At 40.2% G+C, this 104,225-nt stretch overlaps 1 protein-coding gene across 1 annotated transcript; it reads left to right on the top strand.

Annotated features, from left to right (window-relative positions):
• Window positions 1-21,658: 21,658 nt before the first annotated feature.
• On the top strand, window positions 21,659-99,682 carry DGKQ (diacylglycerol kinase theta). The gene is made up of 22 exons (XM_026059993.1): window positions 21,659-21,733; window positions 33,166-33,265; window positions 38,170-38,255; window positions 38,991-39,116; window positions 40,330-40,483; window positions 45,381-45,449; window positions 58,604-58,704; window positions 60,271-60,494; window positions 61,237-61,327; window positions 63,751-63,805; window positions 65,101-65,162; window positions 65,418-65,568; window positions 66,390-66,428; window positions 68,336-68,451; window positions 75,485-75,636; window positions 77,059-77,207; window positions 78,551-78,732; window positions 80,532-80,632; window positions 87,460-87,606; window positions 88,719-88,830; window positions 91,041-91,193; window positions 92,335-99,682. Exons 1-22 carry the CDS (start codon window positions 21,665-21,667, stop codon window positions 92,431-92,433), a joined length of 2,538 nt encoding a protein of 845 aa, XP_025915778.1. The 5' UTR covers window positions 21,659-21,664; the 3' UTR covers window positions 92,434-99,682.
• The last annotated feature ends 4,543 nt before the right edge of the window (window positions 99,683-104,225 follow it).

Genomic DNA, 104,225 nt, shown 5'->3' with positions numbered 1-104,225 from the left:
CCGCCGGGTCGGGGGCCCGGCTGGGCCCGGAGGTGCCACCGGGCGCCGGTTCACTGCCCTCTCGGCCGGCCAGGCTCCCAAATCCCTGCTTTCTTTCTTTTTTTCCCCCTTTGTAGACGGTCTCTACTTTTGCTGCCGCCCCGCTCCCTGGGGCTGCCGCTTCCTTGGGAGGGCGAGCGGCGCTGGGGTCGCGGCGCGAGCGGTCGCGCTCTTGCGTCGCGCCCGCTTCGCGGAGCCTGATTTTTCTGCTTTTTGGGGTGAGCCGCAGGTTGGCTCGGGCTCGGCGAGGAAGGAGCGGTGCGAACGCCTGGTTTCTGCGCGCGCGCGTGTGCCCGTGCGTGCGCCCTGCGAGTGAGAAATACGGAAAACACGGTGTGCGGGATAACGAGAGTTGGGTTATCCCTTGGCGGTGCCGTTGGCAGCGAAGCCGATTTTACGTGTAAACGTCTAGATCCGAATGTACCTGGGTGTTACTCGGGTGAGCTAGCTGGGTGTTAGTCAAATAATGCTTTGGGAAATAGCGTTATTGTTTGGTGTCTTTATGCTTTGTGTTCTAAGTGGAACCTCGAAAACGACTCCAAGCTTTGTAGAAGCAGAAATTCCCGTTTCTCTTAATCTGGTTTTGAAGTTGGCTGACAACCTTGCGGCTCTTCCAGAGTAAGACACAAATGCTGGATCGGAGTGATATTCATGCTGTAAACCCCTGCCTTAGGAACAGTAAGGCTTTTTTTTGGCGAAGCTGCTGTGATCCATGTACACACGTTGTGGATGTGGGCAGGCCGCGCCGTGTCTTGTTGGCACAGGAGAACCTGGAGATGCTCCGACAGTGCCTCGGCAGCCGTCTGGGGATGCGCGTTCCAGGCATCCTTTGGTTGGTTGGAGTCTGCTCAATTTAGCAGAACGTCCTAAGCAGTAGGAGCCGGGTGGGGAAGGGTGTGCGACTGCTCTGACCAAGGTGTAGTTTAAAACTGGGAGTTAGACCAACAGGGAGATCGTCTCCTCAGGGATGTGGAAGTAGTGATGGGGGGAGAAAAGAAGGGAGGCAATACCCTTGCACGCTCAACTTCTTTAGTTATTTCTCTTTTGGGGGCAAGCAGCGGAACTTCCCTGACCCTGGAGATTTCGTTCAGCTCGGCTTTGAAGGAAGTGAATGATCTGTGAGATTCCCCAGAAAGTCTTAATGCTTGCGGTTTAAAAGAAAAAAAACAAGTTCCTCCTTCTTCTGACAAGATTGGCTTGCTCTTGATGTATTTCAATCTAAGAATAAAAACTGCAAGCATTGAGGTGAAACCACACTAAAATTTTACTTCTATCCCATAGTCGGTTCAAATTTTCAAGACTTGCTTTCTTTATTCTTAAGTATGTTCCTTGTCAGTAGTGAGGCCTTTCTGTGCAACAGTGGATGTGCTTGATGCTAAGATGCAATGCGACTTTGCTGTTTGAGGTGCTACTGAGTGCATGTGACTTTGCTGCATTTAAATCCTAGACTGCGTCAGGTAACTCTGAATCCGTCTGGGGAACAAGTGCAAAGAATGTTTAAAAAAACCATTGTGGAAAAATATTTGGAACATTGATTGAAAGATGTAACTTATTTGCTGGTCTGGATTTAAAAGATAATCTAATTTGTGCTTGAAAGGAATTTATGCTTTTCTTTTCCCCATGTCCTTCTAACAGTACTTGAGGGAAAAATATCATAGTCATCATGAGTGATGATGCAAAGAAATGATAGGGATTTTTGCATACATGAAGAGAGCTTTTGCAGCTGGAAGATATATTTTGCGTTGACGATGTTCTCCCAGATTTGAGTCCAGAAGTTAAATCAGGTGGGAAATAACTTGCCACAGAAAGTGCTAAAGCAAGTAATCCAATACCAGGTTTTGCTTAGCACTCTTATATATCATCTGTGTCTTTGCCTGAGTCTGACTTGGTGATGGATGACAGAGGCAATGAAGAAGGTGTTGATAATCCATCATGTTCGAGAGTGGATGAGAACTGCAGCTTGTTCCTTGCAGGTTTCCATTTCAGATGATCTTTCATCTAATCCTGCTTAGTTTTAATATGTTTAAGTGTTCCTGAATCATCATCTAGACTAATACACTCTCTCTTATTTTTTTTTCGTTTGGGGACAAAATTTTTCATACTTTCTCTGGTAAGTTTCCCACAGACGATAATTCTTCCAGTATTGCATTAAGGCATGTTCTAAAAAGCCTTGTGTTCTTTTCTTGCAGGTATTTGGTGGACAGCTGCTAGACTAGTTAATTTTTCTGATAGACTAAGCACATTGAACTCTACGTCTTTCAATGTAAAACATTTTCTGAAGTACTGTACTTTAGTCTCATTTAACGGTCTTTTCTTTAAAACTTGGACAGAGTATTTCAGTAAGAAGTGACATCAGTATTTCATGGGCTTAAATTTACTTCTCTTTTCCTAACTGTCTTTTTTCTGTGATCTTTGCTCGCATTAGCTGTTCAACCCCCAGCCTCCCCTCCACCCCTTCCAATATGTTCAAGTTTTGGTTTCTTGCTTGAAACCAGTGTGTTCAGGTAACACTTTCCTTTTGCCTAGGGCTGGCCTGCAGTCCTAGTTTCTACATATAGAGGTTTCTATTAAAATGTAGTTGGGATGTAGAACATCTTATTCAGTAATGCATATCTCTGAGTGATTGCTCTGTCCTATTTCTGCTTTTTTCATCAAAAAAACCTTTTTTGTAGTGATTTTACTTTCATTTGAATGTTTTCATTAAATAATCTGGGATAACATTAGGCTTAGTATCCTGAGGTTTTCCACTTGAAATGACCCCATTAAGCAATGAATCTGCATTGACATTTGCTTTATAACAAGGAACCTGTTGTTGGTGTTCTTTTTTTTCTTTTTTTTTCTTTTTTTCCAACAAAGAGCATTTATTACCCAAGTGCAGACACTGTTCTTGAGCAGGAGAATGTGAACTGAAAACTTCACGTAGTCCCATGCAGGATGACACACAAGGTTTTTGGTTCACATTCTCCTCCTGGAAGTTTTTAACAGATGTTTCTGGTGACTTTTTGGCTGTTCTGAATTCCAACCCCAAGGATAAGTAATTTTCCTGAGTTGTCTCCCGTGCCTTCTCTTCTGGGCAAGCTCCCTGCGGCTTGTCTGTTTTCTCTTCTTCTGTTACCTCTTCGGTTACATGCTCTTTATAGCTCATCCATACTGCTGTTTTTTCTACTTACTATGCTGTCATAAACCTGGTTCTTTTCCCGATTTGGAGCTGCCCTTAGGTGGCGGCTTCTTTCTGTCTCCTCTTTGAATCAGATTGTCCCTGGATGACCCTTGCTTTCTGGTTATGTCACGTCCTCCTTCCTATGTTGCTTCTAACATGCGTTTCATCACCTCAAAGCCTTCCTTCCAGCCACTTGTTGCTCACTAGGTCTTTCCTGAGCTGGCTCACACAGTCTGTGACTGCTCACATAAATCCCTTTGGCAGCCCTGCTCCCCTTGCAACACCTATAGAAACCAGGTGATTCAGCTGTCTTCATGTTTTTACGTTGACTCAAGCCACATCAGCTGCAGTGGGGAGAGGGTAGGATGCATGTCTCATATATGGGCCTTTCTAAATGATATAACACGTTCTCATCGCCTTTTGTCCCTTTTTCTCACTCGTTTAATGGTGCCTTTCAGTTTTGAGAGAAGGATGTTATGGAGCACTCCCAAGCAGAAAGCAAAAGTTAATCTTTGGATATCCAATGTGATAAGGAACTCACTGGAAGTATAGATACTTCTTTTTTTCTAAAGAGTGCTGTCACAATACTCTTCCTTTTAAGCCATACTGTTGCCTACTGATGTTTCACTTGCAAAGTCCCATCAAGTTTATTACTCACTGGACCACAGTCAACCTGTAATTTCCCTTCCTGTTTTTATTTAAGTGTTTTTTTTTCTCTTGACTCTGGAGGAGTGTGCATGCATGTGTCTTGATATATATATATCAAGAAGAGCATGTACGTTTGTAATTTTATGTATGTATTTGTTGCTTTTTCCCTATTTAAAATGGAGCATAAGCAGTTTACTTGGATGTATGTTCAGGATTATAAGTACACTGCACTGATACTGCTCACCTGCCTGACTTCTTTTTAAATACCACTTGTATAATATTGTCATGCCACTTGCTATGTAAAAATAACATTGTTTAACATCTCAAGCAACTAAAAGTGAGAAAAATGTGACTGGAGTTGACCACAATCAGTTCTCTGGAGGTTTTCCATGCAGTGAGTTGTTAGAGACATTCTGGTTATTTTTCAGAACAGAAGTGCTTGGTGATGCTGAATGATTTACACTTCTACTGTTAAAATACAGGCAGTGTATTGTTACATAGGCTAGCGTTAGATTACAGTAATTAGGAAATGGGACTTCCAGCTGAAGCGTAAGAATCTGTAGAAAAAACCTCTATTCCTCACTGCACTTCTTTTTCAGAATGTGTCATGTTTTAATGTCTTGGTTTGYTGTGATGTAATTCAGGAAATGACTCGGTCCTTTTTCGACAGTACTTTCTCTGCAGTGTGTGGAGATAAGAATTGGTGTACCTTGTTAACCAGCGAGCTTAAGAGTATTCTGTTAACCAATTTTTTAAATGTTTTGCAGGAAAATATTTCTGCAGTACTGAAATCATTGCATGATTTCAAAAGAAGGTAGAAGAATGCTAGGAAATTGCTAAGATTCCTTCAAGTATGAGGGGACATGAGGGAAGGATCTGAATATAAGGTGAAAATGCTAATCCCGTTTGAGACTGTGGAGGTTCTGTTTTCAGAATGAAAAATGCCTTTTGTGAGATAGGTTTTATTTTTTTATTTTATCCCCCCCCCCAAATCACTTAAGATGCCAGAGTAAATGTAAATCGTTGCAAATACAAATTTCCCTGAGGAGCTGGTTATGGCAAGCAATCCTGGACTGTATCCATTGTATAAAGAAGGCGTTAAACTTAAGACAAAGGTGTGGCTAAGCAGCTCAATTTAAGGAAAACACCTTTGTAAAACTCRTAAAGCATGGTTGATACAGGTGTTTGGAAAAGGTGTTTTTAAACTTCCTGGATATTCACAAATACTCAGAGAATTTAAAACTCTTTAAGATGCTTCTGCAAGTTGATGCACGATATATAGATGGCCTCAGAGGTCACTGCATGCAGCTGTGGACTAGACTATTGAGATGACTGGGCCTGGCTTGTATGCACGTGGGCTGTGCACCACGTATCTACGTCTATTTCTGCAGTACTGTCATTGATGGTAGTGACAGCTCTTCAAAAAAGCTGTTGCAACACTTTCTTTCAGAATAATCTTTTGCAGACAAAAGAGCTTCAGGGACCAAGGCAAATTTTCCTATCAGCAGGAAAATAGATGTCAGCTGTGCTCGGACTCCAGCGGACTCTTGGGGTCGTTGCTTGTGTGCGTATCCCAGTAAACTGAAAATTACAAGATGTACTTTATTCTTCTAGTTCTGCAGCTTCCCCTGCTCCGTAGATGTAGGGGAATGCCAAGAAGGTAAGGTATTGTTGGGAAGGAACAGTTAAACAAAGGGCTTTTCTTTTCGGTATTGCTTGGAAGGAGAGACGCTGGTGAGAGACTTCGGTCCGCCCGGGCTGTGCTGGGCCACAGCAGCCTGGCGCTGATCTTGTGCCAGCAAAAATTACTGCGAGCACCCTCGAAATAAGGGTGGAGGAGAGCGCGGTGCTGCTCTCTGCTTGCTTCCCGTCCCGTTACGGGACTTGAGAAAATGGCACTCCTGATTACGAGCAATGCTCCAGCGCTCTGGATGGTGGGGGGATTCAGCTGTGCAAACGGGGGGTGTCGAGCGAGAAACGGAGTGCGAGACCAGGACGAAGAGGCGTGAAGGCAGAGACGCAGGCTCAAAAGAAAGTGAAATGTTGAAGGCAGTGTTGAGGGACAGGGAGGATGCTGTTTGTGTGATCATTCAGAGGAGATAGGCTGTCAGTCCTCGCTTTGCAAACCACACAGATAGATAGCGCTTAACACCAGAATTTCATGAGTTTTGGGAGATGAACTTTTGACTTGAAACAGAGCATCTCCTGCTCTTATGCTTTTTTGTTGTTGKKGGGGGGTTTTTTGTTGTTTTTTTTTGTGGAGAAGTCTTTCCTATGTGCACAAAAACAAATGAAACAATTCCTGTTTTGGTCTCTGTGCCATCGACTTGCATAACTGTAGCTTCTGTTCTTAATGTTGATAAAAAGAAGTTAACCAGTGCCTCATACGCCCAATTTTAGCTGAGAATATCAGCCTTGCCCAGCCAAATCCTTTTTCAGAAACAGGCTAGAGTATAAGAGAAAGATCCTATAAGGTTAAAAAGATCCCTTAATACAGTTAAGTACCATCATATTTGTGCTGGTTTTCACCTCTCTTATTCTATTCCTGTTATCTTCTCTTTGCTCCAAAATATCTCCTGTTTTGGCAAGTGTCTTGACATTTGTTGAAACTATTTTATTTTTCATTCAGGAATTTTTCTTCAGTAGGATTAAATAGATTATCTGAAAAATAATCTATTCCAGACTGGGGAGCAGTCTGGAAAGACAATGAAGATATCCTATGCTTATTCAATACTTTTGCTCAAATGCAACTTTTTTTGTTTTTAAATACTGTCTCATGGGAAGTCTTAATAACCCTTCAGCATGCTTTGGTAATTCATATGTATAAATTAATAGATGATTATGTTACATAATAAATTAAGAGCAAATGCTATAGTGTGTACAAGAACTTGCCTTGCCAGTCTGATCCAGGAAAAAATAAAAACAAACAAAAAAACCCTTGATATGTTTTGGCCCCTCTTCAGGAATGATTTGTAATTTTATAGGGGTTGATTTTTGAATGTTATTGGCCTGTGAACTGAGCTTTTGCACTTGAAAGATGTGGTGTACTCATAAATGGCACATATAATAACCTTTGGTATTGCAGGCTTCTGTTCTGCAGAAATATGTATATGAATTATGAATAGTCTTATTCATTTGAAAGGGACTGTTCCTTAAATTCAAGATAAGGATAGGCCTGAGCCTTATCAGTGACTCAAGCTTCAATGATAATTGAAATGCCTGCTCTTTCTGGACAGGAATCTTTTAAAATACTTGAAATTTGTATTAATAAAATTAAGAATGCTGATTCGAAGAAAGTGGCATGAAGATTAAACCCTTCAGCCTGGAAACCTTTCTCTGAATAGTGCCTTGTGAATGTTTTCTTTTCTCTTCTGATTCACTGCTGTACAAATAATTTACCTTTTATTTCCTGGCCATGTTAACACCCATGCAGCAACAGCGTTAAAGAAAATACTGAACATACGTACAGAGCTGGCATAAGAGTCTGTTTCTCTGGCAATCTTTTTACTCTTCTTTCTAGCTCCATTTTTCACCCCAATCCCATAGTTTCGTACACATCTGTCTGTGATGCGGTTTGGAAATGGAGCCATAGAGGAAGAAGAGGTAAAGGTTGCCATGGCGACTTCTCTTTTTTCCCCCCTCCTTTGTTTTGTTTCATGGTGATAAGGAGTATTGAGGTACCCTAGTAAAGTTATCCAAGTTAAGAGAGGAAGCATGCATATCTTAAGTGATATTAATAATCTGGCACAGATTTTTAATGCTGCCCAGTGTTTCTTTTAAAATTCTAATTGCACAGTGGAGGTAGATAGATGTTATTATAGGTAAGGTTTCCAGTGTTTTTTATTCTAGTCTTTTCACATTTTATTTTCACATTACGTTTTTACGTGCTGTACTCACCTTTTAGCTGGGAAGAGGAAAGTGTAAGGCAGTGAAATTCCTAGGGAATAAGCCTCCTGCATACCTGTTAYATCACTCAGTGGAGGAGATTTGTTTTATGTAAAGTGCTGCCTTTTTTTCCCCATGGTCGTTTGAAGACTTTCATGTCTTCTGGAAGAAATTCTTGTTTTCCCCTCCTGTACTGAACAAATTCATTCAGACTCTGTCTGCACAGGYACACGTTTGCTGTATGTTGTGTGCCCCCAGTGATATGCCCTGTAGATATAGAACAACGTTAAGGTTATTTTGAAGACAGTAACGTTCAGAATGTCTCTAAATTTTTTTCAATTTGAGAGATCCAACATTGAAGTTTTCTGCCACAGTGCCTCCATGGCTTATGGAAGTCCTGCTACATCTTAAATTCTGTTCTGTTTTACCCTGCTTCTGTAATTTAACTCAAATTCTTTGTAAAGCCTCAAGAAATGCTATTGTTATTTCCTTATTGTAGGTGGAGTGATGCTTTGGCCTGAGTGTGTCTAAAATTGCAGAGCTGTTCACAGGACTGTTTTTTTGTAGGAGACCTCTGTGTCATCCACCTGCATTTTTAGAAACTAGCTATAGAAGTACGACATTGACGTTGTGGTGTGTCGCAGCTACATGTGCTATACTGGGCAACCAGGGACTGGATATGAGGACTAGAAGCTTATAGTACTTAAGTTGGTTCCCTAAGTATGGTGAAGTGTGAGTTGCAAGGCCACTTGCAGCAACTGTCAAATCATTTCAGGGAAATTTCCTTGTAATTGAGGGCTGGGGTTGGACTGCCTATTATTTTTTGCTCTATTGTTCTATTTTGAATACTGTAAGCTAAAGCTCTTTGTTTTGAGCAGTAATTGCGAGTCAGCTGAAGAATGGTGGTAAACAATTGACAAAGTGTCTTTTTGTAAAGCATCACCGAAAGCTCTGGATTGGAGAAGCTATTGCAGGCAGCAGTAGGGTGCTAAGTACCGTGTCTTTAATATTCATGATACTGATGTACAAGTCCCACAAAAGACAGTTCTGTGTTCTGGCTGAGTCCTCTTTCTTAACCCCCTCTTTTAAACCATTACACATCTAGACAGTTTCTCTGCCTCTGGCTTCCCACCTTGCTTACAGGTGCTGCAAAGCTGACACTCCTATGTTGCAGTCCCTGTTTTTTATCTAAGGTTCAGCTGATTACTTGGACAATCTGCAGTAGAAGACAAGAAGCTCCAGCTTCAGACAAAGTCAGGAGAAAGACCAATAATTAATTGCTSTTCAGGAGGCTTGTCGGTAGCGGGTGGCTTCTGACTTTCTTCCCACCCCCCTTGCATTTTGCTGAGATTCAACTTGGGTTTCACTGGAAGGACTCTGCTCTCCCTTCTGAGGGTGTTAGGAGCTAGACTCCCCCAGGTATTAGACTTTTGGGGATTCTGACAAGTGGTGATCTATAGGATGAGGACATGCTCTCAACATTGAGCATGGTGACCATATCACCATATTGGAGTCCAAATACATCCTGAAAGGTCTTAGCCCAATGTGTATTTACTCTGGGAAGCTGTGTGGCAAGGAATTTTGGGGGGAAGCCATGCCATTTATGAAAAAATATTGTCCCAGTAGCTCTCAGAAAATGTGTCTGCTCAATCTGAATGATAAATAATCCAGATTGAATTGGTTGGGTGAATCTTGTTAGCAGTACACAGAACTGTAATTCTCCATGACCTTAGTGCTGTAACCAGTAGAGAGAGCGGAGCTATTTTGCTGCAGGTGTAGCAAGGGTGATTAGACCTTCTTCTGTCGGGCTTCAAGCTGGTTGATCCTTTCTGTCAATGTAAAGGTGGTAATCTGGAAGACCTGGCAAAATGCCAGGGCTCTGTCACTTGGGCTGGCATCTGGTTTATGCAGGCAACCTTCATCCTCTAGCCTGTATGAAAGAGAAAGTGAAGTGCTCAGTTGATTCCCCTCAAATAGACAGATTTATATGGTTCAGAGCTGATTTCTGTTCAGGGTTCTTGTCTTCAGCACCACTGAGCACCAGTGCCAGCGTCCTAAGATTGGGAGGCTGTGATTCCTCATTGCTGGACTGGAGAATCACAGCCATCCCAGTGGTCTGTTGCTGTTGCGTAGTGGATGCGCTGTGTTGTCACAGAGGAAAACGAAATCACTGGACAGAGGGGAAAACCGCTGTCTCTCCAGGCTCCCTGTGCAACTGCACATTGTGAATGGGATGCTTCTTTCTCTGGAACATGTTCTTTGGGAAGCGGTCAGGAAGCAAGTTGTTAAGTTGTCTTCTGACGTCTTAGCCCTCTTGGAAATTTCTGATTCTCCAACAGCAAGGCAGTGCCTAGTGCCAGGGCAGAGTTGTCCTATCTTTGACCCTAGTGCTCAAGGAAGAGGAATGTATTGGTGCTTCCTGGATGCGAGCTGAGCATCAGTCATCCTCCATGTGTCTGAAGAAACAGAAGTTCATGATGCCAGGGACTTGTTCTATGCTGAAACCKTAAGACTTTGAAATTCCGTGCCCACCCTCATTTCAGAGGTGGGAAGCCTGACCCGCCTTTTGCTAAGGGAGAGAAGGTCAAGTCTAGGCAGAACTCTCTTTTCTCTTTTGATCTAAGCCTGTATTCGCCCTCCCTTCCTCCTGAAAAAGCATTTTGTTTCATTACTGGCTGTCTTGCATGCAGCATGGAAGGAGAGGGAACCTCAGTGTGCTGACTGGAGAGGGTGGACCACTTTGTCCTTCTATAGGCTCAGCCGATGGGGCGTCTTCGTTTTCTTCTGGCTATGGTCACAACCTAGAAAATAGAAAACCCTCTTGACCAAATGGAGGTGGTGGTTTTTGCTGCAGTAGTAGAGCTTGCTTGTGCTTTTGCGTTTGTTTCTGGGAGTATGAAGCCTTTGTGGTACTGAACACGTAGTGTAGGTGGTTTTGTCCTCTCTCCAGCTGTAGATGTTCTAACTCAGCCTGCTTACCAGGGTTTGGAAAACCTGATGTGGGTTATGCTGGGAGCAGGAGGACGCTGAGGGTGTTGTTCTGACACGTGAAGATATGTTAGTTCATTTGTTAGTGCTGGGGTTATTGTCTTCCAGGGAAGACTGAGCAGCAAGATAGTTTGTTGTTATACTTTGGAATATTTAGAGCCTTAATAATGAGAGAGAGAGTTTCTTAGAATAGCCCAGGGGCTTTGAAAGGCTTTTACAATTCAAGCAAACCTACTCTAACCAAATCAGCACTTTTATTATTGATTGTTTAAGTATATCCTTGAACTCTTTTGACTGCTTTGCTCTTCAGTAGCTTGTCTTGTTCTCACGTGACCTGTTGCTATGGTTTTTCCTAACATACACATGAACAGAGATGCCAATCTTCTGCCTCAAAATTACAGAGCTCAAGTGTTACAAAACCATTTCTTTTGGATATCTGTCCATTTATATGTGTGTGTGTGTATATATGTGTATATATTTATATTATATATATATATATAAACATACAGAGAGAGAGAGCACTCTCTTGTAGACAATTCTGGAAGTAAAAAATACCATGCAAGCCCTACTGTGCAGGACTGTATTTTGAGCAAATGGGGCATGTGCTTCTGTCTCCAGCAGAGATGGCTGTGACTGGTTATTTGATAAAACAGGAGAATCCCAGAGAAAGAARGAAAACTTGGTATGTACAAGTAAAATATTCTCAGTAAGTATTGGGAAAACCTGAAAAGGCTTGTGATTTCTTTTGGATTTTGGAAGGAAAAACTCTGGAAGAGATTTTGTGTTGTCTTTGCTTTCAGCCTCTTGCCATCCACGACATGGTCTAATTGAACAGTAAGACGAGCAAAGGCCCAGGGTTTCTCATTACAGTGAGAGAGGGGGTGTTTTTAATGTCTAAATTCTTAAAGCTTTCAGAGGTTGTCCCTTCCTATCTTGTAGCTGTTTGAAGTGTTCTGGAGAGGCCAAATCATCTAATGGACTGCTTTTCTACTGCCTGTGGTATGAACAGCAACAGGCAAGAGCTAGTCTCTAAGGACCACCTCTTGGAGCTCTGTGAGTAGACGTAATAGAGCTCTTTCTAGACTTGGAAGCTTCTACAGGATTTTTTTTTTCTTCTAGATGTTAAATGTGACATCTAAATGTTAATAACCTAGATCACCCTAGTTTGCTGTGTTGGTATTTTAGGGGGAGTGCTAGCTATGTACTTCTCAGCAAGTTTCGTTGAAAAGCTGGTGAAGTATCGCATATTAGAATTTCTTTTGTTCACAGAATGCATTCTTTTCTGTACAAGACTGCAGTATGTTGAGGCGAAGATAATTTGACCTTCAAGACTGCTTGCTTCCTTTGTAACTTCAGAGGTGAGCTGGCCCACTTAGCAGGCATTGCACAACAGACTTCTAACTTTATCCTAAGCTGTGTTTTGTCTGAGAGAGTACACCAGTATACTGTACAGGTCTTCACATGTTTCTGCTGAACTGGGAAATAAGCTGGCAAGGTCTACAACTGCACACAGCCTACCTCTCTGAATGAATAGTCACAGTATTCAGACTGGGCTGTGGTCACAGTCCTAAACAAAAAAACTAAATGTGTGGCAAGCTGTTATAATGAAAGAGGAGCTCAAAGCTGTATGACAAATGCAAAAGTTAATCCCACAAACATCCAATGAAAAGAGAATGTTGCTTTTAAGTTACCCATGAAAATTGCCTCTCATCCATCAGTCTGAATACTCTAATCTGCATAAGGTTATCTAATAACAATGTGTCTTTTATTAATGTGAAAACAAACTTGAGTTGTTGTTTTTTTATATATCTTTTTCTCCAACCTCTGACTACTTAGCCTCTGGACATTTCCTCAAAGCTATTGTCTTCTACTCAGTGGATCTCTGCAGTGCACACAAGGATGGTCCTATTGAGTAAAGTAGCCTGTTTGCAGGACAGTGGACAACTTAAGAAATGAGCTGAAAAGGCTTCTAAATAGCAGAAGCGCTATACCTATAAGACCACATTCTTGTTTGTGTCAGTGAAACATAAGCATTTAAGTAGCAGGAACACGCTATAAAGGAGCAGGGAGGGAGGAGGGAAATAACCTACCTACTTTTGACCAAAGTAAAAATTTGTTTTGATTGAATTAGACTGACTTGGCCTGGGTTGTCTTGGTGTTAATATTTCTTTTACTCCAACTGGCTGATTGTTTGGGAAGTAGAGACTGTTGGCGTTGACTTGCATAACACCCTAAAAACTTTGGTTTACTTAGTGGCTTACCTGGTTTCTTGTTTGCTTTGCTTAGTCCATCTATAGGCAGTTGACCTTCCTTCTTCTGGCTTTTTGAGTACGTTGCAGTAGCTACACCTTCTGCACTGAACACCCTTGTCATTGTATGTGTTATTAAACTGGTTTGAGCAAGCCAACGTTTTTTAGTTTTTTTGAGATACCTCCTTTTTTCTTTTTCCTTCTTGGTGTGTGAGGAGAGAGGTAAGAATAACGTATTTCTAACCACCTGAAAGATCAGATAAGCTTTGCTACCTTCTGTGTCTTCTGCTGTTGGTAAGTGCCAAGAATAAACCTCTTTGAACTGATGAAATAACCACCACCTTGCCTTGCTAAGTTATCTAACTGCARAACTGTCTATGAAGAGAAAGAAAAATAAGCAATTCTTAATGGCTGTAGGTTATAGCCAAGAAAACATGGACGTAAGTTCTAGTAAGAGAGATTCAGTTTGGACATCAAGCACCAAGCACCATGCTYTTACCTGTAAGGACTGAAAAGGGTTTGGAGGAATTTGCCTTGAGAGACTGTTGATTGTCTGTCCTCGGTGCTTTTTGGTGGCAGGTCTGACTGACACTTGTCAGGAACACGTGATTAGCTGAACTCTTCAAATTGCTTCTTGCCCAGTCTTATGTGAAAATTAATATGCTACCTAYGTATTTTCATTACAGTTAACTCTGGAACATACTGAGTTTCATGCCCAAAATAGGAAATGTTTCTGTAAAAATGATTTTGACAGTGCACGTATGTGGCATAGAAATAACACTCTGCCTAAACTACAATATGCCTGTTTGAAATCCACTGAAGCAGAGTTGTTGCTACCCTTGTACCTTTCTGCGTGGGTTGAGTTTTTGATTTGCAAATGCAAGAAGAAATGGGTTTGAATCCTAAAGCTTTCCTCCTTCTTTGGGTTCAGGAATGTCTTCATCTCTTCACCGTGTAAATCGTATGAGATCTCTGAATTCTCTCAATGATTCATTTTGATAAATCCAGTGATTTTTCTGTTAATTGCTGAATTTGTAGCATTCTCAGGGTTGATGTCTACAGTAGGAGAGCATTTCATAATTCTGAAGGACTTTTGATGGTTCTGTCTCTGGGGAGAGGAAATGCCTTTACTTACCAAAGAGGTTACAATAGGTTGCAATAATAGCTTGGTATAGCATAGGCAAATTTAAATACTTCCTCGCATTCTGGACTGTTGATGCCTTATTTAAGTTGGTAATGTARAAAACAGAAGTTTGTATTAATTGTGTCTGTCTGAGAAATATTTATGTTGCTAGGAGTAGTGATAGATTATCTCTTCTCACCAGTAGGCTTGACAGAAAGCTTGGAAATGCTTTTGGGGGTGTACTTTAATTCATTCTTCCATCTTGATAAGAATGAGATGTATATTATGTGCCCAAATTTATGAGCTAGCGTGTTGGCTTGAAGTACAAAAATCTTAGCTTGTGTAAATTGTTGTGCTTTAGTGAGTCTGAAGGAGTCAGGCTGATTTACAGCATGTGAAAGTCTGACCTTAAGTCTTCTGTAGTTAGACATTCTTTCTCTGAAAGCCTCTTAACATTAATGCTCTGTACTAGAGTTACTGAAAATGAAAGTTGTTGAAGGAATGGAAAAACTCACCCTGCTGTAAAAATAACCTCCTTTGGAGTAAATGACATTAGTGATTATTCTTTCTGTAGTACCTCTTGCGTTTAACATGTAGTGACATTTGCTATGTAGCACAAGACTTGAAGCTGAACTGCGTATCCTTTGCGCTACTCTAAGATTGCTGCTGAAATTGAAGGCTCGCTCTCCTCACCACGGGAGCTGCTCTGTAGTGCTGGGCATATGGTAGCATACAAGGAAGATGCCTATACCATCAGCTAAAGCTGACAGGGAGTAGATACTCTGCCTAATCCCGACAATTCACTGAAGAAACAGCAACAGAATAATATTCCTCCTTTTGTGGAGGAATGTGTTTTGCTCCTTGCAAGTTGCTGGGCTTTGTTCAGATGGAAAAAGAAAAATCTGACTATAGATGGATTATATCTGGTGTATAAAATGCAATAATTATTTGAAGGTTGTCATGTAAAAAAGAGAATCTCAGATTGTGGGGATATTACGAGAAAGAGTGGAAGCTGCAATAAAGCTAGAGGTGGGGAGAACATAATTCTACTATCTGCTTCTAATCCAGGAAGCTATTTCTAAATGTGTTGGGTTTTTGACATGGATGCATTAAACTTTAAGACTAAAACAGGTGTGACTACAGAGGCACATTCCAGTTCAGGAAGGAAGCAGTAAAGTTGTGCTTTATGTGTCTGTTGAGGGCTTTGCCTTGTGTTTCTCCAACCACATTGTTTTCTTTTCTTTTAAAGATGTCCTTTTAAAGATGACATTTGTCTGGATAAGTATCATCTATAACGCTTGCACTAGGTGTTTTTTCAACACCTGTTGTTGGATAAAAGCTGCCCAAAATTTAGTCAAGTAGAAGGTTTATTTATTTATTTATATTTATTTTTTAATATGATTTCTGTGCATTCAAGAAAATGTTGACAACATTCCCTGGTCACCTGAAGGATGGTCCAGTTTCAGGTAAGTTCTTGGTCACAACCACAGCCTTTTTCTTATCTTCTTTTTTTTGAGTATCTTACTGGAAGAAGGATGTAACCAAGGGTGCTATGTAGAGAAAGGATCTCTCCCTAATGGAAAGTTTACATTCACTGTGTGTGAAATGGTAAAATAAAACCATATTGGCTACAGGCCTGAATTTGGGTAGCAGATAAAAGCAATGAAGGGAGGAAATGAACTGAAACAAGGTTGTAGGTGGATTCTTGGCAAGGATCTTTTATTAGGGCTTATGCTACTCAACTTACTCTTAAACAGCCCCCTCCCCCTCAAAAAGGTGAGTAATGAGAGTTTCCAGTGTTTCTAAGCTATTCGAGATACTAAATTGGACACCAACTGCTGAAGGTTCCTCAGGAGCCTGAGGAATCTTCTGAGATTCAGAAGAATCTTTATTCAGAGTGATTTTATTTTAGTTTACCATTTCATTGCTCAGGGTCGATGAATACAAATCGATGTGTATGAGGGGGGAAAAACAATCTTACAAATTGGTGGGCTTTCAACCAGCTTTTACCAATCAGGCAAGAAACTAAGTTATAGTAGGTCTGAGAAAGCACAGGCCCAGTGCTTAAGTATTAAAAATGGCAAATTGAATGTTAGAATTTTTTAGGAAAGGAATGGGAGAGGAAGGGGCGCAAAAGCCATCACTGTGCCGCTGCATAAATTCCCAGGGTGCACATGTGTGCACATGTATGCAGTGGCCAAGCTACAGAACTGCTGACACTTAGGTCCTTACAACATCCAGCATCAGATCTTCAAAAGGCCCTCACTTTTTTGTTTTGTTTTTTTGCCTTTTTTGATAGAACACGGTGTGTTATAAAGCAGATCTTAGGTAATTCTTTCATGTAATCTACATAAACGTCACAGTTTTTTTCCATGGAGAGTTATAGATGGTTTTCATTTATGTAATACTCCTAGATATGACAAACAATCCTGTCCTGTAAGCTCTCTGAGACAGGGATTTCTTCCAAGCCCTTGAATTTAACAAGATGCCTCGGAGAATTATTACTCTTCTTTTAGTTTTATTTATATCCCCATTAATGAGCTGAGTATGTTCTGTAATATGTTGCCCTTAAAATTTTCATTTCTGGGAAAAATTAGCGTACACTGATTGCTGGGAAAACTATTGTATTACTGATGTGACTGAGCTATTTGTTTTAAAAACAAGAATAATAAAGTTAACTAACTAGGTTATTCAGTAATCTATAACATTTGTTAGAAGATTAGAGGAAAATTTGGTGGCAGCTTGCTGAAAGTTATGGTTTTTGCAGGTGAGCAGAATGCARTTTAGTTATGGCACTCACAAATGTGCAGCATGCAGTTAAATTAATATTTGATAAATCATTCAAGCAGGTTAAGGAGTAGTGTTGTTGTCACTTCACGTTGGGAGATTAAGTTTTCCCAGTTGCTGGGTCTGTGACAAGCTGCTGGCCAAGACTTGGTGTTGTTTCTTGGGAATTAGTGAAACTTGCTGTGGGTCTCCTGTGGGTACCAGTGCACCTAAGGTGTGAATTGAGAGAGTTCTCTGCTACAGAAACTTGCCCCAGTCTTCAGGTGCAGGAGGTTGCACTTTGAGAGTCCTCAGTTTGACCTGTTGCAATGAGAAGGGTGTTGCCCCCCGTATTAATACCAGATCACCTCCTCCAAAACCATGGGTTATCCTACCCTGGAGCAAAGAAAGCAAGAAGTAATTGTTGGAAGAAGTGACTTCTTGCCGCTTGTGATACTGGTGCATGTTAATTGGGGTGTAGCAACTTGAGGCAGAGTGGAAGAGGTGCTGTTAGGGCAAATCTGGTCAGGGAAATGTTTACTAAGTCTGGGTTCAGGAAACCATTTGAATAYGTGTTCGGAAGAAGAATTTCAGTTTTTCTTGCAGATGCTTTCAGTAGGCTCAAACATCAGGGTGCCTACTGAAATGAAAGAAATGCCCTAGGGTTAAGAGCATACGTGTGAATAGGTCCGTAGTAATTCTTTCGTTAAATAGGTCACATCAAGGAGAAGATGAAATCCAATTTGGTCTTTCTATTAACTTTTCTTGATCCTCTTGGAGAGCAAACTTGGTAGCTATAATTTTAAGAGTTTAGCAAATGAAAAAATGAATGTATAAATTAAATTGATGATATGTCTCATCCCTGATGTGGACAGAGAGGAAATACAGAAGTGCTTTTGTGGTGCCTGCTGGCCATCTGTTGTCTTGCTGCGCATTGGGAATATCTGTTTTTTCACAAGACTGGAGTCATTATTAATTATTGGGGGGCACAAGGGAAAGTTGTCAAATGTGGTTGCTGTACACCTGAATGTACAGTTATGGCTCAGAGAGACCATATCAAATCCCCGAACCTGCCAATAAGCAGACTTCTGGATTCTTTCAGTCTCTCTCGAAATCATGTGTGTTCATTCCCCCTAGATGTTGTATAGCTTCATGCAGCTTAAACATGAATGTAGGTACCTTGTATTTGATGCAGTTTGAAGCTTAGGGACATTCTTTTCTTTGGATACGTCCCAAATATTTGTCTCTCTGTCCATGCTGTTAGGTACTTTTGATAGTGCTTAAAATGCTTAGCTAAAGGGTAAACTTAACACTCTAGTCTTTCAAGCTTGATGGGAAACCATCAGTTTTGTATACAATATCTGAAAGTTGTGTTTGAAATTGCCTTGTTTTGACTTAGGTGATCCATAGATGTGCCTTACTGTAGCTGGTGAGAGTTTAAATGTACAATGAAAAGCCTCTTTCTATAAATAGAAAGAACAGTCTGTCCTCTTCCTTTTCTTTTAAATGCTGTTTTCTCAAAATTTTGCATTCCATCTTCTGAAACTTCACACAGCATCTTCTGGTTTGTTTTCCCTGATCAAAGATCATCCCTTAAAAATACCATCCCCCTCCTGGCTTTTAGAATTTCCAGGCTTACATGTGTTGCTGATCTGGGAGTACTAACACAGATTTAGGATTTTTTTTCCCCCAAATACTGCTCATGTTTCAGGGTTTTTTTGCTTGCTGCCATTTATTTGTTTTCTTGGGCAATATGGAAAATAAAAACAAAACGGTGACTTATGAGAGTTAGTTCAACCCGTGAGAAATTTTGTAGGAGAGTAAAAAGACACTTAGCCAGAGTACATCCTCACTGCTGAATTTGAAGCATGTGACAAGCAGTGGAGGGGTGTGAGTACCTCCTGAAAAAATTATGCAAATCTTTCACAAAAAAATGTTAGAATCTATGTTTAGGCACTGCTATCCTTCTGTGTTTGTCTCCTGATATTCCTTATTTTGGTTCTGCAGAAATGCTTCAATCCTTCCTTTGAAATTTTAGCGAACTCATTAATTTCTAAGAGTCAACTTTGTCTTTATGTACTCAGTCAAATAATTAAAATCCTTATTCACCTTTACGCTTTTCTGCTTGTCCAAAGTTGCCTGTTCAAATCGTTCTTTAGTACATTTTTCTCTGCCCTGCCATGTTCAGCTGAACCATGAGATGCCGTCTTTATGCAGGACCATACTTGACTGCCTCTGTCACCATGAGCAGAAGACTGAGTAGTGTTGTGTAGTGACCTGAGTTGTCTGGATAAATGGGGAATGTCTCCCAAGACCCATGCCCTTGGAAGGAGGGTCATTTCTGCAGGCTGACTTAGAGTATTCTCCTCTGAATTCCCCGAGATGCTTGTTTAGGGCTTGGTTAACTTGTGTATTGAGTTGTAATGCGTGCACTTAAAAGAAAGCTGGTAACCATTTGGAGATACCGGTCTCCTGGGCTGTCTTCTGTTGGCTGTGGCTTCCTCTCTGTGTAGGAATGTCTTGGAGATCATAAAACTTCTGGGAACAATTTATGGTGTGTTGCTCTGTTCTTCCATTTCTGCCTCTGAGTCAGAAAAGTGAAGGAGAATACTATCATTTGACTGAATTTCGGTAGCCACTGAGGTTGTTTTCCTTGACTGACCGACTCCTTAATGACACTCTTGGTGGAGGCCTGTCTGTATTTGAAATTTGGCATTGTTGCCTTTCATGGGTATTTTCATGACTTGGGAAGGTCTGCCTCCATGCTTCTGCATGCAGAAGTCTGTCCCTCTCACCAGGTCATGTTCAGCTGGGCTTTGGGTACCACCTGTGAAATAGTGAAGAGGCCACCTAAATGAACAGCTGGGACACGTGTGTTCTCATAGGGCTGGGGAGCGTGTGCTTAAATCCAGGCTGGTTCGTAGCTGAGCATGAGGCTTTTCCAGCGCAGCCCCTGCAGACCTGTTCTCCCAGCAACCAGTTGCCTCTCATGAAAGCATGAACTGAAATGTTTCAGGGAGCTGAAGAGTGGTTGGGTTGTGTCCATCTACATCTATGTTGTGATAACATGCATAAATGTGATAGACATTCACCAGCTCTCTGTGTGAGATCTTACCAGGATTTTTTTGTTTGTTTTTTGGGGTCAGGAGGGACATCTTTCCTCTGCCTGGGCAATCACTTTGTTCTGCTCTGTTTCCTTTGTGTTGATGCACTGGATAAAATCAGTATATGCTCCTTCTTCCACAGGGAGAACCTTCAAATGTGTTGGGTATCCACATTTTCAGCTTTGGGGATTTGCTTCATTGTCCCTTTAGTGACTGTTCCTGCTCCTCATCTGCTCCATGTAGTCGGGAATACTATCAATCATGAAGACACACGCTATGCTTTGTAGCACTGAAACAGAAGTCTCGTGTTTCGAGACTCTTTCATCAACGCAGTAGCTGCTCTGTGTTCTGCCGTGGATGATGAATAACATGTTTGTATGCACTAGTGACTTGTACTACTTCTTGTTTTATTTTGTTTCGACTTGCAGACTAATGAAAAGCAAACCTTGGCCTACCGAACACATGATGGTACTAATATGAAAGGAGTCATCCCTGCTTTTGTGCCACCAAAATGGAAAGGTTACTTTGTGCAGGCTGACAGTAAAACATAGAGAAACAAAGCTGAATTTAAATCCTTATGTTGGCATGAGAGAAGTGGTGTTGTGAAGTGACAAGTAAATGAGCTGGGGAAGAGAGGAATATTATCTGCTTTTGGTGGTGCTAGCACATACTATCAGTAACAGCAACATAAATATAGCTCATGGATTGCAGATGGGAAACTTGAAGTGGGTTGTTTTTTCCAGTTGCTCATGAAACTTAGGAAATGTTACAGCATGCATCTGAAAAGCAGAGATGTGTGAACATTTCCTGTGTACGGTTACAGTTGCTAATCACAAATAATTTTCTGCCACAAACACTTGGAACGGTCTGTAATTTCACATGGGATACGGAGATGCCTGAAAATGCATGTTCAGTGCTTCTCAGGCACGGAGGGCTCTAAAGCCATAGCTGTGTGGCTTATGATTTCCTAATTAATGCTAGGCGGTAGGAATGCAATAAAGAATGCCGTGTTTTCTTTGCACAGCATAACATCACGTAGATTCACAGTAACAAACTGGAAAATACTATCCCTGGGAGAAATTATTGTCAAACACAATCTTGCTTTAAGGTGTGTTTTGTAAAGCTTGCATGGGATTCTTACCTATTGTTCCCACCACAGAAAAGTAATTAGGCACTCTTGACTTCTAAAACTGCGTGTAGCCAGTGTCTTCTGGTTTCATCTCCTTCCTCCATTACACTTGGTGTGCAACAGTACTGTGCTTTCTCCCATTGATTCCTGTCACATGTAGTAGTTTGCAGAAGAATTCATTTTCAGGTGTGTGCACCTACTTTGGCTATACCAAAGAGCTATTTCTGACCGTAGACAGTTACTTTAAAATCTCTTCTGAATATTAAGATCCCATTCGGTGCTTATAGAGAGAATGGGGAAATGACTTGCTGTAGGTAACTCACTCAGAGATAGCTTTCTTCCTAACTTTTCTATCACTAACATTTTAGTAACAAAACTAGTTGCAGTTCACACGTTGCAAGATGTGTGACAGTRACGTACATATTCAAAGCTAGGGGAGAGCTATTGTGACTAAAAAAAGATRTGTTCCTAACTGCATTTGGCTACATGTGGCTCTTTGGTTTTTAACAGAAATGTCCCTTGTTTTTGAAAGACTTGCTAACATTTCTTTTTTGTTCCACAGTTTGCAACTTCATGTCTCATGAAAAGTGCCTCAAGAATGTGAAGATACCATGCTCATGTATTGCTCCAAGCCTTGTAAGGGTGAGTAAGCACACACTGTCACGTCTCTTTCTTGGGATAATGGCACAAATTTATCGCTAACAGCCACAGTGTATTAACATAGTGGCTTGTTAATATATTACTGTTTAAGTCAAATATGCTACTCATCAATGAGGTTTTCTTTTTTTATGATGCAGAGGCAAAGTTTTACATTTCCCTTCAAACTTGCCTGCAAATAGGTGGCTGTAGACAGACTGTCTGAAGAGTGGTTATTTGCATTCTTTAAATATTACTTTTTTTTTTTTAACATATGTGTCATTACCTGGATGACTTGCTGTAATGGAGTGTGGTGACTGATTGATAGGAATTGCACTCAGAAAACCATACAGCGCATCATACTAAAGATGATCTTTGTACTCCATTGATTTTTTTACAGCAATTGCAGTTAAAGGTTTTCTGCCTAGTGAAGGAGCAGTTTGGCTTCTGTTGATTGCTGAACCTTAAGGATTTGCTCATGCACACATTTTGAATCTCAGTTATCGTGCCCAAGAGAATAAAATCAATGCATGAAAAACCCTGAATTTTGAAAGCAAAAAATCAGAAGACAGGGCTTCAATTGATGGAAATGTTTGCAAATTTGTTTATTTAGGTTACTGATGAAGTACTTGTTTTTCACATGCCTTGTGACTGTTTCCCCCGCATGACTTCCAACTTAAGAGCTTGTTTTAAGAAAGTGTGAAAGATGAATCAACTTTAGAAGAAGATAATGTGATGTAACTACAAGATTAAAGAAGCTAAGTTCAGAAGGAAGGAAAGTGGGGGGTTAGAAGCYTTCTAAATATGTAGTAAAGCAATACAAATATCTTAAGGAGCTGGGCAAAAGTCAAGTGAGACCTTGCTGTAAAATCAGAATGAATAAGTCATGAGCAGTATTGACATCATTGAATAATAGCACATTCATGAGATTTTCATTGTGTAGATCTGGAAGCCTTGGAATGGGGGGTGCATTCCCTTCTTTATCCTAAATAGCTTTGCAGGTTCTTCTGTGCTTAAGAAACATGTGAGGGGAGGGAGGGGAAGGCTTAAAAACGAAGTGTAACTAACAATATGAAGTGAGAAGTAGCCAAGTTGCTGCCGGTAGGTTTAAGGCAAGGAGTGCATACTTGATTTGGGGTCAAAGGGCATTATAATAGAATAGCGGGAAGTGGACAGAGAGAAGCTAGCCACTCGCTTTTCTTTAACTGAGTTTGTCTAGATCATAATGCCACTCAGGCTTCGTTACACACTTCCCCTTCCCCCCCACATTTTCATCTTGAGAGGTATTAATTTATGTTGGCAGAAAGGTTGCCAGTAGATTAAAAAACATTGCTGTAAGTCTTAGAATCCAAAATAAATGGACACGTAGATAGTGAGAAATGCTCTTACTAAGGATTAGCATCTGTTGCTGGTTCAATATGCTGGCAGTCAGTTGTAGCATGGGAGAAGGAAGGATGAGTCAGGCAGTACAGGTATCTTTGCAAAGACCTTTTAAGGGGATAGTACAAATCCAACTGAGAAACATTCGATTTAATTCAGAGAGGAGGGTCAGAGTATTGGACACTTGTGACTGTTTTTTTGTGAATTTAACTTTTATTTCTTGTTAAAAATAGTACCTGTTGCTTTACGCTTACATTAGATGCAGCGTTTTCACCATGCATTAATGCTTTTGCTTGCTTCAGTCATGGGTGTTAGTCTAGTTTTTTTCATTCTTTTGCCAGTCCTTATTCTCCACTCACCCCAAYGCGAACATTTTATCTAATTATTTATTTTTTAAGCATAAAATGTAAATATTCCTACTGTGCAGCGGAATTTGTCTTGTTTGATTGCTGTTTTCTGCCCTCAAAGCTGTCCATGGTTTAGTGTTGCTGTATTTAGGTGCAAAGGGTCTTCTGCTTTATCCATGCTGAACTATATGATTACGTTTCAAAATATTAGATTGTGCCATTTCTTTTGGACAGTCTTTTCTTCCTTGACGCAATCATCCAAGCTGCGTTAATTCTAGTCTGCTGTGCAAGTGAAGTCTGCCATATGGGAGACATTGTTTTGCGTGAAAGCTCTGTCAAGTAAATATAAAACTTGGCACTTGCTTATAAAACATAACAGAGCAGAAACGAATGATGATGGTTTATAGACTGTGTGGAAAGTTTTTTTTCTTTTTTTTTCTTTCTATAATATCCCTGCCTTCCTTTCAGATTATTTGAAAGTGTTTCTTTAGGAAAAGGTCTGATGTAGGAGGGATCACGGGGGGACTTTTTTTCTGATCATTTTTCCTAATATGTTAATGCTCAGTGTATTACAGAAATTACTTTTTTTTTCTTTTTTTAATCCCCTGGATTTCATCTAGAGAAGATAACAATTCCTAAAGCTCATGAGAGTGTGTGTCATTTGATACTAAGTCAAGCTGTCAGGGAATAATTTTTCAGTAGATGTTTCATGGAAACTTTCATTCCTGAGGGTAAGATTTCATTTCCAGGGTCAAATGAAAGCCCACAGAGTTGCAAGCATGACATGACTGCATCCAGTCTCAGATCAATTTCTGATGAGTTCAATCTTAAGGCTGCCTTAGCAGTTTTTTGTACTGTTACTAATCATTCTCACCTGCGTTTAGTATTTTAGACTGGATCCAGGTCATGATGTTTCCAAACAAGACTTTATGGCTAAGTCTTACGAACAGGTTCCTGGTTTTATGGTTTGCAGGAGGTTTGATTTGTTTCATCCATGACGCCTCTGCAACTGTTCGAAATTCAAACCTTCTCTCCTCCATATTTCCCCAAGTATTTGTCTACTCTGAGGTATGTGTGAAAAACAAACAGACTTAAGTAACAATGAAAACAAAACCTCCTTGACCAATTGTGAAATAGAGTTTTATTTTCTTCATCTTCGTTGGGTAGGCATGAGATTGTCTTACAGGATTTTTTTGTCCCTTAGATTTGCCTTATGTGTGTACTTTTTCTATATAACTGTACTTTGAAAACTAAACAGGCATGAGAGTATTCTAGAAGTGTTTTTCAGTGAAGTTAGACATCTGTAATGCTTGTTTTTTCTCAGGTAGTTGTTGTGTTGCTGTATTAGCGTAATTGTTTTTAATGGTTTCCACTTCATGAACTGTTGATAGACTGTTCACAACACTTCCTTATGTGCTTTTGTTCTTACAGGCAGGACGTCTGGAATAGACAATTGCTTGTTTAGGTCATCGCTTTCTCTTCAAGGTTGCTATGCTAAAAATAAAAACTTTGAAGTTTAGAATTTGGGTGGCAGTTGCCTTTACAGAATGTGATACAGAAAAAGATTTTACTGCTCGCAGAGATCTTTGCTGAGGTGAGCAAGTGCTGGTCTTATTTGCTGACCTGAGTCTTTCCCTCCGGGTGCTGTATTCAGCTGTGAATAGTTGGTTATTTGGGTTGGTTACTGTGTTTCTCAAACTGCTAGAAAACTGGAAGTAGGAAAGAGGAAAAAAGGATACACAGGTTAGGATAACTTTCCCTCTCAACACTTCCAGTAGTCTATTCTGTATTGGACGCTTCATACTTAACAGATACAGAACAGCAGCATCTAAACTTCGACAGCTAAAGGGCACAGGCCCTCTTTTTCTTTCCTTTCTTTCCCTCTCTTCCCCATCCAAGAAGCATTAGGAAGCCCAACAAAGCRGGAGACAAAGAAGGTGGAAAAGTTTGGCTATTGCTTCATGTGCCTAATAAATTCCCTGATCTCATGCAGCTGTCTGAAATGTCTGATTTTTTGTGTGTGCGATTACTTCACAGAATTAGCTTTTAAAGAATGTTGTTTCAAATGGTTTATAGACATTTTAACACATGACGAAGAGCCTAGCAAGCTGGGAATTGCAAGCTGATATGATTGGACTGAATGGTCATTTTGGAGGGTAGAGAGGAAAAAATTCAGAATCCAATTTTGGAAAATCATTCCTTGACAGTCACTAGTGGTGTACCCCAGGGACCAATACCRGCTCCAGTACTGTTTAATATCTTCATTAATGACCCGAATGACGGGAGCAAATGCACCTTCAGCATGTTTGCAGACGATGCAAAACTGGAAGCAGTRGCTGATGCACCAGACGGTTGTGCTGCCATTCAGAGGGACCTTGACAGGCTGGAGAAATGGGCCGACAGGAATCTCACGAAGCCCAACAAAGGGAAATACCAAGTCCTGCAGCTGGGAGGGGATAACCCCAGGCACCAGTATGGGCTGGGGGCCGTCCTGCTGGAGAGCAACTCTGCAGAGGAGGTCCTGGGGGTCCTGGCGGCCACCGATTTGGCCTTGAGCAAGCGATGTGCCCTTGTTGCAGAGGAGGTCAATGGTATGCTGGGCTGCATTAGGTAGAGCGTGGCCAGCAGGTGGAGGGAGGTGATCCTTCCCCTCTGCCCAGTCCTGGCGAGGCCACACCTGGAGTGCTGGGTCCAGCTCTGTCCAGGCTCCCCAGTATGAGAAAGACACACGCCTGCTGGAGCGAATCCAGCAGAGGGCCGCAAAGACGTTTAGGAGACTGGAGCATCTGTCACATGAGGAGAGACTGGGAGACCTGGCGTTGTTCAGCCTGGAGTAGAGAAGGCTCAGGGGGATTTTAGCAATGTTTATAAGTATCTGACAGGGGGACATAAAGATGAAGGGGTCAGATTCTTTTCAGTGGTGCCCAGTGGCTGAGAGGCAATGGGCACAAACCGAAGCATAGGAAATTCCACTTGAATGTAAGAAAACACTCCTTTACTGTGATGATGGTCATTGGAACAGATTTCCCAGAGAGACTGTGCAGTCTCCATCCTTGGAGGTATTCAAAACCTTGGGCAACCTGCTTTACTGACCCTGCTTGACCAGAACATCTGCAGAGGTGCCTTCCAACCCCAACCGTTATGTGATTTTGTGACAGTAGTTGCAGGTGTTGTAGGTTTTATTCCAACATGGGGAACAAATACTTTGGTGAATACTTGGTGAAATTCTTTACTGTGCTTCCTTTAGAAGGCTCTCACAGAAAACAGGCCAAAATGCAAATACTTTAAATAAGCAGTTTGACATGCCTTTGTTATCTCTCATGTCTTAGAAATATTTCGTATTTGGCATGCATCTATCAAGGGACTTTTTATCCTGCCCATGTTGTTGTATACTAATGCTTTTGGGGGTGGGGGCAGAAATTATATCTGTAACATGAACTGGACTGCATGAAATGTATGCTTAATATTCTTCCTCTTTTTTGACACACAGACATTTTTGCGAAAGTTCTTTCCTCTCTCTCATCTTCCCCTTTTACTTGACTGTGATAAAGAGGCTTTGTTGGTGTGAGTTTTTCTGGAGGATGTTGTAGAAATGGTTGGATTCTGGACTGATCTGATTTTACCTTGAAGTTTGCTTGATGGCCCTAACCACCTTCACCAAGAGTGGTTTGTCTCTAGCTCTTAAACAGCTGACTTGTAGTTTTGTGAGCTGCATTGTTTCAACAAGGCAGCTGCCCAGAGTGTAAAATCTCCATGGCGTAATTTGGAAGCCCTGTAAGGTGTGAAATTGATTGCCTCTAAGCTCTTCTTTACTCCAAGTTTTCCTCCTTTTCCTGCCCAAAGCAGCAGCCAGCAGTTGAAGTAAAAGGGAAGGACTGTGCACACCCTACTTTCTAAGCTCAGGAGCTCCCTGTCTTGCTGTAAACTTGATGCAAGCTGCAAATTCCCAGACTGGCCCCTTAGCTCCACCTGTGACTTTGCAAGTTCAGAAATAGTGTGGAATTTTATGAAGTTTTATCAAGCTTGTTCTTTAAATTCTTTATCTTGATAGCAGGAGATGAGCATTGATTTCTTCTGTAATAATAAAAGGAAGGAGTGTTTCCGTCTCCTACGTGTCAGCTTCTGTTTGCAGTACGAAAAACGCTAGACCAAGCAACTTGTAATTACAGTGGAAAGCTCTTATACAAATCTTATTTCCTGATAGAAGTATCACAGGTTCCTGATTTGAAATGGTATGAAATTTGCTGTCTAGTTTCCATTACAGAGGATCCTAGAGAGCTTGCTTGCATATATCTAGATAAGGCCTAATGTCCTGTCTCAGATCTATGGCATGGAGAAAAAAAATCCTTGCATATGGGTGTGTGCATTATTCCCTTGCATTAGCCCTAATTAATATTTTGATTATTCATTCTAAATATTTAACCTTCTTTCTTTTCCTGTGCTGTGATATGCTCTGACACCATTTAACATAATATTCTTGCCTGATTTCAAAGTTTCCATATGAGTTTTCCGTAGTGAAAGTTGCCTTTTAACACCAACTTGATGTAACAAGTGCTTGGAGGGAGAACTTCATTTGGGACATAGGTAAAAGTAATTGACAGGCTTTATCCCTACTATGAAAAAGTAGAAATACAGTGCAAAATCCAGTATATTCTAGGATTAAAGAGCTTTCAATGTTAGAAGCAGAGAAGCTTCAAGCCAACAAAGGGGTTTTTAGAATTACTGAGCAGTAAGTGAGTAATTGAGGGAGATGTCGATACTGTGGAAAGATGAATCACTTCCAGTTGTTAGCTTCCCTCAGAGAGGGTATGGCCTAGACATGTGGTCTAGACTTAATTACCTGGACATAATAATCATGGGATTTGCTCACATTTCATCACCCTGAGTACATCTAGAGAGGAGAGGTTTATGTCATCAGAACAAATCTTAGGAATGTTAAATAAGGAAGCATGTTGCACTTGAAACATCAGAAAACATAGGTGTTCTTGTTTCAGAAATGCTCATTCATTTTAATTCGTATCAGTATTTTTTTAAATTATTTTTTGCCTTTAAATTGAAAGCAGTCTTTGTGAAAGACCCCATGCGACTATCTTTTGGGCGTTTTGTGAAGACTGTTGATGGCAAGTTGTGCCGATCCTTAAAATGCCACGGTGTTGCTGAACTGAAACTAGTGACCTCAAGTTAAATTCCCTTTGCTCAACCTTTGCAGGCTATTGTGAGGGTGTTTGCATGCTTATTTCTGTGTGTCCTTTGCTACTTGAAGCTAATCAGCCAAATGCTACCATAGTCCCTGAAACTAGTGCTCTCTGACGTGTTTTACAAAATCCCACCAATGGTGCAAAGCTCTCTGATATGATGGCAGAGGATATACGTGGGAAAAATAATATTTAGACACAGGCCTGGAGGAAGTTTTTAGCAGGTTGTTCTTTTTTTCAGGCAGCCCAAGACAGCAGCTGTTGGGCTGTTTTTTGGTATATCTGTATTTCTGTCATTCTTGCTTCAGCCTGGTAGTCCTTGATACAGGATTCAGGCTAAAAGCTTTCTTCTGCTTGAGTTGGTAGTCCAGTGGCTGCAGCACAACGAAGAACAGCCATTCCTGTAACTCTGCACCTCCCCACTGAGATGTCCAGCAGGTTGCAGCCCAGTAACACTCGACTTGAACTGACTTTCTTCATGAACCAGGAAGTTTGGGTGAAAACTGGGCTGTTCTGTGAATAGCAATTCCGTTTCAGGGGAAAATACCCAAATACTCAAATACTTCAAATATTTAAAAGCACTTAAAATAATGATTCTCTGCTTTTGCCTACATGCTTGCTAGCCTGTGGCATTTCAGTATGAGCAACAACTTAAAAAGGCATTGCAGAAAGAAGGCAGTTCCTTCTCCTCTTTTTTCTCTCAAAAATAGTGTGCCTGTGCACAGCTCTGTGATGATGGTAAACGTCTGAAGGTTAAAAATAGTTTGTTGCTCGAGATGCATTTTTTTTCTGCATTTCTGTATGATAAAATTGCACGGTGTCTTTCTGTACAGTTACACAAATAGCACCAAAGGGGTTATACTCTGTAAGTTTTAGATTTCCGTAGGATCTGGTTTTATTATAAGTTGATAGGAACTTATACAGAAATGTGTTGCATGCAGTACTGCTTTAGATATCTTAACAGATTTCAGGAAACAAAGCAGGGAACTAGCAATATCTTGTCCACGAATACAAGGTCATTCTGGAGCACATGCTGGAGTGTTACCATTATACGTTGTCAATAGACATTTGATCAATACTGTAAGGGCACTTAGATGTCATTTAACAGTATTACCATCAGAAAGTTTCTGCTTCTTTCTGTGGAAATCGATATTAGTGGTTTACATAAAGTAATTTAAGTAGTCCTACTGGGAAAGTAGTCTTTTAACTTACATCAATTATTAATTTTTCTCTCTGTAGACCACCCAGTGTGTCTCTAGTTTGCTGTATTTACACTGATGGTTATCTGTTATTCTTTAACTGGTATCATTTCAAATTCTGAAATGCTTTCTGCCTGGCTTTCCCAATCTAAGAGTTTAGAGGTTTGGCTTTTTTTTCTTTATATATATGGTGCTTGGAACTTGTTTGAGGGGAGAGGAAAAACTGAGGCAGCCGCTGGAAGAAAGAGTGTGTGGTTGATTAGTTCATGAGGTTGTATCTTCCTCTTTTACATTTTCTCTCCTTCCCTGTTCCTCTCGTCCTCTTTCCCACTGGCTCGGCGCTGGTGTCATACCTGTCACCACTAAAGCAAGTTAAAAGGCCGCTCATAATAAGCAAAGTTTCTGCGGCTTGTTTCAGAAAGGAAGCTGAAGGAATAGCTTTTCAAATCAGTGTCACCTCACCTTTCAATGAGCAAGTTGTTGTCTTTTCTTTTTAGCAGTGGCTTGAGATTTCAGAGGATGTCGCCAGGGCTCGAACAACTGCAGAGTTTAGACTCTCAGTCTCCTTCCTTTGAGTCTTCTACAGAAATATGGCCAGACCCTGAATAAGAGTGAGTTTGGCTCATGCCAAAGTCCTTTCCCAAAATAGCCACTATTTTTCACAAAACTTTGTTTTGATCTGTGGAGTGTCCTTTTTCTTCAGTAAAACTTTTCTTTGTTATTAAACACTAGAACAACAAGCAAAAAGGAAAATCCTGCATTTCTATGCCAGGTATAAGATAAAATAGACAGATTCAAGGCAGGGTATAAAAAGTTCTCTGTATTATAAGCACTGGTTGTTGAGGGGATTGCAAGTTCATGCTGGGTCTCCAAAGCAGGTTATTCAGCCATCTGGAGCTGGAGAAGGTCTCTGCATTCGATCTCCCCAAAAATACGGCTGCGTTGAGTAATGCTGTCTCCACGGCGCTTTGGGCTGTGATGGGAGTAATGCAGGCAGATGACTTGAAGGTGACACTCAGAACTTGAAGGCTGGTTGAGAGCTCTGGCTTGTTACATCCAAAATAGCTAAGGCAGGTAACTTGTGTGTTACTGTGAAGGGTTTTTTGAGGGAGGAGTGCACTTTCCTTGAAGAAATAGCTTGAAGATGAAAGAAGACTGAGTAAGGATTGTCAGCTTTGAGCAGAATCTATGATAGTTTGATTAAAGTTCCCCCAGCTTGTCTGAGAAATGTTATCCTTTTCCAAAGGTATATTTTCTTTTTATAAGCATGCATTATATAGCTGGAATATTCTGATTTTAAAACAAAATAACTCAAGCCGATCGTGAACTTTGTGTCAATTCGAACTGAAGTTGTGCAGAGAATGAAATTTCCATTTGGGTTGGGTGGCAGTAGGAGACAGACACCGAAGCATGGTTTGTTGCTCTTTTTTTAAATCCTGAACTGGTCCAAAACCCAAAAAATTTGAAACTTTTGAAGCCATGGAAATTCTGTCATCCATCATTTTGGAGATGCTGATGTGAACTCCTCTGGGCAGGCTGGCTGGCAGCCCGGTGTGCCGGGGAGCCTGGGATCTGGACAGACAATTTCCTGGTCAGCAGGGGATCCAAGGTGCTTCTTGACTGCAGGGTGCAATCCTCTCCAGGTCTTTTAGAGTGGGCATACTTCACACCCACCTTCATCTTCCCTTACCTCCACAAAATTAATTCTGAGGTGGATTAGAGGAACCACACGCTACGCAATTTTGGGGATGGTGATTTATCTTGATTAAACTTGCAGCGATGTTCTCTTCCCCTCATGCCTAAACCTTTTCTTGCTTATTTCACTCTGCATGCTTCAAGTACAGAATTGTTTAGCAGAATTGTGCGTGGCTGTCCAGAGGCAGAAACACTGGGGATTAGACCTTTATATCTGGAAGGGACTTTCTGGGTTATCAAATGCTCTGTTCCCAGTATGTGTCAAATTTGCTGCTAGTATTTCACAGGAAGACCCTAATATACAAGGAAAAACACTCAAATCCTGCTCAGTAACTTTGGGGGATTATCTACTAGAGCATCTGGGAGGAAAAGAAAGTGTCTGTGATTATGCATATTTGAAGTCATTATTTTCAACTTTCTAATGGAAACTATTAATTTCATTTGATGCTGCAATAACCATTTGTCAGCTTTTATTAGAAATATGTCACAACTTTTTGTGCTGCAGGAACCAGAAGATAAATCTGGTATTTTTGTCAGGAAGGATATGTGGGTTGCTGAGGTCAAGATGTAAGGGGATACATAATTTTCAGTTTTAAAATTTTGAAAAGTTATTAACATAAATCACTGTACAATTTTAAGGAAGTCATTTGCATTCTAGAAGTTTAAAGATGCAATTATGCTTCTTTCTTCTAGCGTGAATGTCAATTTGACAAGGATGTTCTTCTTTGTAGGAAGAATGGTCTCTAGAACAAGTATAAAACTGAAGTATTTTTCTTACTCTTCATTTTCAGTCTTTTTTTCTGTTGTTCTTTTCTGCCTCTGCCTTAAAATGGTACCATTGCTTCCAGTTTTCAATATTAATTAATAATCCAAGGGACCCCCACACCGTTTTAGCTTAAGAGTATGTTATGTTAGACATACATTAGTTAAAACCATTGGTGTGGCTCTCAGCAATGAGATCTTGCAGTGTATCTTCTTTCCCCCTGCAGTGCCATGCAGTCTTGGTACTGACGTACTTTGGAGCCAGATTTCAGTACCAGCCAGGCTCTGGAAAGTTGGTTTGGGGCCATTGCTTTTGTTGGTCAGTCACCTGGCTGGGCTGTATTAGGAGAAAAGGTGAAAGGCATATGGAGGGTGCTGGATTTTGGCAGTCCTGAGCTTCTAAGAATTATCTCGTGTGTATCTTCAGGGTATTTTGTCTGTAGTTGTACACATGCAGCTATTGCTATTTTATGGACCTTGTTTTGACTAAGAACCCTTGGGGACAGAAGCTGTGGTGCCAGACAAGTTGCACGGAACAGAACCAAAAGGAACCCTTCAGATTCATGGCACAATGAAGCATCAAGAAATTGACTAGCCCTTAAAATATATACACCTAATTTTTTTTAAAAAATAAATATTTTAAAATAAATATTTTAAATATTTTAAAAATATTTTAAATATATACTTCTAAATGTGACTTATTTTTTACAGAGTGACTTGGATGTATACTTGTTCTCAAACTTGCTTAAGTCCACATTGTGTATACTATACTGTCTTGCATGGTAAGGCAGTCTCTGTGAATAGTAACTGCCGTTTTGAAGGTTGTAGCTAATGGCATATCATGTCTTCTTCATTGGCAGGTTCCAGTTGCACACTGTTTTGGGCCTCCAGGACATTATAAAAGAAAGTTTTGCACTGTGTGCAGAAAGTCACTAGATTCACCTGCCTTTCGATGTGAAGGTAACTTACTACCTGCTTACACAGCTGTCTGTCTGTTATCCAGTAATGTACGCTTTGCTTATGTATGTGAACGCACACAAAGGATGTAATGTGTGCTAATGGAAAAGTTGGCTATGCCTTTATTGCATTTGAGAGACTTTTTGGTTTGTTTATCATGCACTAACTGACCATGGAAAAGGGTACCTTAAATTAAGGCAACTATTGTCAAACATGGATACTGTCTTTTACATTTCCTCCAATTTACTTTGAGCCAGTCTGTGGTTTTGGTGGTGTGCTATGAGCCCATGCCTGAGAGGTACAAGGGATGAGACACTATTACTGCAAAATAAAGACTTCTCCTATTAGAGTAATTTATTTCAGTTTTCCACTGGAAGCTTTGACTACAGGGGACCATCTGGTATTCATGTTTCTAAAACCTCCCCCTTCCTGCAAAAGAATAGAATATAACTTTTCTCTGTGCTGGCAGTCTCAAAAATCCATTCCTTGCCAAGGGGATATGGTGCCTTAGATGGAAAGGTATTTGAAAATATTATCTGTCAAAATAATATTGCTCTGAGTGTTCTGACATACTCTCTTAAAAAATAGTAATAATAATCAAATAAATCACCCTAACCCCAGAATTTCAGGATCCACCAATTTGAAATACATGTTGGCACAGATACTTCACTGGTTTCGGTTTGGGGCAGCTCCTTAATTCTTTCTTGCTTCATTTGAGCTCCCTGAATTTCTAATGTTCTGTGGCAGTTGTAAGCTTGAAGAGAATTCAGTGTTTTAGAAGAATATTGCCTGTGAACTGTTAAGAAAATAGTATACTGAGAGAAGAATCAATTGTATAGGCATTTGAAATGCTACAATTGCTGTTGTGCTAAAAATATTGTCTTATTTGATATGGTTGTTTACATGTATGTGTAGGGGAAAATTTGTCTTTGATCAGAGAATTTGGAGCCATAGAGGTACATTGTTTTTTGTCCCTGCTTTTGTCTTGTGAGTTGTGCAAGGAATGTGAAATAGTCTTCTGGCTCATCAGAGTCTGTTACTTAAACATAATTACCACGTGCATTGGATGAATTGGTGGGATGGTCATGAAGCTAGAGATACCACAGAGTCTTTTCAGATGACCTGTGTTTAGAAGATTCAGAACTTATATCTGGCATTTAAACAAACATAAAAAATTTTAAAAGAAAATAATTTTCATTAGCTATTGTCTTGTAGCTGTTCGCAAAATAGTTTTAGTTTAGTGATCTATTTTAATCTAAATTTTGATTTTACATTCTTAGAATTTTAATTCTATTGTATTAACTTTGAACCCATTGCAAAGGAAAAGTTTTTTCTGAGGTTTTCATTTAAATGTTTTTAAACAAGAAACATGTGAAATTACTAGTTATATTTAGGTATTACAAATGTTTGGACATTTTTCTCTGGTTCAGTAAAGGTTCGGAAGTTGTGTTCCTAGTGTGGATTAAACAGGATTTTTGTTTTATGTGGTATGACTTTGTTTGCCATCCTGTTTTCTGAATAATAGTAAGTCTACAATTTGTTTCTCTGACATTTTTCCCAAATGTGGTTTAAAAGGGGCAGTTGAGTTCCTAAAACATACAAGATTCTTCCTTTACTCTTTAAAAATAATATTAGAATTTGTTTTAAAGTCAGCTGTTCTAAACTGTAAAGCTTTTAAATTTAGATGTTAAAGTTTCTTTTTGCTTACTTCTAATGACAGTGCTTAATAGTACAAGCCAGCTGTCACTTACAGTGTTCTTCTCTGATATTGAAATTTAAATGAGTTTTTGTTGAAATCTTTGCCATAATTAAGGTACAAAAGGGGGGAGGTTAAGATGAAATTACCTTTTTTAGGCAAATGATTCACATTAGATGTCCATTTTAAATATTTTGGTTTATGTTCTTCACATTTTACAGTAAAATAAATTTAGTTTTGTGATTTCTAAATTTTCTGTTTTGTAAAGAAAGTGGAAAATTTCATATAAATACTGGACACTGTGCGTGGGTGTGAGAGGAGCTCTTAAATCTCTGTTCTGGAAAATGAGCATGTATGAATATTAAACTGTAGTGCGGTGAAGTACCTACACTACTTAAGCAAAAATTGTTATGGTATTTGAAATCCAAATTCTGCTGAAAATTACTCATGTGCTTTGGATAGCTATTTTTGCTGTAGAATGCACTGGTAACAGTTTCAACAGAGTTAAAGCTTGATTGATTCATAATGGCTAGTGTTCCTCTTTCTTTCCAGCCCTTCTTCTTGGAAAGAAAAGTAAAAGGAGAAAAGGGAGGAACTCAAACATTTGTTAGTGTTGGATCTGTTGTAAAAGTTTCTTTTTAAGCATCAATCAGGAGTAGCAAATTGCTTGTCTGTTAAAATTTTTACTTAAAGGATGGAATTTTTTTTTTTTTGAGGGAGAGCAGTTAACATTTAAAAGATTATTCTGCCAAATTGATGCATCTCAAATAAACCAACTTGATTGTTGGCATTTAAGAACGAATTCACAGCACTTTCTTGAATAACTTGAACAATACCCTCATTCTCTTGTGAATTAAAAAATTGTGTAGTTCAGGGGAGGGCTGCTAAAGATGAAACTTTTTTTTTTTAAATTGTTGGCATTTTTGTAGGCCCCCTAATTTGAATTTATCTTTACAGACCAACAGCTGTATCTTTCCTGTCAGTGGGGAGGCTATCTTAAGGTTTTTTCTTTTTAACACATTCTGTGCCACTGCTGCCCTTCACATGCACACGTTTTCTTTCTTACTAACTCTGAGTTGGGGAGCTTGTGTCAGAAGCGGCAGATATGTCTTGAAGCAGGGGAAAAAAACCTCTGAGTTGTGCTTGCATTAGCAGAATTAATGATAAAACACTTTTGTTAATTCCTCGAAGCCGTTATTTGGTTTACAGAAACTCTTAGTGAGGGCACAAGGCAAAGAGTCTAGCTTGACTTCGAGCTAGATTTTTACAGAATTGTAAAATATTTGTATTAAATATACGGATGTGGTTTGGCGAGAAGAAGTTCAGGCAAAGGAGGGGCAGTGTTACACCTTGGAAAGAGGCTTTTGAGTTCTCTAAAGCAGTAAGATGTGTTATTGTGGGGAACTATGTGAAAATTTGTGGTTAAGTTAGTAAGGTCTGTTACAGTAGGCTTTGCTTTTGCATGGTGGTAGATCGTAGTTTTCTGCAGCGTTCAAGTAAAACAGTGTTAACATTGACTGCCTTTTCTAGAGCTTGGAGATTGACTTCAAAATTAGGTGTTATGCGCTGGGTAATTTAATGCTGTTTTCAAGATACTTTCAGATAGGATGGCTGACGTTCGCAGTGGCCACCGTCCAATCTTCAGGTCTCCGTCTTCAGATTGTTCTGATACGCTTGGAACAATAACTTGTTTGAGCAGAGCTAAAAAAAAACCTTGAAGAATTTGAAGCTTGACTAGTTTCATTTACTCAAAGCAAAATCGGATGCCTTCCCGGAGTACTTGTATATACAACTCTTCAAAAAGCAGCTATAGCTGGATCTTTTTCATCCATATCTATTTATGAGATCCTTAGAGAACTTCTCTAAGTCCTGCAGTTACAAAGCTAGGCATTGAGTTTTTTACTTGCTGAGGTTTTTCTCTTATGACTGATTGCTTGGAATATAGTATTTTTGCTGTTTTTTCTGGATTCTCCCTTCTTTTATATCTGATACTTCTTCAAGTCAGCTTTTAAAGAATGAAAGTAGTTATCCAAAGAAAAAGAAAAACTTGCATAAAACTCGATAGGCTTCACTAAAACTTCTTCTAGCTGAAGGATCTAATAGATATTTCGGAAGGCAACATTAAACTTGTTTAGGAGAATGCTCTGAAAAAATGATCATTTTCTTTTTCCTGACAATGAACTGATGGTTTACAGTATGCAAAGACAGCTTGAACAAAGCTCCTGTGAGCTGAATGTACCAGTTTATTCTAACTGTGTTTAAAATTAAATCCACTGAATGTCATCTGATGATAAAGAGGATTTATTTCCTGAGTTAAATTTGCTTTCTGGCGGTTGGGAGTCTCCCTATGAATCAAGCTGTCCAGTCATTTTTGCATGTTTTGACTTTTGTGTGTCGTATTACCTTGCAAACAGCAGAAACAAATGAGACACATTGGAAAATACTCACTTTATCAGTGCTGCAAGAAAGCTGTGAGTGTTTTATTTGTACTGTTGGTGAAATTGGGCAGCACCTCAAAGGATTAATCCCTGTCTTTCTGTTGAATATACTCAATCTCTGTTTGTTTCCAGGAGGTTCTGAGGCTAAAGATCAGATTATTTGGGGAGGGGAGAGAGGGAGTTTTCTATCGGAAAAGCATGTTTTGTTTTGAACATGCTCCTGCAAATCCAGCATGCTTGCGAGTAACATTTGTCAACGGAGGGTGGTTTCAGGAAGACCATTATTTTAGGCTTAGGACTTGATGGTATTTGGATGTGGATGAAAGGCTTTCTGTTAATGAGGGTCTGCTAACCTTCAGCATTTTTAGATACGATTAAATCAAAGTGAGCCTGAATGCAAGCAATTATTATATTAGAAAAGGCAGCTGTTCCTGTGAAACTGGAAGACAAAGCTGTAGTAAGCCAGATGGTTATTACAAATTTAACTTTCTGTACTGGAGGAAATATGGCAAGTGCTTATGAGCAAAATTAACTTTTGCCTTTCCTCGTATTTGCTAGCTGCATCAGTTTAACACACAGGAAATTGAACAACCCACAGGGCGGTAATGATAAGCTGCTTCTGTTGTCTATCTTTGCTGAACAGAAGAGAGCATGAAGGAAAGAAAACAGGGTGCCAAAAAGGAGTGGAGGAAGGATGGGGGGGGGCGGAGGAACAAGGTGCAAAAACCCAGGGATTCAAACTTAAAGAAGTTTTCTTATTTTCGTGTTTTTAGTTTGTGAGCTACATGTGCATACCGATTGTATCCTGTTTGCTTGTAGTGACTGCCGGCAGTGTCACCAGGATGGGCACCAGGACCATGTAAGTACCAACACCTACGCAGCAGAGTAGTTGTATGTACATTTTCAGTGTAAAAACGAGGGCTGTAGAGGAGAGGGAGGAGCCTTGGTGTTTTCTTTCTTACACTGATGATTTCCAAAGCGCTTTTATTCCTTACTTGTAGATGAAGGGGACGTGTGGTTTTACAATGCATTGCAAACAGTGAGATGAACTTAAATTCCAATAAATACATCTATTTATGGTGTTTATAAAAGGATTACTGAAGTGTCTGTGCTGTGTATGCCACATTGTAATTAGGAAAAAGAAGAAATCCAGCATCTTACTGAAATACTGGTAGGGCAGAAACTGGCAATGGAATTTTTTCTTCCTTTATGTTGAGGTGTTGGATGCACTGTATCACAGAATTGGACATTTCAAACGTTATCATGTTCTTCAGGCTTTCTTCAGTCTCTCTGAGGCAAGGCTTTGATTTTTCACTGTAAAATACAAAGATAGTGCTGATCTTCAGGATTTTTTTTTTAAGAGTTGTATTTTTTTGGTGGTCTGTGAAGACAAAGCACTGTGGGCATAGTTTGATGTGCAAGTTTTTTATGAAATGTAAGAGTGTTCAGGACCATATCTTTAGTAAGAAAATACTTAATGTCCTAGTCTGCTGTTTTCTCAGAGCTGTTTGAATTACTCATTTGGAAAGTCAGAACAAAGATGCTTCTGCATCCCGTGCTTGGTGTAATGCTCAGCTGTGATGTGTTTTCCTAGGATACTTACCACCACCACTGGAGGGAGGGGAATCTCTCTTCAAGTGCTCGATGCGAAGTTTGCAAGAAAACCTGTGGCTCCTCTGAGGTGCTGTCTGGCATGAGATGTGAATGGTGTGGCATTCTGGTATGTCAGTATTCTTGGGTGTGTTTGAGAGAACTGTATTAAATATTAGACCTGGGCTTTTCAGGCCATGACTAATCCTGGAGCTGGTGATATTTGTGTGTTAGATGGAAAGTCCGATCTTTTGTTTTTTTACTTTTAGTCATCAAAATGGAGCACTTCTTAAAATCACAGTTAAACTTTAAATTTAAATTCCATTGGACTTAAAAGTTTCTCCTTACAAGGGTGGTGTTGCTTTTGCTGTGTGAAATCAGAATTACTTTTAAGTCACATGCATTATGTAAGGTCAGAGACCTTAATCTCCAGGAAAGCCACAGCTCTTCATGTACAATCATATACAATCTGCTGTGTAGATAGAAAATGGTTCATCCACTGAATACTGCCTAGTGATGAAGTATAATTGCAGTGCAAAGGAGCAGCAGATGGGGTGGCAAGTGAGAAGTAATTTGATAAATAAAATCATTAATCTGCCTCTTAATACACAAGGAGGTTCATTATGTCAAAGTCATCTAAAAGGCCAAGGTTATTCAGTGTTTCAGGTATGATTTGAGTCATTTAAAAAGAGTTTTAGTATTTTTTTGTTTTTCTAATGTGGTTCATGATTTCTGGAGTGGGGGAAACTGGCTTTGAGAACAGTCTAACACATGTAACATGCTGTATGGCCACACGTATAAAGGTGTGTATATTCAATAATGACTGAAGATATAGCACAAATACAAAGCGGAAACTAGCCAGTCAGGCCTTGGAATAAACCCCCTGAAACCTCTCTGAATTTGCAAGTGGATGCAACTGTGGAAGAAGATACTGCTATTTTCAAGCTCTTCATAACCTGTCCACCTCTTTATCCTCCCTCTTGCCCCAGCTCTCCAATAAATATACATATAGAATGTAAGATTCAGGGCTTGAGATTCAATATCTTAATCTTCTCCAGATAGCTGTCTAAAAATCTTTAGTTTGTAATAGAGCAGGTTTGCAATACTTGGGGTTTCTTCATGTGTTAAGACTTCCCGCTGTTAGTTATATAAAAACTTAATGGAACAAATTAAAATTTGGGGTGAAAAATGGCTCACTGATTTMATTGAAATTGAAGTGATTTATAGAAGGTCTATATGCGTTCCGACCTGATTTTTTGCAGTACCAGTGCGTATTCTGTTACGAACATTTTCATTTTCTTTGTGTTTTGGTAAATGCTTAACTGGTGTGCTTCTATTTATAGGCTCATGCTGCTTGCTACATAATCGTCACACCAGAATGTACTTTTGGAAGATTAAGGAATATGATTCTTCCTCCAAGCTGTGTGCGATTGTATTCTCGCAACTTCAGCAAACTGCATTGTTTTCGAATATCAGAGAACTTGCAAACAGAACCAGGTAAAAGCTTTCGTAGCTGATTGCAACTAATTGCTGAGTGTGTTTAACCTAGTGTTATGTTTCTCTGAAGCATGTGATTGCTAATTTTGCATTGGCTTTTGAGGATGTACTGTGACCTTTTGCTAATTCTGGGCACTACAGGATAGAGATCCTAAATGCAGACTATATGCAGAATTCCTCAACTTTACTGTTTACAAGGCAGGTCTGAAAGCTATTCTTTTAGTAGCAAACATACAAACGACTTGATTTTCCCGCAGTAAGGTTTCCTTCCAAGAACCCTGGAGTTAAAACTTGTGAACAGTTTACTACGTTTGCAAGAATAAGACAGGACTCTAAGTAAGTGTTTGAACAAAACCTCCTCTTATGTTACAGCTCAGATTATTTTGGCAAAAATTGAGAGAGGAGTGATGAACACATTTTCAGTGCCTTTTTATGTCTGGTGTCTTTCCCTGTGCACGCAACAGTGATTATTGAAATTATTCAAGGTAATGCAGAAACCATGCTTAATGGGAAAAAGAAAGCATAAACATCAAAACTGACAATATGGTTGGCAAATCAGGGTTATCGTTGCTGTAAACACTTGCTGATATACATGCTCCTTTTTATTTGGGGTATCCTGTATACAAATACTTCTCTTTCCCCCTTTGATTAAGCATTTGCCCTTTCAAGATTTCTGTGCTGAAAGGAAATCATTTATTTAGCAAAGTAACGTTGTGCTGCCATCTAGAGTATATGTTGGCTTAACAGTTCTTTTGGTGCAAGAGAATCTTTTTAAGCAATTGAAATCATTTTTGATTAGCATGTTCTTGTAAAGTTTTTCTTTGTGCTTGAATGTAATAGGAAAGCTTAGGTGAGGTAGGTCTTGGAAATTAAATGTTAGCAACTTCTTTTCTCCCAGCCTCGCAGGTTGCTCTTGAGCTTTCTGCTTTGATGTCAGACTTCTCGGACTGTTTTTGTGCATGTGAAGGCAGTTGGTTGCTAGCAGGAGCTGTGCGTTCGTATCTGCGCAAGCTGTAGCAGCAGTCCTGTTACTGTGGAAACTGCATAACTATAAGTATATGTAACGCAGATATACCTAAGGACCTGTAAAAGTGCGAAGGGGGGAGGAGGTCTTGTTTTGCTTGCTTGTTGGTTGGTCTGTTTTTCTAGTGAGTTTTTTTGGTCTGTTTTCTTTTCAACTTTTTTGTTGTTTGGGGTGGCGGGGGCAGAGTAGTAGTCTTAAGATTATTCTTCTCTTTTTTTCATTTTGAATCACCTCTAAATAAAACTTTAATACAGAACTGCTTGGATGACAGACTCCTAGGCTTACAGCTGCATTTTCTAGTTTCTTGCTTCATTATTTTAAGTGTTGGAACAGAATGTTCCACTGCAAGACTTAGGCTATGTGTGACTGTACCAGTCTGTATTACACATGTTCAGGTTATTTGAAGTAATAATGTTTTTTGCCTTCCTGTAGTTAGAATGTGTGTCTTGTACTCTGAAATTAAAGAATGAAGTGCAGATCAGTCATTAACTTGTGATCAGGAACAGACATGAGGGGAAGGGGAAATATTCAGTAACTTAATTTGGACTGATTCCAATACCTTAATGCACTATTATCTGGCATCCTTCTGAACTGGATGGCTGCCTGTGGCACTTGCCATCTTGGTGGGTGTTTTGGGTTTGTTTTGTTTGGTTTGGTTTTTGGGTAATGGACCGTGGTTGTGGCACAGCAAATAACATTTGCAGTGCGATACCTGCCTTGCTGCCTGGTTCACGTATGGCATTTTGTTCTGTTTTTCCTTAACTCATGGTGGTGTATGACACTTTATTTGAGCACTGAGTGCCCTCTTATCAGGGTACATCTTCGGTATCGTTGTGCTTGGCACCTTGCTACACCTTCCACGTCTGTCTGAGGCTCGTGCAGGTCTTCTTGCTGGAGGCCTGAGTCCTTCTGCTGTCTGTGCTGGCATGCCATGGTGAGAGCGCTTCCCCATGGTGTGACCACAGTGTCCCACATGTGGGACATGCTGGGGGAAGGTCCCTGCCAAAGGCACTGAAGACCATTGCTGCTCGACTCTTTCAGCCTGTCCAGATCGGTGCTTCAGGGCAGACTTGGGAGTCTGACTCATCTTGTGTCAAGGGAGCTCAGCGCTCTGGCCAGGCATTCCCTGTTGTTATCGGTTTTCACAGAACAAACCTGTCAAAAACCTCCGGGCTTATGGCATATGCTGAAAATTATCAGGATGTGCCACACATGCAGCAGCTCCCTGATGCTCTTCAAAACTTGCTGGAAGCTCCTTATTTGACCAAGAGGAAATTCAAGACAGCTCTTCTGGGAGTCCCTCTTTTCTAGGGGGAGGCAATTGGCTCTGGGTGGTGGATCTTGCTAAAAACTGTATGTGTGTTACAGACATTTCCTGGGTGTGAGGAGCATTTCAATTTTATTGGAGAAGAATTAGCACTTCTTTTGGCCTGTTTTTGGGAAGCATCATACAAGCACGCTCACCAGCTTGCAGGTTATTTCCAAGCGACTGTAAGGCTTTTTTTGTAACTAAATTCTTGTAAACTGTAAGGTTTATTTCCAGGCTTCTGTAAGCAATGTCTGTCTGTCACTGTACCCAGTCTGAGATGGGAAACTTGCAAGGAGAACTTGTCCTCTTCTATGATAACCCTGTATGAGTGGCTTGACATGTCACGAATATGCCCTCAGAGACCTGGTTGTCCCCAGGCTGGTGCTGAATCGAGCAGCAGGAGGACTGTGGTCTTGGTTTGCTTGAATTCGCCTCTTCTGGCTCCTTTCACTACTCTTTCAGTGCAGGGAACAGCAGATGGGGTCTGCTTTGGTGATCCTGTCTGCTCTCCTGCATGGAAGTCTAAAAGGAAGCATTTTCTCTGTTCCTCTGTTTTGTTATGGAAACTCTTACTAGAGGAGGGCTTGTTAAAACTCTGGAGGAGAGAGCATTGATATCCTACTGGTACTGTACACTGGGACAGGATGAGAGTGACTGTATAAACCAGTGTAAACTTCTGCTTGATATTGTCCATTTCAAACATCCCTTTTTCTGCCTGCTCCACAGGGCTCCTGGCATGGAGTGGCGCCCCTTTTTTCAAAAGAAAACATTAAATTTCATTGCTGTTCATGGAGATTTCCCTGCTACCCAAATTGAGAGAAAGAATAATAAAAGAAAAATGTCGACTCCTTTCTGTCTTTCTGTTTTTGAGAAAAGGGAAGGACTGAGAACAACTGGTGACCCAGGGATCTGCACCCTGATCTCCCCGTGGAAAATCATATTTCCAAACAGTACAAACTAATTTGAGACATCTCTGCTATTGTGACTGTGCTCTCTTGACATGTTTCCTATGCTTGCTTTTGTGTCCATTCTCCAAAGAATTAATAACGGACTTTCTTGGACCTCATTTAAAGTTAATGCTTTAGAAAGCCCTTTTCTTTTTAATCTGAGTGATTTGTCAGTCTATCCAGGTCTTTAAAAAAATCCTTTAATATTTTGCATTATTTTCCTTCATTACTACTGCAAATTGAACTTGAAAGACACACTGGTCTCCCATACAGTACTGTTTTATGATTCTTCCATTTCTTATTTTTCTGTTTACTTATTTAATTCTGTCTTATTTGATTTTTGCCTGAAGTGAGCTTCAAGAAGGTGTTCAATTTCCTTCTGTTTCAGGGTGTTTCCATACCATACTGTCTAAATTTCTCTCCAATTAGAAACTTAATGTTTGCCACTCTATAACAGGGAAAATATTTCAACCCTTCTTTTACATTTTAAAAACCCAAATTCCTGAACACTATTACTGGTCTTTCTTGCAGTCTGTTAAAGCATTACCCAAATATTCAGCAAGTTGCCTGCTCTCCAGTTTGAGTCCTGCTAAATACCCTTCCCGACATRCTGTAATTCTGCTTCTTTGGAGGGTTTTGGATTCTACTAATATCTCTTTCCTTCTTAAGACCTTTCTTTACAGATTTTTTTTTTCTTTGTGCCTCAATTTCCTGCCTAAGCCCCTACACCTGCAAGGCATAGTTTTTATAAAGTTGTTGCCTGGCTTATATTTTTGGGGAGCCTTGCATGCATCCCAATCAAGATGAACTAGGAGTTTCAATGGGCAGGAGGTTAGACTGTATGAATACCATTTTATCATGAGTATGGTTGGCTGGGTTGGCTTATATATACTGGGTTGGCTTATGTTCCGCTCTGATGTTGCCCTTGGAGAAGAAAAATGTATTGAGTTTGTGGATTTGCACCAATCTTCCTGTATGGAAGTGAGTGTGTCAGGAAGGAGAATGCAGTCAGGATGTGACCTTCACAGAAGCAAACTTACTGTTAGCAGCTTTTCTTTTAATCATTTCTAGGTATTTTGTGTGCAATAGTACATCCTGTATATCATCTGACATGTTAGCTCTTAGTGATAGGGATGAGCTGCTTTGAAAGTCCTCTTCCAGGGTGAAGTAGTTTATTCCTCTTTGTCTGCATGTTTATTTGTTCAGTTATTGAAATTATTTATGTAGTACTCATACTTCTGACTGGAAACCTCATACTCCAGTTCCTGGACTGATCTGATATTGAAACTTATTCGAGGAAATGAAATGTGCCTTGATCATAGGCAACTCTCACAGCTTGAGAAAGATGAAATGCACTAGTTGTAACAGTAAAGCTAAGAAGGTGAAAAGATTTTCAGGTATGCCATCACTGTGGTTATATGACTATGCAGGTTTTTGTTTTATGCTGTTTTTAAAGCATGGAWTTTTATCTTAAAATAACCAGAAGAGGAGAGTGTGGTTCTCTTGTCTGACAGGATTCTTTTGTGTTAGTCTTCCATGAAACCATTAAATGACAACTATTTTTTTTTCTGCCTCATTCAAATTAAAAAGCATTCTTAAAATGTTTATTTTCCACAGATGAAGACGATGATTTTGATGGATCAACACAGGGGTCAGCAAAAGATGTCCAAATTTCAACAGATTCAAGTAAGCCAAATTTTACTAAGTCGTGAATATTGACCCATTCCAGTCTTTACTCATATAATTTTAATTTGCTTTTCTTTATGAAATAAATAGGAAATGAAATTCTTGTAATGATAGGTGTCAGCTTGGGATCCTGAGTCTGAGTCCATCACATATCAAGGTCTTACCARCTCTCTCATGTCTATTTCCTGTCGGTAGATTATTTTGGTGTAAGTGACAATCTGCTCATTAGCCTGTCAAACAGATCACAGAAGAAGGCTTTCCCCAAACCTTCTTTCTAGAGGTCAGTACCACAGCACTAAATTGTTTCTGAAAAGAGCATGCGTCATAAATCGCAGTTAGACATTTCTCTCAGCATAATAATTGGAGAAAGAAATCATGGTGTTAATGATCCAAAAGTAAGCAATTAATGTAACGGGCAAGCAGCAGGTCTTTTCCAAGTCTTTTGCCTTTAAGGTGGCTGGGTCCAAGTCTTACTGAAGATGCCAGGTGCGTTTTTAGTTTTGCTCAGGCATGGTCCGGTAAAAGTGAATATATTCCTGTGCCTCAGGATTGAGGTCAGCTGGCTCCCTTTTATGCAGTTAAGTTCTGATGACTGTGGAGCTTTCAGGGTTTGGTATTAGCCACATTCTTACTTTTCTGAAGAATGAAGACAATCTGCAATTTGAGGGCAAAACACCTCCCTGACTATATAATTATTAGAAACTAGAAAAATATACTATTTTCTGCSTAATGTGGTTACATGAATGACTCTCAAAACTCTCAAAACAATGAATATGACCTTTTTGCTTGTTTCCTTTTAGTGTAAAGTTCTTGCAAAATCAACATTCTATTGGTGAAAATGCTGTTCTGATTTAAAAAGAAAAAGAAAGAAAAAAAGAAAAGAAAAAGCATGCCAGCTCAGTAAAGAGTTAACTTAGTTGTGGAAATGATCTCATATTATATATGCTCATATTTCACTTTTTAAAATTTGAAGCTGGAGTCCCTTGATTGACTATAAATAAGTTATGATGGACCACCATGCTTCCTTATTATGAGGACCAGACTCTGAGTAACTGTGGGTTATCTAAGAAACTTTCACTTTTTCTAGTGGCTTTTTAGGTGGCATAAGTGTGGTTGAATGTCAGGACTTTTGTCCTTATCAACTAAGGCTAATTCCTTTACTTYTGACTGTCAAAGGGCACAAGATGTGTATCTAGATATTTCAGTTGGCCTGGTAGAAACTACTCATACAAGACAGTTCAGCTTTAGACAGCCTTTCCAAGAGAAAAAAGAAAAAGATGTGAAAATTCACAACTGCAAATAAACTTGAATTTGCCTTTTGCTCTTGTATAGTGTCCATCAGCAAACTGGAGAAAGCAGGAATAGATGGCATATTTTCAAAGGTTATTGTTTAAAAAAAAAAAAAAAAAACCCTACTTGTCTGTTATATTTAACAATGATACTAAAACAGATTGCTTCCCCTTAGTAAGTTTTCACCAAACAGGCATCAGTGTAGAAGCCCAGTAGCTTTATGTGGTGGTATTGAGAATGCTCAATAGTTAGGGAGTGATTTTTAATGTCTCTTTAAAAGCAAGGCCTTAACAGGAGAAAGAAAAAAAACAACAACAAACTGTGAAATGTTTAAAAGTCTTTGTTCAATTATACTAGGTGTCACCGAATCTGGTAGCCCAGCAGAGGTGAGGCTGCCGCAGGTCCCTGTTCCCAGGTCCAGCTAGTAGCAAGGCTGCGCATCCTGATAAGTGTATGCGCACGAACACAACCTTGGCTCCTGGGCCACTTACCTTGCATGCCCTGCAAGTCTGGCTTGGTGTTTGCTAGTGGTTGCACACCGACATATGCACCCATTTGCTGACATCAGGACACGCAGGCCCTTTCCCCTGGGGTCACCCTCCAATGTGTGGCACTCAGACCTCCATGCGCACGTATGCAAGCAGAATAGAGAGCCCATCACCCAGGAAAATAGTTAGAAACAGAGTTTAATGAGAAGACAGGACAGCCTGTGGTGATCAGGTGCAAGGCACCACCAGATGAGTATTCTGACCAGCGCTGCTTACACATGGCCAGCCCCTTTCATCCCCTTATCCCTGTTTTCCCACGCTTGTTTCTCCCCAAACCACCTTGATCCCTGCCCTTCCCCACCTGTGGTCCTCTCCTTAAACATCTCATGATAAGTTTTGTACCATCCCCAAAGCCTCTCTTCCTGCTTCCCGTAATGAGGCTGGTACCCCCTGTGCATCAGTCCCCCCCTCAGTCTTTAAGGTGACCCAGAGAGCTGCTCCTGCTTACCTGTGGTGACAGCTGTCACCCCCAGACCACGAGGCTGACGTCTCTCCATGCTCCTTTGTGTGTGTGGAGGCATAACCTAACAAATTAAACGTGAGAGAGGCATACTCATAGCATGTTGGACCTCTTGTATCTGTTTCTAGATAATACCATTTATGTAATATGGGTGAAGAACAAGCTATTCATTAACTTTTGTATGTTGACTTGGTATAGTTGCCACATCTTTCAGGCTGTTACCACGCTTTCCTTCAGGAGTGTCTGAACTGAGTTATACTCCAGAAGGTTGTAGTTTTTCTTAATTTGAGCTCTCTGTGTGTTACAAATGTGTATCTTTTAAAAACAGTGAAAATAGAATAAATTGAATAACTTTGGCTTGTAAGGAGATGCCATTACTTTAAGAAGAAAACAAATAGAGAGTGGAAAGACTGCAGATTAATACTAGGAGAAAGTTTAAATTAGCAGCTTGCATTCTCTTTTGTTTCCTTGCTCTTTAGTATGACTGTTGTGTGAAATAGAAAGATTCAAACCTTAGGCTTGGGAGCTTAAATATGTTTTGTCAGTCAACCGTGAAGCTTGACCTAACAAGATATTGAAGCCAAAAGTATAAAATGACCTTAAAAACAACCCTGCACTTTTTTCTGAGATGATTGATTTAACAGATGTACAGATCTGTTGAAAAAAAATTATGAGCAAGTTTGGAAAAGGATTATGAATCCTTATGCCTGGGAACATAAGCCAGCTTCTGAGGGTTTATGCAGGAGTAATTAACTTCAGTTGCACTGAACATTACAGGAGTAGTAGGATAAGCACTGCGTGGATGCCTTTATTACAGTGTGGTTGGTTGTCTTGTTTGGGGAAAGAATTAAGCCCCCAAAGCCACTTTCATATTAAAATAATTGTGTCTCAGTCATACTGGGAATGTATAAATGGTAAAACTGTTCTGTATTGACAGACTTCAGGTAGATGGGGGGGGGGAATAAAGTAGGGCATTAAAAGCGCTCTGTCAGATCTGGTTTCTGGTGCTCCTTCGGAAGTGTGTATCCTTTCTGAGGTGGGATGTTGAACTAGGTAGGTTTCAAACAACACAGCTATTCCTGTTTTCCTGGAGGCAGGGTTCCTTTTTCTCAGCTAAAATACAACCACAGAAGTATTCTGTCAAGCTCAAGAAGTCAAATGCAAACTTTTAAAAATGATACCTATTATTTCATTGTAATATGAAGACTTACTGGGCAAAAAGAAGATGGTTTGTTGTATGCATGCAACAAGTGAATCCCAGATGACCGATCTCAGTAGCTCTTGAAAAGCAAAATGAGTCATTAAGAGCTCTTACCTGTGTGTCAATGTGAAGGAATCCGGGAGCATGAAAAGACATTAGATTCTGTCTCTGATTGCTTCCTAGGAATCAATAAAAGCTGAGGGCATTTAACTACTTGTACATTCAGGCCTGAATAGCTTTATTTGTTTTAAGGCTTGTCCATCATTGGTAGCAGTTTAGGAATGTTGCTTCTCCACATCCTCGACTTCTTTTCCTCACAAAAGCTTAATGTTTGGAGGTATTTATTCTTCAAGCGATACTCCTTTGCAAATTCCATTACGATATATGGGTCATACTAAAAACTATTTTTTCCCAAAGACAATTTCAATATCCTGCCTTTTGAAGATATTTTGAAAAATAACGTTGTACAGGGTTGTGTTGAATGAACTAGGGACTTAAGTGCTGGAAAAGTTTGTATATTTCCTTTTGTTGGCTGAATTGCCTGTGACTACTGCGGAAAAGAAAAATAAAGTGCTCTGAAAAATCACGTGCTACTTTTCTTTTGTTTCACTTTTCCATTGTTGTGCATATCTTCCTTTCTCCTCCTTCCCCCAACCCCCTTCGTCTGCCTTTTCTGAAACTTGATATAGTCCACTATTATTCTCATTTCTCATTGTTTTTTGTTTTGTACTTTTTTTTTCCTCCCAGATTTTCCATTCCAAACAGTTCTCCCAATTCCCCTCCCTCGCCAAGAACAACAATTACTCACTAGTGTTGCTGCCTGTTTGGTTTCGTTCCCTTTCAGTCTGCCTGTCCCTCTTTTGTTCACTGAATCCCTTTTCCCCTTGTCCTTGCTGTCTTACACCAACTGGTAGTCAGAACATTTGTTACTCAATGTGCCTATTTCAGGGAAGTCAAACACCTTTTTTTTTTTTTTAATTACTTCTCGAAGATTTAAAGAGGTCTTCTGGCAAATATCTTTGAACAGAAGAAGAAAGATTGAAAAATCTTCTGGTAATTCTGTAGCATCATCGTCAGAAAGCCATGGAGATGTGTTAGCTAATATTATTAATGATGTTTTATTCCCATGCCTCGAGGGTCCTTATGATGAGGTTTATCAGATTAAAAAATTAACCATCGGATTTTAAGAGTGCATGAAACTGACATGTGGTTTCTGCTTTTGGGCTTGTTTCTGTGTCTGCATTCCCATTGCTTAATATCTTGCTACTCTTGATGCTTGGATATAGTTTCTCCCTGGCCGCCCGCTGGAAATGTGTACAGAAACATTTCAGGAGATCTCTTGTGGGCTTAACAGACCTTCTGGCTATGTGTTGGTGCACAGAGATGCAGTTCAGTTGGCAGATAGGAGAGTGTGAAAAGAGAAGGGCATGCTTTTGACCCGGGAGTGTCCCTGCTCCGTGGGTGTCTCCTGGAACCTGCCTGTGAACCATCTGCTTCACCATGTGCCAGTCTTCCACAGGAGAGGACAAGTGAGACAGCTGCACCCTCCCATAAGAAGCAGCTGTCATGGAAAAAAACTCTTCTGAAGGAAGTTTTTAAAGAACTTGGCTTGAGAAATGAGGGGGCTAAGGTACCATTATCAAACATACCTTTCACAGCCAGTACTTACAGAGCTTATCTTCTGCGAGCCAGTGCTCTGCTCAGGTAGCTGTTTACCAGCCCCAAGGGTTTGGGGAAAAGCCTTCCCTGCGTCTTCTCACTTTGTTCAGGGTGACTCCTTCAGAATCCCTCCAAGATCAGGTAACAATGTTGAGAAGTCATCCTGGCTTCTCTTTGCTGGACCTTGCTTGCAGTTACTTCTCCTTCAAATTTTTACAGCCAGAGTAATTTGATAATTTTCCAGAGTAAATGGGATATAACATTCTAACACTGTATATACCCACGTTATTGGCTCAGCACTTAGCCTGTGTCTTCTCCCTAACCTGCTGACTGAGTAGAGGAGACCTTCACTGTGATTATGCAAGCATGAATGCACCTTTTTTGGGAATGAGCAAAGACAGTGCATAGGGATTTTTCCTCTAAAAATGCTTAACAAAACGTAGAGCCTCTGTAAAAAGGCCCAATATATTCTGCTAAAACTGCTTACAGGTAGCTGTGCTTGTCACATGTTCATCTGAAACATGGTTTAAATGGATTTGGAGCCCAGCAGTTAGAGGGGGAAGCAGATAAAAGCAGATCAAGTGTTGGTGTATATAGCAGATGTTTGGAAAAGTTCTAAAAATAGTCCTGCAGGAGAAGGGCAAACAGGTGGCCACCCACGTGGGAGGATGGCTAGCAACACAACTTTGTGCTGCAAAACTATCTTGTAATTAGGGAGATTTGAGCCGATTATGAAAACCAGTTCGGAGAAATGACAAACTTGCAAATGGCTTGCTTGGAAGAGGAGTAGCTGGAGAAAGAAAGAAGTCTTCAGAAAGACTCTTTAAAAGACCAATAAAAGAAAAAACACAATTTTTACTTCCTTTATTGCTGCCTTGTAGGCTGTGATTGGTAATACGGAAATAAATTGGGACTTTTCAGAGTTTTGTAATTTCAAGTAGCTGTGAGTAGGAAGGGAGAGCATGTAGCATGATAGCATGAGTTGTGTTTGGAAAGATGGTTTTTAATAAGCAGTGAAGCAGTGAAGCTAGTTGTTTTGGGGTTTTTGTTTGTTTTTTGTTTTTTAGGATTAAATTCTACCAAAAGGTTTGGTGCAGGTCTCTGTTTTGCTAAAATGAGGGAAAACTCTCAGGTCTACATCATTTTCCCACAAACCACACAAGTTTTTTTCAGAAGTCACGTCCCATCTTTGGGATTTTTGAAGTCAAAGGTCATGTGCTTTGGAATCACCAAATGCTGTTTACCTTTTTCCCAAAGAAACTTGGTGTCTTAGCCGCCTAAATTCCACAGTTTGGTAAATTATGCCTGGAATAGACCTTTTTGTAGTTGTACTCTCCTTGAAAAACATAAGCATAAAGAGCATTTTTCTTTAACTTGGAGCTCCTTGAAAAGAAGAAAAGTAATGTACTTTTCAGGAGAAAGTCCTCATACTGTGCAGTCTGAGGTGATAGGAAAAGAAAAGTTCTAAGACAGGAGACACTCTTCAGTGAAGTATCAGTACTATAAAACAAGCAGTAACTCCTTTAAATAGCAAAATCTGATATGTGCATCTGTTGCATTTTAGCAAACTTTTTTTTTTATGCTAAGTACATACACTTCACTTCTGTAATTGGCTCATTCTCTAATAAATAAAAATCAGAACAAGAAAGAGTAAAAGCTTTATCTGACCTTAAAAGTGATCATCGTTGAACTTCTTTTCCAAAATTACATAAATCAGACTGACATATAACACCCCCTAACATTCATATTGTAGCTATATACTTGAATAAGACCAGAAGTGGTTTTCTGGATGACAGCTTGTGGTCAGATAAGTAGTTGTTTGTTCCTTTGTTACTGTGTCCCCAGAAGCTGATGTGCAAGAAAGCCATCTTTGATCAGGTTATATTAAAAGAATTGATCAGTGACCCTAGTAAGGAGGGCAATGACAAAACCATGTTCACTGTGATTTTTTGCTGCATAAATTGAATTTTTTTTATATGATGATTAACCATATTACTTTAAGGAAAACAGGACTGAATATACTGTATATCTACCTTAAGGAATGTACTTGAGTGTAGGATGTTACCACCCATTTGTAGGTCTAACTCTTCCTTGGAAACTGGTTTGTTTTAAGAGTTGAGCCAGCTCTTTACAACATTTACCTGTGCCTGATCTTAAGTGGAGAGCTCATAAATAATCTCCAGTTAGAATTGCTAAGGATTCTGTAGGGCCAGCTAGGATCTAACAATAGCAGACTACAAAGGCAGTTCAAATGAAAACAAGTACAAAAACTTGGATGAATGTTTTTTGTTCTCAGATGGTTGTCTACTCTCTGGATTGCTAGAGAAAACAGGAGAGATCTTGATAGTGTTATGTAAAGTTACGTGCTCAGAACATGGGTTGTGTTGTCAGGAACTTGTGTGCTTGCTGTGTTTTCTCAAATCATATTAGTCCAAAAGAAAGGCACTCGGGACACAGTCACAACACAAAAGAGACACAAGTGTCTCATAGTTAAAGTTTGTCCATGCTGCAGTCACAGTGGAGACTACTGTTTCAGAAATCTGTTTCTAAAACAATTCCACTTTTTCTGACATTAATCCACCAGAGTTTAAAAGAGTGGATCACTTTAACTAATAAAAAGTTGTGAATCTTTGCCATTATCTCAATACAATGGCAGTAGGGTTTCAATGATAATTTAGAGGTGAAAATTGATGATATTTAAATGTGCCTTATATTGTGATCAAAAAAATTGATGACAGAAACCACCATTAAATTGATAACTGAAAAATCAAAAAGCCAAAGCCATCTGTTGTTATTACTTACACTGGGAGTCTTTACATGTTTTTATGTGAATCATATCATATATATATATCCCAAGCTAGCTTCTTCAGTGGAATAATTTGCTCTCCATTGCTGTCAGAGTGTATGTTGCAGCTAGAAAGGTGTGATAACTTTTCTTAAACATATTTTCTAAAGCTTTCAACTAACTACTATAAAAAGGGTACTTAAGGAATATTCTTTTAGAGAAGAAAAAATTCAGGATCTGCTTTCAAAGTTCATTCTTCCTGACAGGAAATGGAGGTAAACCTGCGAAACTGGGAGCACAGAGATCTGAGATGTTGTAGGTCTTGTTTGGAAAGGCAGCAACTTTTTGACTTTGCTCCTTTAACATGTTTTTCATTTAGAATTCTAGTATTTTTGCTTCCTGCTTAAGACCTTTATGCTTTCACTTCTTATTTGCTGTGTTTGCTTCTCTTTCTTCATTTGCACTGGGCTTCACTTGCACTGGCTTAACTTCACAGAATCACAGAATAGTTGAGGTTGGAAAGCACTAGATGATCTGGAGATCTTCTAGTCCAACCTCCTGCCCAAGGCAGGGTCACCTACAGTAGACTGCTCTGTGCCATGTCCAGTTGGGTTTTGAGATATCTCCAAGGATGAAGACTCCACAATCTCTCTGGGTGACCTGTTCCAGCGTTTGACCGCCCTCACAGTAAAAAAGTTTTTATTCTAATGCTTAAAAGGAATTTTTTGTGCCCAATCAATTTGTGCCCATTGCATCTTGTCCATTCTCCCTTAACACCCCCCCCCACCAGGTATTTATACACATGGATAACAAGCCTCATCTGCACTCACCCTGTATATCTCTCTTGTACTGGGGAACCCACCACTGGACACAGCACTCCAAGCGTGCCCTCACCAGGGCTGAGCAGAGGGGAAGGATCACCTCCTCGACTTGCTAGCGGTATTCTTCCTGATGCAACCCGGAATGTGATGGCCTCCTTTGTCGGAAGAACACACTGCAGACTCACGGTTAGCTTGTCCAGCAAAGCTGTTTTCCATCCTCTTGGCCCCCAGCCTGTCCTGGTTATTCTTCCTTGTGTTAAATTTCATGAGATTCTTCCCTGCCCATTTCTCCAGCCTGTCAAGACAGCCTAGTCACTGGATATATCAGTCACTCCCCCAGTTTTGTACCATCTGGAAACTTGATGAGGATGCACTCTGTCCCATTAAGCAGTCTTGGCCCCAGTATTGACCCTTGGCATTGCCACTAGTGGCTGGTCTCCAGCTGGACTTTATGCTTATGATTGCAACTTTTTGAGCCTGGCAGTTCAGCCAATTTTCAGTCCACCATGCTCTCTGTTTATGTAGTCTGTACTTCCATCAGTTTGTCTATGAGGCTGTTATGGAAGACAGTATCAAAAGCCTTACTAAAGTCAAGAGAAACAATGTCCACTGCTCTCCTTTCATCCACCAAACCAGTCATCTCACTGCAGAAGGCAAGTTGTTCAAGTATAATTTCACCTTCATAAATCTATGCCAGCTACTCCCAATCACCTTTATATCTGTGTAAGTAGTTTCCAGGAGGATTTCCTCTTATCACTTTCCCTGCAATCAAGGTGAAGCTGACTGGCCAGTAGTTCTCTGGATCTTCCTTCTTGAAGATAGGAGTGACATTTGCTTTCTTCAAGTCCTCAGGAACCTTCCCTGATCACTATGACCTTTCAAGGGTTATCAAGGGTGGCCTTGCAGTGGCATCAGCCAGCTCCTCCCATACTTGTGGGTGTATAGCATTAGGTCCCATGAACCTGTGTGTGTCCAGTTTGTAATGTTTCCTAACTTTAACTCCTTCATTGAGGGCAGTTCTCCAGACTTTCCCAGTGGTGTCAGGGGCCTGCAAATCTTGCTATTAAAGACTGAGGAGAAGAAGGCATAGAGTACCTTTTCTGTGTCCGTTGTCACCAGGGTCCTTGCCCTATCCATTAGTGTGCCCACATTTTCCCTAGTTTTCCTTTTGCTGCTAATGTACTTACAGAACCTTCTTGTTGCCCTTCATGCTCCTTGGCATCCTCAGCTCTAGGTGTTTTTTGCTTTCCAAATCCTATCCCTGCTCAGTCAGACAGTGTCTCTATATTCCTCCTGGCTCACCTCTCCCTGCTTCCACCTCTTGTACTCTTCTTTTTGAGTTTAGCCAGGAGCTCCTTGTTTGCTTGATTTCCTGCTTGTTGGGATGGACCATTCTGGAGGTTGGAGCCTGCCCTTCTTAAAGAGCTGTATCCATCCAGGGCAGCACTCCAGTTGTGTGGGCTATGCCACCATAATCCCACCATGATCCCAAAGAGACTGTAGCCCTGCAACTGCACGCAGACCTCCAGTTCCTCCTATTTGTGCCCCTTGCTGCATGCACTAGTGCACTGGCACATCAGAGAGGGACCCTGTCATGCTGATATCCCAGAAAAGGTGTGAGTTTGTCCTGTAATGCTGTCCTGTAGACACTTCTGTGTTTGCGTGAATATGCTTGAGATGGGCCCCATTCTGCCTTGTTTTGTTGTTTTCTTCCAAAAACAACCACTGTGTTCTGCATCAAATACCAATCTGCAATATAAGCAATGCCCATCCCACAGAAATCCTTTGATTTAAAGAGCATATAACATGTAGCTCTTTGAGATCAATTTGAATTATATGCTATCTGCTTTATATTGTTGCTTGTTGAATATATTTCTTGTGGTATATCTTGGGTAGCTGCCCTAGCCAAGTAAAATCATTTTAGGACTACCTAGGTGGCAGTAAGGAGTATCAGCTGCTTGCTGACCTCTGTATAAAGCAGTCCTTTGGTATAGCATCCCTGAGACTGGAGGGGAGCTGAGGTTTTTGCTAGAGCTGCCTAGGGCAGGCTGTGCTGCTGTATGGAAGCCCAGCTCCGTGCAGGTGGGACCAGCCGTTGCCACATGCGATGGACTTTGCTGACCTGCAGTACTGACAGACCTTAGATTAATATAGTAGGATGTCATCGGACTGGAGGAGGGTGTGTGACACCTGCAACTACAGAGCATTCAAAAGATCACGTTTCTAGGGTAAAGAGTTTCTTCTGTCGAGCGTGCGCTGTTTTCCTGCCCAGTTGTCCCCAAAGTGGGTGTTCTGTGTCTGGGGTGTTTGCTCCTGGAACTGGCCCGCTCATTTCTCCTTTCGTGTAAGTGCCGTGGCCAAAGTGCCCGGTGAACTGCATTGCCACTGTTACCCCGTGAGAGACTAAGATGAGTTCAGAATGGGATGGGCACCTGCTTTTGTTGTTATTGCTGTGGAATTGTATCTTTACGTTATGTGTTGAGAATATTCTCACACGGATGTTTTGCCGTGCCCAATGGAATCATTAATGAGGAAAGGCCTTAATAAAAGAAGAAACCCTAGTTGAAAGAGAGGCCTAAAATATGGCTATTGCAAGTGTGAAGGTAGCAGGATTTTTCTCTGAGGGTGAGAGTCTTGTTTAAAAAACACTGTTTTCAAACATAATATACAATGAATCTTTAGTTCTACACAGTAATAGCCTTTGATTCAGGTGACAGAATATACAGTGAAACAGGAGCTGATGTATTAGACGTGGTGTATCTGAGTTTCACATGGCTCTAGGCCAGGAGAGAGTCATTGAAGTTCCTTTGGAAAGCAGTTATTCACTGCTGTCTTTCCTAACAGTCTGTCACTGCACTACAGAGATACCCAGTAACTTATGTGTTTCTGTCTAGGAGTCTTGTCTTGGTCTGCAACCCTCTCTTAATTTTTTTTCTTGTGCCTCCAGTGCCAGCTGTCCTCTTTAATCCCTCTATGACAGATGACATTTAGCTAATGCAATTCTTTGAACCTACATGCCAGTATTATCTGAGAGCAAAAGGTTTTCAGTACTTTCTGGTGTATTATGAGCTAAGTCCAAGCTGGAAGTGGAAGATGAGAATGGGACTGCAGCGTGTGACGTATACGTCCTTTGGAACGTGTATTAACGGACTRGATGGTTAACGCTTTGTGTGACATTACAGCTGATATACATGGCTTTCAGTTAAGATATGTAATATTTCAAGTTCTGTAACTGATTAGCTGTTAGTGATTTTATTATTTTATCATGAATACAGGGATATAGATTTATTGTGAGATCATATTCTGTAACATTGCGCCATACGAAGAATGACTTTTGTTAATAATTCAATATACCAGCTTTACGATAAAAAGGGCAAATTTTGTTCATGAAAATAGGCAAGTCTGTGATCTGTTATAAGGTATGTGCTCTCTGGGGAGTACGTGAAAGAATTTGCAAAAGTGAACTGTTCATCAGATCTCTTCACAGAGATGGGATCAGAAGAGTGCGAAAAGTTTCTCCTGTTGCGCTCTCTTATTTGGTCTTGATTGATTAACTTAATTCCCTTCTGTCCRGGGTAAGGACACGCTTATTAGACTGATACTTTCATTTTTGTTTAAAACCTCTTAAAAACTACCTATTCTGTTAGAATTTGGTTAACCTTTGCTATTACATTTAGAATACTCATTTAAATAAAAGGAAAATACTGTCATAAAACGCAGTATATGAGATGTGAGTCTTAACTCATCTTTGCAGAAAGATGAACCTGAAAGCCTTAACTCCTTGCCCTTTCAGGGGTGTCTGTGCAACAGACTGCACTTCGTGGTTTGATCATGGATTTGATAAGGCTTTAGCAAAATGAAGAAAAAACTTCATAGCAAAAGGTCGTAGTTCTTAAGTTGCTATACCTCCTTTGTTCCTGTTCTTCTATTTTATATTTTTCTTTCGTTCCTATATATCCTCTTGTCCCTATATTTCCTCTTGTCCCTACAGTTAATCAGCTACTTCAGGACTTTCTTCACTAAGATACTGTCAGAACAGGCAGTGCTTTGGGAGCTGTTTTAGTTTTCATGTTGCTGAACTGGTCAATAATAAATGCAGTCTTGAATGGTGAGGATGAACAAATGATAACATAAAGGTCTTGGATCAAAACCTAGGATAAAACCTTGATTACGTGAAATACTGTTTGCTGTTTCCCCACTGAATGTACCTCTGTTTTTAATGAACGGTGACAAAACAAAAATAAAAAGAATCAGCCTCAAATTCTGTGATGAAAAAGCAGTTCAGTGCGTTAACAATAGGTTTTAAGTACTTCCATTATGTACTTCCTGTTCAGGTAGCTTTATGATTTGAGGGGTGTGTTATTGAAATACAATAATTGTTTTCATTCAGGTAAACAAACATTAAAGATATTTGATGGGAATGATGCAGTGAAACGCAATCAATTTCGACTGATTTCAGTTCCAAGGATTGCAAAAAATGAAGAAGTTGTGGTAAGATACCTGGTGAAGGTCTAATATTCCAGTGTGATAAATGGGGCAAATAATTGTGTATTGCAATAGCCATGAGGCAATAATTTTACAAATGCAACACAACGATAACAAAATCTGTAAATGGGATAGGATATTAGAACATAATTTGGCTTCTTCATGTAGTTCTATTTAAAATTTAAAGTATTTGAAGAAGGGGTGGTCTAGATAGCTATACTGTAATGAGGCCCACAGCATATGCAGCAGAAAACCACATGTTAAGCAGTCTTCTAAGTTCTCCTTYCCTCTCTGACGCTGAAGTCTGATTTTACCGATGTGAGCAATGTTGGACAATCTGCTCTTGAGATCCTGCTCCTCTAGTATTTACTTCTTTGAAATTTAGCCTGGACAGGCACAACTGTTGCACCTCAGCTAATCAGATTTGAAGACTGAAGCATATGGTAGTTATCCACACTCCCTGCCTGGGAAAAAAGTAGTGGATTATGGGTCACACAGGGGCCACTCCCTAGCTTTTCCAGTGCTCCATGTTGGGTGGAAGCTTGTCCCAGGACTAAATCAAATGTCCAGTGCAGGTCTTGGTTTACAGGGCTGGGCATAGCTTCTGGGTAAAGACTCCCTGCAATGCAGAGCAGAGCTCGTGGGGGATGTGGCGGGGAGCATAGGAGGAATGAGCACGGGGAGTACTCTGCGTCAGTCAGGACTTGACATGAGAGCCTGGAGAATATATTACCTCAGAATTTTGGCAATTTAAGCTGACAACGCACTCAGATTTTTGCCTTCATAGCATGCTCAGAATTGACAGAAGTTTTGAAAATGCTTTTTAGTGCTTCTGCATGTCAAAGGTCTTCAAGAAAAATTGCTTACAATGTTGACAACCCTTTTATTTAGGACTGCTTCTGTGCTTTCAATAAAATGTGCTTTGAAGCACATTTTATTAGACTGCTGCTTACAGTATCGAGGCAGAGTAAGTAATACTAGTTCTCGTAAATGACTTACTGGGCTTTGATCACTGCAGAGTCTGTATGAGCAGAAGTGGTGCAGGCTTGTGCTAATGCTGGATGTAAAATTCCTCCGACTGCTTGCATCTTCCAGAAACAGCCCCTCACCTTTCCTCTTCACAGGTGTGTGGGTTTAGGCAGCCACATGACTGAGAAACTCACTGAGTTTCAGGTTTCCCGTAGTGCAAGAAGACTGAGTGTGCAGAATTGGGCTCAGTAAAGTTCAGTCTGCCATTTTCTTTCTGGAATAACTTCTGCATGTAGTGTGTGTTAGCTTTATTGGTGCTGTTTTTTTTTTTTAATCTACACAGTTAAAATAACTGTCACTTGACAAAAGTACTGTGGGCTGTGTTCAAATCTGTTTATGCCATTGGTAACACAAATTTTTCTTTTTGCATCTTCCACCAAAATGTTGTTCTAGTTTTTTTTCATTGCTATTTATCCACCATTCTGCACTTAAAATGCTTTTTCAATGTTGGTGTATAAGTAAGGTATTTTTAAATATCTACGGCTATGCAGATATTAATGGTATCTTTTCAAGAAAATGTTAATTTATCTTGCTGTGTCATAGGAAGCTGCTTTGAGGGCATACTACATAAATGATGATCAGCAAGAGTATGAGCTCCAGACCTTTACCCAGCAGGCCCTATTATCTGATGATGTGATCAACAGGAATGATGCTTTGGAAGACAGCAACATGGGTTCAGTATTCCGAGAATCTGTTCCTGATGCGTGGATCATCAGAGCCAAACCGAAGGATGAAGAAGTGATCAGAATTTATCCTGCTTGGCTAAAGTGAGTGCTTTCCTGCCTTATCACAAAGTTGTACTTCTTACCTAAATTTGTCCTCAACAGTCTAGCTCGGAAAATGACTTCAGTCACTGAAGTCTCACAAATAAAACGGACTGCAATTCATTCCTCTGTATTTACAATTCTTCTGGTGTATTTTTCTGAATAGATAACAAATATTATTAATTTAATTGCTGTGCTATAGCCTGGAAACACCTGTGCTTATGGGCTTCTTTGCATGCATAGACCATATTGTGCCACTTGTGTGGTTCTATTACTTTATGTTTGTCCAGTAAGATGCCACTTTGCATTAGTTGCATCTGTGTACAAATGATTACATATTGCTGTCACTTGAAAGCTTCATGTTATTTGGAAGAAGTATTAAGTAGGAAGAATTTAGTACAACTTCTGATGTAAGAAGAGGAGGAAGAACTAAAGAAAAAAGATGTATTCTATTTACCACTGAGACAATATACATTTTAAGTGTATTTAAGCAGTGGAAAGAAGATTGACTGAAGATATGCTGATTTAATAAGAGCAGTGGGACAAAATATACATGTTTTGTTCTTCTTTCTCATGCAACTACAATGCCAAACTTCAGCCAAGATCTCCAGGTAATTCTGTGTGTAGGAAGAAACTCATTTGTAATGCTACAGTTTTAATGGCCAGTTCCTGGAGATGAGAATCTTCACCTGCCTGGTGTGGCTAACACTGAATCTGCCATAAGAGGTATTTCTTTTCTATTTAGGGTGGGAATGGCTTATATTTCTCTACGAGTAAATAAGGATAGCACTACGCAGACTGTGATCAAAGACGTGCTTCCATTGCTTGGAAGGCAGGTAAACAAAGTAAATCTCATAAGTATGTCTGTACATTACTTAAGTGACCCTGAACTGGAATGTGTATGTTTTTCTGGTTGGAAGAATTATTATTGGTTCATTTTCTCTCCTAACAGGTAGGCTGCTAAAAACTTTCTCTAATCTTGATTATAGACCTTCTTGCTCTGTACTGAACATTATCTTTAGTCTTTCTGGGTCAAGCAACCTTTCTTGTATAAAGACAATGATGCTTGGTCTGCACTACATTTTTTCTGGTTGTCTATATCTTGAAATTTTTAGGATATGCTTGTATGTAAATATACTGCTTATCTCATCTTGTATGAAACCTTTTGCAATTATTGTTATAACAGTCATGCTTGTTTTCTACTATTTCGGTCTGCATTTCCAGGTGTTCAGACCCAAGGCTGAATGGGATCTGCATGCTTTACCATCTGCATTCCTTCCAGCCTCCTTGGAAAAGAGATTGGATACATCTTGTAATCTCATAGACGTATATGTTTCCCTTGGAAGATAATCTATTTTCAGTCTGGCTGTCTGTGTTACAGTTGATGCCAAGATAGGACGATTTTCAGGGAAAAAGGCACTGGTAGTCTGAATCGGGCCCAAAATTGTGGAGGCATGAAACTAGTGTGTGTATTTCATGCAGCCACTTGAGCTTGTGTGCATACCAACAGGTCAGCACACATCATCTGCTCCAGGGAACAGCCATTCTCGCAGAGGGTGGCTGCTTTCTTTTGCTGTTATTTTCAGGGTTTTGGACATGCATGTGGCTACTACTTGAAGTAGGTGAGATACTGTAGATCTCTTAGTGTACTCAGATATGTAGCGCGTGGAGCTCAGTTTGCCCTGTAATATGTGACATGGTTACAATCCTTTTCCTCAAGTGCTGTAGACTTTTTAACAAAATTTGGAAAATCTTGTTCTTTTGAGGTGCTATAGGTATGGATTAACTCAAGGAAGCTATCAGTTAGGTCTTGTGACAGTGATCTGTCAATGACAAGGACTCAAGTAAGTTCTGGACATTTGTTTCACTTAAAACTTTTCCTRTTTTCTTTGAAAGTATTCATCAGTGTAGCACATCATAGGCTGTTAGGTAGCAGATCTGCTATACTCACTGCATAATAAAGGTATTCATGAAGAAACCTGTCAATGTATATTCATCATTGAAAGGTGGAATTCCATCTTAGGATATGCAGRGTCTTGAAAAAATTCATTGCTTCTCAGGCTGAGTTAGCTTGAAAATTTTCCCGGGTTATTTCTGTCAAAAAAGGCTTGTGATCATGGTTTGGGGTGAGCAGAGGCTGTCCAAGGCAGATTTTCCATTTGCTGTATGGCACAAGGTTTTGCTTTTGTCCTCATTCTAGGTTCCTCTCCAAGGTAGTGTGAAAAAAGCAACTGGAGGCCTGATGAACAGGATAGGCAGACACTCTGTATGAAAAAGGTCATCAGATCTCTGTTGCTGAGAAGCTAGTTTGTGGTTATGAGAGGCTTCATTCCTTGGTCCACTTGCAATATCTCTGATGTTGATATTTTTTAAAGGGTCTTCTCTTTTGCTGTATGAAGATGAGCAGATAGGAAATCTTTGTTTTAAGATACAAAATTTCCCTGTGCTGAAGATCTTCTCCAAATAACTCTCATCCATTTCAGGCCAAGCAAATGTAGATAATTAGAGCTTTTAACACCTCTGTTCATGACACGTAAAGCAAGATACTGTGTCCTCTGAGTCTCAAAGCCTTCCAGTAAAAGAGACTTCCTCAGTCTGAGTGTCCAGGATTGCAATAATGGTAGCAAGTGGTTGAAATCTTGGCTCTGCCAGCTTTTCTCATCTGACTGTGAGGGAACTGTGTGCTTTCTGCTGTCCTGACAGCTAACAGTACTGTTTGGAGAAGAAGCTGTGGCACACGTGCGTAAGATTTTTTTTCATCACCAGCAGTGATGGAAAATGTGAATTTTCCATATATATGTGATAATATGTGGAATTACGTGGATTGTGAGGCCAAGAATGGCCACCAGTAAGTCTGCTTTTGCCAGGCCTGTTCCTTAGCTGATCTTCTTGAAGAGCAGGTTCACTCCCTGCCCAGCACACTTTCCTCAGGAAGAATGTTGTGGCAATATCCTAACTGTGCTGCTTGTCACCGAAGGGGGTAGAGTTAACTGTGCTTTGTCGGAGCCCTGTCTCCATCATGCTGCGAGGATACCTGGATAGTTAAGAAGACAGGAGGCTGAAAGTGTAAAATAAAAGTTATTCCCTCCCTGGCATGGGTGATGTGCACTAGGGGATAAACACTGGGGTTGATTTTAAAATGTTTAATTTTCCATGTTTTGTGTGTGCAGTACATGATGTGACTGCTGATTTAATGTAAACATTTGGCAAAATTATATCCTGTTTAGAAAGTACAATTATGTGTCGCATCTTTTGGCAGACGGAGTCTATTCAGAGTTTCAAGTTAGTAGAAGTACTTATGGGCAGTAAGCAAGGTAAGTGAAGGAACATTTGCCAAATGCACATCTGTAACTGATCTGCTAGCGTTTATTTTAATTTTGACGCAGTCACATTTAATTTTTTACAATAAATTCCTTCATAAATAAAACTGCTTCTTGTTGAAACAGTGAGGTAGGTTCTTTTCAGTCTTGTATGTCCTGTGGGCATAAAATTCGCTTCTCTTTCTTCATCCTCACGTGAAGGTTTGTTAGTGGTTTCTGGAGTGTATTGACACTTTGGCAAAGAGACCTGTTTTGGGGAGCTGCCTTTGACTGACATCAGTTACTTAACTGGAGTTATTTAGTAAAGGTTATTTGTAAAGTCTGTTTGGCTCCTTTCCTCCTCCTGCTTTCCCCTGCCACTGCCCTCAAAAGAGCGAATTCAAGTCCTGAGACAGTCCAAGGGACGGGCTTCTCCTTCCCTTGGCAAGTCCGAGAGTATATGCATGCATTAGTAAAGTGCTGAAATCTGTAGTCCTAGCACTGCTCGAGAAGGTTGCAATACTGCGGGAACGGAGCTGGTATTCGCCAGGTTCGGACCTCTCTGTGCTTCGTCCCTGCACCGTAAGGCTGCAGGGAGAGAGAAGCAAAGCTGCTGAAGCAGCCGGATGGTGTCCTGGCCGCGCTCGAGTGACCATCCAAAGTCCAGATATTCGGCTGTAACTTTGCTTTCTCTATGAGCATTATCAGTAAGTTGTTTTATAAGGTTCTTGTCGCCTGGTGAATGTCCTACCTTGACTGGTTTCTGATCCTTTGTTTTAAAGCTCTGTTTTAGCCAAAAGCTGCTAAAAATGTTTTGATGTTTCATTGAAATGCAGCAGTTACTTAACACTTTATTTGTCAGGGTAACAGCCTAACTGTTTAATAGCAGACTAGTCGCCTGCTGTTAAACAGTTACAGCTTGCTACCCAAGTACTGCTGGTTTTTGTGACTGGCTTCAAGCTGTTCCTGCCCTATATATCTATCTATCTGTTAAAGAGTATGGTGTTTAAACACTGAACAAATTAACTGTCAGACTGTTCAAAGCACCTTTGCGGTTTTTCTGTTGAATAATGAGCAGTTCAGGTCTCCGTGCTCTTTATGTTAGATGTACACAAAGATGTGTACAAAGTGAATTTTCCATGAAATTTTGTAATTTTGTTGTTTAATTGAGCCTGATAATAACTCCTGCTGCTTTCAAATATAATTAATAGTCGTGTTATCTCTAGTTCAGCAGATGTTTAATTGTCTGATTAAGCCGGATAATAACTTTTACTGCTTTCAAACATGATTAATGTTTTTGCCCTCTCTAGTTCAGCGGATGGTGTTGGACAATCAGGAACTGATCCTTAATAGACTTAAGGACATACGAAAGGTAAGTCTGAAATATGATCCTTTCTTATAGCAAGTGGGGAATCCCCTTTTTATAGAAAAAAATAAATATTTAGTTACCTCCCAGTGGTTCATCTGTAGAGAAGCCAAGTGTTTGGACTGAAGTTTGTTTCTATTTTGTGGCTTTCTCTAGGCTTAGAGAACTTGATTTGAAGGATTCAGAACTATTTGGGATTTTGTGTCACAATATCACTGTGTTTTCACCACGTCATGTAATTTATTTTCTTTATTTTTGTAGACTTCAATACGTCAGATGAATCAAACAAGGTTTTACATTGTGGAAAACAGTAAATCCATTGTTCGAGTAAATTTGTTTGTTGGTGGCCTTCCCCCTCAGCTTTCTGCTGAAGAATACACTAATATTCTCAAGGATGAATTAGCTATCAAAAGTAAGTAAGCAGATACATGTTCAGAGCTGTTCATCTGTACAGAATAAAATGTAGTAGTGTGTTTCTCCCTTTTTCTGTTTTTTTTCTTAATGTTTTCAGACCTATTTTGAAAAATCAGTCTGCCTTCTACTACTTACAGTTTTTTTTTAATTTTAATATGTTGACAATTGCACGAGAGATATGACAGCTCGTTATTCAAGGGATAAAATTGTTATGTTCCTTGAGTTATATTTGACTGCAGCAGCCTGCCTAGTGTAGAAAAAGTCCCTTTTTAAAAGTGAAACATACATATCAGCACCTCTGTTCCCTTCATTTCCCACTGAATTTTTTGCATGAGCTGTTCCCCATATAGACTCTGTGCTCTGTCCCTCGTCACAGAGAAATATGATCTGTGGATGCATGCACTTACAGACAAACACTCAGTGAAAAGAAGAATTTATTTTCCTTTTTCAGAGAAGTGTAATTGATTTTTCACAATACTCTTTCAACTAATGCATTCCATAAACAGTATCAGGAAGGCATCATGTATTTTACTGCAGTAAAGTGAAGTATATTTTCCCAGTCTTTTATATAACTTCAAAAGGAACTGAAGTTCAAATGCCAGGAAGAATTCCTAGTCACCTTTTGTGAAAATCAGTTTAGCTTTTCTAACTTGCAAAGTAAACTCTGAAGAGGGAAAGTGTTAGCTGGAGGTTCTCCCTATGTTTGTATGACTTTTAGTATTTATTTATATTGTATTTTTATGTAACTTTAAAAAATATTTTAAATATTTACTCTAAATGTACCAAGGTTTTATGTGTTTATATTTTTACCCTTTGCAGCAAATGTAGTATCCCTGACTCATGTTTATCAAGCACAAGGTAGGCATTAAGATTTTAAGTATTGCAAACAATGTCTGTTTTCAAAACTCCCATTTAATACTAGAGGTTTTAAGCTCAGACTAGTAGTTGTCTTACTTCCTAAGCAAATAGTTGTTCAGATCAAATATATCACATTTTAGTGTATTTATGAAGAAAGTGGATTAATGTTACTGTATTAAAACAAGGTTGGCTTCATGCCTCATGTAGTAGAAAGGGGTAATGTTCCATGATAAAAGTGAGTTTGAAGTATCACTTCAATTGCATAGTATTAGCACCACTGAACTGTCAAAAATCCTTCAGATGCTCTCTCTTCGCTTTGGCTTCTAAAGTACTAAAATTTGATTGTGCTCTTGAACTTCCTGAGATTGTTTCAAGGTCACTGTTTCCTAGCTGCAGCATTAAGACTTTAATTGGCTACTTTGGGGTTCAGCGGTTGGGTGCCTGAAGAAARTTCTTACTCTCGCCTCTCCGTTTTTCCTCTGAACATGCAGGTGGTTTTTCTTTGAGCTATTGCTTTGCTTTTGCTGTATGCGTTTTATTTCACTAAAGGCAGAGAGGCCRTAAGGCTTCTGAGAGCTGGAGAAACAGCAGCTCTGTGCAGTTTTAGCGTAGGGGGCAGGCGTGGACCTGTATTTTCGGTAAACTTGAAAAGAAAAATGTGGGAATTTTTGTGTGTGTGTGCTTTTTCTGTCCATATCTGACAAGTTTCAAATGCTTTGGCGGGCTTAATTTCCAAATGAGTGGTAACTGAATCTTCTGTAACATTGCCTTGAAGATTGTAGTTGCACACTGAGACCTCATCATGGAGAGCTTTCACTGAAAAGCGTTAGAATTAGTGCTGTCTGTATAAACCCCTGCTGGTTTTGTGCTTTCTTTGTGTATTTACCATACACTCCGCATACATAAATACTGACTTTCCAGAATGAAAACCATAAAACTTTGAGATGCGTCCTTTGTCCTKCATATTTCTGAATGGAGACTAATTGTATTTATGATACTCTTCTCAAGTCACAGCTTTATTTAACCAAGTTTACATGTATGTGCTTTTTTATAGCCATTCTTGCTAATACATGTTTTTTATTGCTCTTTGAGTTTTTTTCACTTTCTGAGTATTTTTATGTTTCTGAGGCTTCCTGAGCAGTGTGGATCTTACCAACACACTGCAGAAGCTCTGCTTTTCTGATCCAGGAAACAACAGAAATAGTCAAAATTAATTCTTTCACTTTTGGTTGCCATAGCAGCCAAACTGTGTTGCCAGCTTACATCTCATATGCTGTCCATTATGCTCCTTGATTTTGTCCTGCCTGTTTTCCAAGTCTGTCTTCCTCACTGAGTATCTCATTTCAGACTAACTTCTCAGTATTTTATTTTCTTGTTTTTTTCCCCTTTGTCTGCCATTTTTTCCTGGCTTTCCAGTACAGGACCTAAGCCAACTTAAAGATCTAAAATTGATTCTCCGACCAAATCTTTGCTTGTAATAATTCCTACTTGAGATGCTGTCAGTGAATAGAACTCCTGGTTTTTTAATAATGAGATATAAAATGAAATGTGATACTTCTGTCGCTTGTACTTGTTGAAGGACAGCCTATTAGTTATGATAAAGCATGTGGAAATAGATGGTGTTTCTGAAGCCCAAAGGAAATCTTTAAATATGTATCAGTCTTGTGCTGCAATTCTTTTTGTCCTTGAACTGCTTTGCTTTAGCAAAAATCTAGGATTTGGGGGTATAAAGGAAGACTTAAAAAAAATCCTAATGCACTGATAACCTGCAATCACAAATGTTGCAGAAGATTTCTTGTAGCAGCTATTGCTGAATAATATCCTAAGTAAACTTTTGCTGTGATTTGATAAAGTTGGTTTTCTAAAAATAGAATATATAAAAAAACAGTTCTAACACCTTTTTACAGGTGCTGTTGTACTCGAAATTTCATGTTTTTCTGAAGCTGAGAGAATATATATGCTAGTTAAAGATACAACTGTCAATGACAAGCCTCTGAACAGTGTGGTGATTCCTGAAGTTATGGTAAGAGATGAGGTTAAATTTACAACTTGTGGTTAAAAAAAAAACAAACAAGAAACCCCTACCTTCAGACTTTTCCTGATGGAAATAAATAACAATACATGATATGCAAGGGAGMTGTACAATGGGTTTTTGTAAACGGTGTGGTGAAAAAGTACTGAGAGTTTGTACTTCCTGTGTCTGATATATTCTGTGGCTTAAAAGTCATTTGTCCTATTAGTACTGATCTGTGAAGAAGTGTGAGCCTAACTATAAAACTATAAAGGGGAGAAAACACAGCATGTGTGTTGAGCCCTTAAAAAGAGAATCCCTGACATCTGCCAAATACTGCCTTTGCCAAACTTCCAGAATGTTACAGCAACAGTAATAAAAAATTGACCTTTAAAGCCACTACATGGTGGGGCAGGAGGGTGAATTTTGTTTCTTGGTTTAAAAGGGTATAGAGACTGGCAGTGAAGAAGGAAAAAATACATTTTCCTTGGGGAGTACAGCGCTTCACAGTGGATCTCGATCACTTCTGAGTTCTGAAAGATTTGGGGGAGAACACTTCCCATGGTGACTTTACTGTAAAAAGTGAATCAGTCTTTTTACAGAGTGCTTACAGATCGTATGACGTGCTAACAGGGTAGTGAATTCTCTACCAGTCCAAAAAGATGAGCTCTCTTTCTGAAAGAAGGTTGCAGCTGAGGCAGAACTTTGACTTAATGCAAGAATCCTTTCATGAATTCAAGCTTCATTCTGATTTACTCCTTTTTGTGGTTACAAATCATCTTCTTGCAAATCACTTGGTTTGATAATAGGCTTCCTGTTATTAAAGCAGATTCGGGGTGAAAAGAGGGAAACRGTCCATTGAGCAGAGTGATTTTTAAAGAGAAGGATGTAGGTTCTGTCCAAAGGAGAACGTAGCCATAATCCATAATCACCTTCTGCTGAGCTAAGAGGTACTGTCTTTCCGGAGTTGCATTGCAGCAGCACTGCGGCGAATGGAGGGAGGATCTTAGTTTGACTTCTTTAGAACTTCACAGAAAGATGAATACTTGACAAAGTACACAGTTAATGGGAACTGTGAAACAGTTTTAGATAGGAGGGTCTGAAGTTCAGTAGCGGAAACGAGAACGATTGGTTGCACACTTATATGCCTCCTTTACCATTTAAAAATCCCCATGCTTGTTGAAGTTTCTTGAAGGCACAATTCTCTTTTTATATAAACAGATACTAATGAYGATGCTTATGTGAAACTGCCAAGATTAAAAACTACCCCCCTTCAAAAAAAAGTGAGAGCCTTGTCCTTGTGCATGCCTGAGCGTTATGTTTCGTGAGATCATTAGAAACCAATTTTCTCCCCCACAGCCTGCACCAAATAAGGTTCAAGGTTTTTATTTATCAGAAGTAGAACACGGTGTGAAGGTGGGACTGCTTTTGAATAGTTGGTTTCAGTGGTTGCTTAAGTCAATGCATTATGAGCCTAGATTTGGTGTACGGCATAAAGTTGAACACACTCCACTCKGTTGAGTAGGTGTGTCAGGGTTTCTGACACTATATATGTTTGGAGTGAACTTGTTGAGGCCAGGAAAATATGGATAATGCTATTTTTTTATCTGATGCAAGATATTTCTTGGAAACTCCATTTCATAGCCTGCTGGGGTGGGATTTCAAGTGTGTAGGAAGGGGGCAGGGGCTGTACCTATGCACATGCATTTTGTTTCTATTCCAGCGTGTATTGTGTATATTTGGCCATCTCACTGAAAAGAAACAAGGTTTAATGAAATAATATTTCATGTACTGTTCAAATGGGCTTAGGCCATCCAGCTTACACTGTTCACTCATTACCCAGAGTAAACTAACAAGCAATAATTGACCCTGCTTTGAGCAGGAGTTGGACTAGATGACTTCCTGACGTCCCTTCCAACCTGGATTATCCTATGATCCTGTTAGCCTTTGTTTATATTTTTATATATGTGATCATTTAAATATAGCAACAGGAAATACTTGTACAGGAACTCAGCACAATATTAAACTTATGCTGTGTTTGGCTTTCCTCTTGTGGGTGAAATGCGAAGAAAATGGAATGGAATACCAATATATGGTCTTGAAAGTAGAATGGATCATAAGACATAAAGGGAACAGTGTCTTAGTTCATGAATATTTTTCCAAATTGCAACCTAAATTATAAAATAAACTCTTAAAATTCCATGGAAGCATGGAAGTAAATTAGTGGGTAACATCTGCTCTGTCTTTTGCTAGTCCTTCATTTTTTCCAGTTTTAGATTCATTTGCTCTATTTTATATACCTCCTGAAGAGTAGGCCTAGTTCTAATCCAGCATAGTCATATCTGCCTGAAGTAATTCATCCTCTTCTTATCTTTATTGAAAAGTTTGAGCACGGAATCAATTTCCACTAAGTGCTTCTTGCAAAGTCATGCAATTAGTGTGAATGGGTGTGGTGTTATGTTACTCCTCTGCCATTTCATGATCTTGGGCATTTAAGGATTTTGTCAAATACACTTTCATTTCACAATATTTAAATGAGTGAAAATAGTCTGTTTTCATTAGAATGTGAACAAGTGCAGTCTTTTACAAGCTGCTGTACTAGCGTGTTTAAGGACCTTATTGTAATACTGAGGCACTTTGGTACCCGTTTGGTAGCATGTTAGGCTGGATGCATTGCAAAGCTGAGTCTTTGAATTGAAAGCTAATTTCACAGAATTACTAAACAAAAAAAAGCTTCAGATAGTTGTTCTAGCCTGATATCAGCTGCAAAGGGGACCATTTTTTTGGTGTTTCATCACTAGTTCCACTCATCAGTGGAATGTCCTCTGACATATTATATTTGGATTCCTTATGAGTAATGAAAAAGGACAGTTTCCCAAACAGTTAGAACTTTCCATTTCCAGTTCATTTCCACTAATTCTTCACACAAATGTGTCCAACTTAAAAGCTTGCCCATTTAATCACCCTCTTAACCAAAACACTGTGAGGGGTTACTTTCCACCRTTCTGCTGCTGCAACAATTTCCCCAAAAGTATAGAAACCTTTCCTTGAGCTCCTGCTGAGATTCCTGTTGTGCTGACGTACCTTGCTCATCGTTCTTTGTAAGAGGCAAGGACCATGCTGTCTGGCCAGGGAGGAGGAGTCTTGCTCTTGGGAAATGATGAGTACTTGTGCATGGGAGATGCTAGTGACAGCCTATTGCAAATGTCAAATTTACTTGGAGCGTAGAGATTTCTGCAGTTCGTGGAAACAGTTCAGCGTAGGAAGATGCACCGTAAATGTCTAGCTGGCAGGCCTGTGGCACAGGACATCTTGTTCTGTTTTGTTATTAGATGTGATTATACAGTATACTCAGCAGAAAGGGGATTAGCTTGAATAATACGTATTTTGCACGAGCCTGAAGCCACTTCATGCTAATCCTGACAAATTAAGCAATGTGCAGTGGCTGCCAGAGTGTGTAAATCACACGCCCTCCGTTAGCTGTCTCTGAGAAACAAGCAACAAATTCCTTCCTGAATATCAGCCAGCACAAAACCCCTCTGCAAACTTCACTTTTCAAGCATAGTGTCAAAGGCAGGGCTGAAGGGGGAAGGGAATCCGAAGGCTGTGACTCACGCATTCCCTTCTGCAGAGTAACAGGCTATAATTCACTTGTCCCCACTGGGGTTTTGTGAAGGGATTAAAAAAATTCCACCATGTAAGAGCGAGATCCTTATGGTCATAATACGCATGGCCCTGTTCTGCAGTATGAACCTCAAAACCTGATTCTCATAGAGGTTTTAACCCATACTCAAAAGTCAGTGTTGGCCTTTCTCTTAGGGGTTTAGCACTGTTTCTTACTCTCTTAAGTTTAACAAAGAGTGATGGTTGGAAAAGTTAAACGTAAGGCAAAGCATACTTTGAGAGAGCCTCTACCCTTTCTAAAATGCTTCTGTTTATTCTGCACACGTGCATTGTGCTCTATATAGATATTTTGTTAGGTCTAGGCAATCTCTGTGGCTGCTTGTCACTCTTAATTGCATTCAGGATATATGTTTCACTGTTTTTTTTAACAGCATTAACAGTTGACAGCTAGGAAATTTAGATGGCAATTTTGTGGAAATTGTAAATACATACTTGCAATAATATATTTGCTTGGATAGGATCTCAAACCACTTTCCAAAACATAGCTGTGCATTTGAATATCTCAGAACTTACTAAGTCTCAAAAATCAGTGCAAGTCCCTGAAGATCTCTGTGAATTTTTAGTTACTTGGTTTTAAATGCAGTACTTAAGAAATTGTCTGTAAAAGGGAGTAATATAAAACACGTGCTTAGTATGTCACTTATAAATGTCCACAACCAGTATTTTTACAAGTAAATTTCCTGAAGAAGAGAAGGTAATTATATGCTCTTGCCTTCATTTTAATAAGGTATTTGTTTGACTAAAGTTTTGGACTGRCTTCTTTCCTGTTGCTCTTTTTTGAAAAAGTTTTTGTTTACRTTGAGCTGCAGAGATGATTTTTTTTATTTCCCTTTTTCTCTYCCTTTCCCCTCCCCTTCATTACACTTTTTTTAAACCCCAGAAGCTTTTGGGTATGGAACCAAGCTCGAGGCTTCAGATAGCTTGTCTTGTTAAGAAAGTTAGAATGGTTGAAGGCCAAATGAGAGAAAAGCGGGAACTGAGTAGGTGAGGACGCAGTGCAGAGCAGAAGCTAGAACAAGAGATTTAAGAAAGGAGCAGGATCCAGTGGGAAGCTGCTCTTCCTTTCAGAGCCTTTTACTGCTTGCATGAGCAGTTTCCAAGGGGAAGCTTCATAATGGGATATGGCAGATGGTAATGCAGTAACTGATTTGATAACGAGAAGGACTTTATTAAGAAGTGAGAATTTCAGTTGCCATTTTATTAATGCCTGTGAAGGCTAGAGATGGAAAAAAATCCAGCTTTCTAGCTGGGATGTGTGGATCCTGGAGATGTTGACATTACAATTCAAGAAGTCCTTCTTTTATGCAACAGTGGCATGCATTGTTTTGCTTAGACTTCCTTTTGCTGGTTACAAATATCCTTTTTGTGTACTTAACAGAAATAAATATATTCCTTCCCCCCTCCCCTCCCCTGTTTTTATGTTGGACATGATTTGAATAATTGCTTCCCCTTTTTCAGTAAAGCCTGAATACAGAGGTGAGAGATTTTTTGACTTAGCAGTCTTCACGGTAGGGTGTGAAGGTGGTTCGTCAGGTTAAAGCTGGGCTCCCTGCGGGGTCTACTTTGCAACCTCTGTCTTGCCAGTTTAGCTGCTTTGCTGGCAGCGAGAAACCTTGACAGAGGGATGACAGGGCTGTGTGGCTCTATTGGCTCTTTGTCAGCCATTGTAGTCCTTGTCTAATTTTTTGGAGAAAACGCATGCATTTTGAAGGTGAATGTCTCTAGCAGGATCTAAAGCAAGAGAAAGGAAGGAGCAAGAGGAGCAATGCATACCTGCTTAGTGTTTCTCGTTTCTTAGTGTGTTTTCCATTTGCGTCTACAAATCACAGCTGATGAAAGGAGGTGTTTCCCATGTAGGCAGTGACACAGAGGAGAGAGATTTTTATGTAGCTGCTGATACCTTGACACACATGACAGGGTGTCACTTTCTGAGCATTATTGCCCAACTCTTTGGGACACCAAAGCAGGTATCTGATATTGAGATGCCCACAGGTAGTGTTTATTTTTAAGCATCCAAATCAGCATACAAGTAAGAAATGACTTGGGTATCTCAGTGTCGGGCTGCAGTTTGCTTTCCCAAAACATTGCTCAATCGTTTGTCCTGTTTTTTCCATTCTTAGACTTAGTTCATGCTCTTTTGTGATTACTGATACGGAGCAGTTGACACATTATCTGGGTGCTGGCTCATCCCCTCTGTAGCTTGTGGCATCTCTTCCCATATGTGTAAGCTGTTGTCACACTACTGCTTCTCCTCTCCAAATCATTCTTGTCTAAATGACTTATATTTAGCACTGTTGTTCTTTTGCCTGAATTCAGCCCGTCAGCTACGTGACAAATTACTGTTCCCTGAATGCTGTCCAATTTGTAAATACAAATTATCATAACTTAGGAACTGTGGCAAACAATTCTGTTTTGAAACATGCTTGTTGAAATGCCTGATAAACATCTTTAACTTATACCTGCCCAATAGCCGTATGAAAGTCTTAAGCCCTGTGACAGAAGGAATCAAAAGTGTCTAAGTATTTTCTGCTTTTTATAGAGTGATCTAAGGCCTGGTTTAAAACCAGTTCTTAGGTAGTATTTCTCRTAATTAGAAGTTCTGATCTCTGTTTAGGCTACAGGTACTGCTTCTGTACGGTACATTGACTACCTCAGGAAATCACTTCATACATTATCTTCTGCAGTGTAGTGACTTTTCTTTGAAATGACTGCTGCAAGGGTACCAGGCTCCACAGCAGCACTCCTACACTTCGAGTGCCCTGTTTATAGTAGCTCAGGAGGAGGTGAGAGGTTTGTAAGGTCCTGGCACCAAATCTCCCCGGTTTAAATTTTAAATATGTATTTTTAAAAGAAGCTTTCAGTCTCTTCTTTCTTGAGGAGAGATATGTTAGTGTCTGCCCTAAACTCCCTGAAAATTTTGAAATGTTTTGTCCTTATAATTTAAGTTTTGTGGTCGCCTTAGAAGCTATGTAGAACAAATGTTTCAGCTGGTTTTTGGAAGGCKTTCTCTTTTTGCAAGGAAAATATTTGAATTAACATGATTCTGAAAGTCATTTTATCCCTCAAACTATGCTTTTCTATATACTATTTGCTGACAATGTTTAGCAAGGCCTAGTTATAGTGCCTTTGTTTTTAACATTAGGCCAGACTCTGTAGTTAGAGTGGGCAAAGGACACTTGAGTTTCCCAGAAGACAAGATCTGCAGCTTGTCTGTGCATTTTCTGAACATTGAATCTTTTATTTGTTGAATCTGGATTTTTTTTTTTTTACTAAGCGTCTAGGAAATACTTTGAAATGCGGTAGTAATTTTCCTGCCGTAGTTGTGTTTTTSGCTAATCCTTTTTTTCTTTTTTTCTGTCAGTCTTCCAAGATACCACAGAACTGCTGCCCACTTCTTGTATTTGTGAATCCAAAAAGTGGCGGTCTAAAAGGTCGGGATCTGCTGTACAGTTTTAGAAAGCTGCTAAATCCTCATCAGGTCTTTGAACTTACTAATGGTGGCCCACTGCCTGGGTAGGTCATTATATTTTCTTAACTTTATTGTTGATACTGTTTTGTTAGCTGTTTTGGAAGGATCGGATTTACCGGATATGAAGATCTAAATTGCATCTGTTCGCTGGATAAGTCAATATAAATTGCTTCTCTTCTGTGCCTGAAGACCAGAGTGGTGGATCACTCCTTCCAACTGGTTCTTATTCTGAAAACAAATGTAAACTTAAAGTTCTCTAAAGAAAAGAGAACAGAGTAGTTTCTGACGCATGTGTTCATATCAAGGCTAATAGAGTCCAATCCTGGGAAAGTCATACAAACTTTATTATAATGCATATCTAATAACTATTAACAGTAAAAAGATTTTATGATAAACTGGGATTGGAAAGAAAAGTGTCATATTGCCTGACAGTGGTGCTCATTTTTGCCTTCTGATAGTTCATAGAAACTAACAGGAAAGTATAATAAAATTTTTTATCTTGACTCCTGGAACTTGGCCAAAACTGCAGAATTAACAGGGCCTGCCTGATCACAGCTGCAACGTTTCTAAATATAAGCAACAGAACATGATGTGCTAGTAGGGAGGCAGTAACCAATTACTTGCTTTAACCAACACAGTTTTGTTACCAGCTCCATAAAACTGAGAGTGGTGGTCGTAGTTTACCTGAAGTAGGCTGGTATTTCAGCACTGCTTTAAGAACAACTCTTGACAAGCTCTTCAAAGCAAATTTTCTCATAGTTTTCATCAGAGAAATGGAGCTTATACAAGAAGCAAGAAAAACAAGTGGTGCAGACTAAGATTTTGTTGGACCTGTATAGTTCTATTGTCCTTCTAATGTAATTCAAGCCCCAACTCAGGTAGTTAATTAATGTTGTTACACCCATAGAATTTTTCTGTAGCTTTATGGCAAAATGCTTTCACTTGCTTTTTGCTCCTTGTGAAATGGGTGTTATAAATTCCTCTGCAGTATGTCTTCGTATGTAGGGATGAAAAGTCACAAAATGTGAGAGCAAACAAGAAAATGATACTATATGCTGTACTACAAGTGCTATCAAAACACCGTACTTACAGTGTAGAAAACACTAATTCAAGAAACCTAATGAGAATCTCCACAAAGCTTTAGAGAATTATAGATGTTCGGATTAAAACTATGAATAGTTAAATCTCTGTTCTTGATGAGAAAGGAACTCATTAACTCTATTAACTTAATTATCGCCAGCTGTGAAAAACCATAGGAAATTGTGGTTGTCACTGGTTTTAAACATGTGAAAGGAAGCTTTTGTAAATCTGTTGGCTTTGTTAAATTTGATCTTGAAACTGAGGATAGAGGAAGAAGCCAGTAATTACTTAAGAGTGTTCTGGTTTAAATAGCATATTGAGAAACTTTGTCTTTTCTATACCATGTTGTAACCTTTCATCTTCCTTCGCTCTATTTCTAAACGCAGGTTTCACACGTTCTCTAAAATTCCCTCTTTCCGAGTGCTGGTGTGTGGAGGTGACGGCACTGTTGGTTGGGTTCTTGGTGCCCTTGAGGAGATCAGGCACAAGCTGGTGTGTTCGGAGCCCTCCGTTGCCATCTTACCTTTAGGAACAGGTGAGCCCTGGATTCAGAAGCACTCAGTGCACTCTGAAGTCACTCTCTTTTCATTCTCATATGACTTTGTTGTTAGGGTTACATGGCCCTGACCTCCATTCTTCTTCTGAATACAGTTATAATTAGCATTACTTAATGGTAAATTTGTTATTTGGAGACTTAGGTGTCTTCTTAGTGCATGTGAATTGTGATAATAACTCAGTATTAAGTTTGTGATGTTGGAAATTCATGCAATTTAGTTATTTCATGGTGAGTTCTCCATATTGTTTTCAGAAGGATTAGCTGCTGGGAAAAATTGCTATCATAAGCATAAAATCTAAATAATGAACTTAGCAACTTGAGTGGGGGGTGGCAGAGAACAAAACAAAGACTCATCTTTCCACATAGCTCAGAGTTGTACTTAGATTTTGTTTTCCCTGTTAAGTTGTCATTTGAGTTCAGGAAGTATTGATTCATGTAAATTGATGGTCGTTTTCAGCCTGTTACAAGTCTGAAATGTAGGTACTGTAGATGTTTATTTTCTAGTGTAGTGGGGTAAAGAGCTATTCTTACTTAACCTGAAGTTATATCTATGACACAAAATGCATGTAGTTTTCAGTATATAGTTTCTTAATTTTGACACTTCTGAAGTCACTTTATTCTGTGGTGTTTTATGACAGTTGCATCCTCTGTGCCAGAATGTGGGCTAGCCCCCAGTGCTGGGATACTGCTGCATGCAGTTGTATATTGGTCCAAGAGCTAGAAATCCAGCTTGGATTTCCACCTGAGGCATTGTACATGATAGTCCTGCAGAAGTTTTATTTTAATTTTCCATCTGACAAACTACCCTATTTGCTACGAAGATGCCAGCCATGACTCAGTTGTAGCCAGTGCTGGATAGCAAATGCCATGTTATCTTTCCAAGGTAGCATTGGTTTCGCTTTCTGAACGGGTGAGAGTGGAACTGGTGTTGGTGTGGATGTGTCCGAATGGGCAGGAGTTGGAGGGGGGACAATATGCTCCCCTGGACAGTGGCAGATGCAGCAGCCCTCGCTGGAAAACAGTGAAGTCGACTGTGCCCCTCCTTGTCACCCCTAACACTGTAAAAGGTTTCTCTGTCTCTTTTTGTGAAAAGTCTTCAGATGAGACAGCATGTGTATACGTGACATAAAGCACACTTGAAACCATGACAACTTAGATATTTTTCATACTTACTGACTTTTCAGTCCAGTCTTACTATTTTCATGACTTATATAGGGCATTTTCTTGTGATTTGAGTGTAGAAAAGGACTGATTGATTTTTTGGTGACTTTCACTAACTAATTAAATGCAGTCATATTTTGGGGTTCTTCACTGTTGCCCAGGTAACGACTTAGGGAGGGTCTTGCGCTGGGGAGCTGGCTACAGTGGGGAGGACCCCTACTCTATTTTGATTTCCGTGGATGAGGCAGACGATGTACTTATGGATCGCTGGACTATCCTTTTGGATGCCGAAGAGCCTGCTGAAGGTGCGGAGAATGGCGTGGCAGAACCTGAGCCTCCAAAGGTGAGCCTGCCAAAGCGCCTTTCGGGCTTGATTCTGAGGAACTGTTGTTCTACTGAAAGTTGCAAAGAAGATGGATTTACCACAGTTTAATCTTTTATGGCCCATGTATCTTTGTGCTTGGCCCTTAGTAAGCTATTCCTTAGCAAACATGGCATATGTCTGAATCTAGCACTTCAGCTTTGGTAGGACTGGTTGGTTGCCGAACACCRTTTTTCGTTGTTTGGCAGGAAGTATCTAATGGAGGGATTAATGAAAAGATTCATGTGGCAATGGCATGCCTATTTGCTTCACTTGGAAAGAAATGTGTTTCTGAAATAAGGAAAGCTTTTTGAAGGAAGGCCAAACACTCTCTAGAAGTGTAAAGAGGACGGGGCCAGACTCTTTTCAGTGGTGCCCAGCAAGAGGACGAGAGGCAACAGGCACAAACTGAAACACAAGAAATTCTGTCTGAACATGAGAAAAACTTCTTTACTATGAGGGCGCCTGAGCACTGGAACAGGTGGCCCAGAGAGGTTGTGTAGTCTCCTTCCTTGGAGATATTCAAAAGGCATCTGGGAGCAATCCTGGGCAACGTGCTCTAGGTGACCCTGCTTGAGCAGGGGGGTTGGACTAGATGATCTCCAGAGGTCCCTTCCAACCTCGACCATTCTGTGATTCTGTGATTCTGAGACTAGAGAAACCGGAGTGTTGAGCAAAAAACTCAAGTCAAAAGAAAAAAAAGCTACTCTGATCTTTCTTGTAACAGTTGAGAAAAATGACTATCAATTGCTAATATACACAGGAGGTAACTCTTTTCTTGTCATCTCACTGCCATTGAAAGGATATCTGTCTGTGCTGTATCTTTTTTATTGTTTTTGGAGTGACAGTCCCTGTCCCTTCGTTCATATCACTTCTTTCTGCTTCAGGAAAATTAAAAATGTTGATTGGAGGTGGCAACTTAGAGCTTTGTTTGAATCCTGGTTCAGTTTATTTTCAGACAAAACAAGACCAAGAAATAGGACAAAAAGGGAGTGGAGAAGAGACAGTAGAAAAACTGTAAAAAGGTCAGCCCCTGTCTTTGATTGTAGTTTAGTGGCTGGAGAATCCTAGGCATTAACTGTGAGTTTGAGAATTGAAGTTGTTCAGGTTCCAGCTGTTTTTAACTTGGTGAAGACAGGGTAGATTTGCTCTGAGTGCCTCATCTGCTTTTTAAAGATGAAGGGTTAGAGAGTCGAGAACTAGGATAGAAAAAGCTATGCAATGAAGTGGCATGCAAAGGAAGAATTAAGAACAAAAATAGTAAAAATATGTAGAAACTTGAGGTTGGCACATAGGGGGCTATTTAAAATGCATCCGAGTAGGTGAAGTTGATTTTTTTACTCATCTAGCATAAGTTAATTACCTTCCAAGATAAGAGAAAGGATCTACCTGGTGATGTCATGGTAAATCCATGGTTAATACCAAATGTAATGGTGGTATTAATGTTGTGTAATAAGTTGTGTACTTGTGGCATAGAATCACTTTAAAAAGTTGGATTGGTTTTATTTCTGCATTTACAGGACTTATTTTGCTTAAGTTTCTTGCAATTAAGATTAAATTTTGACATTCCAAATAGTTTAGAAACAATTACTACTATATCAATAAGTGTCCATATAGCTTTATTTTTAGTGTGGTGTCTCTGGAGCTTATTTTCTTAAGTCAGTCAAGGTGCAGATGATTTGGAAAAATCATTTACAAAACATATTTCTGTTGAAAACTTTTGAAAACTCTTGGTTTGTACTGTAAGCCTTGAGGAAATAATGCAGGGTTTTTTTTGTCAGATTGTACAGATGAACAATTACTGTGGTCTTGGCATCGATGCAGAGTTAAGCTTGGACTTTCATCATGCTAGAGAAGAAGAACCAGGGAAATTTAATAGCAGGTAATCCTGGGGGAAAACAAGGGTGGGGGGCAAATATTTGTGTATTGTGGTATTTCATAATTTCTGATTTATACCATGACTGATAATCTTGAAATGCTACAAATAATACTACTTGAGGCAAGGCTGGCACAGGAGGAATTAAATTAACTATAAATTCTTACACATGGAATTTATTTGGGTTTGAGTTTTTGTTTTTTTTTCCAAATGAGAGAGCCAGAGTAGTGTTTGGAAGAACTGTTGTTATTATTCAGGATACTTATTTGCCAATATCTTCAATATCAAATACCAGTGAAATTTCAGGATAATGGAAGTATCTCTTATTCGAAGTCTTTAGTAGAAAGAAGGTCAGTTCTGCTACAAAAGTAATAAACACGTTGCTGAGAACATATTTGTATAGTTCCTACCCTGTTGGGGTTTTTGCTGAGTTGAAGACTTGCTTGCTGCTATGGTAGTATCTACGTGCTTGTAATAAAGATTAAAAAATTTCTGAATCTTATTGAGACAATGTGAAACCAAAGATGAGCCCTGAAGGCTTTGGCCTTGCTGGCATGCAGATCAATCAATAAAAATGCATACATACATATGTGTGTGTATATATATATATATATATATATATATTTCCTGTAATCACTGAAATTGATGAGAAAAAAGAAATTGCATTTGTGTAATTAATCAGTAGTTCTTTATAGAAACCATTTTGACTGCCTTTTACTCCCCTGTGTTTTTGAATTAATGTCCTCTAATTTGTCTTTCAGTTGCCAGATCAAGACAATTACAATTGCAAAATATTCAAATCCTTATTATTAAGAATATTCTCTGGCTGATTATAATGATGTTTAATCCCACCTCTCTTGCAATATTCTGTCTGTTGATACAGCTCTTGCTCATATATATTTTTTTAAATGGAGTAATAGTAAGACTGTTTGTAGTACATTAATTACTATTAATAAAACAGGCACTGGTTTGTATTTCCAGTCCACTGGATTGCGTAAGTAATAACATCAGCGTGGGTAATAACGTCAGATAATAAGTTTGCATATAGTAGTACCTGATCTAGTGTTTAAAATCATTTTAGAATTATTTGAGAAATTAATGTAAAAATTATGCTTTAATATACTATCTGACTTTGCAAAGCTGCAGCACTTTAAAAGATGCATCCTTTCCTTATTGCCACTGTGTTTAAGCATTATGCACTGACCTTTATTGCCTTGTGTGCTTTTCATCCTTTGAGTCTATCTCAGCCAGTCCACTGAGTGAAGCATCTGCAGTGCAGTAGGCAGTGACTTGGTATCATTCTTGCAGACCTTTTACATACATATTTGGAGACAGTGTAAGGAGGATGTCTTGAAGATCATGTGGGGAAGGAGAACAGAAGGGGTTGGATGTTTTTTGTAATTCAAGATCTTGTAAAGAAACATGAGTTATTGAATTGATACTGAGATAAAGTGTGCAGTCTTGCAGGAAACAAACAGCATATGCAGTCCAGTGGTGCTGACACATGATTGCAGCCTTTCAGTCCCAGTGACAATGGTTGTCACAGTTGCTGGCTTTCCCCTTTCCCAGGATATGCATGCTCATTTTCTTTCCTTCCATAAAATAACTAAAAAGTGCCTGCCTGAGCCCAGATGCAACAGCTGCTAACACATGAATGGACTGCTGTTGCCTGCAAGACAGAGAGTTTCATGTTGTGGCAGTAGAGACTGTGGGTGCTCCTTGGAAGAAAAATGGGCTTCAGTGCTCTCTGAATCAAGACCTTAGGCTGGTAAACGTCCTGAGAACTGTGTGCTTTCTGGCCTCTCCTGTAGAGTGTCTTTTCTTGCTCAGGTCTGCTTATCCTTTGGCTAGCAGCTCACAGTGCAATGATGATTTCCCTGCAAGGAATTTAGACCCGAACTTGCATCACGGCGCAGACAGAAGCAGTACATGTTTTTGCTGTGATGCTGTTTCAGTTACTGAGTGCCATGCCATGTGGGTTTTTTTCATGGTATGAAACTAAAAATGAGATCATCTGCCTTCATTCCGCATTCCCATGGGATCCTGCGGCAGTCTTTAGAGCTTCCCGTCACAGGAGAGAGCACATCATCTTTGTGCCATCCAGAATTCACAGGAGACTGCTGGGACAGCCCTTCTCATGGCTGAAAGGTTAGGCAGAGAGAATGCTCTGCCCAACTTAATGGGAGTTTCGAATTTTTTGCAAAGATACAAAACTGCTCTATCTTTTGGGGGCAGGTGGTTGATAGTGTTGGTCATTCAGTTTTTCATTTGTGGGATTGAGAATGCTGCAGGAACTGCTGTGTGACTCACTTTTTTCCTCTTGGGTCCTCTCCATGTGAATCTGATGATGTTCTTTTCTGGTCAGTAAAATCATCTTAATAAAATCACCCAAACAGATGCTAATTACTGGTCTGAGTTCTAGTGTCCCTTCACTTTTGCAGTGGTGGTTTCCTCAAGATGGGATATTAAGATTGCTGAACTGGGTAGGAGGTGCTCATGTTATTTTCCTTGATAGCTTTCTGTGCTGTGTGCTGCAGTTATGAGCACTTTGCTTACTTCTGAGAGATGTTACTTAGCTGGTTTTTACTGCTCACGGGAAATTGCAGTTCATTAAAAAATGCCTAGCACATAGATTTCTTATTCAGTGCCTTTAAAAAAAAAATTCCCCAAACCTACCCTTTTTGATAGGCAGCAATTGGCAAAAGCTCAAAGTCTGGATTTTTGCGTCAACTCACTTGGCTTCTTAGTAGCTCTTGAAGGCTGGCTTTCTTGTTTTTTTTGTTTTTTTTGTTTTTTTTCATGAAAGCTTGGAAAGCAGTTGTTGATGGTCTTGCTTTCTCTTGCCACTGGAGATGCTCATTAAAATTTCACTGTAAGTGGCAGTATAGAATACTTAAGCTTCCAGTAAGCTGTATAAAAATATTGATTCCATCAGTCTAGTTACCAAATAGGGACTTCTAAAGGGTCAGAAACTCTAAAGTAAATTAACAAGCATTAACATCTCCTCCTTACCCATTTTCTGTACTGTTCAGACTTAGGCTATTTGATTATGTTTGATGTAACTGTTAGTATCATAACTTAATGACAAATAACATATAAAAAGTGTTATTCAGAGGCACTTCATTGTTCTTCCTTTGTTTTCTTTCCTAATGGAAAGGTTAAATTCTGGGATGTAGGATTGATTGTTCAACATACTACAAAAGGTTAACCAAAATTCATCTGTGTTCATACTGCAGATGATAACTGGGCATAGCAGCAATGATAATACAACCTTGGATATATTTTAGTCAGCTCTGAGAATCTGCAGTTTCTCTCTGCACCAAATACCTCCTGCAAAGTCTTTTCTCATGGCATTTTTTCTTCTACAACTGTTTCTAAAATACCATCTCCATTTTACTTCAGTGCTGATGTTTGCAGTTGTTTTGTTGTTCTGATGGACAAATAAATAAGAATTTTCCTACTGGTTCTCTGCCTGAGATAGCCAGTGTTGAGTTAGACAACAGTAGAAAATGCTGAGGTGACAGAATGATTGTTTTTGAGCTATATTCAATTTTTTTTAAGTAGTCAGTAAAATACAAGTTACACAAGAGCTGGTAGTAGAGTTTTCTCATTATTGTTAAGTGTATTTTCCATTGAAATGTGTGGTCTTATTGAAATGTGTGGTCTTGGCTCTTTGGAAGCTTGGGATTTCTGCTGTTTTTAGACAACGTGGAGGTGGAAAAGTACTTCTCCCAGCCTTCTTCCATTCCCTAGCAGAGGTATCTGTTCCTTCTGTCTCCCCGCTCTCAATCTGTTTCCTGCTCTGCTTCTGTGGAGCCCAGGCTTACTTCTAGTAGCTGAGGCTACCAAGGTGTCCGTGCTCTCCCGTGATGGTAGCCAGTTAGCGTTTTAGTCGGAGATAATGGCTCACAGCCATTGGGGCTGAGCCCAAAACTGCCCCAGCACTGCCTGACCAGCTCACCCAGAGCAGTTCCTGCCCACAAGAAACTCATGCCCCAAATAAAGAGAGGGTCCAGGATACACTTAGGCAGCGGGTTTGGGCCTTGTAGAAGGTGCCAAGACACCCTCCTTTTTTTTTTTAATATATCCCTTTTCCTTTGAAATTTAGAGGGCTGGTGAGCTCTTGTAGCTGATGCTGTAAAAGCTACCCTACCATTGCCAGTTGCTCTTGGAGCCAGCAGTGTCCTGCAGGGTGCTTTTCTTTGGGATTGCAGAGACGACATGTGTTACTGAGGTTGTTGTGACACTCGAGGTTACTGTGCAGCACTTTGGATAAGCCATGCACTTGCTGCTTTCCCTGACCGGGCATTTCCTCTCGACCTCTGAGGCAAAACTGACATCTTTCCCTTCACAAGATCCAGGCTGCGCTGAGGAGCACCAAGGTGGGAGCAGTTCAGCCGTCTCCCTCCCAGGCAAGGAGGGCAGCGTATCAGAGCGCTCTGTTTCTGCAGCAGTCCTGTAGCACCACAGAGGTGCTTATCGCTTGGGCAACAGCAACAGAGACGGTGCCACATTAACCTAATTAAGTTGATGCTATGATGTCTCCCCAAGCCTGTTGGGACTTGGTGATGGGGCTTTGTAAGGGAAAGGAGTGTTCTTTAGTTTATTCTATCAAGGATGAATACAGGATTGTAATACTTAAAAACACTTGTTTACTTTCATAATCCATTAAACTAGTCCCATATAGGATCCCCTTTTTTTATTCTAAGATCTTCAGTTACCTAAACTGAAGGAGTGTACCTTTTGACTGTCCTTCTGGTAAGGTGTAGCTTTATGAGTTTGGTCAACGGGGCATTTGGCAGTATGTGAACGTTGACTGTATGTGGAGTGCATCTTTTGCAGGGAGACAAACCAAAGGGTGATGTCACCTTTAATGGTAGAACAAATCTCCAAAGTAGTCTAGCTAATAGAATGTTAAGTGAATATTTGTACTCTGGAGAACCTCTCAGATAATTCTGGGATGACAGACACCTTGTAAGTGTTGCGGCCAAGCTGATACAGGACTTGTTGGCTCCATGGGAAAGGATAACCTAAGCAGACCCATGCTTCTTCCCCATTAGTGTCATGTATATCAGTGACCTGGAGCATGAGTTGTGCCTCCTAATATATACCTTGGTTTCCTTCAGCACAAAAAAGTTTTGGAGATTGCTTCCAAGGATTACTTATTTCTTCCTGCCCTTCTAATCAACTTAGGCAAGACTACTACCTGCAAAGTGTACGTAACCAAAGGTTTCCTTCAGGAGATGCTATTCTTTCAAAGAGGTGGGCAAGCTAATGTGTAATGGGCTGCTGCTAGCCAGTAGGCTGACAGCTTCCACTTGCACTGTCTCCCCTAATCAGGTACCACATGTAGATGCATAAAGAATGATGGTTCCCTTCTGTAGTGGTGGATGTGCAAAGTTCGCGCTTACAGGCTTGGTTAGCCATTTTAATCATAACATCTTTCACCTGCAAAACTGCTTGGTAGGTGGTGACGTTTTAATGTTACAAGAATCAGTTTGGTAGTTCCTATTTGGTCACAATGTCCTAGTAAGAGATATAAAAGGAATGGAATACGTATGCAAGCATGGAGTGATAGGACTTTCTGATGGTTTTCACGCTTCATCACAGGGTACCATGCCCAGTGTATCCAGACCCTGTGGACCTCAGCGATCCATTACAGTTTTCTTAAAAGTCATGAAATTCAGGACTGTGTCTGCAGTCATTGCACTGTGCTATACTCTTTCAGTTTCTGAAGCTTGTTTCTTTGTGGAACAAAAGTTAATATCCCTTGGAGATATATGAAGTGCCATGTTTCCTGTCTATATTCTGTTATTTTTCAGTGGAAGTTAATGCATTCAAAACAGACAAAACATGTCTTAGCATAGACATATCTTTTGGCCTTGTCTGGAATAGAAGCATATGTTAAATCATGTTACATCACATACCTCTAATTCTGTGCTGTTTAAAACTGTTAGTGCATAGGACTAATTATTCCCAATGTAATAATTTAAAGAAACTGAACAGTCTCTGTCTGAAGAGTTGATTGTAACCCACATGCTAAATTGTCCGTCTTCCCCACTTGACTATCTGCACCATTTAGACACACTGCTGGAGACATTTAGCAGAGTTGGATTCCAGTGACACCCATGTGCTAATAAGGGTCAAATAATGGAAATTCACACTTTTTATTTTCAGTTTTCCTGAAGACAATGTATCCCAATGTTTCCATTATAGAAGAAAAGACTGTGTGTTTAACTGGCATTTGTTTACATGACTCTTAAAATATTTTGACCTTTCTAGGGATGCTGTGAGCTCTTTCTCATTTTTTTGACTCTAAAATTAGAGATGTCAGAGATCTGTCACAGGTCAACATTATTAGGCATATTTTAAGTTTCTATAGCTGAGTATATTTAAAATAAATTAGCAATATGTAAAGCCCAAGCTTGCTAAGGTTTCTGTGCCTTAATTATTCTATAATTGCACGATCAAACATTTGAAAGTGTTTCATGAAGAAGACTTGTAGGTCTTAATTAAAAATACAGTTTTTCAGCCCAGGAGTTTACTTTTCAAAGAAGTTTTGCATTCAGGCAACACTTTAAGGACTTTTCCATGACAAAATTTGCAGGTCTGTAATCGACAGTACGATTTGTCCCTTGAGCAAATGATATAAGTAGTAGCAGTTTGTGGTTTATGCTTTGTTTATGGAATAAAGCTAGAAGAATTCACAGGGGTTTTTAATTGAAAAATTCTTTAAGCATACCTGCTAGAGGACAATGCTGTCCCATGTATGAGGAAAAAATTGATGTGCTGGGACTTACCATTTTAGTAACAGTATGCTGATCTGCTCCTAGGTTTCACAACAAAGGAGTTTATGTGAAAGTTGGGCTGCAGAAGATAAGTCATACCAGAAATCTTCACAAAGACATAAAGCTTCAGGTGGACCAGCACGAGGTGGAGTTGCCAAGTATAGAAGGACTCATTTTTATTAATATCCCCAGGTAAAAAGGAGAGGAAGGATCCTGTCTTGGTACATATCTGTATGTATGTCTGGAAATGCCGCTTGGTATTTGAACATCACCCCTGTTGTTAAGTGGTCTAGACTGATAGATGACTGTTACTGGATATTCTTGATTATTGCCCCCTCCACAACCCTGGCTTTGCAGCTGTGCCTAGGAAAGCTAACTCTCAGTATTGCTTTGACATCATTTGGTGGAACCACCTTGTTTTGCCAGTGCCGGTGTCCATCCTGACACCTGCAGGGGGCTGGAGTTATTGCTGTGGAAGAAGGGGGCAAAAATCTGTAGGAAACTTGGCTTCCTTAGGTTTACTGCTGATGGCGTGGTTTTTTGTTTGCACAAAAACAACAGGTGATCAGTGCTGCCACACTATAGTTTTCAATTATGCCATTTTCCTAAACTGCCTGGATCTCTTTCCATTTTAGTTTGAAAATACATACACACATATATGTACACATGTACGTGCACACATGTATACATGCATATGAGAACTATGGAGGAAAAAGATCATGATTAGAATTGAGCGTCAATGCACTTAAAAAACAAGAAAGTGATTTGAGGAAGGAAGGTTGATACATCATAGAAAACAACTTTTAGTTGTCAGAAGCATTTGTGAGGATGGAAGTGCATGAATAACTGCTAAACTACTACAGAGTTTTGCCAGATACAGAAATAAAAATTTGATGCTTTACCTTTAGTTATTTACCTTTAGTTTCCCTTCAGTAGCTTCTATGAATGTTGTCAAGATCAGTAAGATCTATATTAACTTTTTAATCTTTTGAAGTTAAAGGTCAGGCAAGCCGTAACCTGTATTTCCCAGCAAACTAAAGCTCTTTGAAGTTACATTTCTCACATCTTTTTTTTCTTTCAAGTGGAAACTGCTTACTTCACTACTTCTTTCACTCCTGAAATACCTCATCAGAAGTCTTCCACATTTTAGGAAGTTTTCCTGCTTCTACAGCGTAGGATAACTATGCTGTCCGCCTCCAGCTGGTGGGGAACAGTGTCCAGCTTTTGAAGGCTGACAAGCGCGTCCGGTCTGGTGTCGGTGGGGCGCTCCGCGGGGCGGTCACCCTGGTGTTTTCTCCACGCAGCTGGGGATCCGGAGCTGATCTCTGGGGGTCGGACAGCGACAATCGCTTCGAGAAACCGCGGATCGACGACGGCTTGCTCGAAGTTGTCGGCGTGACTGGCGTTGTTCACATGGTAAGTTGGTGCCCCAGGAAGAGCGGTGCGACTCCCCTATCCCGAGCAGCACAGGGAGTAGAAGAAACACATTCCCTTGAACCGGCAGTGAGCCTCTCTGGTAAATGCACTTCCTCTGAGTAGCTTATTTTTGTAATAACTAGTGCATTGCAAACGTTCAATCCTTAAAAAATGCCAATCTATGTAAAGGTTATTCCAGCGTTTATTCAGGTACTTGTTGCCTCATGCAGAAATGGTTATAGATAGTAAAACAGAATTCATGAGCAACGTTGGCTCTTATGTGAACAAAGCGTTCAGACATCGAGCGTTCAGCTGTGACTGGTATGCCCATGCACTGGCTGCGGTGGCCTTCATTACCTGCTTTGGCGATCCCTGTCTACATGCCAGACTTCAACAGAACCAACCAGAAACAGGCATATATATACATAGATGCACATATATGTTCATATCAAAAAACATAGTCCTGTTTCTCACAAAACTAAGAAACAGGACTGTGATTTTTGATTCAAAAAGAGAAATGTTAGTTACGCAAAACAATGAAAACTTAAGGCTGAAGTAAGTGCCATTCATTTGCCTGTCTCTTCTTTAATAATGAAGAGATACAGAATAAAAATCAAATAGCAATCAAATAATCATAAATAATAAAAGAAGGATTAGGATTGGCTTTCTTTTGTGTTTTCTGTGCTTTCTTTGGTTTTTGTCCTTTAAATATATTGATGTATTTTGTTCAGGATAATTTCAGAAATTCTTTACTCCATACCTGTGTCTCTTCAAGCTGTTAGTTATGTACTGTAATGACAGCACTAGTGTCTTTCTTGCTTTTGATAATTTGATGATTAATTAAGTTGTGGGTGGGGACTAAAGAACTAGCTTATTTCAGAATGCAGAATGCATCACCTTTATCATAACCTTTATCATGGTGTCAAAACCAAACAGTTCATAGGATGAAAAACATGATTTTATTTAATGTTATGAGAACACTCATTCTTCACTTAAGATTTTTTGTAAATATACTGTCATACCTCATCACAATCAGTCTGCCCTTTATTGGCAGAGAGATTCCTTTAAGACAAGTGGTTTTATAATTATCTGCCACAGGTTATCCAGTACCTTTCTCTGAGAATCTGATGATAGCTGCTCTTGCCCTGCGTGCTACATGAAGTAGGTGATAGGTCAGTTCTGCAGGGAATATTATGCCTCAGTTTGTGCAGCTTTAATTCTCCCATGTCTTAGCTGTGTGTTACAATGGCCTGCTATTAGCAGTGCTGTCCTATGGGTTAGTTTTATTTTTGTATTTTAATATTTCTTTCACTATTTTAAGAAATTTGCTGCTGAAAAAGTGGTATGTGGTCAGGTAACTAGAGACAACAAATCCATACAACCACCAAAAATGGAAAGGTGGGTACTTAAAATTGTTTGTGCAGCTCAACCTTTGGTGTCTGCCAACTTTGCAGTTTTACAATTTAGTTCTTTTAAGGAATACAAATATAAAACATTCCATTAGAAGAAGCGGTTTGCTACAGATCCTTAAACGTTTTAACTAGCTAGAAGCAACAAGGAATGTACCATTGCGTTGTAATATAAATGTTAACAAACCTGTGCTCTGGCTTTGTGATCTTGTGTTAAGGTTTTCACCTGCACATTTGGTGCCTCTACATATTCCCCAAGAGGATTTGTAGCAGGAAAGTTAACTTTGCCTCACGTTTTACAGGTAACACTGAGCCATTAGCTGTAGATGAATATGGAGGTGAATATTGCAAAATTCTCTCTCCATGTTCATATGCTGAAGCGCTTCTAAATTCTCAAGTTTTGCATAGACCAAAGTCCATGTGTGTAGTTAAGTGGTTTGAAAATGCGTTCACTGCTTTATGGAGGGAAGGGAATGAAAGTGAACAAGATTTTTGTGAGTGTGTGCTCCTTTACCAACCTGAATGTTCAAATGACTGCACTATGTAAGTTTCTTTGCCTCAGGCAGCATTCTGCGGGGATGTATGAGTTTATCTTCATGCAGTGACTTAAAGGATTAATGTTGTATCAGTATGTGTATCCCCTACAGATTTTGCTTAAACAGTTCTTTTATTTGAAATTTGAATTTTCAGCTGACAATATGACTCTATTCACGCCCTCTCCCAGCTTAAGTGCAGCTAAAGATTTGTTTGAGCTTCTTGGTTTTCGGGGTGGTTGATATCTTGGCTTTTACTTCCTGACAGGGTCAAGTCCAAGGTGGTCTTCGATCAGGAATCCGCATAGCCCAGGGCTCATACTTCCGTGTAACACTCCTAAAGCCAATCCCAGTTCAAGTTGATGGAGAGCCCTGGATCCAGGCCCCAGGCCAAATTATTATTTCTGCTGCAGGACCAAAGGTACTGATGTAGGTTTGTCTCGGCAATTTGATTTTGTTTCTTCAGTGGATATTAGCGTTATTTTTTCTTGCTCCTTGTTGTGTTTTGATGATGGACCTTAACGGAGCTAGTCGGCAGAGTGTGATAACTGTTGGATAAACACACAGCAGTTTCTACAGAGACTGGTTTGAGGGCCCTCTCTACTGACAATTTAAGAAAATAGTCTCTGAGCCTCAGCCAAGTGATTACATCTTTTTTCCTTTGTTGAGATCTCTGAGCAGCGTCGCTCGCACTGAAGCAGTTCGGAGTTAGGAGGGCAATGGCAGTGCTGTAGTGTGTGAGGGGGAGAGCGGTCTGCTACAGTGCTGGGGGAAGGACAGTCTGTCCTTAAAAGAAAGAGCAAACTGAACAGCCGGGGAGGAGGCTCTGAGAAAAAAGAGGCTTCAGAGTAAATAGTTGTCCATTTTCCCCTTACATCTCAATGTATATGTAGAAGGAAAAGAGGATCGGCTGCCTAAGAATTAATTTTTCCATTGACATTGAAACAGTGAAAGGATCATTCTGCAGTAGCTGGCTTTCAGCTGCAGGCACGCAGGTCTACACGTTTGTCTGCTACCTTCAGATTGCCTTTTTAACTTACAGATCTTTGTTGCTACAGGCAATCTGAGAGAATACCTAGCCCTCCTGGTAGAAAGCAAAGGTTCTTGTGGAAAAGAAATAAGTGAAAAAGAGGGTCACACCTCAAATGTTTGAAAATATATTAAACTTTGTTCTTTTTTATAAAAAAGAGAGAATAAACCTGTGAGTTGTCCTTCCAATGAGAAATGTTCGTATCTTTTAGGTTAGTGATTAATAGTGTTTTCTGTATGTGTGTGTTTGTATATATGTTTGTGTATATATAACGTATACACACACATGCACATACATACGTATCTTGATATGTTTCTCTATATACACATACGTGTATAAATATTTATGCTAAAAAAGCAGCTAATCCTATAGCTTTATAAATCAAGGTGCTTCAGTTAGAGTTGTGTATTTAAATTGTTTTTCTGTTGCAGTAGCAACATTTTACTCATTTATTAGTTGCCTTAGATCTGATTGTAGGTGACTACAGCTACTTTGATCCTTGCTCATTTTCTTTAAAAACTGTCTATTTTAGGTCCACATGTTGAAAAAGTCCAAGCAGAAACAGAAGAAGACTGGAAGCCTGAGAGAAGTGAGAACGGATAGTATGTCAGTCACTGAAGGAGGACACTAAATGGAGATCTGTGGTCAGCATTGGTGCAGCACATCTACTGTAGATATCAAAATGGTTCAGTGAAACTGAGTGCAGACAACTAGTGAAGAAGGGTTGCTTATGAGCGTGCCTTTCATTACATAATATAGTACTGGGTTCTGCTTGGTTATTCAAAGATAGTGCCTCATTGTTGCAAATACTTATTATGTATCACTTGTCTCATCTAAAATGTTTACTTCGGGTTGCTTTTTCATAAACCATTCTCCAGTTTTTAGTTTATGGAAACTGAGGCCAAACACAGACTCCAAGATGCTGAGATTTCCACATCTACTTTTACAAAAACTCTTCCCCTCTTCCCTAGGTTTTTCTTCGAGAAAACCTTTCCATAGATACATCTTGGTGTATCGTTCCATAAATGAAAATGTGTTCCTTTAAGTTAATGTTCATAGTAGCCTCCAAAACAAAGGCAAAGAGATGAGCTGCCGAGGCCTCCTCAGATCAGTCCAAATAACACAGCTGAAGCAGTGCTACCATAGAAGAGAAAAATACAAAACATAAGAGAGATGATTTCTATAAAAGGAGCCCCATGCACTGTGGAGAGAGAATGTACTGGAACAGTTGAGTCAAACTATTTAAGAGAGTTTGGTTTCAACAGTATTTGGACAATATGAATGAAGGGAAAAGAGCTTTTAGAGCAAGTTATCAACTACAGTTTAGCTTCTCCCACACTGAGTCAAATCCTGTTTTTAAAGGCACTTGAATTTCGCTAGTTACCACTCTAAAGTAAAAAGGAACAAGAATACCTGAGGCAGTATTACATTATACTGATTATTTTCTATCATTGAGAAATTACCTTTGACACCAGACTCCTCTCCATATCTTTACTTGTGTTATTTCATGTTTACTTATTTGTCATATGTTGGACTGTTATTTAAAAGCAAGCTTCAAAGACTAAAAGAACCGTCACTAATTAGGGTAAAAGAAGTACCATTTAGTGTTCACTAAAGTAAGTTAGGACAGTGATAGGTTAAAGCTGAGCTGAAATAGAGTGCTGTAGGCTTCAGATGACTGGGAATGTGATAGCTGTTGTAAAAACTCACTTACCTAGTGAGCCTTCACAGGTCCTTTCCAGCTGCTGTTCTTGTCAGCAGTTGTGGGGCCGGGGATTCAGTGACTGTCTCTTCCACTTGAATGAACATGTGCTCTTAAGAGGTTGTCGCTCTTTCAGCTCCTGTGAGATAAGACTACCTCTCCATGCTTACCTGCCTGCTGAAGGTACTGGGATCCAGTACTTTCTTCATAGCTTTCTGCTAAAGATTGGGGATAGAGCAGACCTGCTGGTCCTGTAGAACACTACATGTATCTGCTGTCCGTGGCCATGGTCGTGGTGGTCCTTACTCACTTCTCAGCCAGTCTCATCTCACCGTGGTTATCGAGTGGCTGGACCCTTCACTCCAGATCAACATGATAAACAAGGTTGCCCTCAGCCCGGTCAGTTACAGTGTGAGGAGTGTATATGCTTTTCCTGCTTGTGTGCATCTGCTGCCTGGAACTGCTTAAGCTGTGCTGGCGTATGCATGGTAGGAACAAGCACAACTATGGATGGCATGAATTCATCACTCAAATGGCAGCTTTGGAATCGTTCTTCTTGCCGGTGCATCTAGAAACACATCTCCAGCTGCTTCAGAGAACTTCAATAAGACATCGAAGTGTGCAAACACCATGGTTTCGTGTTGGAGCTAATTACGTGCTGAGGCAGCCCTTGCTGAGTCTTGTTGATCAGTGTGCACTCTAAGCACAGTGCCAACTTCAGCAGCATCTGATCTTTACCTGTGCTTTACATTTTCCAGTCACGGTACAGACCAGGGTGTGAATGCAGGTGCTTTAAAACAGTCATCTATAGCAATAGACAGAGCTACATAACTAAAGCTGTAGAGACAGGCAGAACAGCCGTGCAAAGATGGCATGAGCTGCCTGCAGTTTCTCCTTGCCATCCAGTGATTCTCGTTATTAACAAGGCCTTATTATTGTGGTAGAGGTGCATTTGGAGGACTAATTCCTTTGTTTTCAGTGAAGCTTCCCACTGATTGTTTAAATCATTAATTTAATTGCTAGGGGTGATCTTCTTGTACTACCACATGGACTACAACTTATCCTTATTGCACATGTAAACTAGACTCATGCTGTGAAGGTGATTGTGTTGATGCCACAGAGCTAAAATACTCATCTCTTAATTATTAAACATGGGGGATTATTTCTACTTCAGAACCTGGGCAGGAAGGAACTGACTGGAGCTCATCTGGCATCCTGGTACTGACATTACAAGTAGGAAGGGACAAGTGTTGTATTTCAGGGTATGCCTTCTCAGGATGAAGCTCACAACTTAGGAAATCTTAAATAGATTGCTGCTTATAATCCAGAAAGCCAAAGAAACTGCTTTGTGTCCTTGGGGTAGCTGAAAGACTGCATGGTCTTCTTTCCGATTGCAGACTCTGTGATGGAGAGGAAAATTGTTGACTTTCGTTTACAGAAAACGTTCATAAACTTAAAGTTTGTTGGTACTGACCATCCTCTGCAGCCCAAGTAAACAAACTCATCTGACTAGTTTTCCAGGCACATTGCAGCATGTAAATGGCAGTGTTTTATGTTCTTGGCTCACTAAGGGCCAGGTTGTCTTTCCCTATTACTCACTATCTTGTATTACCTGAAATAAAATGAAACTCTTGGGTCAGAGAGCCGCTTACTGTGGCACATGCTCCCACTGGGATTTTCCATTCCTAGGACATTGTACAAGCCTGTCTTAGGGTAGTGTTGCAGCAGCAAACTAGCTCTTGACCTTTCACTAGCAGAAGTTTGAATGTGGTCTCCTCACAGCTCCCAGAGAGGATCCTAATAAAGGGAAGGGGGAAGGGTTTTTTTTCTTTTTCTTTTTTTTTTTCTTTTTGCAGAAAATGGCTCCCACATGTTACTTGAGCAGATGCGTGCCACATTGGAATGAAAGTTTATCTTGAGTAAAACACACTTGGCATATAGTGTCTCCCTTAGATGATTCTTGGTATGTTGTGAAGACAAAACAGATTTCTGGGCAGTTGAGAGAGGAAAGCTCTTGTAAACGTTTTTAACAGAAAAAACTCTCTTGAACTGTGTTAAGGTCTTCCAAATTCAGGTACTGTAAAAGACCAGTATGCCAAGGGAGTAGTACCTTTTCTATGTATGTTTTAATCACATTATGTATCTAAGAAGGCCTAAGAAATTCTTCCATAATAATGTAAGACTTTCTTTAAGAGAGATGATGACTCCTTGTATTTAATATTGAACACCTTGATTTAGCATTTACACTGAACAATGTAATGGTAGCAAAAGTATTGGGGACGAGGCTCAGTTTCGTCAAGACAGGTGTTAAGCAACATCAGCGACGTACGATCTGAGACCATAATCCATAGACAGGGAGGAAATGAGGCGCACAGCTGTCCAGGGCGCACTCCCTGATCCTCTCTCCACAGCCTTGCCTTTTTACCTCACCTGCAGACCACGGCAGGCACACTTCATACAACTAACGTCTCTCCTGCTTAGATAGTAGCTCTTGACCTTTCACTAGTGTCCTTCTAGGCTTTGCCAGCATGGGAGAGAGAAGAGGGATCCTGGAAGTCATGGTGCATATCCCACTATTGCAAACAAGAAAGGACACGGTCAGTTGCTAAAATCTGTTTTGATGAATAAGTGCATCATCTCTGTCCTGAATTAGGACAACCTATATTCAAAAGATCATCCTGGGGATACAAATACTACTTCATTAAAAATGTTGTTTTTTCCCCCCAGCTTTTAGACTTCATTCATTCAGTTTAAACTGCTGATGCTCTTATTGCATTGACTTTTAAATGAAACTGTACGGAGTTACTTTTGCCAAAAACATTATAAATGTGTATGTATGTATTATATATATATATATATGCACATATGCTTTATCATATTTCTTTTTACAGTGCATATTTGTTTAGGTTTTGCTGTGCAGCAGCATTCTGACAGCACTCACCTCTGGGTCTCTCTCTCACCACTTTCAGACAGGCTGCTGAGAGCTTGCTTTCTTGCTGGTCTCATTTAAGTTCCCAGCACATATTTCTAATGGATATGGACTTTCCAGCAAGACATGATGGTAATAAAGTCAAAGCACAACTCTTTCGAATGCAGTATCTGCATGTGTACACTTTGAGCTCATGTTGCTCTTTGGGGATTTAAATCAAATCTTAGTGTGTTTAAAGTCAATGGTAGCATTTAATGTAATGCTTTAAAAGTTAGAAGAAGCTGTAGCATAGTTCATTGCAAGATGTAAATAGGGAACAAAACCTAAATGAACTATTATAGACAATTGCTCATTAATCTTCACAGTTAGCCTCTTCAAAGTATTGTACAGATTGCATTTCTTTAAAGAGCAAATAATGTGCTTGTTTTGAATATTAACTCTTTGGAAGTGATAAGCATTTATGCACGCATGTTCCCTTGCAGTAGAGTCTGTTGGCATATAAATGCGTCATTACTGAAATGAAGCTTCATTTGGTTTGAGGAGGAGGTAAGATGAACTCCTGCGGCGCTTCAGAAGGCTTAAAACGTTATAGGAGGACAGAAGAGATGTAGCTGGATGGGTATTTCGGAGGGTGCCGTGGTTGCACCAGCCCGTGCCCACGTGCCGCGTGGCTGCCTGCCCGGGCTGCGGCTCTGAGGCCGGGGTCTGTCATGGACCAGGCTTTGGCCTTATACTGCGCCCAGATTGCTTCACATACTTTTTGCACTTAACAGTAAATGCAGGTTAGATATGCGTAGGGTGTGGCAAAATTGCAATGTTTGTACTTCTGTAAATAAGGGGATGATTCTGTCTACAGATTTGAAGATGCACTTTCAGATTATGATGGAAAAAAAGTCTGTAGAAAGCAACTGTTTAAACCTTCAGGAGTTGCACAGACTGCAGTGTCCCTTCATCCCCATCTCTAATACTGTGTTATCATTGAAAGCCCTGTTTGGGAACGAGAGGAGATGGTATCTTCCCCACATTGCAATATGTATTTATTTCTGACTGACTGAAAATTCATATATATTTTTAAAAGTTAAAAATTGGCTGCTATTTGAAGAATTAGGATTATTATACTGATTTTATAATACATAAAAGTAATGTTAAAGTTTATTTATAATGTCAACATTTACTGATTTCACACTTGGTTTGTATGAGAGGTCCGGCTCAAAAGCATTTGTTCCTTTTGCTATTTAATGTATTTTTTTGGACTAACAGTGTAGCCATTGTGTGTATGGAATTCAGTGAATTGAATGCAACTTACTAAAACTATTTCTAAATGTACAGTTAGACCAGCAGTTTCGATGTTTACAGGACAGTGACTATTGATTGTAAACCCATACATGTCAGTTGAAACAGTGCACTCTTTTGTGTTTTGGAAGCATTGTTTCCGCTTCCTGTGACAATTAATGAAACAGTTGCCTTCTGGTTTAGACTCCTAACTATGCCCCTTTGGAGAAATTTAGATGTTGATTATGACCTTTCTGCCATGGACTTAAAGAACAGAATTTGTACTGATACAAGTGTTGTATTGAACGTGTTTTCCTAAAGATTGACTTTATTTTTTGTGAAGATAATTTATGAGAATGTATTTTAAGCAGTTTGGTGTTGTTCGAAAAGTTGGTCTCAAGTCTTGAAATAAATGTGTGTAGATATTAAAGATGTATTCCAAAGCAAAGTATTTTTTTAGCAGGGTGCTGTTACTGGTGTAGTTACTCCCCTGATTGCTCCCAGTGACGCTGCCTTTTAACATGTTGGTGAAGTGTGGTAGTTAGGAGAAGACTTCACTTCGGGAGCTGTGTCTTCATTTGTATTCTGTGTATCCCGCATTGCACTTCTGGTAGCAACTCCAGATGAAAACGGGTGTAGACGGCTGAGATGGCTTTTTCCCCACAGAGATTATCGCAGGTTAAAGAACAGAGAGCCCACCCCTTTGCTTGGCTGCAGAAACGTCACAAGTCTGGTGGTGACCGTCTGGCTCTTACAGTTGTCTCTCACCGTCCACACGGATGCGTGCCACGCGCCCACCCTTCTGCTTTCCGAAGGAGATGAGGCACAAGTCAGGCGTGTGTCTGCGCATAGCAGATGATAGAGCTGGCCCGACCGTGGCTTCCCTCCCTTCGTGCTGCTGACTTTGCCAAATGGGGTAGCAAGAGGTGCTTGGAGAATTACTGAGTATTTATTGTGCAGTCTTAGGTGCTTATAAAACCCGCACTGCTATTGTAAAACAAAATCAGCCCTTGGGATTTGTTTCATAGCAATAGTCGTATCGCTCCAGCTTTTTGGACACGCCAAAAGCAAGTTATCCTGGGGATAGTTCAAATAGCAATGGTGTAGACACTAGCAAGCAACACCTTGAAGAAGCTGCAGGTTCTGATTCATAGGAGGAGGGAGCATCTCTGCTTTGAATGCAGAGCGTCAGAGTTTGTCCTTCGCTAGAGCTCAGTGTCCCTCCTACCTGTGAACCGCCCACAACATGTTAACTCTTCTCATACTATGGCTTAACTAGTGCTTAAGTAACTGTGTTTAATGTTTTTCACCTCATTATTTAAAGCAGCCAACCTTGAGCGTTAGTTTTTTCGATTAATGCTGTTTTAATTTCAGGATACTCTTAAGATGGCTTATGGCTTTTCTTGTGAATGTTCTAATACGTTGGTAATAAATCTGCTTGGCTCAACAAGCAAAGCTAAGGCAACCACCGAGCAATTTAGTTATTGTCTAGTGTTTATTCTTTGTGCATCTGCCTAATAATTCCCCCCCAAAAGTATAAGCATTGAAGTGGTTGAAAACTATTTCCACATTGTGTGCCTCAAACTAATAAATGCATATCACATTTATTTGTGGATTGGTCTCAAAAACAGGGTTTTAATGGTGTAACTTGTTCCTCAATGTCTGCCTTGCAAATCACTGTGCTGTCTTAACTTGTCTACAAATAACATACCTAATGTACTAACTGGTAAAAAAAAAAAAAAAAAAAAAAAAGTAATTTATAAAAGATGGACTTTTCTCTGATATTTAAACATCTGTTTGTCCTTGGATTATGTTCTTAGAATAATTCTGTATATATTTTGCAATGTGTTTGTGTTTAATTTGACTGTACATTTTGCACTGATTTGAAATTCTGTATCCAATTATAATTTGCAATTACCAGAGATCTATAGCTAGAATTTATGTCTGTGAAAAATACAGCATCTGTTCTGCCCTGGATGTTTGTGAAGTAGTCATGCTTTAAAAATGGTGAGATACACTTACGCAGAGAGAAACACATTTTGCTTTAGCTGTATTTCAGGCAATACTTTTGTAACAGCCTTGCTGCTTGAGATGGTGTCACGCTCCATGAAAAGGTCGCTGTGTTGTACGGAAAGCAGCGGTGTTTATTTCTTAGTCGGTAGTTTCGAGATGACACCTCCATACTATGGTGGTATTTGGCATTCGGTACCATTCAAGCACTTCTGGAGTCATTTTTGCTATATATAGCACTTGCTCTAACCAGTAAAATCTTTCTGGGATAGCACAGCTGTGGTGTGTTAAGCATCTCTGTCTGTTTTGTGATTTTCCACGCCGGTTTCCTACAACTGCTGGCCATGTCTGTGCTCCCCCAGAAACTCCTGATTCCGTCTTTTCAGCACTAGGCTGGGGAAGCCGTGGGGGCAGAGGCATTGCGTGGCAGCAGGGCTCGGTCCCGGGTCAGCAGCACCCGCATCCCTGCCACATCCGGAGGGTCACCAGGGGGGTTTCTCGATGCAAACAGAAGGTGCAAGTCAGAGCCGAAGGAGCTACTCCCCTTGGCCATGGACGAGCGAGGGCCTGGGGAGGAAGAGTGCGGGGCAGGGGAGGAAGGGGAAGGAGGAGTGGTGTGAACGCAAGGGCTCCCCGTCCAAGCGGAGGGACCGCAGCTTTGGCCACAGAAGCTGTTTGCACCAGTGCAGCACAAGGAGCGCAGGAGGAGAAGGCCAACAGCCTCTGGGGCTGCATCAGGAGGAGCGTTGCCTGCAGGTGGAGAGAGGTGATCCTTCGCCTCTGCTCAGCCCTGGTGAGGCCACATCTGGAGTCCTGGGTCCAGTACTGGGCTCTCCAGGACAAGCCCTTTGGTCTCTAAACCTTGATGAAATACTCAGTATGAAAGAAGCATGGATATTCCAAGTGTGAAGGCAGTGTCTTCCAGAGCACTGAAGAGCAGACAGTACTGCTACACACCAAGAGAGGAATGAGGTGACTCCTGTGCTGAACTGGAAAGTGAGGCCACAGAACAAGGGTTTTATTATTGCAGAAGCACTCAAAACCTTAATAGCAGCATGTTGATAGTTCATGATGGTGTTGAGAACCCTCCTCTCAAATGAGATGTCACCTCACGGGGCAATGTGGTTTCTCAGTATTAATTATTTGTCCTTTAAACAAGTTTCACTAGGCTTTGTTAAAAGTGATTTAGCCTCACGATTAGGGAATCAGCAAAAAACCTGATACATTATTTTGCCTTTGGTGCCTGACCTTTGGTACATGACACAACAGTTTCTCTTACTCAAGAGCAAGAAAGTGTGTTGTTTCTGGGCCAGCTGGAAACAGGAGGTGTCTATGAAAAGTGTAGAGAGACAAGAAAAGTGTATGAAAACACACTGCTCTTATGCTGCATCTCTAAGGTTCTCCCAGCAAGGGAGGAGTTAAAGCACATGCCCTGACTGCGTGGTAGGAGACCCTTGATCGCTGGCAGCACGCCCTCTCAGAAGAAGGGCTGGAAAGTGAGCGCTCGTGACCATTAAAGAACATGTGACTTTTTCACAAAGACTGAGGCATTAGCTACACAGCCTTGATCAAAATCCATTTTGCGTAATTGCACCATGGCTACCTGTTTCTTTGTTCATGGCCAAAAGGTTTTTAGCATTGTCATACTGTCTTCTTCTGAACAGATGAAGAAGGCTGGCACAAATCCTCCCTGTCACTGTGTATCCTTGTTCTAATTTGCTTGGAGGTCCCAGCATGGGGCACTGAGTCAGTTCTGGCCACCGACACACTCACCCTTGCACATTGCCTTTCTCCACAGAGAAAGGAAACAAGCTGCTTTGAGGAGCCGAATGCCACCTCTGCCCCCAACACCTTCTGCCTGCCTTTGTGCCTGAGAGGGCCAGCTGACAGATGGTCAGCCTGCAACGCTGTGCCAAGGCTGGATCAGGAAGGCATGTGGTGGCTGCTGAGACAGGAGATCCTCCGAGGTTCCAGACCCTCTTCCAGGGGTGTCCCAGCACCCCAGCTAGGGCTGAGTCTTCATTCAGTGTGGACACAGCCTAAGCAAGTGCTGGGGCAGGGACTGGGACTAATGGGAGAACATGCCAGTAAATATCTCAGTCTCAGATCTTTGGCCCCAAGCAAAGTAATTTATTACATCTGGTCACAAGGAGGAATGTCCCTACAGAATTGCCCGTGAGTGCTCTTCCACTCTTCCATCTTTTCATCTGATCATACCTTCCTTCTGTGGTCCTCCTCTCTGCTATTTTAATCTGTTCATAAATGTCACCTTTTCGCTTCATTCTGTCTGTGAACTTACCAAGCACTACTTCTGGCTTCGTTTTGGCTTCAGAGAGTGTCCTAGTGCCTTTGTTCGTTAAGTCCTTTAAAGAACTGTCTACTTCTGCCCTACATGGGTCCTGCTCCACTTCTACAAAATTAAATCATACTGACTTAATTGATTGGCTTACCTAGTTCCTCTTCACAGCAGACAAATCCTTTTCTCCCCTTAAGAGAGAAATCCTATCCCCTCAGTGACTTGGAGAAGACAGATTTAAGATTTTAGGTCTTTTCCATCTGACTCAGCATGAAAATGAACATACAAACATTCAGACTCAAATTCCTAGGCTCACAGACAACAGCTCAGCAAAGCAGAAGAACAGGACAGTTATGTGAGATGACAGTAAATCTCACACTACTGGGAACACATTTCGAAGAGGTCATGTAACATGGTCACCACACAGGACTTTCTCCAGTATCGAAGTAGAGCCATGCTGAAATCAGCTAAGGAATGTCCACCCCAACCTTTTCGCCTATGTGTTGGTGACATCACTTGGGACCTATATGGAGGCTGCTGTTTCCTTTACATGTATTGAGGTGGATACCTTCATACCTTACTTCTTCTTACTTCTAGCTGCAGCAGCTGTTAGGGACACATGTAGAATGGAAACATTTATACCATGGCGACACTTAGAGAACATCACCACATGAGAATTGCCTCTCCTAAAGATGGTGCAGTCAGAGTCTGCAGACTCTCCAGAACCAACAGTCCCTGGATGAACATGCTTGCAAGTTAAAAGGACAATCCACAAACCCCATGTCATTGCTCGTATTGGTATTTATTCCACCAAATGACCTCCTCATTTCGGAGCAGCGTGTCTGTAACTTATCACCTTTCAACGCCAATGTATTTCTTTTAATGAAACATATCTACATTTGATAGGCAATTCATTCAGTTTTGAATGCCCAAAGACTCCCAGCCCTCACACTCACCTTTCCATCTTGCCTTGTTCGTACAACCTTATGCTTCAGCTAAGCAAATTTTCCTAAATCCATTGATTTCTCACAGGAATAACTTGGTGATAGTGGGGAAGAATTAAGCATGCAGAAGGACAGGGAAGCCATGCCTTGGTGGGTTGATGCTGATATTGCCATGCTCCAGAGTATCACTCCCTACATCCAAGATTTGATGTAAAGGAGGATCAAGCTGTCCGAACTTCACCTTGCCTGGTTTAGGTTTCTTCCTCACAGTGTATTTTGCTAGCACTCCAGAAAACTACAGGAGGTAGTTAATGGAAAAAAATGATGGAGCCATATAAAAATGACAGAGGCAAACTCAGTAATAACAGATGATAAAACAAAGAGCAAGAGCAACAAGTTGCAGTCTGTGAGGTTCAGGCTGGACATTAGGAAACAATTCTTACCCAGGGAAGTGGTGCAGTCCTGGGACAGGGCACCAGAAAGGTGACAGAATTTCTACCCCTCGAAATTTTCAAGACCCATCTAAAGAAAGCCAAAAGAGATCATGTCAATAAGCATGTTGGCAACAGTCCCACCTTGTTAGATGAGAGACTTCCCACTAGCTCCTAGGATGCTATGATAGAATGGTAACATCTCAACTGCCCTGAAAAATTTCTATCCTGTCTCCTTTAATGGAGAATAACAAATATTCTTGCTGAATCATTGGAGAAATGCCTAAAATTTAAGAGAAAATTGCATTAATTAGACTCCTAGGTGCTAAATAGCATTCCATTTGCTTATGAGATAAAATAAAATAAAATAAAATAAAATAAAATAAAATAAAATAAAATATAAAATGCATTTCACTTCTAGCTGACCCTTTGCACAAGACCAGAACTGACACTGTCCTGGCTTGGAAGACAGCCTGATCAGCAGTAGCAAGACAGATCAACAGGTGGTTTCTTGTTCAGCCTGCTAGCCAGATTATTGTGAGACACAAAATTCAGTAAAAAGGCATGAGCAGTAAAAAGGCAGGCAACTCCCTATAAAGGCAGCCTCTCAGACCCTGCAGCGCCAGCTGCACGCCAGCTTGTGAGGGCAGCAGCTTAGGGCAACCTGACAGCACCACAGCTACCCTCAGCATTTCCACCTCAGCCTTTCGGGGTCACAGAGCACATAGCAGACACAGCCTGTCCCCCTCCACCCAAGCCCAAGCACCAGCAAGACCCAGAAGCTACAGCCAGGCAGATCTCACAGCAAGGCACCACAGACCTTTGAAGGCCACCGGAGA

The sequence above is a fragment of the Apteryx rowi genome, unplaced genomic scaffold (genome assembly GCF_003343035.1).
Source record: "Apteryx rowi isolate R43461 unplaced genomic scaffold, aptRow1 scaffold_163, whole genome shotgun sequence".
Taxonomy (NCBI): domain Eukaryota; kingdom Metazoa; phylum Chordata; class Aves; order Apterygiformes; family Apterygidae; genus Apteryx; species Apteryx rowi.
This window is presented reverse-complemented; position numbering and strand designations above follow the sequence as displayed.

Bases quoted from the DNA above. Each gene is read 5' to 3' on its own strand.
- DGKQ (XM_026059993.1), top strand. From the start codon at position 21,665: ATGTCTCATGAAAAGTGCCTCAAGAATGTGAAGATACCATGCTCATGT. The intron at 58,705-60,270 runs GTAAGATACCTG...GCTGTGTCATAG, and splicing joins CAAAAAATGAAGAAGTTGTG to GAAGCTGCTTTGAGGGCATA. The intron at 87,607-88,718 runs GTAAAAAGGAGA...TTCTCCACGCAG, and splicing joins ATTTTTATTAATATCCCCAG to CTGGGGATCCGGAGCTGATC.